The 144,179-nt window shown below is 37.8% G+C and overlaps 4 protein-coding genes across 4 annotated transcripts in view; all 4 read right to left on the bottom strand.

Annotated features, from left to right (window-relative positions):
* LOC148840166 (transforming growth factor-beta receptor-associated protein 1) overlaps positions 1-20,404 on the bottom strand; it is a 20,919-nt gene extending 515 nt beyond the window's left edge. Inside the window, exons 1-12 of the mRNA XM_088940358.1 lie at positions 20,346-20,404; positions 19,086-19,882; positions 16,974-17,168; positions 15,232-15,386; positions 14,113-14,195; positions 13,483-13,827; positions 12,584-12,641; positions 10,923-11,066; positions 9,219-9,356; positions 8,084-8,249; positions 7,302-7,738; positions 1-2,450 (exon numbers count right to left, since the gene is read on the bottom strand). The exon at positions 1-2,450 is cut by the window's left edge and continues 515 nt beyond it. Of these exons, the coding sequence (XP_088796484.1) occupies positions 2,316-2,450; positions 7,302-7,738; positions 8,084-8,249; positions 9,219-9,356; positions 10,923-11,066; positions 12,584-12,641; positions 13,483-13,827; positions 14,113-14,195; positions 15,232-15,386; positions 16,974-17,168; positions 19,086-19,773 (2,544 nt within the window). The 5' untranslated portion in view covers positions 19,774-19,882; positions 20,346-20,404 and the 3' untranslated portion in view covers positions 1-2,315. The remainder of the gene's footprint in view (positions 2,451-7,301; positions 7,739-8,083; positions 8,250-9,218; positions 9,357-10,922; positions 11,067-12,583; positions 12,642-13,482; positions 13,828-14,112; positions 14,196-15,231; positions 15,387-16,973; positions 17,169-19,085; positions 19,883-20,345) is intronic.
* A 4,796-nt stretch (positions 20,405-25,200) lies between these two features.
* Positions 25,201-30,025, bottom strand: fhl5 (four and a half LIM domains 5). The gene is made up of 5 exons (XM_088939004.1): positions 29,781-30,025; positions 28,824-28,998; positions 28,402-28,571; positions 26,974-27,160; positions 25,201-26,689 (listed from the first exon to the last, which is right to left on the bottom strand). The coding sequence occupies exons 1-5, from the start codon at positions 29,937-29,939 to the stop codon at positions 26,538-26,540; spliced, it is 843 nt and encodes a 280-aa protein (XP_088795130.1). The 5' UTR covers positions 29,940-30,025; the 3' UTR covers positions 25,201-26,537.
* A 27,158-nt stretch (positions 30,026-57,183) lies between these two features.
* ufl1 (UFM1-specific ligase 1) lies at positions 57,184-83,225 on the bottom strand. The gene is made up of 19 exons (XM_088938991.1): positions 83,034-83,225; positions 81,451-81,596; positions 78,822-78,850; positions 78,032-78,129; positions 76,056-76,170; positions 73,044-73,174; positions 71,647-71,705; positions 70,907-71,053; positions 69,138-69,313; positions 68,602-68,781; positions 68,103-68,226; positions 67,867-67,989; positions 66,569-66,689; positions 65,406-65,572; positions 64,766-64,896; positions 64,563-64,643; positions 61,236-61,321; positions 60,756-60,936; positions 57,184-58,166 (listed from the first exon to the last, which is right to left on the bottom strand). Exons 1-19 carry the CDS (start codon positions 83,108-83,110, stop codon positions 57,954-57,956), a joined length of 2,385 nt encoding a protein of 794 aa, XP_088795117.1. The 5' UTR covers positions 83,111-83,225; the 3' UTR covers positions 57,184-57,953.
* A 22,610-nt stretch (positions 83,226-105,835) lies between these two features.
* Positions 105,836-106,915, bottom strand: fut9a (fucosyltransferase 9a). The gene has a single exon (XM_088905575.1). It carries the CDS (start codon positions 106,913-106,915, stop codon positions 105,836-105,838), a length of 1,080 nt encoding a protein of 359 aa, XP_088761701.1.
* Positions 106,916-144,179: the final 37,264 nt, after the last annotated feature.

Below are 144,179 nucleotides of genomic sequence, written 5' to 3'. Positions count from 1 at the left end.
TAGTATTAGAACATGGATGGATAGATGTACTGTAAGCAGTTTTATGTTCTAAAACATAATAATCTACTGATTATGTAAAAAAAGAAATAGATTAAGCAGAAAGGATAATTGAAACTGACCCTCTCTCTTGACTATAGGCAAAAAGAGATTTGTAACATGTAACCTGCATCAAGTGTGACTTGCACATTCTTCACACTGATGCAATGCAAACCATGCCGATTTCACTTGTTTGTTATTTTACCTCTCTTTTTTCACATGTTCAATACATCATTCGAATCAAGCACTTGTCCTACTTTGCAGTTGGCAAGAGATCTTATCATTACTAATTTTGCTATGGATTTAATACTGACCTATTATTTAATTAAAAAAATGAACATTCCCAACTACTTTTGTGATATTAAAAAATGTAAAACAAATGACCAAAGTTCCAAACATTTGGATAAATGGACGCTGCTTAAAATAGAACCAATCTAAATTAATGTCTTTGTATTTTAACATTAACACAATTTGTAATCTGATAACATTGATTTAAATGTTTTAGTATGCCTTTTAAAATGCAATGCATGAAATAAATTGCTTAGACTGTCATTTCATTTGCCATTAGTCATTTCATTAGCCATTAGCACTTTAGCAACATTAGTGTTTAGCAGCATATTTTAACTTTTCACTTATTATTTCATACTTCGGTGATTCACATTTGTTCAATGGGTGCAGCCTATTCAAATGTTACCATACCCAGTGGCAAACACAAATACTGTACAAACAGCTGCATGTTATCTCTTAAACATACAGTAAATGTGCACAAAGCAGGGAGATATAACACCTTGAAGTTTGTGTACCAGTTCTTTAAGCTATTCAACTAATTAATCCAAATATGCCATAAAAAATACTAATCAAAGCTTGACAGAGATGTCCCATATACTGTACATCTCTTTCAAAGATGCAAAGAAAATGGATCCTTGTAATTAAAAGCTTGTGGGACTTATTAATAAATCTTTAACAATTTAACAAGTAGGAAGTCTTACATACTGAAATGGGAGACAACCTGTAATACAATACAGAAGTTAATAAAACTGCATCCACGAACTCAAGAAATATCTCTTGAGAAACACAGATCAATACTGTAAATATGTTTGTAAACATAACAAACAAGTATTGTCAGGAATTACATACATCTAAACTACAAGCCAGGTACAGTAGGACACAATACCGATATTTGATGGTAAAAGATTTAGTAAAGTCAGGTAGTACAGTATTTGAAAAAAGAAGCTGAACTGATGGAAATTGTAACAAGGCAAGCAGTGTAAGGATTAGAAATTAAGCATTTCAGGAAGGATAAGAACATTTCTAACTGGTTTATCATGCAGTTATAAATGCATGAAGATGCAATCTCTGAAAATCTCTGGCAGTGACTAAAAACTCTAATTAGAGATATTTGTACATTAAAGTATGTGTTGTAGATGCCATTCCTTTAGAAATATGGAAGTCACATACTGTGTATTAATAAATAGATGTATTGGGCTATGAAATATTTATTGAATACATATATTAAATATGTATTGACTTGCTAGTTTTCATAACTCCACAACAACGAAAATCTCCAGAACAGTCTTTATTAATGTTTCCACACATCAGTCAACTCAAAATATCAATTGCAAGCACTATACTAATTACTAATTACTAGGATCTATAAGGATTACTATCAGGATCCTGTTGAAAGCAGGTATAGTTACATTTTTCACATACAGATACAGTCTTCATTCATATATGTATGCCAAGCCTTGCACATCTATAAAATAGAATTTCCAGTGCACAGAGGACAGGATCATTGTTTAAAGTGAATTGATAGCAGATTCAATATTGAAACTAAGCGATTTGAGTTTCACATTATGCACAACATACAGTACATAGTCCCTTACTATGATACTGTGCTGTGTGACTCTGTTCTGCTTAGCAGAACTGAAACCAGGATGAGATCTGGTCTCATGGGCCACTGGGGTTCTAGTATGCACATAAAATTGACCTTTACTTCAGTACTACATGGTCCGTCTATAATGCAATGACTTCTGTGTGTGGTTGACTATGATATTCTATTCCTCTTTGTGAGGTGCTTTATGAGATGCTACTTGTTGCACAAAGAACAGAACATTCTGCCCTTCTAGTTTAGAAATAAAAACAGAACCGTGATTAAGCAATTAAAACAGTAATTACAATTTGCAGTGTAGACAAATGTCTGAAAGTGATGCCCGTGACCTGGTTATAATAAAGACTGCTGTTTTACAATAGGGCTGTGAATCATGGCACTATGATTGCAGCTATGCTGGAATGCTATTTTCTCTACTTGCACAGCGTGCAGCATCAACATCCCCCTCAGGCTCCAAATAAATCTGTGGCACACATGCCATGTTTTTTTCTTTTTCTACTTTTGTGTTTCCTTGAGTGGCTTGTGCCTGAAAAGGAAGCAAAGAGAAAATGTCAGCGAAGTCAGTTTTTTTTCAACTTCAGTCGTTCGATTTGTTAAAGCTGTCAGTTTTCATTGAATTTATGTAATTGGTGAATTGAATGGAACTGCCTTATTTAACTCGATATGAAATTGATATTGTACGTAATACGTAATTCAGGAAAGCTGAGGAACAGGTAGAACAAAATCTATATTCCGGCAGTTAACCTGTTAAATTTGCAGATGTTGCTGAATGTTGGGGGTATACTAGTTAAAATGAACAAATATGAACGTGGAATAGCATTTAACTTTCGGTTACATTTAGATAATACAGACAAACATACACTAAGGGCACAGAGTTGGCTCACATCTGCTTGGTGACTCTGCTATGTCTTCAGATTCCCAGGTGATGTTTGTCTAGAGTTTGTCAACAGTCCAGAACTATTTACCAGAATGTAGTCTATCAATAAGGTCAAACACAGCCTGGGACAGGAAGCAATACAGTGTGAGTGAGTTCCTCCAAAATGGCAGCATTTCAACCCACTTTGACCCCCAAAGAGACCAGAAATAGATCTAGGGGAAAGGGCTGTCTTATGTTTTATATCAGAGGGAGTATTTATTGGCTTTTATTGCCCAGTAGGCAGACTTAGAATGGGTTTAATGGTTTAGAGAAACGATTCTCTCAATCTTCCATTGATACTGTCTTGTGGAGGCCTTTTGTTGTAAATAAACCAGCACTTCCACTTTAAGGTGCTGCTGTGTGTGTGTTATTTGCACAGGTAAGTCCATATTTGAGAGAATGTGTGAGTGTAGCTTTGGGCTGTAGAAGGCTTGAGCTGAGGGACGCACAGTCTTTGTAAATAATAAGTGGTGTGTTCACATGTTTACTCATTTGCTTTTCAAGTTTGTGCCTGCTAGTTGCTCTGCCGTCTTGCTGTGCCAGGGAAAAAAGATTTTATTTTCAAACTGGTTTTCATTCCTGCTGAAAGAGGGCTTTGCTTTGGGTTTTTAAAATTATTATCAGGATATTTTTTTACAATGCTCCTGAACTCCTTTGCTACAATATAAAATAGAGAGAGCTGGAAACACTGCATCAGACACGAAAGGACTACAAAGTGAATTACATGCAACTCAAATGTGGGCAGACACCTGGCAAATAAAATGTAATGTGAATAGATGCATGCAATTACATGGAGGCAACACAAGTGTACAGTACATTAAAAATGTCACATTGAAATAGGGATTATAACAAAGAACTAGGAGTTTTGACTTAACATTTCCTCATCTATTCATGTAAATATTGAAGAAGTGTTTAAATCATACAATGCCACACTTAGATCTCACTAGGAATATAGTGTTTAGTTTTAAAAACTAGGAAAGGTGGTACAAAAGAGATTAATCAAACCAGTTCACTTCAGTATTCTAGATTGGAACTGAGACAATAATTGTACGTAGTGACTAGATTAAAGATATTCAGAATCAAGACAAAATGAGCAACAATACAAATAACCATAGACACAAATAAAACATAAATTAATCTTAGGAACAGAAATAAACAGTTTAGGAATAATTCAGAACAGAAAACAGTCACAGTCACACTTTACACAGAAGATAGTCTGGAACCAATTCCTCAGCCTTGACCTTTAACTTGTTAAACCTGTCTCATTGGGCTACTTTAAGAAACTGTTCCTCTGAACTACTGACAAATCTGCTAGTACCCAAGCAAGCAGAATGTCGGTCATGTACTGTGTATCCTCTGTGGTTTGTCATTCCTTGGAAGCTTCAGTATTCCAGGATGACTTCCACCAACTTGTTTTTTTGTTGTATGGGTCGTCTGCCTAAAGAAAATTATATGGCTCTCATCTCTGTCCTTAATGCAATATATTTAGTCGGTAAAATTATAATGAACTAAAACAGGGTCAGATAACCTCATCTTCTTCCCTGGCTTTCATAAGTCAATCAGCAAACTCTGTAACAAATGCTGCAAGGCTGCTGAACTGAGGAGTAAGGCATTCACCCCAGCCAGAGGAGTTTCATTTCTAAAACACATCAATATATACTGATGGAAAAAAGAAACGCAACATCTCCTCCTCCACACTCTGGCCCTCCCGTCTGCGTGGAAGACTGAAGAGTGACTCATCCGTGAAGAGGACCGGATGCCTGCTGACGAGTCCATCGCAGCCTCTGTCTGGCCCAAGCCAGTCGGGTGTGATGTCTAGGAGGTGTGAGCAGAGGGCCTCTGACAGGTCACCTTGCTCTAAGACCAGCAGCATGGAGCCTCACTGTCCTGTCACTGAGGCGGGCATTGTGTCTGCTTGCAGTTTTAGCAGCAGTACGGGTGGCAGATCTGAAACGGTCTCTCAGATGGACCAATCTGATGTGTCGGTCCTGCTCTGGTGTGGTCACTCAAGGGCAACCAGATCTTGGATGGTCATCTGTCCGTCCTGCCGGTCTGCTGAAACCTTCTCTGCAGTCGGGACACAGTGGAGTGGCTTACTCCATAGTGTCTGGCAGCGCTGGTACATGACATGCCTGCCTGCAGCATGCCAATGGCCCTCTTGCTTGCTTTCAGTGACATTCGAGGTATTATGGAATGCACAGAAAACTGACTAAGTGTGGCCTTTTTTCTTGCAGTGATTTAAGCTTTGAATTAAGGCATTTTTAAAGGTGACCTGACCAGGCATTGTTCCACCTGGACCTCATTGGGTAAAAGTGCACCTAATGAGCTTTCATGAGATTGGCAAGTTGCAATGCCTCACTGCACAAGCTGTATTGCTGGTCAGGGGGCTTAAAACAAATTGACAACTTTTTGTGAAAGTACATAAGCTATAACTATAGTATTCTCATTCCAGAAAATGTTGCGTTTCTTTTTCCATCAGTACATTTTAGTAGCCAAACAATACTAGGATGGAGCTGCTAACTCTAGTTCTATCGTGTACAGTGATGTACTTGCTTCAAATTATGTTTTAATTAACATTTTTAATACCCATGAACTATTAGGGACATCAGTGGTTTCTAAAGTAGCTTGCAGGAGATTAGATTAAGTGTTTATCTGTCCAGGTTTGTGTTATCCCTTTCATTATATTCATTGGTTTTGGAGTTTTTGTTTGTAACCTAGTTTAGGAGATTAATTGCAGTGTTCTAGAGTTGAAATGTATGAGGAAAGAAACAGGTGTAACACATCTTGTAAATTTATAGCTCTAGAATTAAAAATCTCCATGAATACCAGCTAATAGCTTCTTAAACAGGAACATACAGATACAGTATAGAGAAACAATTGCTTTTCATCTAAAGTAGACATTGATAGTCTTTCTTTTTTTGCTGTGTGTCATTTGAGAACATGGAACAAGTTGAATGCCACATTTCCTTTATGACAGGATCCATAGTAAACATACTGTTGTTGAAAAGCGAACCACTAGCTACTGCATGCTATAGTATAGGCAGCAATAGGAAATGAAGCCTTAAGATTTCTGATAAGATTGTTTTTTAAACTAGTAATAATTCAGTTTTTATCAAATTATTTCCAAAGCTTCTCAGAGCACTTTACATATAGCAGAGGACAGACACCCCCCACCATGGTACACATTATGCACCAGCAGTCCTGCAACATAAGAGATCAGGTGGTGGAGTGAGAAACTGGCTTCACCATCTGAATTAAGGATGAACTTTAGGAAGGCCAGAGTGTACAATATGAAGGCAACGTGTTTCTGGTAGCTAACACCCCTACTGTTTCAAAAACCATCAAAGATCTCTTTAATGACCACAGTTTAATGTCTTATCTGAAAGATGGCATCTCTTACAGAATAGTGTTACTGGTCATCATGTTGGTGGCATTGGTTGGGAAATTCTGGTCCACAGTGAGGAGCTCCGCCTGCTGGGCTACCAATGCCACAGGCAGCAGCAAGCTGGTTTTCCTGGGACGTCCCAGAACTGCCCATATGCTCAGCTCATGCCATATGATGAGATCGAGTTACAAAATGGTAACATTGCTCCTGTAACAAAACTAAGAATCTCAAACCCACTATCAAAACCCTCAGTACAACATAAGTTTCATTGATCATAAGCAGACTGGATGTGACAATTCCTATTCCTATTTTGCTAAAGTCCTTTAGGTAAAAACCCATTTAAACAGTCTGCTCATTTTTAAAATGTCGTCGTTTATTTTATTAGGGCCTGTCTACCCTGCAATGGACTGTTGTCCTATTCAGGGTGCATCCTGCCTATCACCCATTGATTGCCAGGACAGGCTATGGCTCCTACACAACCCTGAATTGGAAGAAGCAGTTAGAAGCTGGGTGGATTTATTATGGTCATTACTGAAGTAAAACATGGTGCTGGTAAAAGTCAACAGAGAAAGTGGTTGTGAAAGTAGAGGCAGTATTGTAGGGGCTGTGAGAGACAAATGTAAAGTTTTAATTGTACCTCTACAGGACAGATTATATTTTCAGTGTTCATTATAAATAAATGAGCATTTATTGAAGCTGTAAGAAGCCTGTGGAAAGAAATGACTTTTCCCACGGTCAATTTAGGTGTTGATGGAATAAAAATCAAAATCTCTCCTGATGTTTAATGTCCAATGTAAGAGAAAGAGCATATTGTTGGCACACTAGAATGTAATCCACTTAAACAAAAAAAAGACAAATGAAATAATATTTGGTAATAAAACAGACAAATCTTGATCTGATATCAAATGTACATTAAATATTTTTTTCATCATTCAGGAATTAACCCATTTTCAGTACAATACCGTACCAAAGTTATTTGGGCCATGACTGATAGAAAGAGTTTTAAATCCAAAAATGCTTCTTATGTACAAAATATACCCAAATAATTTGTTTACACATGCAGCTGCCATACTCACCCACAAATATCTGTACAGCAGGTGCTCTGCCTGGGCCAGGTTCCTCTCTATTTTGCCCATTCTTCTGTAATGAGTCATGCTTCTCAGAGATTCAACCAGAAATCTGGATATCAGCTGCAGTGACCAGGAGTCAGGAAGCACCTGTAGGACACTGGCTGGGTCAAACGCAGCAGCGTTATTGTTGAGGAGATCCACTGCAGCAATCACCCTTGCATTTGAGTTGGGTGTGTCTGAATCCAGATAGAGTTTCAACAAGCTGAGAAACAGCATGTTACCAAACTCCTTGCCTCTGCCTAGAGAATTCTTTCTGCAGTAGTTTTCTGCAGCACAGATGTCTCGCTCTTTGTTCACCAAGATCCATAGAGCTTTTTCATGTTGTCCTGCTCGTCCATTCAAAATAGCCTTTTCCACGTGGAGGCCTGTTTTCATGAGTTTGTCTAGATTTCATAAATAAAAGATATAAGAAATTGCAGTATGCTGTAAAATTATCCACAGTAATATTTAAGCCAAAGAATGAAGCAATTCAACTTTGAAAGTATTCTCTCTCCCAGAGTTCAAGATATTATAGCATATTATCTGGGACCAACAGCCACTACCGAGAGGACACAGGAGAGGATTATTAAGATGATAAAATTGAGTCATTAAATACATAATAAAAAAAAAAGAACAAAAAGAAACAGAATATTCAACAGCACTTTTATTTGCTCTTAAAATGACATCTGTTTTTTTGGTCTCAAGGTTTTATGCCTTAACATATTGCAATTCTAGCTAGTTTCACTGACCTTGAACAACAGCTGTGTTGTAAATGGAAGTCTCCTGCAGCAGGTCCTGCAGTTTATTTCTCTTCACAGTTAAAGTCAGATTGCCACTTTCCATTCCCTGCTTTTCCATTATCACCAGTATTTGATCAACATATGTTGTTACCAATAGAGTATGGTGCTTCTCATCCTAACAGAAACACATTTCACAAGTCACGTTTTCTGGATTTTCTGTCAACAGTGAGAAGAAGCTAACTAGTGGAATTTATTAGAAATAAATCTATGCATTTATGCCTATGGGTGATCTTGAAATTGCCAAGATATACCATATACAGTACCGTATACAGTATGTGTGTATTTATGTATGTTTGTGTGTGTACACATTTACACAGTATATGTACTGTATACTTGTGCTCTGTGTTTTACAATCACCTATCAAGCATTGTGTTTGCCTGCAATCTTTGCACATTTATATTGGTGAAACAGGAAGAAGACTGTCCGACAATTTTACCTCTGCTGTCCTTGGTTACATTGGTCCTCCTGTCACCTTTCTTTCACATGGAGTCCTGGACTCTTATGCCACAACGTGAAGATACAGTATGTTCTCCCATATCCCTCCCATTCCCACAGCCATCAATGAACTGATGCTGTATGTCTTTCTAATTTTCTCCCTTCATTTACAGATTCTTTTCACGCTTCCACTGGAATTTGTTTCCCCGATTTCCCTCTCTTTCTCTCCTCCTGTGTCCAGTCTCTTGTTCTTGTTCTTTTTCTTTTTTTTTTCTCTGTTCCTGCCCCTGCATATTGAAAATGTGTTTGGTTTGTTCCTTTCACATTTTGCTTGGAATCAATCTCAAGCTGAATGTTCTTCATTTTGGAAATATTAAAGTATTACATCTCTCAGAACAGCTCTTTCTATGTTGTACACATTGGTCTATAATACTATTAAGAGTCATTAAAATGAAATTTACATTGGTGTTGTACTATACTAAACTGTATTAGGAGAAAGGAGAGGTTGATTAAATATTTTCGCATTTGTCATATTTGAACTGTATTATTTTATTTAACATGATTGCTTGTCCAAAGAATTCCTAGGACACAATTATTTATAAATAAAGCACCACAGACACTTTAATGATGAAAAATCATGTCTACCCACCTCACTCTTCAGGTCATTAACTAAATACTCAAGGTACAATATTAAAGCCAGGGAGTATTTCTTCAACATGTTCAAGACGTCATCCTCAACAAATGATTTCTGGTTATTCTTTCTCTTAGTGAAGATATGTACTCCCATCTGTAAAAAGATAAATATCTTATGCAATGAAAATGCTTGCAGAATGCATATATTGTAAATGCATCTAACTTAGGATAACAATTCCCAGTGTTTCTCCGGTGGTTTTGATGCAGTGAATCATCTTTAACATTTACCCCAGTGATAATTTAATTACTCAAATAATAATTATCAAGGCTGCCAATATCGACTAAATTATTTTGACAAACATTTTATGCATGTTTTGGAATATTACAACATGCTTAAAGATTTCAAGTCTTGTAAATGGGGGGAGGAAAATAATCTGTCACTTAGTTTTGATTCATCTATGCATTCAATCCACACAACAAAACACAACAGTCTAAAACACTTACCATTATTTACGTTTTATAAAGTAGTCAAGTGTATTGATTGTTTGATAAGCACTGTTCCTTTGTAAAACAAAATACTGAGCAACAAAGCTTCTAATATCATAAAAACACCAGAGAGAGAATCTATTTGATCAGGAATCTCTATAACTAGCCGTTCAAACTGTCATGATTTTAATCAAAGTTTCTGGTACACTTGATAAACAAGTCAGGACTGCAGGCAATAATGACAGGAGGACTAGCAAACACTATATAAGCAGCAAATAAATTGATAAAAAAAGATTCTAAAAAACTAAAAAAAGGGTAAGCAAACCTGTGGCAGATTATTACACATCAGTACCAAACGCATAAGCTATAGATACAAAATATGAAATGCCGAGCTTGAAAATGCTACTTGTAAAAAATATATATGTTTGCTGACACACCAGTGTGTAGAATGATCTTCATAAGAGCCAAAACAATCTAATGTATGCATTTTAACCCCCAATAAAGAAATAAATAAGCATACATTTGCAAATAAAGGTTTTGTTTATTTTTTTGGAAGACCATTCCTAAGAAGAGTATATTAATATTTAATATGAAACAATCTTTTGAAGGTAGTGTATACACAGCTTTAATGCAAACTCGACTCTATTTTGTAGAATTCTATATAATAATAATAATAATAATAATAATAATAATATATTATAGTAGTTCAGGTGGGTAGCTGCGTCAGCATGCGTAGGCTGCAAAGGAACAAGTAACAGGTTTATTCCATGCTGAAGAAAAGAAGAAAGAGAACACAACGTTTCAGCACTGGAGCCTTCTTCAGGTGTGAGCTCACACCTGACACCTCACACCTGAAGAAGGCTCCACGGCCGAAATGTTATGTTCTAATATATTATAGTACATATTTGCATATATGTAATATATTCATATCTATGCATATATTACATTATTGTGTATAATAGTAGATACTATATATTAATATAATCTAATACTTTTCGCGTTATCCATTTACATTATATACAGTAATTATGTACAACATACATTTTTTTTTGGAACCCAACACAAATTGTCAAATAATGTGTTCATTATACACCACTTTCCATAATTTCTCCAAAGCCCAACCACATAAAAACAATATTCATCGTTCATCATTGCTAGTACAGTTGGTTGGTCTAAACAACTCCGTACTGTGAGGATGAGGTTTAAAATATTAGCCTATATCAATAAACGTTACCTCTTGATTTTTCTTAAGAACCCAGTCAGCATATTTCCAGACAACTTCCAAATCTGTTTCACAGCATAAAAAATCCACAATGTGGCTGTAGACATCAAAATGCATGTTCTCATGATGGTGTCCATCAACTATTTTAATCCAAGTCTGCAATATCCCCAGAGAATAATAATAACAGTTACTTTCACAATAATTATTTCTCACGTAACACATTTCACATAATTTGACTAGTTTGTCGGTAGACAAGGTTTACAGGGGAAATGGACAATATTAATGTTAACATTAAAGGTTTCTAAAAATGCAAGAGCAATGGTACTGAGATATTTTCTGTGACTATGACAACAACCATATATTAAAATTTAGAGAACAGTTCTGTATTCTCACTTCTGACCAAAGTCTACATTGTTCAGTGATGTTATTCTGATGGTTTTCAGGAGTTTATGTTTTTAAATTTCAGCAATATATATGTACAGGTAATTGAGTACAAAACTGAGTACAGAACAAATGAATGCAGCTTCCCATAAATAATGCTGATAAATATTCTACAAAATTGTAATACAGTGCTGCGAATATCTACTATTTCAAATGTATTTCAGTAATATTTAAATAAAAAACATTTTAAGAGTTGCTATTCTGGTGAGTTTTTATGATATAGCATACAATGTTTTAAGTAAATGTTATGCTTACTAGCAATAACCGAAAAAATGTCTTTAAAAATAGACTGTATGGAGGGCAATATGGCTAAGCAGGCATTTCATGGCTGTCAAACTCCTGTACATCTATAGCACCTCGCATGCAGAGTGACTGATGGACACAGGGAAATCCATATCTTAAGAGCTAATGAAGTCCAAATCTAGGAAAATGTTTAGTAGAGAAATATGGAAAAAATCAAAAGGATGTAGCAAAAAACAAATAGTGTGTAGTGGGCTGTGAAATGATTGAAAAGGGGTCTACAAACTAGAAAAGGCTGGGAACCGCCAATGTGGAATATTTGGATAAGGAACAGAACATTTAAATTAAGGGACGTTACAATATGTCAAATATCCACAAAAAGATATTGAACTCTCAAAGAATGAGTTCAAAGAAGAGAAACAAGAATGATTCCTGGTCTCAGGGGAATGATATATATGGACAGGCCTAAATCGATTCAATCTAGAACAAAACAGATTGAGAGGTGATTTAATCTAAGTATATAAAATCCCAAAGTGTACAGACAGAGCCAGCCTAAAGTATCTGTTTCTCTCATTTCTCTCACTCTCATTCGGGAGTGAAATGAGGACACGGGGTCACAGCTGGAAATTAAAAAGCAAGAGTTCTAGGTGTTTGGAGCACTCCAACACGTTTTCTCACCATGAGGTCCAAATGCTGGGCCCTTTTAAGAATGGACTGCATGGAATGTGAAATGTAATTCCATTAAATCCAGAATTCAGAAATGACCTTCTCTCTTTTCCAACCTTTCTTAAATACTTATCTTCTAATTTGCTTGAAGGTCCTGACTGCTATTGAAAATAAATTTGGTGATAGAGACATGTACCATTGAAATTGATGTTATTGCAAAAAGTACTCCATCTCTAAAAATTGAATTCTTAATGTTACCAATAGCTGAGCATATGTTTCTCATATGTGCAGTAGGCACATAAAACTGTAACTAGAGATTACTGTACCTGTATTGCACTGAGACTATGGCCATGACTCTGATAAAGACATCCTAGAGCAAAGAATCTAGAAGACAAAAAGGAACATCACTTTTTTTCTGTTTTTGTTTAATGAATATACTGCTCTTTGTGAGTAACACATGTTTCGGAGTAAAATTTTTACATTTTGTTTATGCCCCTCTGAAGTCTGTTAAAATACCGTATTTATTATTAACAGCTAAGGTATATGGTAATTTTTGGAAGTTTTTTTTTTGCCATGATAATTAAATTTCAATTTAATAGAAAAATGATATACTTTAAAAATAAAATGAAAGTTTTCTCGTGATTTGGATGTTGTTGATGCCTGTAATTAATTTCAGTATTTTACTGCTTATTATTTAAAATTATGTTTTGTAGAATATAAAGATATTAATTAATTTAATTTCAATTCAGAAATCTTACTCCAATTAGTTATGTTTAATTAAATTAAGTGCTTACCCAAATCATGCCTAATTTCCGTGTTTATTATTTTTACATGCAAGTTAATGTTTCAAGTTATATTGTATAACTCTTTCATAGCTTTTATTTAACCATTCTGTCACAATTACTCATTTCCTTTTATCATTTAACAAAAGATAATGATCATAATAATAATAATAATAATAATAACTACTGTTGGTGTATTACTCGAATGAAAACTGCGACTGAGCAGAAAAGGAAAACAACAGGTTTTGCAAGGCTTGCTGATTTCTGTAAATATATTATTTATAAAACACTTTATTTCAGAACATCCCAAAACTGCTTTGCATCTACAGTAGGAACACACAGACATCATTCGCTACTACAGTATAGTGCAGCACCCACCGGCGTGATGTCTGTCTTTACGTACCAACAACCCTGCAGATCAGGTAAACTAAGAACTTTCTTACCTGTGAGATTTTTCCAGAAAAGTAGCACATTCGTTAAGATTACAGGCATTTGGAGAAGATAATATTTTAATTAACTCCTCGGAATCTCCTCTCTCTGCGTACAGCTTCACAAGCGCGCTGTCAATCTCTTCTCTGCAGTCCGCCGCCTGTTCCGTCAGGCGGCAATCTCTCAGAAAAGAGCAGAGAAATGCCGTGTATTTTTCAAATGTCTCGCTATCTTTCTCTTTTAGCAGCCGCAAGTCTCTAGTGCTTCGTGCAGAATTGGGCCAGTGCTTGGAGTCGGCAACGAGAGAGGACAGTTCGGGGTATAAAGACATTATTTCTTTGGGGTCAAGATTGCCTTTGCTGTCAAGAGAACAAAACAATAACTGTGAGTTACAGAACCAGCAAAGAAATATTATTTGTTTTTGTAGCATGAATGAATAAATGCATCATAACAGCATGATATTTTGTAGAAAAAGAGATGTCCTGACTTTTTTTTTCAAAATGGGACAAACGTCTAAAAAGAATGTTATACTATTTATTATTTGTCTACTATTGACTACTTTTTGTGGACATCTGAATTGTTCGTTAAAATCGTCCATCCGTTGTAAATGTTGACAAAACTGTCCAAAGGCAAGTTGTTCTTACATGAACAGGTCATTGGCTTCCGAAAAGTATTCCTGGTGGAACTTCACAAATCCAGCTCTTCGAGTAACATTCTTGTACAACACCTACAAAAAAATGCATTTGAATTCGTAAGATTGTCTCGAATAATATTGTAACGTAATGGGGGCTCAGGCGGGCGCCCTTGCCGCATTAGGTCGGCCCCCCACCGTCGGGGGCTCGAACCCGGGACTTCTGCGTCGCTTGGCAGGGACCCAGCCCGGTGAGCCAAAAAGCGATCTTTCCACAGCCCAGGGGCTGTGGTCCTGCTATTACTGGGAAGGGCGGTGACGTCACCTGCTCTGGTAAGCCGGCTCTTACACAGTACCTGTCGGCCGTAAGCGTTACAATATGATACAATTTACATGTTGCTTTGAGAATGTAGTAAACATCAGGTTTTGCTAAATATTTTAGTAGCTGAATCTACACATGCCAAAAATACATATTATGTTGATTTGACCTCAGACAGGCATGTCAGCTAGAAAAAACCCCGAACTAAATAACATAATTTTTAGATTTTCTGAAGAATGTTGTAGTTTATTTTTAGCTTCAAATTATTAAAACCGTCATGGTCATATTACCATCTGGTGGACACTGACAGTATAACAACTCTTATTCAACTCTAGTGCACGGAATTGTTCAGTCACTTGGCCATCTCAATGTTTTAGGCTGGAGATTTACAAAGGTTTTCATTTGAGTACAATCCAGGAAGAGCCAACATATTTACGGTATGAGTAGGGAAAAAATAGTTTATTCTTTCCTTTCGTTGAAAACAGTTTCGTTATTACCTGTGGCAATTGGCAAATCCTATTTGTGAATTGAAGTATGGACAATCTTTAATGGAAACCAAGGAAATAAACGTTTTACAAGTTTCCCAGAACATATTTTTCTGTTTCACTGCAAATCCATTAATCTAGCAACATTGCGTTCAATGTAAAATATTTTTCAACAGAAATTAGAAGATTTATCTTTCAGGAAACAACACACCTTGTGGTCTACAGAGTAGAATTAATAGGAAAGAGAGGTACTTTTAAATAATTTACTGTGACAATGTATTTAAGTGAAAAACATCTAAAAATACACCGAGGCTTTATCTTCTCTTACCTTATATGTGTCTTTTGAAAACAAAGGCTTAACTCCTTGGACAAGATCTAATGCTTCATCTGTCTTTTCACTTTTGAGTAGGGCATCAAGTTGTTCCTCAACTGGAACTGGAGTCAAGCTGTAGACTGTGTTTTCAGTCAGGACAAAAACGTTTTCTGAACGGGAAAGGAAATGATTAAAATCAATTTTTATGGACATCTACAGCATGTGAACAATCCTGGAAACAATAATGGAAAGGTTAGACCATTAATGTATATATGTACTTACAATCAATACAATGTGCATGTTTACCTTACTTAGCATAAACTGGAGATGTTAACAGTAGCTTAGTAATGGTTAGGAAAATTGTAGAATACTTTGAATAATTAACATATACATTGCCTATAGAAGGTCTCCACACTCTTTCCAAAAGTAACACATTTTGTGGCCTAACAGCCTCAAATTAAGACACACCCATCAATTTTCTAACTACGTCAATTCTGGGTCACGAGGGAGCTGGAGTCCATCCAGGCATGCAGCAGGTGCAAGCCAGGGCACACCCTGGATGGGACGCCAGTCCATCACAGGGCAGACACACGGACATGCACACCCACACCTAGGGTGAATGTTTTTGGACTGTGGGAAGAAGCACCTGCATGATACGGATGCGAGCATGGGGAGAACATACAGACTCCACACAGATAGCACCCCAGATCTCGTATTGAACCCAGGGCCCCAGAACTGCGCCCCCACACAGCCCATCAATACACATTAAATCAGAATTTATTTTATATTTATTTACACAGTGTAACACAAAGACTCCAAGAGAAAAAACAAACGCTCAGACTTTCTGAAATGTAATTACAAATTAAATAAAAAAAGGTAGAATAAGTGTACACACCCATAAGTTAGTATTTAGTAGAAGAACATTTTGTTTGAAGTACAGCCATAATTCTATTGGGATAGGTCTGCATCTAGCACAATTGGGTGTAGCTGTGTTTGCTCATTCCTCCTAACAGGACTGTTCAAGCTCAGTCAGATTACAAGAGGCCTATTGATGGACGGTAAACTTCAAGCCATTCCACAGATTTCCAATTGGATTGGCCACTAGATGAAGTTTACCTTTTTGTTAAGCCATAAATTGTGTTACTTTGGAAAGGATGTGGAGGCCCTGTAGTTCTAAACACCACTTGCTTTATGAATATTTTTGGCTTTTATTAAGTATATCCTAATTACTTAGGACTACAAGATTATTTTCAAAAAAGTATTTAACCTTAAGATGAATTCATTTGGCAAAAAAGTAGGCCATATTTTCAAAGAATAGTTTTTTATTAAGTAATGGGGTATTATAAACAGAGCTTACTGAATACATCAGATTGGAATATTTGTTCCCTTTTAAATATAAAAAGTGGCACCTGCTATTAATTTCAATACTTGTTTGTTGCATTTTTAATGCATCTCAGAGAAGGGTGCATAAAGAGCTCATTGGGGAGTGCTCATGAACTGCTTCACTCCAGGCTGTATGAGAGAGAAAGAAACATACAGTGTGTTCAATTTCTTGGCCATGGGGCCCAGACATCTCTCCATACAGGCTGTTTTAGTGTTAAGATTAGTCAGCATGCAGTTTCTTTGGATTTGACATCAAGTTATGGGGAAAGAAAGTGAGTAGTAAGAAAATGTATTCCTGATGTTTCTGATACTAGACAAGACAAGACAATGCACCGACTATGTGCAGTCATTGTAATTGTGACTTTCATTTTCACCTGGCGTTGACAGCAGCTCCCTCCCCTTGTGTAGAGGGAGCGTCTGCTTCTGCTGCTGGTCCAGAATGCTGTGCACTCGTAGGGCCTCACTCTCCAGGGTTACAATGTAGGGAAAATGCACAGCAGCTGCAAGCAGATTTCCTGTCCATTTCATGGGTGGGCGCTGTGAAATCCCACTTTTAGTCACAAACATTCCTGTATTCATAAAGTGCACATAATATTTCTGTCATTCTGCCCTCAGCAAACTTGAAATGAAACAAAAAAAACTGAAACAAGTAGTGGCAGACTAAGGTATTGTGTTAAGCAGTTATTAATTTCTTTGTATTGAAATGTGGTGTGCTATTTGCCATGTTTTAAATGAATACAGATTTCTGTTTAATATTCACACCATCTGTTTTTTAAAATAAGTTTTGCATTTCATAACACAGAAATAGAAATGTAATAATGATAATTCCTTACACTTACAGTACATAGTGCTTTTCTGGAAACTCCACTCAAAGCGCTTGAGTAATGGGGACTCCCCTCCAACACCACCAATTCTGACTAATTCACTAAATATTGCCATTTGCTCAATTAGATTCTCATGGATGTGATAAAAGGACAAAATATGTAGAGCTAATTTGGTTTAATGCACTGAGCTGAGGGAATGGCAGCCTAACTGTAAGGATAAGGCTGCCAAACTTCCCCCACCACACACACCCTAAAGCGAGCAGTGAGCTAGCGAGTTGCTCCACGGGTGTCGATGGGGTTGTAGGAATGATGCAAGAGAGATACGTGAAGAGAAGTCCTGGGTGCAAGATTTGTATACAGTAGATTTGTATACATCAAGTTTGCTAATGCCATGACAGTGGTGGGCCTCATCAGTAACAACGATGAGGCACCATACAGAGAGGAGGTGGAGCAACTAGCGGACTGGTGCACAAACGACAACCTGTCTCTGAATGTCGATAAGACACAAGAGATGATAATTGACTTCGGGAGGGCCCGCGCTGATCACTCCCCACTGCACATCAACGGCTCCCCTGTGGAGACAGCTAGAAGTACTAAGTTTCTCGGTGTGCATATCACAGATGATCTCACTTGGACCATCAACACCAAAACGCACAATGTCTCCACTTCCTCCGGCGACTGAGAAGGGCAAACCTTCCCCGCCCCATACTATCCACATTCTATAGAGGTACCATCGAGAGCATCTTGATGAACTGTATCATTGTTTGGTATGGGAATTGTAAGGTCTCAGACCGCAAGTCCCTGCAACGAATTGTCAATACAGCAGGAAACATCATTGGAGCCTACCTAATGTCCATTCAGGACATCTACCACAAACGCTGCACGCACCAAGCCTCCAGTATTGTGGACAATCCCTCCCACGCCTCCTGCCAGCTCCACCAGGCTCCCCAACAACTTTTTTCGACAGGCTGTCAGGCTCCTCAACACCCTGGTACCTACTGCACCTACTCCAAATCTGGAAACCTAATTCTTTTTTGCCTAATGTCAGGCATACTGATGTATTCTTTGCACAGTCCTGTAAAGTAAATTGCACTATGCACATTGCACTTCATGTACCCTGTACCCTGTCAGAAATGTCTATGTCTACATTGTTTATAGCATTGTCTTGTCAGTGTCTTGTCCGTATTCGCACTGTATACTTGTATATGGCTGGATTGACAAATAAACTTGAAGTATATATATAGGTGAGCTCAAGTGTGCAAGATTAGGATTTTAACTGTCTTCTTGAACTCCTGTTAGAAGTTTCTTACTTCTCTTAGTAGCATTTTACTTGAATGGGGCTAAAGACATAATATAATAGTACGCATAATCCTTTATAAACATTTGTGCAAACAACATGACCGGTTTAGCGAATAACACAGTTATTACAGTTATTCATCTCAATTCAAATCAAGACAGTTACAGTTGGAAAGAAGTCAGGTTTGAACGCTGGACGACAACAGCACATGAGGCCTGTTAAGGATTTTGTGAAGCTGTTGAAGTGGGGTGTTTATGAAGGAGAAATGACAGCTGAGTGTTTCTTAGTCTCACTCAAGTAAAGCATTAACATTTCTTTTATCTCATCTTGAATGTTATGGGCATCAAATAATTGATTCTACTTACCCAAGGATCCAGGGCCATTTAAGAGAAATTCTCCTCTTCCAGCCAGTTCAACTATTGTGGCTTGTTTCTCTCTATTGTGTGGAAATAGCTCTACAGTCGTCCCATTTTTGTAATCATGAAGAACATATCTCTCACTGGTTGCCACACAGAGGCAGTTTCCATCCACTGCCAGAGCCAAGGGCTCCTCCAAAAATGACACTTCCTTTACACATTCCGATTTATCTATGGACACCATGTATAGATGAACCGTTTTCTTCTTGGAAGACACAGTAAAAAGCTCAATGCAGCCTGGAGCTGGAGCTGTGGCAGTCTCATTGACGTGAAAACTAGCAACATTTCGGATCTTCCGCATTGTCTGAACAGGCTCTAGGCTGAACATGTTCAGAACAGTAACAGTATTGTCACAGAGTAAAATTAGGTGGTTCAGCTCTGGAGAGGCTTTAAGCTGTGTAACTGGTCTCCTCATTCCCATTTGTTTAATCTTGACTTGTTTTAATGTAGGACATTTTTCCTCAGAGTCTGGAAAGCTCTCATCAGTCAAGACAAAATGCTGGACAACACAGTCTTTGGTTCCAAAGTAAAGGTTTTTACCACAGGCTTCCATGCACTGAAAGCTACATGTATCCCTTTTTTTTGTTTTGGGGTGGTTTTCAATAACCAGAGAAAGGCTGAAGACTTTGAGACTCATGCTTTTCCTTTAGCACTTATGTTCTATTCTATCTGGTAAAAGTCCTGTTCTATATGGATAGAATAATGCAGATTCTATTCTCAGTGGCAACCACAGCTAGAACCACATACTGTAGCAAAACAAAATACCATTAAAGAAGAGGTGGCCATAGAATATAGCAGCAATACTGAGAAATCTTCAAACATTCATTGCCAAAACATATTCTTACTCATTCTTTTAATTCTGAATATTGTATTACTCTCGTGGCATCCATGAAACTAAGTCTGATATTTTGTGCTCAAAAGGAAACGTTTTTTTACATAGAAATTATCAAAGCTTTTTTCATAATGCAAAGACTTTCCCAGGGTGAAAGGAACACACTTAAGTTGACTTTGATATTTAAGATTAAGACAGTTTACTGTAAGAATAGTAAGAAATACTGTACATCAATTGTTGTGAACTGAAAAAAGAATGCTAACACTACTATTACAATGTGCTTACAATTATGCTTCACAAAATTCAGTTTTATTTTGTTGAATATCACCTACACATTTTTTACATTAAATCATTATTTTTGAAAAGCGACAACATACCTTCAAAACAGCAGAACTATTTTAAGTATTTTTTTCTTCAGGAAGCTGACAGAAGTGGTGCAAGAACTGCTCAGTACAAACTGTATTTTGACCTTGGCCATGTGACTGTTATCCTGTAAGGAAGTCTATGTCAGCATTTTAACACCCTGTATACTTGCAGTAGCTCATCAGTAAAGCAATAAAAATGACTCCTTCTCAAAAGCAAAGGGAACACAATTAGACTATTAAGGGTAACAGAATAAATAGCATGTTACTGCAAATAGAAAGCAGGGGAGGACAGTGATAAAATATCATACTTTAAACATACTGTTTATGGTTATATTGTGATTAACATTGATTCAAATCCATGAAACAAAAAATAAAGTATCAAACAATAAAAATATAAATTACCACTTTATATGTAAACATAATGGAATATTTCAAAGAAGCTTAATTATATTTGTAATGCAACAACTCTGTTAGTTCTCATTAGTTCTCTGTTAACAGTGTTCTTCTGTCCTCTGTAATATGTTGCTTTTATTCTGGAGAAACTCTTTGATCTTAGAGATGGTACTGCTGATGAATACAGTGATTATAGACCTGATGATGACATTGAAATCAGAAACCACAAACTATTGACTCATGCCAGGTTTGCAACTACTGTGAGTGCATTGCAGTTATTTAAAGTGGTCTTTTTTTAAATAGATGACATTTTATTGCCTAAATAAAACAGTAAATCAATTCCTGTGATTATTTTGAAAGATAGCAATTCAAGAGAAAACACATTAAATATCACAAATAAAGGAAGCCACATTTACGCCAAACCTACCTATGAAAAACAATGATTCTCAATAACATCATAAACTGCAGGTCCAAATGATAGAAAATACATATAGTATATTCATACATTTGACTGTTTTTCTGAAAATTTGGAATTAGATTGAGTTAAACAACTGTCGTGACTTTAATCATTTTCAAAAATCGTGAAAGGTTAATATTGTCCTGATACATACTGTACCCACTTATCTGTCCTCTACGTCATCTATGCCTTTCTGATCAAATCCTCTTGAAACTACAGTGTTTAGAGAAAATATTTATGCTTGATAACATGCTCTCAGATATTTTTAAAGTTTGAAGTCAGAATAACTTTGGCTGTGCTGTATATATTGCATAGGACTTTAACTATCTGTAATGCCACTAATCAATGCTTTCACTGGTCACTGACTTATTTTAACAGTGTCTTCGCTACGTAAGTTCTTGAACTTCTAACAAAAATAACAGATGGGACTTGATATCCTGCTCTAATAAAGATGAATTCGGGATGTAAAGACTCATGATTACTGTAGGTCAAAAGCAGAGATTGGGCACTGACTCAGTGGAGAATATTAGAGGCACTACTGCTGCAATACTTTAACAACAGTAGCTAGAGTATGTGACATTACACGTCAGAGAGAAAAGAAATAGAAAAGGAAAGTTACCATTATTGCAGTGAATGAATCACTTTTGATGCTTGAGTTAAACTTCAAGGTAGCAATTTTTCATGTTTCTTTTTTTCTAGACTTACAGTTCCGTTGCAGAAGTAAAGAAAGGAGCTGTGTCCTAATGTTATTTAATGTGTAGAATATAGATTACTGCATTCACTATTTAATACTGAAACATCGAAGAGTGAGTAAATAACACTTTAAAGTAGGTAACATACTGTAGAAATATGTTTTAAATACTTCATATTCTTAAATGGACTATTTAAAACACATTTAAGTCAGGGACTTTGGAGGTTTTCTCTTATTGAAAAACAGCATAAATAGAATTTCCACATTGTAAATCCCACCCATAAAATACATGAAACATACATTGAGAAACTGCTAAAATAAATGATACATTGCAGCATTAACATCATCAGCATAGCCCCACAGTATTTTCTCTTCAAAAAGTCCTTCTTGTTTTATTGAAATCAAGATGTGAAAGGAAATAATCTGGTCTGCAGCCCAAAATTGATGGTGGGTGAGCACTATTCCATGATGATTGGATCCTATACAGTATGCTGTACGTCCAGTATATACTGTATTCTTTTACAGCCTAGGTATAAATTCCAGGGTAAATAAGATTTTGCTCCCTTGACCCTGATAGTAAAAAGTAAATCAAATATACTGTTCAACCAAACTATTAGAGATTACCCCTAATGGCCATTTGTTCTTCCTCTCATAATCATAACCACTCTACTGTATGTTAATGAGTGTTATGGAGATAGTTATGGTGTCACAAGACATCTGCTGTATTCCCCTAGATTCCCTATTAATTCTGTAGTAATTTTTTTGCGTATTCTGAATTGTGCTTCTCATGAGTGTTTTTTAATCTTCCAACCACCACCCACAAACGTTTGAGGCTCTCTGAATTAACTCAGAGATTTAACTTGTTTTCCAGATTCACCGCTGCCTTTGTTGATACCAGAGGCATCTGTAATATTACATTCCTCATACATTACAGGACATACTGAGCACCAGACCATTACCACTACTTTTGACTGTATGGGTCACTCCCATGAAACCTCTCTCTCTCTACAGCAGTGTATATAATGAACATCATACTTGATTTTAAATCAAAAGAGCTTCAGTCCAGACACAGTGAACCCCTAGTGTAAAAACTTCCAAAAATATCACATGAAAAGAGTTTTTTGAACATGGTATTTCCTTCTATTATAAAAAATTAAATGATCACTGCATTGCTGACAAATTGTTATGAGTATTTTTGTGATCTGTGATGCACGCTAACTGATCTCCCAGAGCTTGTCCCATAGGTGGTGTCAGTGTTCCATGTTCAAACATGCACTGGCTATTTCCTGAGGAAAAATGCTAGCTCAAAGGTACGTGCTATTTAAAATGTAAAAATAACCACAAACAGATGCTAACTGATAAATCAAATTATTGTGTTTATTTTCACAGAAAAGCAGTCTTACAAATAACACAAAACACGTTTACCTTTTTGACAAGGATAGAACAAAGCTAAAAATAATTGCAAAGGGTTATTAATTCCTAGTGCGGCTCTAAGAAAGAATCAATTAACTCATAAGCCTTTTGGTTCTTTGCTAACATCCTGTGTATTACACATGTGCAGTTGCCTCACAGGACAGATTTCTGTGTACAGAACCAAATATTAGTGTTGGGTTAAAAATGCTAGTAACCATGCAAACGTCATTATTCTTCCTGACTCTTAATCAAATTATTCCATAGATCTCAGTAAGAAACTCAGTCTTCTGTTATGGTCTTTAGTTTGCCTATAGTTTAAAGACATAAAACTGAGCCAGGGATTATCTGACAATTCAAAAAGATTTTTTTATGGTTTCAGATTGTTTCAAGGGGTTGGAGTGGGAGCTGCCTCAGTGAGGGAGCTGCAGAGGAGCAGGTAGAGGTTAATTCCAGGTGGAAAAGTAGAAAGAAAAACACTCAACATACTGGCTGTGGTGCCTTCTTCAGTGGGAGGGAAAAAGTGGGAGAGAGCAGGAATGGGAAGTAAGGAGGACGGAAGAAAGAGAATGAGAGAGAACAGGCACGGGAGGTGAGAAAGAGCTTTCGGGGCAATCTGGGAGACGAGTTTGGGGGACGCAAGAAAAGCTGAAATCTGTAAATGAATGAAAAGATTTGAAAAGGAATTGGTCAGTCTTAGGAGTGAGAACCTAGTTTAAGGCAAGAGTAAGAGGTCTTAGTAATTGAGTCCGTAGTTCTCTTAACTGTCCACAGCCACCATCCACAACAGGAGGCTTGCAAATCTGCATCTGATGAAGAATAACATCAGTAAATAAGGAAAAGCATTAAGGAGTGTTTATTGAGGAATTAGACTTAAGAAACTTTGACTTAAACCTCTTGCCTGAGGACGTTATGACTCGCACAAAGAGACACTTTAACCAGGGAATCTACAGAGGTGGGGATGAGGTGGAGGAGGGGTACAGAAAGACAAATGGGTGCAAGAGAGGGAGGTTTACTCTTGTATTTACTGTATAGTTGTTTTAGGATCTGATGTCATGGAGAATTATGAGTTGGAACAGCAGAGATGAGGGAGACCTTGGTTACTATTATTGCTCTTGAACTTTCGTTAAAGACTCCACATGGCCGTCTGCTTACATGTGCAACGGTGGTTTCAGGTGGCCTGCAAATTTCAGATCAGAAACCACTATTATTCCTTTCTATTATCTCTTTAACTCTCGGGTGGCGTGGTGGCGCAATGGTTGGCATTGATGGCTCGCAGCTCTGGGGCCCTGGGATCTATTTCAGACCCGGGGTGGCATCTGTGTTCTGTGTGGGTTTCCACCAGATACTCTGATTTCTTCCAGCATCCCCAAAACATCCTGGTGGGTTAGTTGGGCCTTGGTGTGAATGAGTACGTGTCTGTGTGGCTATGTGTCTGTGTCTGCGGTAGACTGGTGTTCTGTCCAGAAGGTATCCTGCCATTCTCCCTTTGCTTGGATAAGCTCTACCTCCCCTGCAACCATACATTGGATAAAGCACTTAGAAGATGGATAGATGCATATTTCAGTCTCCTAAATTTGTACATTACGTTTTTCCTTTTATCATGGTGTTCAAGGGAACGTTTCCGCAGGTCTTTCCTCCCGGCAGCTGTCAGGGTGTATAACGCTGCCCTAGGCTAGGACTGTTAGCCCTTCATTAGCCCTTCATTTGCTCATCTATGCACAGCATGTTGCTCCACTGTACTTTTTTTTTTTGGACACTCAATCTGTATATACCTATGCATATTTTACACATATTTTATTGTTTTTACAGTGACTATGAGCATATTTTGCACACACCTATGTGTTTATTTTTATTTATTTTATATTTATTTTGTATTGCTGTACGTATTTTAATTTTTCATCTAAACTTTCATCTTTTTTTTTTTTGCTTGTCTTAGGTTGGACTGCTGTAACACATCAGTTTCCCTTCGAGATCAATAGTCTTATCTATCTAAGCCAACTGGGAAGAAAATTCCAGAGGATTCAACAACAATATCCTACCTGATAGCTGAAGCCACAACCCTCTCATCTTGAGCCCTAACAAATACTACATGCTGCTGCCTGTTTTAGTGAATTAAGACACTTTTTAAAGTTATAAAAATCAATATTAATGTGTAAACTAGTATTGTCGTTGCAGCAAGAAAGAAGGTATATTAGTGCTGAATAATAACAATGAAATAATGGGAGATTTAAGTACTGCTATTATACAGTTCATGCATTAACAGTAGGGTTTTTAAAATTCAAATTATGAATTTTAGTTGTATATTTTAATTTCATAACTACCAATTCTAACAATATCTACCTTTATTTTGTGTAAAGACCAACTGAATTGAAATTACAATCAAGCTTTCAGTTATTTTTACTTACGTAGTGAAATTTTACTATAAGAACATGAAACCAGAAACTTGACAGAATCACTAATTTATGCTATTATTACTCATAAAAATGGCTAAATAGTAAAAATAAAAATATTAATTATAAATATTACTAAAATGTAATCAAAGTCCTGATTAAATGTTTATCTGTGGCTTTACATTGCTCTTACTGAAATATATACAGTACAAGTGTGTGCTATATACTCTCACAAATGTATATGATGTAGCTAAAGAAATCCTTCAAAATAAGTAGCAATACACAAAAACGTCTTCAGCACATAATATATAAATTAAATAGAACATATCACAAATTCTAGATTGTCCTTTTAATTTAACTATAAGCTAAACAGAACTCTTACGACTATCAAATAACCCTATCAATTAACAATATTGTTGATAAAACTAAAATATCAGCCATGCTTTTCATATTTTCTTTGCAATATAATTGAAGCAATGCTCTTAGGTCACCTCAGGCAGTAATAATTTGTTCTTATTGATAATCATTAAAATAGCTCATTTTTCTCAGTGCCTGCATTGAAACACACACGGAGTAGATGCATCAGAGCTTGTATCAGACAAAGGCGTGCAAGTTTCATTTTGAAAAGATGAGCACTTCAGCTTCCAATATATTAATCAAGCTTGCTTTGTAGCTGCCTACAGTTTATACTGTAGTTTTGTTTTTCTATTCACTGAAAAAATGTTGCACACCTATAAGAGAATCAAAGACTCTGTTGTCTGCAACTCTTAGAGAGACTCTGTAAAACTGTTAGTGAGCAAATCAAACTGCACGTTTCGAAGAAGAAGACGGCTTAGAAACATCTCGTGATATTTGCTTGTCTACTTTTCTCTGCCGCAGTCGGTGCAGAGGACATCGTCGCGGTGAGTGAGGAACCCCCGTCCCACCAGAGACACAGAGCACTTCATGCAGCTGAAGCACTCACTGTGCCACTGGCGCTCCTCAAAGGAAATGTACTTCACTCCTGCAAGGCCTGATAGGAACAAAACTGGGTTATCGCTAATTAAACATTCTTAAAGAACACTTTATATAACCTGTCATTCCCTCGACTGCAATGTCTGCTCGTGTTCCTTAGTTGCTATTCTAGTACTGCAGCAATGAAAATAAAGCCCTTCGGGAACAATCTCGGCACTAGATTAAGGGAGCAGGAACACCGAGGCAAACTTCAGTGAAAGATTCCACCCATTCATGCATAAACAGCTCTGCGATGACCTCTGTCATGTCATGAATGTTTTCCTGATAATTCAGTGCACTTACTTGTAATGGGCTTTGTGCATCCAGCACATTTCTTAGCGTACAGATTGCTGAAGCAGTCCAGACAGTAGGGGAATTGATCTCTGGAGGTGAAGCGCTGCCCTGCCAGCTGCTTCTTACACCCAATGCACAAGAAGCACTCCCGATGCCAGGGCTTGTCGTTGTAAGTCACTCCGCCGGTTGTTATAGCCTTCCAAAACAAGACCAACACCTTCAGGAGGGGCGCGGTGCAGTTTTCTTTTCTGTCACTTCTCAGTTCATTTTCGATAACAGCTGCTTAATCTGTGCTGGCTAATGATCCTAACCTTGCAGTCAGGGGTTAAAGTGCGTCCATCAAAGAGCACACTCACACTCAAGCATAGCAAGAACATGTAAACTCTGCACAGACAGAACCAGATCTGAACCCAGGACCCTGGTGCTGTGAAATGACTGCAGTGCCATGTGGCCTGGATTTGAATATCCAATATTTTTTTTCATTTTTCCAACTTGATTAAACACCATGGATAAAAATAGTGCACACTATCCAGTATATATTTATTTGGTAGAGGATGATCTTAACTGTACTTAACTAAATCTTATTTTTCAGTGTTTCCCAGCCCATCAGACAGCAATGATGATAAAAATGGGAATCAATGCTGTGCATCTTGCAGTATGATTCATAGATAACTGTAATTTAACAACTTATTTATTAGCAAGAAGTAACATTAATATACTGTAGGTACTGTAATGATTTCTTTTGTTTTATGACCATAAATTAAGTGAGAAAGTCAAAAGCTGAGAGAGTTGTGTGTGTGGGGGATTAGTTTGCTAGGGAAACCTCACCAGTAGTGACAATCTTTCTTTCTGATATTGATTCAGAAAAAATCCAGACGAAGGAAACATTCCTTTCAATACAGCAGGAGCTGCTGAGTGCTGTTCTATTACATTTTTTTGTTATTGTAAGCATCTGTTTTAGTTTTTACTTTCATCCAAAGGAAACCTTGAGTATTATAAGAGCAAAATAATATTTATTAATAGTAGTAAATTATAAAAGCAAAGCAACATAATCCATTCATTCCATTTCTTCTCATTCAGGATCACGGGGGGAGCTGTAGTTCATCCAATGGAGCAAGAGGCACAAGGCAGGGTACACCCTGGACAGGACACCACACAGACACAGACATGCACACACACAAACACCAGGGCCAATCTTCCCAGAAGCCAATTAACACACCGTATATTTTGGACTGGGGGAGGAAACCCAAACAAACATGGGGAGAGCATCCAAACACTACATAGACACCACTCCCAGAAGTGGGATTGAACCCATGGCCCCATCACTGCAATGTAACAGCGCTAACCACTGCACCACTGTGCTGCCCTTAGAGCAATATAATAATAATTGTGAGGGTCATTGCCAAACCTCATCATTGTTTTTTACATTATGCTCACCTTTTTACAAGAGCTGCAATGGTAAGCAAACTGTTTCTCAAAACAGGGGACACAAAAGTAGCCGTTATCTTTGGGGATAAAGGACTTGGTCCCTATGGGCTGCTGGCAGCGATGGCACAGGAAGCAGGTCTCATGCCAGTGGTTCCCCTTGTACTCCATTTTGCGAGAACCTGCCGAGAAGGAGGAATCAAGTTAGACTCCATACCATGTGCGTATGAGGCATGCAAGGTCAAAGCAGAATGAGTCTTCATGTTTCCTTTGATTTCTGACGTACTGCTATGGTATAAAGCTTCACTGTAGTACTGCAGATAATGCTATGGTAATGCAACACAGTCCTGGGGTGTTGCTGAACAACATGTATGAATTTAGTTGTTCATCTTTGACTCATCCAGTGAGATTGAAGTTCCTCTTATTTACTGTACCAGGCATGATGGTTTTCTTGCAGGTGAAGCACTTGGAGGAGTACTCGTTGGAATAGCACTCTGTGCAGAGAAGAAGGTCATCTTTCACAGCGAAGGGCTTCTCCACCAGAGACCGGCTGCACTTGGCACACTTGAAGCACTGCTCGTGCCAGTGACGATCCTTGTACGAAAGATCCTTTGACACACGAAACGAGAGAGGATAACCACTTTAAATTCAAAGAAAGTGGTAAAGTTACTCTGAATCCCTGCTTGCTTGCTTTGCCAGGAAACTTGAGAGCTGTGGGCTCATGTCTCCAGCAATGTTGCTACAGTTGTATTTTTGATAAAGACACTTCTTGCTCGGTAATGTCATAGAAACTGCAATAGGCTGGGGCCAATACTAGAAGGTAGAAGGCTTGTGAAGGAATTTTACAAATACATACACAGCACATTATTTATTCAATCTTACTGCAGGTGATAAATGTGGCTGAAACATTTTTGAAACATTGTAAGATATACTTTCATGCAGTAATTATACAACATTCTCTATTCAGAGGTAAACAGCAAATTATGGTCAGTAAAAAGTACAAGTTTTCACTAGTTTGCACTGTTACTTTCTTCGCATTTAAGCCAGGGAAAACCAAGCAGAATATTTTTTGTTACGTCACATATATCCATTCATCCATTTTCTAATTGCTTTATCAGATCTACAGGGTCACGGGAAGCAACCTCCCAAGCATATCCCAGCAAACACCAGGTGTAAGGCTAGATACACCCTGGGTGAGATGCCAGTCCATCAAAGGTTTCATATATATGCATTATTTTATATTATTTCATTGTGCATTCATACATTTTATGTCATATTTACTATGGCCCACCACAGTAACCCTTAAGAGAGGTTTAGAAATGTTCAAAGCTCCCGAGATGCTAACATGCACAATTTGTACACCATTCATATTGAATTGCATAGAAACCTACCTTATAGTTACATCCAATTGGCATCATACAGTCTTCACAGCAGTTGGCAAATAAATTCTCATAGCACTTGGTACAGTACTGGGTTTCATCTTTCAAAATATATTTTTTTCCCAGCAGTGAATCCTTGCAGTAATGACAGTCAAACCGTTCAGCTGACATTTTTGCAGTGAAGTAACTATCAACAAGAGAAAAGGGAATTATACAGTATGTTCATGAAGCATTCAAAACAACATCATCAGCATCAACTGCAATAAAATCACAAAATCATCGGGAACATTCCAAAAATCTTTTTTTTGTGTCAGGAGCACTGACATTTTATTGAATAGCCACAACAAAGATGAATTTATTATGTTGATTGTCATCAACAGGGGTTCGATTGTGAAAGTCACAGGCCTGTAGTATGTGTGGTCACTGTGAGAAACAATGCAAGCTGTACATCTTGAAATCATACTCTCTACTAGCTTTTAGATGTTGTCTCTGTCACTCTCCTCTACTAGTTCCTGGGAAAACATGTGCCTGTTCATTGTTTCTTAAGCCAGGGATGCCACATGTCAATCCAGCTCATCCCTCAAATGTTCAATGAGGCTCAAGTCTGGCAAGGAGGGATTCAGCATTATAGCTGTCACAGTCCCCACTCACGAGAAATCTGTTGCTACACAAGCAGTATGAGGACATGTGCTGTCCTGCTGGCGTGTTGTCACATTAGGATGAGTCCACAGGAAGGGCAGTGAAGTCCCAGGACTTGATCAATGTAGTATCACGCAGACAGGTAATACATCATAGGGTATGCAACTCTTACTGGAGCTTCAGCACCTCTTGGAGGAGAGGTATGTCCCTTACTGTGATCACTATATGAATGTGGTCGCTCAGAAAGCAGCAGGGGTTGGGCATCACTGCCAGGAGAGCTCTGTCTGACGAATCCCACCCGAGTATGTTTACAAGATGAGCTATTTGTGAAGTCCTGTATATCATTATTTGACTATATTTCATGAGATTACTTACAAAAGTTAGCACTCAATTAATCAGAATTTACTGTTTAATTATAGCATGTTTTTAATTGTAGAAGAGTTTATTGCCATATGTACAGTGCATGTAATTGGATTTCTGGAATTTTGGAATTTCTGAATTCTGAATTTTATTTCTCACACCGATCAGAAAACCACAGACAAATATCAACAAAAATATATAAAAGCTTTTCATAAACATCTTTATGCATTCAGGAGAAATGATTTCATTTGTATTGGAACTTGTTTCCTACTTTTGGTCTGTCCTTGAAGACCACACAATAATCAGTTTATATTAGAGGGAATAATAACTATGGGAAGCAATTAAATAACGGCTCTGTTCCACTAATGCAATGCTGTTACTCTATTCACCATGATGTTCAAGTGATCCATCCATCTGTTTTCTAAACACTTTGTCCAAAACCAGATAACAGGAGAGCTGGAGCCTATCCCACCAAGCAGCAGGCACAAGGCAGGACACACCACAGGACACCAGTCCATCACAGGGTACACAAAGACACAAACACACACACACTCCCACTAAGGCCAGTTTTCCCAGAAACTAGTTAATCTACTAGTAAGGCTTTGGGTTGTGGGAGGAAACTAGATCATTAAGAGAAATCCCATGTGAACACAGGGAGAACATACAACCTCCACACAGATAGATCCCCAGTCCAGAATTGAACCCAGGGCTTCAGCACTGCACGGCAGCAATGTTAACTACTGCTCCACTGTGCCACCCTTGTTCAAGTGTTCATCTGTTCAAAAACATAAGAACTTTAGCATTTAGGTGTAAGAATATCCCAGATCTGACTAAAGGTCAGTGCTGTATAAGTTCCCACAGTGTTAATCCAGCCTTTAGTTTTACTTGGCTGGAATCGCTGACGTGACTTTTGATGCTGCACATGGTCTTTGAGGACAGATGTAATTCCATTAGTTTGATTTGGAGCCACTGGAATGAAATCAAACTAGTGTGGGTACTGCGTATAATAGATCTCCCAGGAATATAAGGAAAGGAGGGGGACAAATTAAACAAGCTGCTCAGTTTACTCCCTGTTTAGTTACTCTGCATGTTCCACATTCTCGTGGACAGTGCAAATCAAGCTGGAAACTCAATTTGCAATGCAACAGGGAAATGCAAAGCTTATAAACAAGAGGTATATTTATCCTCATAAAACATTCCAACAATATGTAATGGCAGCCAAGAGCATTGCATACAACTCTTGTAGTTTAATCATTGTTGCTAAACTTAAATTATACCTTTCCATTCAGATGACTCTTGTTCAGATCAAGTTATCGAACGTTGCTATGGCTATCCATTTTTAGGTTAATGCCAAAACGTATCTAGATTTATCTAAATTCCTTTCCAACGTTCCCATTACAATCTACATTTTGATTAAAACACGTTTTTAACTTTCATTTTCTAGCTTTCCACGGCATATTTAAATCAATTTCTTATTTAATGATTTTTATTTTATAACTTCAATTTTACAAAGTAGACAGACTGAAAATCAGAATCTGTCTTGTAACTGAGACCAACTTAAGTAAGACAACAGGAATGTGAAGTGTCATTCAGTGGATTAAGAGAAAAATCTTCACAGTGAGCAAATTAAAGGACTAAATAAGCCTTTAGCCATACTGAACAAAAATGTCATTAACCACACAATGATTAAAATAGTAATTATTTAAACAGGTCAAGTAAAAGAATAAAGATACACTTTTCCTTTTAATTAAATTTAAAACGTCAATTAAATGTATAGGTCAGTATAAAATCAAGAGGCTAAATTGGAAGGACAAATCTTGTACAAGCCTTCATTTGAGCATTTGGTATGTGCAGTGCAAAAATGCTACTTGAAACAGAAGTCAGTGTGGAGTCAATATGGAGTATGAAACTATCAGGCAGTAAGTAAGGCAGGACGTAGATTATAGATTAAAGGTAATGTATATGTATATACAGTAATAAACAAGAACTTCAGAACAGTTACAAATGACAGAAGGAATCTGGCTTATCTAGCCCATTAAGTACAGTTATTAGTAACTAATTGATTAGTTAATAATTGATTAGAATGACCTCTTCGAGCTATTTCTTGAAAAGAAGTAGGGTAGCTTATTTCATACTCCCATAACCCGCTGCATAAAGGGGTGACTTTTTTTTCTCGGTTTTAAATGCACTTGAACATAGTTTCCATGTGTGTCCTCCCGTTCATATTTCAGTGCTCAATCTGAAGAAGTCTGCTGGGTTGACTTTCTGAATGTATTTAAAGATTTAAATACTTGCATCAAGGCACCTCAACCTGACACGAGTACCATCCAGTGCTCTTATCAATTGAAACTGAAGTTTCTGTTATTCACCTGATGTGATAGTTTTCTTGCAGGTAGAATATTTGGAGGAGTACTCATTTGAATAGCAAACGAATAATCACCTCCTGAATGTACAATGCTATCCTATGGGAAATACTTTATTTTACTTATACAGTATATCAAATTCAGGTTCAATACTATATTGCCATAACAAACAGATCTCTTGAGAAGCTATGATACTGTATGATGTTTTACATGGTTTATCAACATGAATTATACTGTAAGAGAGGTGTTGAATCACATCTACCAGCAAAGTTTGCATGAGGCAGCTATGAATAAACACAAAACAAATAACTTAGTGTATATAAACAAAATAACTTCAAACAAAATAATAAAATAAATTATATTTTTATTATATTGCATATATTATTTTTATTCACAAATATAAAAATGCCTACTGTACTAATTTACGTCTAGCCTTCAATATAGTGAACAAACGTTTTGCAGTGGAAGAGAAAAAGGATAAGATGAAGCACATACCTTACGGAAGCTGATGTTGTTAACAATGTTGTGTGATGAAGGGTCTAGGTGTGAAATCAGCCATGGAAAAGATGAAGTCAAAGTGGGATTGAAGGGCATGAACATAAAAGATCATCTATAAATACTATCTCTCTCATTACCCTTAATCTCTGGGGAGAGGAACCATGCTCTCCTGCACAGTTCTGTACCTTTTAAGGGAGAAATTCACTTGGGCTGTACCCTGAAACCTCCCCTTGGCCAATAAATCCCATTTTCATCTTCTGATTATGGTGAAGGCATTTAAAATAAAAAAAAAACTAAATGGAATTAACTCCTTTTACAGGTTCTTCAAGATGAAGCTCTTTTCCATATTAATGGTAATAGGCTTGATAAAATGTAAAAATACTTTTGACAAAGAGGGTGAAAGCAAAGACTAACTATTGCACTTAATCTTAATTTTGCATTTTCTTATTTTTAAATAATATCCATTGATGAATTTAATGGAGAACAAATGCTTGCCTGTCAATGTTACATATGAATAAAAACTAAGACTGATTTGTTTTCACATTTTCTTATTGTGTGTATTAATTAATAGCATTTTATAATTTTTTGCAATAAATGAATAGAATATAAAGACAATCTTTAATATAGGTGACAAAAAAATTGGAAAAGGACACGGAGGTTTGCAATTGGCAGCTCTACATAGATTGCTAATGTAGATTTCAGCATTGATTACAATGAGTCCTCGAGACTGAGGTCTACAATGAAGTTGGATGTGCTTTTAAGAAGTTCTAGCGCAGATGAGAATTCTTGAATTGTGAAGTTGCAAACCTGTTCCAAACTACCAGAATGGTCTCCGATGAATTTGAACCTGTGTCCAAACAAAAAAAGCCCAGAGCAGCAGGCAGGGGGTCAGTTTAAGCTAAAGTGTGACTTTAGACTCTCAACAATGTTCTAGCGAAAAGCAGCACTGTGAAAAATAAGGCTCAGGATTTGCCAGGTTATTTAACAAGTGAAGAGGACATGGACATGAATCTGGATAACAAAACCAAGGTGCTTCCTACTATTTGGACTACAAGACAATTTGAAATTCCCATAGCTGATCAGGGCGAACAGGAATCTTGACTGCATGTCTTTGAAAGATCCCTGGTAGCCTTCTATACTCTAGATCTAAAACAAAAACAGATTTGTATTTGAGTTTGAGCCATGTGGCCATTTAGCCATGTTGAGAGTTTTGGAGAAAGCTTAAGTTGCGACTTTAGTGCAGACCACTGTCAATGATTAATCTGAACAACTGACACATTTTACATTCTACTGCTGCATGCACAAACATTCCTCGGTAATGGGGTAAAAAATTGTTTCAGAAGATAGTGAGGTGTCAGATACTGCAGAATGTTAAAATGCTATTCACAGTTATTCTGTATTCAATTTCAACCAGCTGGTGAATGAAGGAATAAAGCTTTTTAATGTCCAAGTAAAAGGGCATTTTCAAATTTATAATAGTCAGTGCTAATTTTGTTCTTTCCCAGCCCACTCTTTAAGGTTTAGCTATCTAGGGTTCACAATCATCTTTGATTTCTCTATTTAAAAGGAAAGCTATGCAAACAGCTGGACAGCTGCTATACTTATACTATCCCCTTCTCTGACTTGCATTGTTTCAGGGTTAATCTCCCAATTACAAGATCAGTAACAGTCTTCAGTATTGAACATGTTGGAGACAGCTGAGGAAAAACACTTGCCAATCAGCCCTGCCAAACATTGCTCTACCTTGGCTCTACAATATCTTTTTAGCCATCCTTTCCTAGTACAATAGGTGCCTTTTTGGCGTTGTGAATTGACAATTGTTACAGTGTGGTATTTACAGTATATTCTAATTTTTGTGTGGTGTTTTGCATAAAATAAGTTTAGGAATAGAGCATTAGACACTGAGTGTAACTGGAAACAGTGACCCCGTACTTACAATGTGCTGTTACCGCCATGTTAAAGCTGATAAATACATACTTTAGTATTAGTTTTGTATCGTTAATATAATAACAGCAACAACAGGCTTTGTGCCGCTATGATCTTCACTGGGAGCAAGATGGCACCGACAAGGAAGGCTGCCGTCCCACGAGCTCCAATTCGTTTCTGTCTATTTCTCTACTTTACACTGTTTTCTGTACCGCTAACTGTACATACTGCTTGTTCGGTGATCAGCTATGACCAACAAACGCTATTAGACATAGGATCGACTATCAGCACAACCAGGCTTGCACCAAAAATAACGATGGATTACCTGGACTTTGGAGTCTTACCTGTACCTGCTCCTGGAGGAAAGCGGTGACAACGCAGGAAGAGAGGTAAGCGGGCAGGTGTCTTGGTTAGACTGAGACAACGCAGCAATCGCCCTCCACTTCTGAGCATACTTCTCGCTAATGTTCAATCACTTGACAACAAGCTGGACGAGCTGAGAGCCAGGCTTGCTTTTCAAAGTGACATTAAAAACTTCAATGTGCTAGCGTTTACCGAAACCTGACTTGACTCATCTATTCCAGAGGCTGCTATCCTCCCGAAAGGTTTTTCTGTCCACCGTCAGGACAGGACAGTGGACTCAGGAAAGATCAGGGGCGGAGGGGTGTGCATCATGGTTAATAACTCCTGGTGTACAGCTGTGGAGACTATTTCACACCTGACAATAAAATGTCGCCCGTTTTATCCACCGAGGGAATTTACATTGGTGGTCCTCACGGCAGTGTATATTCCGCCACAGGCAAACACCACAGGAGCTCTGGAGGAGCTACACGAACACCTAAGCAGACATGAGAACTCATACCACGAGGGTGCATTCATCACAGTGGGGGACTTCAATGGCACAAACCTGAAGAAAATCATGCCAAACCTGCATCAGCATATAAATTGCCTGACGCGCTGAACAAACACGTTGGACAATGTTTACACTCCCTTCCGAGATGTTACAAAGCCCTCCCCCCACCTCTTTTCGGCAAATCTGATCACACCTCCATCCTGCTACTCCCTGCCTATAGGCAGAAACTCAAGCAAGAGAAGCCCGCGACAAGGACCATTCAGCACTGGTTGGAGGAATCGGACTCTGTTCTAAGCCACTGCTTTGCCACCACTGACTGGTGGATTTTTCACGAAGCTGCCGGGAACGACATTAACCTGTATGCGGACTATGCTACTAGCTATAGTATATCAGCAAATGCATAGAAGATGTTGTACCCAGGATTACTGTTCGCACATACCCAAATCAAAAACTGTGGCTAAATGGTGAAGTACGAGCTAAACTCAGAGCTAGAACATCCTTCAACTCTGGAGACAAGGACAAGTACAGAAAATCCAGATCTAATCTCAGAAAAGCCATCAGAAAAGCTAAATATACTGTAACTACAGAGTAAAACTGGAATCACACTATCACGATGATCGGGACACTTGGAATATGTGGAACTGAATCCGCACCATCACAGACTTCAAAGTGAAACTCAGCAACACGACACACACCACCTTTCCCCCAAATGAACTTAATTCATTTTACGCATGGTTTGAAGTCCATAACACAGAACCAGCTCAGAAAATACCAGTAAACCAGGGAGAACACCTACTGTCTGCCTCAAGAGGTGACATGTACAAAGTCTTTAAAAAGACTTATTCAAGCAAAGCTTCTGGCCCCGATGCTATCCCTGGTCACGTCCTGAAGGCCTGCGCAGATCAACAGATCATGGACATATTTAATCTCTCCCTCACTCAATGCACAGTCCCCTCTTGCTTCAAGAAAACCACCTTCATCCCGATTCCCAAGAAAACTGGAGTCAACTGCCTAAATGACTACTGCCCCATTGCAATCACATCCATCATCATGAAATGCTTCGAGTGGCTGATCAAAGCAAACATCACCTCCTTACTGCCTGACACCTTGGACCCACTCCAATTTGTATATCGACAGAACAGATCAACTGAGGATGCCATTGCCACTGCTCTACACATTACCCTTTCACACCTAGATAAGAAAGGAACATATGTGAGAATGTTGTTTGTTTATTACAGCTCAGCATTCAACACCATCGTACCCTCAAGGTTTGTCACCAAGCTCCAGGACCTAGGACTAAGCTCCCCTCTCTGCAAGTGTTTCCTGGACTTTCTGACGGGCCGACCGCAGGTAGTGAGAGTAGGCACAAATACATCCTCCACTCTGACTCTGAACTTAGGTGCCCCCCAGGGCTGCGTACTCAGCCCTCTCCTCTACTCCCTATTCACCCACGACTGTGTTGCCAGGAATAAAACAAACTCGATATTAAGTTTCGGACGATACAACAATCATTGGCTTGATCACAAATGGTGATGAGTCCGCGTACAGGGAGGAGGTAGAAACGCTGACAGCATGGTGTCAGGACAACAACCTCTCTCTAAACACCAGCAAAACTAAGGAGTTGATCGTGGACTACAGGAAGTATCAAGGAATAGACCACGCACCCATTCACATCAGCGGGTCCGCAGTGGAGAGAGTCAACAGCTTCAAATTCCTAGGTGTCAACATCACAGACAATCTAACCTGGACCCACCACACCAACCTCGTAGCCAAGACAGCACAGCAGTGTCTGTTCTTTTTTTTTCCACAGACTAAAGAAGTTTGGCATACAGTTACACATCCTGACCAATTTCTACAGGTGCACCACTGAAAGCATCCTAACCAGCTGCATCACTCCCTGTGTGACTGTTGCGGTTCCGCGCGGGCTCGTGCCTTTGTCACTCCACCCTGCCAATTTGTCCTGCAACACCTGGGGCGCGAACCCAGGTCTCTGGTTTAACACAACAGGGAACCAGCCCCATGAGCTAAAGGAGACCTCCCTCAGCCCAGGCGGCTGAGGTCCCTGCTACTCACAGGGAGGGTGATGATGTCACCATGTCCAAACTAGCTCCGCTACCCCTGGTATGGTAACTGCTACGTCCGAGAGCACAAGGTACTCCAGAGGCTGGTGAAACTGGCACAAAACACTACTGGCTGCTCGCTACCAGACATCGAGGATATCTACTCTGTTAGATGCCTCAAGAAGGCCAGGTCTATCCTTAGGGACCCCAGTCATCTTAGCCACAACCTGTTCTCTCTACTACCATCTGGAAATTGGTACCGAAGTATACAGACCAAGACCACAGGTCTCAAAACAACTTCTTCCCCCAGGCAGTTACACTGCTCAACAGCCAACCACAGCAGATGTCTGCAATTACCCAAATGGTCGCTGGCGAATAGGCAACCTCCTTGAACAGATACTGTTCTGTACAGTACTGTAGGGTGTACCGGCGCCCTCCTGTCACTTGCACTCTCAGGACACATACGAACAGTGCTAAATACCTCCTATCATACCATATCTCCTTCTGTTACTTTCGCACAATCTGCAAATTGTATTGTAAATTGCAATTGTGTAATTTATTGTATCCTAATCTTAATCTAATCCATGTAAATTTCTGTCCTTCTTCTCTTCTATCCCTCTTTACGAGCTCACGATTAAAAACATTTCATGGCCGACAACACCGCTGCATGCTGTACTGTTTGTGCATTGATAAATAAACCTTGATTGATGGATTGATTGATTGGATAAATGATGATCTGATAATGAACAAATGGATCCAATAAACATCGACTTTTCACATAACATGAGAAGACCTTATGTGCGTGTATGAGAAAGAGACTGTATTATGAGTGTAAATGGTGAAGAATTGAAAAAAGAAAGGCTGAATTCATTCAATAAAAGTGAGTGAGAGCTATGTTAGTCATCAGCTTTCACAGACACTGACCAGTGACCTTGAAATTTCTGGTGAAAACAGAAAGTGGAGATAGAAAGCAGGAACAGGAGTTCAGTTGCTGACAGTTCACTGAGGAAAAGGAAAGATCATAGTTTCTTATTTCAAATAACAATATAGTGAGGCAAAAGAATCTCATTCAACCAGTCGACTAAGCACTAGTGATAACTTATATGGTATACAGTACATGAGGCTCTTTATATACAGTGCCTATAGAAAGTCTACACCCCCCTTGGACTTTTTCACATTTTATTGTATTACAGCTTGGAAACGTGATGTATTTAACTGAGAATTTTTGCCACTCATGAACACGAAGTACTCTATAATGTCACAGTAAAAAAATCCAGACATTTTACTAAATTAATTAAAAATAAAAAACCGAAAATAATTGAATGCATAAGTATTCACCCTCCTTGCTTTGACACACCTAAATTACCTCTGAAGTAACCAACTCTCTTCTCCAAGTCACATAATTACTTGACTGGAGTCAAACTGTGTGTAGTTGAGGTATTTCACATGATTTCAGAATAAATACACCTGTGTCTGGGAGCTTCCCCAGGAAACACTACTCCATTAAGACAAAGGAACATTCCAAGCAGAACCAAGACAAGGTTCTTGAAAAATACCAGTCAGGGTAAGGATATAAGAAAATTTCCAAGGTATTGCATATACCACGAAGCACAGTGAAGTCCATCATTACAAAGCTGAGAAAATATGGAACAACTGTGAATCTGCCCAGAACTGAGTGTCTGGGCAAGAAGAGCCGTAGTAAGGGAGACCACCAAGAGTCATACTTATGCATTCAATTACTTTCTGTTTTTTATTTTTAATTAATTTAGTAAAATGTCTGGATGTTTTTTTCACTTTGACATTATAGAGTACTTTGTGTTGATGAGTGGTAAAAATTCTCAGTTAAATACATCATGATTCTATGCTGTAACACAATAAAATGTGAAAACGTCCAAGGGGGGTGTAGACTTTCTATAGGCACTGTAGTTGTTTTACGTAAACCTTCAACAACCTAAAAGCTTTGTGCAATTATATATAAACTTAAAAAAACATTGATTTTAACATTAAAATTGATCTGTAAATATTTTATATGTCCCCAGGGGTGTTACATGAATGTGTTCATTTTTATTTCTTGTACTGTATAAACTGGTTACGATGGCTACTGAATCTCAGGCCATCTGGCCCTATCATTTTTCAAGGGGATCAGAAGCCAATCTTTTTATAAATATAGCGCAGGAAGACCACCAGCCAAGGACATTAATCCTAGAAATACATAGAAAGGTCAGCTGCTGTTGATTTCAAACATAAGTGAAGATGTTTTTAAGCTACTATGAATTCATACTCTCTCACTATCATTTTTCATTAGATTCTTTGCATTAATCTTAGAATACAACAAGTTAGCATAACCTTTTGATACTTTGATACCAGCCTTTTCATGATTAATTTGAAATATACCATGTGGATACAGATGCCTTTTTTTGGTAAAAAAGACCTAAGGTTTCCTTATTTTAAGACATATAGTGATTAAACAAAAGATTATTTCTTCCACAATAAACTGTCTCATGTGAATAGTCCCCTCCATCTGCCAGTGGATCATCAGCTTTCTAACAAACAGAGGGCAATATATGGATGGACTCTTACAGTATGTCAGTCTGCTTCTCTGTGAACACCAGTGCACCTCAAGGTTGTGTTGTGGCCTCACTTACTACTTATATATAAATGATTGTACCTCCAGTGACCCCTCTGTCAAACTACTCAGGTTTGCAGATGACACCACTCTAGTGGGTCTTATCAGTAATGGAGGCGACACCAGGTACAGAAGGGAAGTGGATTGTCTGTGTGTCAACAACCACATTCAGCTCAACCATGTTACGATGCGTCTTTCAGGACCCTATGCAGACAGCCCAATCCGGAAGGGAGTGAACAGACACAGGGAGGAGACGAGGAACTGGGCTGGTAGACGAACAGGGGGGCGTGAGGAGTGTGCACTGGTGCTCGGGGGGGGGGGCGTGGTCCAGGCAAACTAATCCGAGGGAGTCCAGGGGCAAAACCGGGGCGAAGTCCAAAAAACGTGAAATCAAGGTGGAGATGAAAACAAAACAGAGTTAAAAGCCGGAATGGGATCTGGTGCAAGGACGGGGAATAAAAACAATTAACGGGACCAGGAGCTCTAAGTCCCGGACTCGGCTGGTTCGGGACACCGATAGGCAGTCTATGCCGTCTAGCCACGAATGTAGGGCGACTTGGTAGTGGGGGGGCCTCCGGGCGTCCGTCTTTCAATGTAGAGCTGGGAATACAATGAGCATCTGGCTTTTGTAGAGAAAGGCTGGAACAGGGAGCAGGTGTACAAAATCAACTAAAATGTGAAAGAGCCGGAGCACCCTTAAGGGGGAGGGATTACAAATGTGACAAACCATCTCAAAACAGTGGAATTGACTTTTGGAAAAATCCTCCAAAACCCATCCCCCTAGAATCAACAAGGTCATATTGAGTATGGTGGAGTGGTGGAGGAATAACCATCTCTAACACCCTCAGATGGGATGTAAATGTTATCAGCAATGCGAAAAAAGTGCTCCAAAAAGTGTATCTCCTGCATCAGCTGAAAAATCTCAGTGTTTTCCAGCCCATTTATTTTTACTGAGTCATTACTGAGAGCTTTCTCACAGCCTATACAGATGTTTGGTTTGGCAAATTCTCTGGACTTTTCAGACTCTAATTCTCTCAAGCTCTAGAGGCAAATTGCAACACATTGTCCCCTGTGCAGAGAGTCATCGGCTGGCATTTGCCATATACTGAAGACCTGTTTAACTCAGACTAAAGATGCGAGCAGATAAGATTGATGATGACTCCTCATCCAGGACACCATCTACTTCAAAACCTTGCCCTGGGATAATGCTACCGGTTAATCAAAAAAAATGCCTGGCACCCAAACAGCTTCTTCCCCACAACTGTCACCCTGCTTAACCAAAGCACATGAATACAGGAAATGGTGTGTATATAATTGTGAACCTGTGCATGCTCTGTGTGTGTAATATATACAGTATGTATTATTGAATAGTTTCTGTGTTTCTGCACCAAGACACCAGTCCTTATACCGTACATGTAATGTAAAGTGATTTTGATTTTGATATGTCTGAAAGGTGGCTTAGGAACCGTCCTGTGTCTATGTGAACAGAGTATGGTGATGTTACCACTTTACATAAAGGACAAATTTATCACACAATTAGAAGGCTTACTCAACTTAAAAGAATTGATAGGCATAGGGACTAATGACATTGTTGCCCCCTTAGAAGTACAGGAAAGGAGGATTGCATAGCACAAGCCACCACTCCTTTCCAAGACATTCAGCTTCCTCTGTTGATATCTCTCCCTTCTCCTTCAAGAGCACAGAAATACCTTAAAAAATTCAGTTTTCCCTTTTACATTATACTGTATCATAAATATTGAATTTCAAAGTATCCATAAGCAGGGAGAAAGATGCTGAGAATATTGCTCGATGGGGATAATGGCAAATTCACAGTATTTTTATACGCTTTTGACATTAATAGTGAAGTTTCAACATCTCTTCCTGCAGTGTATTTTACTCTCTATAGATTCATGGTTTACTTTAAAAAGCGCATCTTAATCAGGGGCACTGGCAGAGCTATAGAGGGAGCAGCCAGTGTGATTAGATTCCCCTACATCTACAGTATATATAGTGAATATAAATAGTGTAAGTTTTAGTTATTATATAATACCAATCGTAGTTCAGTTGTATTTATAATACATTGAATGTCGGTCTTTCTCATGGGACATTCAAAATGTTCTCTCATCATTTGCTTGAAAGTTTTTCTTGAAATAAAATCTGACAAAGGCCGGGGTTAGATCTGGGATTGGGTTTACAGTATGGGTATAAAATTTAACTAAAACTTACTTATCCTACTTAATTGACAAGACTTACATCCAAGATCACACAAAGGTCTGTGGGAAATATTTTGATTGTGGTATTTTGCTTATTACAAAATAAAGTTTTATGGGAAGAAGTCAAGAGGAACAAAAACGGAAATCCTGGTAATTTTTAAAATTAGCCTCCGGTCATCAAAACAATACTTAAAGTATCAAAAGACATACTGTATAGGGCATAGAGCTAGGTTCACAGCTCACATACAGTATGACTTCTAAAACAGTTCTACAGGTGTCAAGATTTGATTTGCTAAAACAGACTTCATAGTCAAGCACAGATTGATTGTTTATGGGAACTCTGAAACATTCCATTCGCACATTCGCAACACGTCTTTTCTGGCAAGCTTCGTAGAAAGGGACATTAGTAGTCCTCAGAAAACAACAGCATCTTCTTAAATAGTGGGAAGAGAAAATGTACCTCAAACACCTGGGTCTGACCACACCTGGTGAGCTTTCATACCACTGTCATCATGCTATAAATCTTACTGGCTCGATCCCATATTTGGATTCTGGTATTTGATTGCATCATGCCCTAGTTTGTCAGGAAGATTACATTTATGGAGCAATTAATCTAGGCATTACATTTAAAGATTACAGCTCTAAATACTAGAAAAAAATCACAATTCCTTCAGGAAATCTGGGGTCTTACAAGCACTGAGCCCTGAGGAGGAGGGACATTTTTGCAAAAGAGATTAAGAAAAACAATAATAAAATACAGTACAGGTAAGAACAATGCAGTGCTCTGCAATATTTAAGATGTTGTTTATGCAATCTGAGCATCAAAAGTAAGTTATCATTTCAGACCACAAGCATTATCAGTGATTAATATTCATCATCATCAGGAGGAGAGTGTCTAATGTGACCTAATGCGAAAGTCACATTTCACTGTTGAAAACAAAATATCTGTGAAGCATGCTTTCACCAGGTTAAAGATGTTGTATTGTGGGATTTTGATGCTGGTTTTAACCTTTCTCTGTGGGGTTGAATGCCACATGGTGTCCCACCTCAACCCATTGCATTTTATGATACTAACCTTCTCTTTAAGGGAAGGTCACTGTAAATCAGTCTTTAAAGATACTGAGTTATCATCTTCAGCCCACGTTGCAGCATTTCTTACCTGCCTGGAGGGGTGTCTTCCAGGTTGATGACCCCATCCACAGAGCATGTGTGGTCACCCAGTTTTTCGATGAGTACACGACACTGATGTTAGGATGGGATATTCTGTAACCACACCTGAGGCAGTCTTATTTTCCATCTTCATCAACCAGGCAGAAATTGATTGACTTTCATGAGGAAGAAGGGCGCCCCATCCCTCCAGCAAAATTCCAGATACAGGTAGACATTATGCCACAGAACATACAGGCCATACTGCTGGTCCAGCACCCTTTCAAATGACTTTATATTGGTGAAAGAGCACAATTTTGTTTGTCCACTCCAGTACATGAAAATAAATATTTCACTCGGGTGTTTATACCAAGGAAGAAATTCACAACACATGCCTGGCTGAGGAAAGACAAAATTTCCAAATACAAATTAGCACAGATGAGGCAGAGGTGATAAAGTGACTAGAAGCACTTAAAAAATCTTCAGGGCCAGAGAGTATTCTACAAATTGTCATTAAGGAAACAAAATATCTTATTCAATTCTCAAATGTCTTCCACCACGAGGAATACCTCTTCACTGGAAAATTGTTAATGTAAAAACCATCCATGACATGAGAAAGCTAGACTAGCCTCTCCTCACTGTGAAGTCATGGATATGATAATTATAACTAGAAGACTGTCTGTATGACAATGGCAATCCATGGGTTAGGTAGCATGGACTTTGAAAAGATACAATTAAACAGGGGTGTCACTAGGCATAGTCTGTCTCTCTATACTGGCTGATATTGGCTACATTGTACAGGATGTTAAGTGGTTATGTCATTTACATATTGGTACTGTATAACTAGTGTAACCCCCACCACTTGCCAATAGTAATGCTTAACTAACGACTTCTTTGAACAAGCTAAAGCAGTAATAGATAGAAACAAAGCATATAAAATGGTCTATTTAGATTTTTAGAAGGCATTCGATAAAGTTTCTCATAAAAGCTTAAGAAACTTATTTTACTTATATTAAACTTATATTAAAAGAATATTACATTACAGGCAGTAGACATTCAATTAATTATATGTATATATATTTGTCACAAAGAGAAAGCAGAGTGCGTAGGTCTCTTCTGCCAGTACGTAACCTCTGCCTCATGATGGTTTTTGCAGTATGTTCATGCAGCAACAACCGGAAACCGGACACCTTGAAGCCAAAGGCTGCATTTTGCTGGATCCCGGGAAGTATTGAATTGACATTGTCTGACTGCTTGGAGACAAGAGATTCTAAATATTCTACGGCATTCTAAATATAAGTTAAGCATTCTCCGTATCGTTATGATATTACAGTGAGATGCAAACAACTTACAACTGCCAAGAAAGGAAACTCAATAACTTCCATCTCTGCTGCCTTTGTCAAAGCTTGCCATGTAGTAGATGGATAAAGTTTCAAGTACTGAAGTCTTCAACAGGGCAAACTTGTCAGGCCTCCCAACACCCCCTCATGTAGGGATGGTTTTACTGACTCAAAGGATGCATCTCCAGGGAGCTGCAATATGTGCAAGTTGCTGAAGCCAAGAGACAAACAACGCAGACCTCTGGTGTCAGGATGCCTGTGAGTGTGACATGAAAGCTTGCAGCTTCAGTGTTGTTCCATGTGAAGCAGTGGCAAGCACAGGTGACAGATGGTGTTACCAGCTCTGGGACAGTGTGCCATCTACATGAGTTTACAGTGGTCAGAACAGCTGCACAGTAGGGGTGCCAATGAGAAAAAAATCAGTACCAACTCAAACAGATGCAGTGCTTGCAGCATGCTGTCATTCACAAAGTGACTTATCAGTCAACAAAAAAATGCATCCAAGATAAATGTTGTCACTTATGCAATGGAAAGTTGCTGATGATTGTGGAGACAAAAGAAGTGCAGCAGCTGCTTCTATTTACAGCAGAAAACACCTCTGTAATAAGAAACAAACCGTTGGACTTCTGTTGAAAAGACAAATTGCACCTTTGGGCAAGATCAAGTGTACCTTTAGGGGGTAAGAGGAGCACTAACAGAAATCTGTTACTCAAGGTCCGGTGATAAGCTTCTCAACAGGTTTCAGAAAACTGGCACATACTGTACTAGTCCTTAGAATCACGTACTCCCTCAGAACTAGATATCTGCCTGGGGATGTCAGATTAAGAATCATTGTGGGAAAAGTGTATGATCTAGCAAAACACTATACCCCTTCTGGAATATTGAAGAGCCCCCATAAACCTGGCCTCACACCAGCATTGAAGGAGGGGTGTAACAAGAATTTTAAAAGTTCAAGGTATCTAAATGGAAGCATAATGAGGTATCCAGTGAATTGGAATTCTTTCTTGACATGTAATATTGTCTAATACTGATGGACAGATGGCATTGCCTCCAACTACTGTTTCTATAACAAACCACAAACAGCAACGTGTGGTAATATACTGTAACCTTCTACTGTATATTTATTCTGTAGTCTCTAGGATATACAGCATGCCGGTACAAATTTCAAAAGCATCCATGCTTACAGTGCCTTTCATAGATATCAGTAGTATGTTTTAGGTCAAAATAAATACACATACAGTACATATTGAACTCATTATTAGTCCTTATAATTTTTTCATTTTAAAAAGTAAACAAGAAAATAATGTAAAAGGCTGAGGCTGATGTTATAATGTTAATACATTTCTCCATCAATTTTGGATAAGCAGTTTATTCTGAAGGCTGTAAAGGTCTATACAAGAAGTAAAATTAATGTGCAATGATTTCCTCATAACATCTATATAATAAACCATATACTGCAACCTGTTCCTGGTATGGTACAGGTTTCTATTCTGACAGAATAGGTGAAAACCCTAAATATACTGTAGATCTGTGAAACCATGAAATCCTGGATTGACAAAAAAAGCAGTCATACGCAGGTGATGGTAGGCAAGGTGATGACCAAGCTAGTTAATTTTGGGGCTGGTAATTTTAAAATTACCAAAAAACTAATGTTAAAATCAAGTGCTGAAGCAACAAGGTATGCACAGTTTTCAACAACAAAACAAACAAGAAAATGTTAAGGATGTAATATTCCTTTTTAGTATTCTATTTAGTATTCCTGCAACAGCACTGTAGTCAATTGCAGGTTTCTTTCTCAGTCACAGCAGATGGTTCTTTTATCCAGTTGGCCAAACATAAACAGACTGGTATGACTGGTTAACAGATCCCTCACATGTAATGCAGGGGACACCCTGTTCTTTGGCCATAGCTGACCTACATCCTGGTGTTTAACAGAAAATGACTGTTGTAGCTTTACTCTCAAATATGTGAGCTGAGGTGGTTTTTTTTTTGTTATTTCATGTGTTAATGTTAAGGAATTTCTTGTGATTTAATTTAGATTATTTCTCTAACAATGACATCAAGCAAAACATTTGTTTTACAAAATCTATGATGTTACTGAGTGTAGTTAACAGGTGCGATTAATCTTATATTTAATGCAGTCTCACCTTTTCCTTACATATTTCTGAAGTCCATTGTTTTGTTTTTCTTCTAGAAGTGTTTTTGAGGGGTTGTACTGTTAGTCTGCAAACTGTCAGCCTACAGCTGATGAATACCCTTGCTATTGCACTTCCAATGGCATGAGTATTACAGTACATCAACTTTGCAAAGCTCCTGTGTCATTCAGCGCCCATCCATCAACCAGAACTAGATTAAAACACAGCAGTGCTACCAGCTGACAGGAAGAACCTGTGATTGACCCCAACCCGTACAGCCAGGTGTAACCCATCTGAGGAGTTGCCCTTACTACCACAAGCGGATGTTAAAGCAGATCCATAAAACTGATGTCTCATCAGTTCACTCAGAGCCAGCAGTATCTGATGCAAAAGCTCGTTCTAAGGTAACCTCAAGATAACCTTGTACAAACTACATGACTGCATGTGAGGAAGCAAATAAGTAGAGGCAGATAAAAGAAGCATTTCTAAGTAGCTCCAGCAGCTGAGATAACTTGCATAACTAATAGACTACAGTCAGAGCAAGCTAAGGAACATACTGTATATGAGAAAAGGTTGCCATGCCTTTAGAAACGTCTCCCTGCAACCCCAAAGTATAATACCAAGATCAAGTTCAAATTCACGATTTGTCATTCCAGCCATATACAAGTATACAGTGGAAATATTGTTCCTCCTGGTCCACGGTGCAAATACAGACAGGACAGACAGGACACTGACATAAACATTGTAGACAGGGTACACATAATGCAAAGTGCAGATAGTGCAAATTACTAAGGTAAATACATAATACAATATACACAACACACTGGGGGGATTTAAACTCTGTTTCTGGAATTGGAGTGGTTGCAAGTAGATTCCAGGGTGTTGAGGAGCCTGATAGCATGTGGAAAAAACTTTTACATAGTCTGGTGGAGCTAACCCATACACTGTGATATCTTTTTCCAGATGGTAGGAGGGCAAAGATTTAATGGGAGGGGTGGGAGGGGTCATTTACTATAATGGAGGCCGCTGTATGCAGCGTTTGCAGCGTAGATGGAAGGGAGGGAGACTCCAATGATGTTTTCAGCTGTTTCCACAATTTGTTTCAGGGTCTTGCGGTCTGAAGCGTTGCAGTTCCCAAACCACATAGTGATACAGTCGGTCAAGGTGCTCTCAATGGTGCTTCTATGGAATGTGGTAAGAATGGGCGGGGGAAGGTTTGCCCTACTCAGTCGCTGCAGGACATAGTGACGCTGCTGTGCTTTCTTGGCTAGGGAGGTGGTATTGAGGGACCAAGTGAAGTCATCTGTAATGTGTACACCAATAAACTTGGTGCTTCTAACTGTCTCCAAAGCCGTTGATGTACAGTGGGGAGCGAGCAGCACGGGCCCTCCTGAAGTCAATGATTATGATGTCAATGATATACATTTTCCAATTTTAAATAATACAAAAAATGTTTAAATCAGCTTGTATTAGAAGGGTAGATAGCCTACTTCTATGCCAGAAAAATTAAGCAACCTGCCAGCAGGGTGGCAAAGGCTAAGGTGTCAGCTTGTGATTTAGTTATACTGGCCTTGTCAGGCAAAACTCCAACATTAGCTGGCACACGGGAAGGCAAAATATCTATTTCCAAAACTGCTGAGAGGGTTTTAAAAACAGACAACCAAAATGGGAGCAGACTGTCTGAGCCCCAACACGTATGAAACATCGAAGCCAGTTCTTAACTATATGGATCACAGGTAGTGCTTACATCAGGGTATTGTCACGACTGGGATCCCTCCTCTAAAGGGCGCTCTGACCATTTTGTATTTTAGTTGACTATGAGCACCTGCCCCCTGTTTTGTTTCTCATTATTTAAGCCTGGCACTCTCACTATTCCTGGCTCAGTATTGGAAGATGGACGCCCAGAAGCCCGTCTACCAGTGGGTCCAGGGGAGACCTGATGGCATAGGCTTCAACCCAGCATCCTGACCGTCTGAGTCCGGGGCTCGGAGAGCCTGGCCTTGTTACCCTGGTTTTATTGCCTGTCCCTGTTCCGTTCCTGATTTTAACCTTGTTTGTTTCGTTTTGGATGGATCACCAGGTTTTGGACTTCAGACAGGGCCCCGGATTTCCCCCTTGGACTGTTTGGACTTGTTTGCCTGCGCCACGCCCCCTGAGCACTGGATCACCGCTGTCACACCCTCTGTCTGTCTCCACTTACTTCCGGTTTATACTGTCTGCATAGGGTCCTGAACTACGCTTCACGGGAGCCTGGATATATAGGTATGTTTTAGAACATCTGACTTTTGATGGATATAAATGGTGAGTTATTTTGAAGTAACTCATGCTCAGGACAGACTGATAAAGAAAGTACTGTCTTTAGAAGAGACTCCCACACATCATCGAAGAGCTAATGATCTGTTTTCTGCTTTCCAGCATTTTCTTTATTGGGAATAGAGACAGACATTGCCTGGGGAGAACAGCACTTAGTTGTTTTCTACAATTGTATTCCCACCAGGATTAAGGTTGTGTAGGGAATCAATATGTGATTCAGGTAGAAAGTGGAGAAAAGTGTAGGTTTAATTTTCTGCACAGTCCAGACTTTAAGGGTGGACAAAAAATGATGTTCATCAGACTCAAGTGTGGATAGTAGGGAATCCACAGAATGACTGTCACATTCTCATCTTGCAACTGGAGCACCTTGAGGATCCATGTCACATGGAATGATGTCACATCAGCAAGAAAGGCAGCAAGCAAGGATCCCAGATAATGTAATGTCATACTGCCCTCAATAAACACAGAGTACTGCAGTGATTCACGGCAAAACTCTTGGACCTCCCCATAACAATTGACTTAACATTGTGTGTCTGCACTACACTTACTTACACCTGACAAGGACCTAAAGACAAAACCTTAATTCATCTCTAAAGAGCACACAGTTGCACTGCTGGTGACTGCTTCTGAAGTGACTTAGTCCAGTCTTTAACATACTGATGCAAAAGTGTGTTGTTCTCTTGCTAATGATAATTTCTTTGATTTTCACCTGGTTTGAAATTCAGCACGTTAAATTACCTCAGCATCTATGTCCATTCAAGACCCTAAAGAGACGATTCAGTGCTTTGAGCAGGTTAGTGCCTAATTGTGTCAAATGATGTCACATTTAATCAATAAACAAAATCTGTATAATTTATTTTCAGTTATTAGTTTATTTAAAAGCTCAGAATATATCATATATATAGATATAAATGTTAATTTCTTCAGCTAATGCCAAGACATATTAATATTTCAAATGAACTGTAGAAAAAAATAAACAGGAAAAAAAGACCATTCTTTATTTTTTGTAGCACCCTTTAAGGCAGAAAATTCTCAAGGCACCTCATATAAATAAAACATATAAAAAGTACAGTAAACTGAAAAATAATAATTTTGAACAGAATCACTGTGCTTGTTGCAAAGCGGTATAGAAATGAAACAATTTCCATAGTATATAAACTAAAGGTGAAAAATCTAAATAAGATGTAGCTTCTGTAAAATTGAGATTTGACCAAGTTTGATCATGTTACTTTCGTATTTTTAATAATGTTATAAACATTATTTCTTGCCAGCAGCTGAGCCTGAGAACATTCGTTGTTTTTAGAATCCTGCCTCTCCACAGTAAGATAACTGAAATACACATCACACTGATTTCAGAAATGTATCAGCCAGCACTCATAGTTAGGGTTACTAAGGATACAAGCACAGCATCCAATCACAGCTCTCCTCTGGAGATAATAATCTGTCTGAGAAGCGGAAAGTGCACTTAACCACACTTCAAAGGCAACATACAGGGTTTTGAAAGCAACTTGATTTTAAAATCCACCTTACATAAATTACAGCAAATCCAGTATTCCTGAAATTTCCTTCATATAAAGTTTCAGTATTAAAGATATTTGGAAACTAGAGGTGCGTGTCTACATACTTTTTTCTGCAACATTAAAATCCAAATCACCCCTAAGAAATTCAAATTACTAAAAGCTGTAAGAGACAAAACCTTCCTAGTATAAATCACTTTAACATTTGTCTTTTTTGAAACATCAAAATTGATCTTTGTCTTTTGCACCAAATGTTGAATATACAGCCCTTATGCTTTTTTAATTCGCTGTGTAAAAAAAAACATCAGTTAAAATGTCATAGATCACAGATTGCAACAAATCTTTATCAAAACACACAGTCACAATTCTTGATTTGAACACATTGTCTTCAAAGCAAGAAAGTGTCCGATTAAACAAAAAGAAAAAAAAACATGAAGATTGAACTTACCTCAATATTGTAATACCGAAAAGAGATATAAAGGAAAAAAAAACAGATTTTAAAAAGTATTCCTTGAGCTGCTGAAACTCAACACAGAACAAAATTTCTGAATAAAAACAATTATCACAGTTTGAGCTGTGACTCTTACTGAGCAGTCAACAATGTACTGTACATACTGTATCTGTCACTAAATGTAGAATTATTGAATGTTTCCACTGATTTAGACAATGTTAAACAAATACACAGAGAAAGCCTCCCAGCCCAAGCATGTGGGCGAGATCCCAAAGCAGTGGGTTTGGAGAAGTGTGGTTGCAGAAGAAATGACAGGAATGCAGGGTCTGACAGGAGCTCACACACAAATGGGAAGACGTTGTTACTCAAAATCTGTCTGCAGTCAGCCTGCCTTTAAAAATCACAACTCCTGTTTTTTATGTTTGTTTAACTACTGATCATCCTTAAAGAGATTAGATTCTTGGATCAGTTAACTGCCCACTACCAAATGGGCTAAACGGTCTGAATTGCCTCATCTTGTTTGTAGACCTTCTTATACCCTCCTTATATGTGAAAGAGTTCATAAGCTTCCATTAAAATTATGCAAATGTACAGAAAAATGTAAAGCAAAAGTGGGATAATAAAGTTACACATTTAGAGCATTATTTTTTTCTTAAACAGTGCCTTTAGAAAGTCTACACCTTAAAATGTTCACCTTTTGTTCCCTTAAAACATTTTATTCCGTAAAACGGAATAAAATTCATTATTTTTTCATTTATCTCCATATCCCACCCACAACTTCCTTGTGAAAAAAATATTTAGAAAAATAAAAATAACAGAAATAGCTTGTTTGGAAAAAAATGCCCACCTCCTTTTAATGCTAAATTGGATCACATGTAACCAAATGCCTTCAAAATCACACCCAAAGTGAACTGGCCTCCACCTGTGTTAAACTGTAGAGATTCACATGACGTCAGGATAAATTCAGCAGGTTCGCTCTTTCAAAGACAAGACTGAACCATGAGCACAAAGGAGATTTCAAAAGAACAACAGGACATAATTGTGGAAAAGACACAAATCGGGAGGTTGGGTATACAATGGTCCTTAAAATCCCTTGGAACACAGTCAAGGTAATTATAAAGAAGTGGAAGGTGAATGGAACCACCGAGACCCTGCCTAGATGATAATAATGATTCTTACACTTACTGTATATAGCTTTTTTGTGGACACTCCACTCAAAGTGCTTGATAGGTAATGGACTGTAAATGTACAGGTAATGGGAACTCCTCTCCACCACCATCAATGTGTCCCCACCTGAATAATGCGATGGCTGCCAAAGTGTGCCAGTATGTTCACTACACATAGGCTATCAGTGGGGAGGAGAGCAGCATAAAAAAAAGTCAGTTCATAGATGGGGATTATTAGGAGTCCATGACTGGTAAAGACCAGGGGAACATTTGGCCAGGACACCAAGGTTAACCCCCCCGTCTCTTTTCAAGAAACACAGAAGACCACAGAGAGTCAGGGCCTCGGTTTTACATCTCATTCGAAGGGCAGCAATGAGGCCAATGGCAACTGTGAAAGAGCTACAGGCTTTTATAGTCAAGACTAGTCACCGTGCGCATGTGACAATAATATCCCAAGTTCACATACTCTCCAAATCTGCTCGTGTACTCCCAGATCTGGCCAACGTGGCAGGATGGCAAGAAGGAAGCCATTGCTGAAATAAGAAGAGCAACAAAGCATTTAAGTGAAACTGCAAAGAGCTGGCAAAACGTTTTGTGGTCAGACAAATTTAAAATGGATCTTTTTGCTGTAAATGCAAAGGATTACATTTGGTGCAAACCCAATGCAGCACCTCGCCCAAAGGACACCGTGCCTGGTGTGAAGCCTGGTGGTGGCAGCGTCATGTTATGGGGAAGCGTCACATCGGCAGGGACAGGGAAACTTGTCAGGACAGACAGGAAAATGAGTGGAGCAGAAAAGTCCTTGGGGAAAACCTGGGACCCTCTGTGAGAAAGCGGAAACCGGGATGAAAGTTCATCTTTCAGCATGACAACGCCTCGAGTGTTTAGCCAAAGCTACACTGGAGTGGCTAATGAAAACAAAGCTCATTCCAGCATGTACTGGGAATGCCCTAGCCATTGCCCTGATCCAATCCCAATTCAAAACAAAAAATTGGCATGATTTTAAGATTGCTGTCTATCAACACTCCTCAATGATCCTGATAGCTTGACAAGCTTTTGTAAAGAAGAATGATGAAATATTGTCAAATCTAGGTTTGCAACGTTGGTAGAAACCCACACACAGGAGCTGTCAAAAGAACAAACAGACTTACAGCTGTAAACTCTAATATTCTTCCAATAACTGTAACTTGGAGGGATGGAGGCTTATCCTATTATGCTATTTCAGCTTTGTGTTTTTCCTTCCTTTTTCTAACCACTTCATCTGATTCAGGGTTTCAGAGCCTCAGTAAGTAATGGGAGCAAGCTGGGATACACCCTGGACAAGACTCGGGTCCACTGCAGGTGTGCAATAACCAAAATGATAATATTTTAAATAGAGTTAATCTAATTTAGCAAAATAAACATCTGAATAAACAGCTGGAAAGATTCTCTAATTCTCTACATGAAATTTAAGAAATGTATCTTTAAGTGAGAATATTGCAAATCTAAAAAACACTAAACACATTTCAACACTGGGATCTGGATAAAAAAAGTACTTCTGTAATGACATTACAGAATATAATCCATGCTTATTACAAAACCTACTAACACAAACCCTATCATACCAACCCTGTATCCCCCTTGTGCTCTGTACACCTGGAAATAACTTCACCTAAACACAAAACTAGTCACAGAAATGAATGAATGCTTCATTTTAAAAATAATGGGAAAAAAAGTTCTAGCATACAAATTGCAGATAAAATAAATATTGAAAATGAACAGGTAGCAGGTTTATTCCATGCTGAAAAGAAAAGAAAAGAAACCCAACATTTTGGCTGTGGAGCCTTCGTACCTGTTCCTTTGCAGCCTACGCATGCTGATGCAGCTACCTACTTAAATATTAAAAATATCTTTAGACATACTCAAATCACCCTATAAAAATAAATTCACAAATTTCAATTTAGACCCAGTTTGTTTGTGTAATACTATGTATAATACTTATGTAATACGAGGGTTATATTGCTCCAAAGTGGCAGACTAGGTAAATCCACAGTGGAAAAACTTCATAGCTAACCTAAAAAACAGGGAGACAGGAATGCAGCCATGTAGCCTTCCCAAAGACTTAGAGAGCAGGGATGGTGTGCCCATTGTGTCTAACAATCAGCTGCAAAAAAAAAAATGAACAGTGCTAGTGCCTTTTGAAAATAATAGAAATGGCAGGTTTGAGGTGAGCTGTGTAACTAAAAATAACAAGTACCACATAAACACGTGGATCCCGCCAATAAAAATAAAGAAAAACTAAACTACGTCTTGACCTGAAAACACAACAAAGACGAAAAGTCTTCCACGGACCCGGCCAGCTCCTCGTCGCAGCCTGACAGCTTTAAAAGAAAAAACAAATCTGGAGTAGAACAGCAAAAAAAAAACAAGTCTCACGCTTGAGCTTTTGCACGGTTCCAGTATTCCATGTTGCTTCTCAGATCTCAGCAGAACTATACCTCCAGTACACTGTATATAGGTAAATAGGTGAACTGGAGGTCCGGCTGCATCAGAGGGAGATTTGTTCCCATTTAATAATCAAATCCACATTGGATAAACCCACGTTGGAGAAGGGCTAACTGTGCTAATTATTACCTTGGCTGACCATTAAAACCCCAGTAACACATGAGGAAGCCTGTGCACATGCCCCTTGCGTTAGAACCCCATCAGTATGCTAGCAGCATTGGGCCTTTTAGGAACCAGTCCTGATCAGAGGAGCAGAGGAGTGGTGGAAATGCTGTTCGTGCCACTGCACACCCAGCCACCACAGGGAGCTTGTGACGTCAAATTGCCGACTCAAACCCTGATGCCACGTGGTGAACTGAAGATTCCTGATCATCTCCAGCATAAACCAGTGATATCTCAGTTATAGGACTCAACCTGAGCTCAACTATGCGGTTCAGTAACTTGAGGGTGTCTAAAACCCTGTTCATTTTTATTGCTTGATCTGTTTACAGGGGAAAGCTAAATTATCCACCATTATCAGTAAGCAGAGTTACATACTATTATTACAAACATTCGTTTCTAGTGTCTTAATAGCCTGCTGTTTTTTTCAAAAATACTTTTCCGGCTACTGTTTTAGCAATCAAGCACACATTCTTTTCTTTTAATGTTTTTAAAATGTTACCATCTGGTGCAGGTGAAAGAAGAACAAGGGTCAGAAACTGAAAACTGAATACATCAGCCAAATAATTATTCCATTGCAACCACCAGGCAACAGGAACAAAAAAGGCGGGATAGGAACTTGTTCAAAAATGCACTGAGAGGAAATATGTAGAAAGAAAATGATAAAAATAACATTTAAATACAAAGGGTCTCAAGGTTTGGAAATCTTAAAGGGCACACAAGATCATGCAAATGGAGACTATTTATAGCCAAATTACAGCCTGCTCTCCATTCATACACTTCATTATGTGCTCTGAGAGCTGTTCTGTTTAAAATTGTACACTTCTGTTTCTCTATAATGACTAGTTCCACATTTCCCTGAGTGAATCAAATTTAAAGAATAACCAATGTCGAGAGATGTCTCCTTGGTGTCTGTTTCCCTTTTTGTAAGGTGAGTGCTGTCAAAAGGAGACTTCTCAAATCATTTTTATTTCGAATCATATGGGTCTTGTTCATTTTTTCCTCCCTTAACAATAGGAGCACGGCTTTCAAAACATTTGCCTCAACACCCGTCCCAGGAACCTGTACACTTTACCTAAGAGATTGCTGTACCAGAAAATTCTTTATATTTTTTAGTGACAATATGAAAAACCCTAACTTACAATTAATTTCAATTAATTTCCATGAAGGATAAAATAGCTTGTCCTTTTATTTTATACACAGTTACAACATTGGGGCTCAAAGAGTTCTCTACAGTGATAGATCCCTAAGCCCAGCATTTACAGGTGTAAAATGTCCTTCGTGCCTTATACTCTAAGTGCTTTGCTCTAACCGAGTCTATTATCAAGTGGCCATTTTAGGAAAAGATGTACAAGAATATGAACACAAATGTCAGAGTTGACAGGGGATGAAACCTCTAAGGTAATTAGTAATTCTATTAGTTTACCGTTATTTTATTTAAATACTGGTATATAATTATCTCTGCGGCTCACCAATCTGCAGTGCAATGAAATGCTTGCCATTTACAGTATATCAGTGTATATTATAAGGACAATCTCTAGAAAGTGGATGATTTTATCAGTTGCTTATGCATTAAGCATACAGTAGTAACAGTTCTTTGATGTTACATTAGAGCTATTGCAATTAATAAAATAAAATAGCTCTTTAAAAAAAGATACCTACATAATGCATTCAATTATGAACTGTTTACAGAAAATCAGTTTTTTGTAAAGCTGAAAGAAATGTGAAATTAAATACCAATTGTTTTACTAGCAGCAGCTTAAAACATCAGTGAATGTTAATAAACAAGCAATGACAGTAATATGTTGACACGGTAAGACAAAAATGTCACTCAAAAAATATTTGTTAGCATAAGCGTTAATGGTAATGGAGCAACTGAATAAGCTTTTAAATATTGAATACAGATCAATTTATTTATATTTAATTTCCAGGCAGTTCATTCTTCGGTCAGAGAACTTTTCCTTGATCTTAAGACAAGGTCCTTTACTTCAGAAGTCAGGGACAGGAGCTCCTTGCCAACAGCCTCAGTTTGGTCCTCCTCAGACTGGCCCTCAACAGCTTCTCTCTCTGCTTTGTTTGGCTTTTTGTTCTGACCAACAAGCTGTTTGACAACCAGACCCTGATATCTGGTCAGCAGTTTGTGCTGATCCTAGAAAATAGGAAACATTGAAAAACAGTTATACTATTCAATAGCAAAAGCATTTCATCATACAACACATGGTTTACATTTTTGTTTTTTCATGACATTTACATTTAAAATACTCTAACAATTAACATTAACATTTTTAAACTAAATATTTTGAAAACATAGAGGGATACGTTTAGTTAGATGCTCAGTTAACATATATACATATATAACGTATCTACTGTACATCTTGATACATAGCCGGAAGAAAAATCCTCCTCTTTCCTTTCATGTACTACAAATTTAAGAAAAAAATGCAGTCAGGCATTTGAAGGCTTTAAATTCCAGGACAGATTTACATTGTGAAAGACGCAACCTTGTTGTCATAACAGTGGGAATGGCTCAAGGACAAAATTTTATCTTAAAACATAAAAAAAACATTTTAATGAGTACTTTCAAAACCCATAAAACCTACTCTATTTTAAAGACATTTCCACTGGGATGGACCCCTTGTCAGCTCTGCTGGGTTTCAGAATCTGACCGTATGATCTCCCTCAAGGCTATGCTGTATCTGTGACAGGGGTTGGTTCACTAAGCGCACTGAAGAAGTGCTGATTCTGCCACAGTGGGAGAGATAATCCCCTAGTGTAGCAGAGCTCGCTGCTGTCTCCAGAGCAGCACAGGGCACTGTGTGGATCTGAACCCATGACAAAACATATCACTTAATTTCAAAGATAAAATTGCTGTCTTTCTCATTATTTACATAAAACCACCATGCAAACACATTTTCTATTTCAACAATGTTGTTGTTGGTGGGTGTAAAATTTTTCATTCAAACTATACCCTTGTGCAGCATAACAGATTTTACGAGCACACTGCTTTTAAAATAATTTTCTCCTCATTGCTAAGGGAAATGTGTTGTTACGTGTCTGAGCATGCAACACAGGACTGTAAAATCCATTCCATATTAACCCAATTCAATTCCTAACACATTTTGTGTCCAGATGTGGTAGATGTATGATCCGACTGATCACTGACTATGGTCTTCAACCGTTTTCCCTTTAGATTTAGAAAAAAAAACTAGAGGTGGCTACATGTACCTACTGTAAGTTCTGGTATGTTCCACAAGCTTTTTCCCTTAGCTGTGTTTTTATATCTGGAGAAGAGGAGACCATAGAGCATGTAACCCACTCTTTGGCTGCTTTTATAGTGGGCTTACCTTTCTGTTGTGTACCTGTTCTGTTCTGTGTGTTGTGCAGCAATCAGCTCTGGGTGTTTATTTTAATGAAATGCATATTATTCTTTTAAAGAAGTGTTTATATGTGTCTGCAACTCCTCTTAGACTACTCCTGCAGTCAATGCTGCAGTCTGCCCTGGCAGCGTGTGCCACATATCAGCAATGCAGGAAGGCTCAGTGGCCTATTCTGATTTGATGTGCTTCAAGTCTATTCTATATTTTTAATTGTAAGCATGCATTTCTTCATGTCAGAAGGGAGTACCAGTGCTGTGCTTGGAGTGCAGACAGTCTAAAACAGAGAGGTGCTGGAGCCGAGCACCGGCTCTCTGGCACAAATCAAGCACAACGTTAAAGATATAAAAGTATAAAATTTTGCTTTTTTATTTTTTAGAATTAAAAGGAATGGTGAATCAAGTATAAACATTAACATCTCAATTAATCTATTAAGAATACATTATTTTACCTATCAGAATTAATTTCTTTTACTTTCATTATTTTTCATTTTCATTCAAGGACAAACAAATTACAGAGCACAGATGTATATACAGTATACAGCACATTATCCTTCAGAGCACCTTTACTGGTTAATCCACTTTGACACCCCTGAAAACCTATTTTTATAGCATTACATTGGCGTCACGTTGCTTTACAAATACTGTGCTCTAGGCTGCAGTTTGAAGAACTTGTAAAAATGAAAAGGCCTCCTGCCTTCTGGAATAAAATTACATTTGCAGCTACTAAGAGACATGAGAAAACTTATTTCTGGTCTAGCCTTCTGGTCTCAGTGGGCGCTATTCTGGGTACTCCATAGGGAAGGATACCATGGTCTTACAATAACAAAAATGGTTTCTGGGCAAGGGGTTACATTTTTACATTGTTATAGAAACACAGTAAGGGCTGGAAGATATGTAAATGATTTTACTAGAAAAAGTGTACAATTTAAATACTATATGCCTAAAGATTTAGACCAATGGGTATTTTTCCAACTACAATTTTCACAATTATTCTTTTTTTTTTCTTACAGCTAAAACTGTGCACATGAAATAAATAAATATGCACAACCAATATCTAAAATTATTCACAGATGAATAACAAAATGTTCTTCCAACAAGAAAGCATTATTTTGCATAGGGCAGTTTTGAAAACTATATTTTGCTTTTACAATTTTGCTAGCATTTGCATATAACAAAATTATTTCAAAGTAATAAAATCATCCCTTTTTTGCTTACAAACTTCGCACTGGCTTCCTAAACAATAGCGTCACAGAGGGTCATCAGCAAAATTGAAAATGTTTGAGTGGGTTGCTCAACCAAAAGAAAGATGCTTACAATTTTCCTGGAGATGAAAACAGCCATCTTTAAAAATGCATACTGTACCTGGGAGATTTTGGCACTCAGAGCAGCAATAATCTGTGGCACACATCGACCAGGTGCATGAAGCATGCAGTGTGTGGTGAACTGAAACAGCAAAACGCTCGTCAGGTGCAAAACCAGGGCAGGATCCTCAGTCACTTTCAACTGTTCTGTGAGCGCCTGTTTGTGCTGGAAGAGAGCTTGCCTGACAAAACAGAGAGAACACCAGGATTTAAAGTGATATAAAACGGGCAAACACAATTTGATTTCACTACAACCTCAAAACAAAAACAGTTCTTCTTAGAATGTTATCGGTGAGGATGTTTCTTATATCCTCCGGAATGACTGAGAGATACAGGTCCAGATGGTGAAATGTGACAACAATTGTAAACAAACGTGTGTATGTGCGAGTTGAGGGGAGCTCAATAAATATTCCAAAAGACCAAACTGTTTTGTAGTGGCTTTGAAGTTTTTCAGTCAATAAACAACAAAGGTTAATTTTACCTTTCCTTCTTTTTGTCTCCTTTCTTCAGCATAATTCCACAAACTTCTGATACTGCCTCTAAATTAGTCAGAAAATCTTCTATGCTCTGGTAAAGGGAGGGAAACAATGGGGTTCATGGATTTTTGCATTACAAATAATTGCCTTTTTTCAAAGGAGAAAATCTGAAACCTCTGTTCCACACAATTAAGAGTGTTATTTGAAGTTCCTGTATTCATTCACAATCACAAGTTGCATCACCTTTCAAAGAAAATAAAAAGTCCTGGTTAATTATGTTGAACATCACTTCACAGACTGAGATGTCTTTTTCATTATTATTGATACTTTGAGCAATTCAGAAGCTAATGTAACCACTTACAAACAAACAAGATATGTTGCTAACAGCTGAGCGTGGAAAGAAAGGACACAATAGACAACACTATGTCTGCCTAAAAAATGTTTCTAAAAGCCTTGCCTAGGCACCACTCTTTATCTCACTTCATTTGTCATGATGTAAAAAACTTTTTATAATTCATGTTATAGCTGACAAGATGTAACCGCAGAAGGCACAGCTGCAGATAGATGATTGAGAGCTAAGTTCTCAAAGAGGACAGCAGAATTGGATTTTAAATCCAGTCTAATGCATGGGCACATTACAGGCAGTGTTGGAGAAATAAATCTGCAATGGACACATAAATCACCAGGTTCACTGTCATCTTACAACAGAAATCTTATCACCGACATGTAGCATGACCATGGATGTATAATTACTAATATTGTAAACTTGTCTGGTGCTTTTTATTTTTAAGTGCTGCCATTCTAAAAATAAATATTCATGGGCTGCTACATCCTAATGAAATTAAAAGGTTAAACTAGTGAATCCATGATACTTCAATTTTGCTTTAGTGCTGTAAAGGAATTATAAACATTTTCATTGGTAAGCAAATCCCACCCAGGGATAAAAGGTTCTTTAGGTCTACAGACCAAGATGTATTTTTTAAATACTCACTGACATCTGATTTAGTTGCCCTTCTAATTTAATTGGTTTTGGCTTAAGAGTTGAAGTGGAAGACTTTTGGAACACTTTTAGTAATACACATGTGCTTACTGAATACTAAGAGAGACTTTCAAATATAGACTTCTACATTGTAAAGCATTAGTACTATGTTAACTGCAGTGATATTAGTAAAAAAATCTCAGAATATTGTTGCACCCATAAGAAATGGGTTGTTTTTCTAACAATGTGGAAACACATAACGTTTTACAAATGTTAGCTGGGTTAAATGCCTTTTTATTTTTTGCAGTACTTCCATTTTCATTTTAATTTACTGTACCAAAGGACAGTAAAACTTGCGTGTGAAATTGATTGCTTCATTCGCAGTTGATTTTACACAGTTATTTTGTCAAATTGATTGGAATATCAAAATTATCACAATAGCTTATGCTGCAACATTTATGTATGAGGATCCCATCAATTGCTTTACTGGTTCTGCAAAAGAACAGTTTGAGATTTTGTTTGCAAATAAGGTTCAGGAATCCACATCCTGGTTAATGTCACAACGCAATTACTGAGATTACAAGTAATCAGATGCATAACATGATATCTGATGAAACTGATTACAGTATTGGACCACAGTTTAAATGGCACAATTGACTGATGATGGCCAGCATGCCATCATGATTTATACAGGAGCAGTATTATACCATATTGTAACTGGATTTTCCCTAGGACAATACCTATCAAAATTAGAGTTAGTAGTTCAAGTAGGGAGTTGCGTCAGCATGCATAGGCTGCAAAGGAACAACTAAAGGTTTATTCCATGCTGAAAAGAGAAGAAAGAAAACACAACGTTTCAGCTGTGGGGCCTTCTTCAAGTGTGAGAAAAACAGGGCAGTAAGCAAAAGTAATGTAGCATGGAATAAACCTTTTACTTGTTCCTTTGCAAGATTAGACTTAACTGGATAAACAGCTTATGAATAGTAACAGTATGATGTTCATCTGCAACTTGATGCTGCTATTTTGTTATGTAGGATGACAACTTTTTTTATGTAGGATGCCTGCCAAGGTTGAAGTTAAATAACTCCATCAGTTTTTAACAACAGTAGGTTTCAGTACAAGCTGCATGTCTATAAAAAATAATAACCTGGGGTACCTGTAAAAAATAATCTTGACAATGCCTGTTGTGCAAATTTCAATTCAAACAGTACAGCGATTCCTACAGGGGTTTTGAATGCTTTTTGAAAACATTTTTTTAAATGAACTGCTTTATGCAGATCTACAAATCTTATCACACGTGAATACCCATGTCTTTGACACTATACTGTAGTTACTACATGTGGGGTAGATCCGCTTTATGATTACATCAGATGACACTACTTTGATGTTTTGGAAGAAAAAAAAAATATTTTCAGTTACTTAATAGCTCCATGCTTGGAAGGCTAATGAATCTGCAGATACAGTATTTACAATGTGCATTCTTTAAATAACATATGAATAATTTAGGTACAACAAAAGACTACATCAGTAAGAATATTCACATACATTTTAACTATACAGTTTAAATAGACATTGATAGCAAAGTTGTTACTATTTTGTTTAGGATAAATATATATGGCAGAAAAAATAATAATACAAAATGACTTGACGGGCCTAATTTATTCACATTAAATTTGAGAATTTAAAAATTTTATTTTAAATTTTGGGACTGTAATTGGTACTTCAACATTGGATTTTAGGTGAGATTTTAATTTAAGTTCAGCAATTATACCTTTCAATGTGTGGTTTAAAACATATCTTTAAAAATATATTTTTTACTGTAGTAGTGACTATTTTAATCACCAAGAAAGATTTACAAGGAGCAAAACAGAAAATTACATTTTAAAATAATTAAAATAATTTAATCAGAACAGAGGTAATTAAATGTGAGATTAGAGCTGAAATCAGCAGTGTTTTGTTATGTTATGCCCTCAGAGATGACTGGTTCATCAATAGTCATCTCTGAGGGCATAACATGAATATTTGTGCTTAAAAGCTTGTCGCAAAAATCTATTGTTACAAAAAGTATGTTTGTATTGCACTGCATACTGTACATTTGAGGAAAAACAAGCACAAACAAGAACATTTTTAAGAACAAGTACAAATTTACAATCTAGAGATTAAATGCTCTTGATTTACCCTCAACACCTAAAAAATAAAAATGGCTCAGAGCTTATTTTCAAATACTTTTATGGCAAATGGTGGAGAGAGGAGGACACATTTTCTGGAGTTGGTTACTTATGTTGTCCATATCGAATATTTTTTCCCCACAAGGTTTACAAACTACAAACAAAAAAAATTCTCAACATCTTACTTTTCCATTCAGAGAGTTGTGAAGCTTCATCAGAGGACCTTTGGTTTCTTCAGGCAATTTTCCCAAAATCTTTACCCTCACCTGAAGAAACATTAACAAAAACTTTTAAACAACACGCATATACAAAAAACTCTCAAAATGCGTAACATAGCAGAATGTGACATTCGTTGCTTTATATGTATAGAAATTACACATTTCCCAACCTCGTATGTTATGGAGCTGTAATTTTCCAAAGCCATCATTAATTCTGCAGCCACAAAATTAAACAACAGGTTGGTAACATCTGTGCACATGGTCTTCAGTACATGCTTTGCAATATTAGCCTGAGTATCATCTGAAAAAGAAAATGTTCAGTCTCAGTCAGAGAATAAATCTTTGTAGTTCAAGAGTATTATTACTGTCAGTGATCATAGCTAAAACACAATTTTGAGAAAAAAAAGCTAAGTGATACTTCTAACAGACCAGAGTGGTTAAATATGCATTAAAGTTATAATATGAGAATGTTATAATAAAAAAACAAAGCAGCTCAGCAAAAAAAAATCAGTTAATTAGAATACGTTTTTGTCTTTAATAAAAATAAAAAGGCTAACAGTATAGGCAGATTTGTCATACAGAGCCACTTCTCCTGTCCACTGCACTAACACCACACAATTAGTTTCAAGAGAAAATGTAAGAAAAGCTTAATGATTAAAATAAAATCTTAGATCTAACTTGAACAAGTAATGGTTGTTGAACACGTAATGGTTTTTATAAAGACAACCAGGGTGATGTGCTGAAAACATTCAAACTTTTCAGAAAAAAAATAATTCTGAAAAAAAAGCTCTTAGAAAAAAAGTTTGGTACCTGAAAATAGTTTTGTTCCTTTTTCAAATAGCCTAATATTGTTGTAAAGAATGTTGATCTCTTCCTGTAGATCTTTAACACTCTGTTTCCTGCTGACTCCAGTGGTAGAACTTGTGGAAGACATAAAAACCGTATGGACCACATCCTGGTACATTTTGGTGAGTGGTCTAAAAAATAAAGAAATGTATTAATTGACCAATTTCCTAACTTCAGCTTTGATTGTTGTAATCTTATTCAGTGTCAACATTACTGAGAAAATTTAACAGCAACCTTTCTTCTACTATACAGGAAATAAACCTTAACTTATAAACAAACAGCTACTCACTTTTTACCTTAATGTTCAAATAGCTATTGCCTTTTAAACTACAAAGATCTTGTTTGTTTAAAGATTTAAAATATATCTATCTGTTTTATTGTGGTTCTCTTCAGTTTGACTAAAATATTGATAGTGTTGAACTGAAAGGAGTACCACTTGACAGTATTAATTAATCAGAAGGTTTTTTTTAGGAAGACAACTTGGTACTATAAGTATTTGGAGCAGGAGAGACTGTATGGGAATAGGTTCATTATTCAAATCATATCTCCAATATCTCCTGTATCAATATCTCTAATATCTCCTGTAGAAACTGAGCAACTGACAGCAAACAAAACGTATTATGGCATTTTCAAATAAGCACCTATCTGTATTACTGTATTATTAATAGTGTTGTGAACAATAAAAGTGTTGGAATTCAACTATAAATAATGGAATTATATTATGGACAATAACAGGTAAAGATTTATTCCAAGCTAAAAAGAAAAGAAAAGGGGACATCTGAAGAAGGCTCCACAGCTGAAACGTTGTGTCTCTTTTCAGCAGGGAATAAACCTTTACTTGTTCCTTTGCAGCCTACGTGTGCTGACACAGCTCCCTACTGGAACTTCTATATGGACAATAACATCTCATACAGCTTGTTTTATTCTATCTTTCTCGATTGTTGCTTCGTTGTTATTTTTACCCATCATTAAAAGGGGATTTTTTTGAAATGACCAACTCAAATTAATTTCTATATAGTTGTATAATTAGAAGACATTACAAGTTGAACATACAGTATTTACAAAAAAGTCTTTTACATTTTAATTTTGTTGCACCACACTTTTACTGAAAAGTATAAAATACCAACCTAATTAAATGCTCTGCAAGCTCAGATATCATGTCTTCTGGACAATCACAAATGTGCTTCTGTAACACCCCTTCAATTTCTTCCTGAGACATGAACGTCACCTCTTGTTGCTTGTTTCGATCTTTAAAACAAAGAAATACAGTACAGGCTAACACAAAAGACACATTTCTAGAAAAGTCTCTTGCCAAGTGGTCGTATTAGTTGGACACAAATTTCCCTTGGGAAATAAAATAAAGGGGAATGTGTTCCAGCTCCCCTTCAAAATCAACATTTTAAACATTTTACTGCTTTATTATGACCACATTTTAGTTAATTTGTTTAGTTTTTGCCTTTGTAATGTATAAGCTAGTGATATGTACAGTATGTTGAGGAGAAATGAAGTAAGAGCATGAAATGAGTATGAAGAGAAAATGACTAATTGCAGACAAATTTCATCAATACACATTTTAATATTTAACCAATTTTAACACTAATTTACGTTAATTTTCTCCTTATTTGCACAAATAGTTTGCAAGGTTGCTTTGTTCAAGCTGACAGCATGGGCAATATCATATTTTTGCTCATTCTACTCGTACGGCCTAAACACATCTACTGCAGGCTCATCACTTTTGCAGCTCTCTTACTTTCATCAGTAGCCCTAGCACGTATCTACATGCTTCTGACACAGCCTAAGCGGCTGTGTGATCCAGTCTCCTTGCCCTTTCCAGAACATACGATGGGGGAAAATTTAACAAATGGAGCATGCTGGTTGAGGACTAATCCTACTGTATTTCTAAATCTAGGTTCAATCGAATTTATGTTGGTCGAGGTCGTTAGCTGAGGAACACTTGTAAATTGCTCAATTACGCCAAATAAACCAATAACGGTAACAAAAGAAAGCCAATTCATCTAAAGTCGGTTTAAAAAGGGACAAATCCACTGATATTCAATCACAAACATCTTTTTCGGATTAATTAAAATAATGCTGGACATGGTTTTCAAACAAATGAGTGTTTTTTCACAATAACTCGTGGTTAGTTTCAGATCAGGACCATCTACACATTAAACGTGTTGTTTTGGGGAAACATTTTCAATATTGCAAAATAAAAGTTGAAACAGCTGATCTGGTTCCACCTGGAAGGTCAGGGAAATACACAGTAATTCTCTATTTTTCATCAATGTACAATTATTTAATTATTTAATCATTTAAAGTCTTGCTCTTACACTTTAATGAGCATATTTTCTTCACATTTTCACCATTAACCAAAAGCAAGTCTGTTAGCTGTAAACAGCCAACATTCACATTCTTCTTCACTTACTTTGAGTGGCAGCATCTGTGTCCTCATCACTGTCATCTTCCCTCCTGCCTTTCTTCTTGGTTTTGCGTATCCTGATCTCTCGTGAATTTCCCCCACCACCTCCTTTGACACTTCCAGTGCCCTCTAGGGAAAAGAAAAAAAGGATTATGAAACAGGCAATGAATGACATAAAATGTGCAAAATTCTCCAATTAAAATATGGAAAAAGTAGAATCTAAACAAACATGTTTTCCTCACCTGCTGCTTTCTTCCTTCTTTCTTCCCTCTTGTCTTTCTTTGAAGGAGCCGAATTTTCTGCTAGAACTGAGGCTTGCTTTATATCTTCTTCCGTGATCAGAAAAACAGGATTATTCTTCATTTCCTGGAAGACGGAGGCGTTCAGGTGAGAGAACTGAATTAGTACCTCCAGCCAGGCAGAAACGGTGCGAGCAGATTAACACTAACCAACAAGGGTGGGCAGCAGCAATAAAAAAGGAAAAGATGAGAAAAAAAGACCGGTAAATGATGACAGATGCATTAAAAATTGAATCAAATCAGACTGAAATAGCTATTAAGCTATTCCGTTCATGCATCATGTAAATGGAAGGTCAACAGCAAAAACATTGCTAAGGAAAGAAGTGGTTGTGACTAGAAGTAGAGTAACCAATGATATACAGTACAAACAAAAATGAAGAAATGTCAGAACTGTAAGAGAGTCATAGAAAACAATTGCCAAAGACCTTTTTGAAAGACTTACCTTTTCTGCCTTTATGCGCATTGACTGATCAAAAAGAGAAATGCAGCTGCTTATAAACTTCTCACTGACTACAATGCTTCCATTGAGGATCCTGGCAGATGACTGTACATTGCTGGTTCTCATAACTTGGTTTATCAAAATGCCAGTGTCATCTAAAGAGAGACAGCTAGGTAACATTGGCTGTAATGAAGACAGAGATGACATTTTTGATAAGTATTGCTGATTTGTAATTCATGCATGCAAAATCTAGAAACTGCAGTCTAGATCATAAAACAATATTTCAAAACCTAGTAAAAAGATTTAAAACTTAAGAGACAAATCAGACGTCCTCTCTAGCATATTCCTGATTCAGCATTTTTATAGACAATACCATTTAAATATTTAAGATCTTGTGACTGGAATTACAGATACAATTTTTCTCAAGTTACTCTTCTTTTCATATTTGACACACAGTTTTATGCCTAATCTGAAGACATTACAGAAAAATAAAAGTCAAGAAGCAGGACCTAAAACCCATCCAAAAGTCAGGCAATTACCTGCACATCTATCCAGGTACCCGAGTTGACTGCCTCCTCGACTGAAGCCTCAACCTGATCAACAATGTTCTGACCAACACAGGCGGCCCGAAGGAATAAAAGCTTCTCGGATTTGTACCGTTTTTTAATGTAGTTCAGTGGATCAGGAATCCCAAGCCTGGTCAAAGCATCAAATTCTATAAAAAAAGGCAAACAAATTATCGTGTTTATGTCATTTTTGAGTAATTTTATTTTATATTCTTTAAGTGATAAGAAAAACAAGAAAGACACTGAGGCCCAAACTGAGTCCAGTGATCTTTGGAGCTCTAATGTACAGTTATGTAGTCATAAATGTTAATACCTTAAATTGCGTGGCATCACATCAACTTCACATGCAATAGCATACTAATTATATCTTCATACAGTGAGATGTTATCACTTGGAGCTCTTATGTCACACAATTCAACACAAAATGTGTCATTTAAATTTAAATATGGAGACACTCACATAGCTTCAAGGTTTCAACATGATCTAAATTCCAACTACAACTAAGTAGGGGATGATCACCTTATTAGGCAAAATATGAAAAATTCCATCTCAATGCTAACTACTAGTTTAAGTGTGCAAAGCATCCTTCTTTCAATAAAAATGTCTAGTTTAAACTCTCAAAGTATAACATTTTTTCAAAATTTCACTCAGGTTGAAGAAGCCACATCTCCTCCCCTAAAAGAGCTACTATTGATGAATTGTGTCTGTTATCCTATATACTGTAATCTTGTGGTCTACAAAATATAACCTGAAAATAATAAGATATGTAACTTGAATTGCTATGCAACTGCATATTAAGTTAAGGCACACAAATAGTATGGAATCGAATTTACAGAAACCAATTACTCCTAGCCAGATCTTGCACCATACAAAAATAAAATCAGAAAACAAAATGAAAAGGAAAGCCTCGCCTGTATGCGAAAAGTCTTTCACTGAAAAAAGAAAGATGCCCATGTCAGAAATACAGCTATTTTCAAGCTCTTAAGTGTCTGTGAGCCAGCATAAACTATTGTACCTGACTGTCTGATAACTTAAGACCAAAACACACCACTGCATTGTGTTGTGGAATCCAATACATTTTTGGTGGCAATCATATGTTACAGTGTGAAAACAGAAGGCACACATTACAGAATACTTTCTCCAAACGTGACAGTTCTCATCGGAACACTGTGTTCAATCACAATGAAATGAAAACCAAGTATAATTAAATTTCTTATTTGAGGCATGATCAACATGAATCAGTATGTGCAATTAAACTCATTTCTCTTTTGTTTCTATTAAAAAAAACATATTTAAGGAATAACCTTATTGCTATTAAATGGTCCACACTGTTCTCATTAAAACCCATTCAATACAACACTGAGGTTGTGAATTGTTAATTACACGTGAGAATTAAGTTATTAGTTTGTAGTCATAGCATCTTTCATGTAAGCAAGCAATTAGGAGCTATTATATTGCACTGAGGAGTTTACAGGCACTTGAAGAAAAGATAACGTATTCCTCATTTAGTTCGCTCAAAAGAAAACCTTGTGTATCAGAGGCAGAGGGTCATGTAACCTATATCCGTCTCTTCCCTTTGGTACTTTTTTTGCCTCCAATAAATCTTTCATTCAGCAACTTCTTGAACTTGGTAACAGATTTTACAAGTGTGATTCAAAATCAGCTTGGTGTAACTCATCGTGTCAGTGCCCCCTTAACATATACCCTAGCCTAGAAGGGTGCTGCTCTCAATGACTGATTACCTAAATAACCATTCTGTTTCAGGAAGGAATCGATCCAGTTGTTTTGTGTTTTGGTGTAGATATCAGGAATGTAGATGGCCTTGTCCTGTCTCCCACCAACCACTGTCCCTTTCAGGCGTCCACAGCTCACAAGTTCTTCCAAAACCGCTGGACAGCAAGACAATTAACAGGAGATACTGGAACGGTGAATGGCATTTTCACAAAATCTGTTTCATTACATCGCGCCTTTATATTAAGAAAAATAAAGAGCCTATAATGTGAAATGACCTTAACTTGCCTAAACTTATTACTAACCTTGTTAAAAAGATCTGCCTCTTGAGGACAAGCAGTAATATTCATACTAAAAAAATGAGGTAGATTCAATTTTAAAGAAAACCATTATAGAGGAAATCTGCCTTGTTTCGGTCTCGAGAAGTCTAAGACAAATCTCTCCAAATGAGGAAACTAAATATACATTCCATATAACAGCTGTGGGGAAAAATTTAAACACTGAAAGAAAAATAATATCTGAGATATTCAAAGAGATTGCCACAAAATTAAATTTCATTGAAATGGTTTTTCCACATTCTGAATTTATTAGAAAGAAAGAAAGAAATGACAACAACAGACTTTACTGTTCTTAAAAGCCACATAATGGCATTTATGCAAGAACGTTATAGAACTTTATAGCCAATTAACATTTTTTTTAAACCACTCAGTTACTCCCCTATTTTAAGGTGATAATGAAGAACAAAACTCACAGTACAAAAGGTGCTCCTGAAATCCATACAGGCTGATTAAATTATTCACAGGGACAGGCCTAAAAAGAAAAAAAAAACATTGGTAAAGCTTGTTTATTACAAACATTTTATTCTCTTTCTGCATGCAATATAATCACCAAGATATTATTTTAGTGAAAGTAGGAACGTTACCCCACATTTGCAAAACAACATATCTTAAAGTCCTGCTGCTGACCTTGCAATGTATTTGAATTTGATAAATAATATTTTAAAAAATAGAACACACTTAAAAATATGATTAATGCATGTACAGTATTTAAACTCAGAACAAAAGAATAAACGGTTTATTCAATCCTGAAAGAGAAATATCTGCAAAACAAGTACAGTGGCTAAATACAATGAATATATATTTACAAATAGGCTGTTGCTACAACTGTGATATGAATTTAAAAGAGATCACTTTATTGGCCATATACAATTTCTTGTGTTAGGAATTTGTCTTTTCGCATACCCCAGCTTGCTCTCCATGAGACACACAGACAGGGAGAAGCTTGGGGTCAGAGCGCAGGGTCAGCCATTTATACAGTGCCCCTGGAGCAGGTAGGGTTAAGGGCCTTGCTCAGGGGCCCAACGGAGTAGGATTCCTCTGCTGGCCACGGGATATGAACCGGCAACCTCCCAGCCACAGGCACAGATCCTCAGCCACAGAGCCACTGCACCGCCCTATGTCTTTTTTTTTTTACACGTGGGTTTCGTACTTAAAATGTGCTTGGGGGGAAAATGTCTTCATTGCCCACTTTACTGTAGTGTATCTACCCAGCATGACTTGCTTATTAAATATTGCTGGGTACACAATCGCTTCCTCTTTGAGACTTTATCATACTTACATCGACAGCCTGAGACCATCTTGTTAATAAGAAACAAGTAATAGTCTGATTAGGTGTCACACCCGAAGAAGGCTCCACAGCAGAAATGTTGTGTTTCCTTTCTTCTCTTTTCAGCATGGAATAAACCTTTACTTGGTCCTTTGCAGCCTACGCATGCTGACGTAGCTACCCACCTGAACTACTTCTGCCCGTCTTGTTAATATACAGGAGACTGATATAGGAGCATGTTTTATTCTCCCAGGGCACTGTGATACTAAGGTATCACAGAGCACTAGTTTTAATTTTCACTACTCACAGTTAAATCATTTTTATGAGTCAAAAGTGCAGTTTTACTTGCATTTGAGTATGAATCGAAGAATTGGAGCATGGAAGTGGCAGAGATTCTGAATAACACACAGAAAATATTCTCAACTACAGATATTATCGGCTCTTGTCAAATAACATTACAATATACAGCGATACAGTAAGTATTCGCAGTAAACACAATGCCCAAAAGTAAAGACAAAGAGTTTGCTTTAACCTTACACATACCGAGTGATTGCACTGAACAGTCCACAAATCCGTGCCTTGTGCCGACACACGAAGGCTTGGGTGAAAATCACCCCTCTGTCATACTGATCCATCTGACCTTGGATGATTCTGCCAAGACGCTCTGACAGCACCTTGGAGTTAAATTATGACAGCACAGTTAGTGACAACAGGCCAGCCCATGCATTTCTCTGTCAGAGTCCCTTAGTACATACTGTATGTTGGGGCTGGTAACTGCGAGTTTTGATTAAACCTATTTGAAATTCTGTACATATATCAAGTTCTTTATGAATGCTTTTTAACAGATATCTCAGTCATTATATCTCAGAAAGTATTAATACTATTTAATATTAATACATTTAATATTGCACTATATATTTAATAACAATATAATTAATCTTAATATACAATAATATATAATTTAATAATACTATTTTTATATTATATGACCATTATATTTATCTAATGTTTTTTTTCACAAATAGTATTTAATCATTTAATAGTATTAAAGGTGAAAGGGTAATAATATTTTGGATATTTAAACAGCCGTCCCACTTAAAACAAAGGGCAGAAGTTAACAACATGGTCACTCGTGGAGAGTTATTTGTTGACATCTAGTGGCCAAATAACATGATTTGTTTTTCTTAATCATTGAAAATGTAATCCTATGACATAAAAAAAAACAACACACAACTACTTCAATAAACATCAGGTTACAAACGTGCGTAAGAAGAGAAAATAAAACGCAGATGGTTTAGTAATAGTTTAGAAAAAGTTGAAAATAACAGATATTTATGGCAAGTGAATGTAAATAAATATATAATAAATGTATATTTATAAAATCAATATAAATAATATATACCAATTAAATTAAAAATATTGATACAAATAAGGAAATAAGGAAAGATTGTTGTCGAGCTATAATCTAGGAGTGTAAAGATCCACATAACACAATCTGCTCGCACATTCAGTAATTTTCCGTTTTCAAATATTAATCTAAATTATTATGTTCACCAGGCTTAAGCAGGAAAATAAGCTTTATTATAAATTCCAAAAATGTGAGAAACTCTAAAGAAATTGATAAAAGATCTGTTTGCATATACAGACAGAAAGTTAACTTGAAACTACAGAATTTTCACAATAAAATAATTTATTTCTAACCTTTGAACTGCTCTAAAAAATGAAATGTACTTAATGCAATCCTCAGCATCCTCCTTAACAACCAACCCACATTCCACCATGAGAAACACAATATGTAAAAAATCACCTACAATGAAGGCATTAGAAAACTTAAACAGATAAATTAATGATACAATATATATTATGCACTTTTATAACTTCAGATGCCTTATATCACAGACAACAAATGATCCAACAACACATATGAACACAGTACAGTTAATAACATCTCCTATAGTCCTTCACATTCCTGTGCTTCTAGAGTCTATAAAGTTCACCTTTCTTTAAATTCATTTACATTTTCATCATGTGTCCAGGCACTTTTACACTATGAAATTGGCATATACCTTTATTCATTTATATGACTCAGTATTTCAATAAATAATATTTCATTTATTCAAGTGTTGTCACTTACAAGTTTTAATTACATGAAATGTCACATCTAGTTGTACTGAGAAAATGAACAATTAAAAACAAAACCTGACAGTCCATCACCACTATATTTAAAAAAATGCATTTTAAATATGACATTTATGACTATAAAAAGTCTTCTTCTTCTAGGGACTATGATGTGCTCCACACTGATTTCTGGCAACTGTTTACTTTCCTAGATGAAAATGTCAGTCATGTGGCAGATGGCTAGTCTTGGGAGATTTTTCTCTGCATGACTGAAACAGTGGCCACAAATTTCATGCCATCTGGAATTTGAGACTGTCACTATTTTTCACTTACTAAGACCAAACCAGAACAATACAGTTGAGGTGTCTGTGTAGTCTTGAGCTGGTAACATGGCAGCAGGAACAAACCCTCAAATAGAGTGCATGTAATCCAATTATGATACCGGCAAGCTTAATTTCCACACCAAATCTGCTTTGTTAATTCACGAATGGCTAAGGGTAAGCATGGAAATGTCACAGACTTTTATATATCTTCAACATATGTTAGTATTTTAATGAACTTTTGCTTTTAAAGAGCAAATCAAAGCTACCATCTGTATTAAATCCTCAGTTATTTCTGGAGATGTACTGTGTTTTAAAGCATCTTCATTATATCTTGGACAAATATCATTCAACAAAACTTTCTTCAAAACCTAAGAATAACCTATAAAACATAAGTCCTATTTTTTCACAAGACAGCTGTCATGTGCCAAGATCGGAGACATTAAAATCCAATTATAAATATATCTATAAAACTATCCAGAACTGAACTGTTTGATACAGTAAATACTTCAATACAGAAAAAAATAACATTGTACCTGGGTGAACAAATTATTTCTGAAGTAGGTCACTTACATTATGACAGTAAAGCAAACCTTTTTAACCTAGAAATCTAGAAATATTCATTCATTTTTAGTCAGTTACTTGTTTATGTATAACTGGTGGAGCTCTCCTCTGTCCCTGCTGAGATTCAATTACAATCTCAGCTCTCTGTGGCACAAAACCTGTTACTGTATTCATATGAAGATAAAGTCTCATTCTGTTATGCAGTATGTACAGTAGTGTTTAAAAGAGTAAACAACAGGCACATGGTGATACTCCTGATTCAGTCCTTGAAACAAAATTATTTTGGTAATTATTTGGTAAAACCAACTCTCCTTTCTACCAGTGCCACAGTCAAACAAACACAGAAAAAAATTCAGCAAGAATGGTGTATAAGGACACTCCTCCAGTATTGCAATATGTCATCTCTGCTCTCTAAATTAGTATACTGTACATATCTGGCATCTACACAGTAAATAATACAAAACAGACTGCCCCTGCAGATCATACGTTTAATTTTAACAAAGTACATTTTCACACACACAAGAAGGTTATTTTAACATAGTCCATTTCTTACCTCTGTCAAGAAATCCCCAGGGAGGTCATAGGTTTTGCAGAGCTCTGCAATAGTCACCTGGCCAGCCTCCTGCAATTTGTCATTCACTTCTTCTGCAAGGCGATCTAGGTAATTTCTATTTGATTTTGAGGAAACAAATAAGAACTCCTCACCAAACAAACATGCTTGATATTCATACTTAACAACAAAGGATTTTACAATATTCTTTAAAATAAAAAAAACAGTTTCATACAAATTATGGTTTCAGTTTGGTTTGCAGCAATAAATACAGTAGCTGGCCTCACAGGATGATCACATTTGAGTCTACATACACACATCTGCACTGTTTCTGAAACATACAGGGGACACTGTGCAGAGCAATTTAATGTTTGTTTACAAAAACATTTACTGCTTGATAGCCTATTTACTGAGTTCACACTTTAGCACAGATAAGGTTTAATGTTTTATTCTGTCCAAATTCAGTATAATTAATTAAAAATGAATGTTAAAATGTTTCATTCGGTTCAAATTCAGTTAACATTTACCATAAATTATACTTTATCGAACAATATTTAATGTAAATAACAGAGCAAATTATCACTGTTAAAAACCATGTCTCACAAAGCTTGGAAAAAACAAATAATTTTAGCAGTGATGACAGATTTATGACTACTAATTTGTCCTTTTAATAACACTTTAATTTGGCTATTTTTTAAAGAATTACCACAGTTACTAATATAACAATTACTTCAGAGGACAAGAGGGAAAATCACATGGAAGTGAATATAAATTGAGAACAGGGGCACTTCTTTACACAAAGAGTTGTGGGAGCATGGAAGAAGCTGCCCAGCCACGTTGTTGAAGCCGATTCCCTGGGTTCTTTCAAGAAACATCTGGATGATGTCCTTGGAAAAATTACCTTCTAACTACCACATGGTCCAAACAGGCCAAAAGGCCTCCCCTCAAAGGGCCTGTAACATTTCTCATTTTTAATTATGTAACATTGCCAAAAAAGCTCTGACGACACTAAAGGGACATCAATGTTGATGATTCTTTCAGGCAAAAATATGTAATGAGAACTAAAATCCTAAGTGCGCAGAGAGACATCAATTTGGTAAAATGTCTATATACTGTAGCAAAAGATAATAAAATCTTATGTGGAATCTGCATGCTGTTTTTTTTAGCCTTTCTGAAAGGCAAGCAACAAAACAGTCGCAAGACATTTTTACTGTTGGTGCATTGAGGTGTTTTTCTTATTTATTTATTTCTATTTATTTTGAAAGGATTCAAATGTCTTCAGCATCACTATCCAGAAAACCTTAAATGTCATCTGCAGAAAAAGACAGGATGCAGACCAACATAGTGCTTTTATAATATTATTATTAAACTACAGAAATCAAGAAATAGGTTACAAAGATTATGAATACTCGGGATACAGAATCTTTAGAGATCAAGGTCTCAGCACAATATATAACTCTATCATTGTGATGCCACAATTTTCAGATGCTGAGAGAACTCAAATCCAATGATCTTAAAAGTAGGCTCATTTTACATTGTAAGACTTTTCAATGTGTGAAGAGTGACAGATGATCTCCGAAGATGCTGGCAACAAAAAGCATTACATGTGACTTTTTCTGGATGGTTTTCAAACAATGACGCAGCTTCAATGACAATTCTGAAAGCTCAATGTCACAACACAAACCTTAACAACATGGTTTCTTTTACTGGAAAATTGATCTTTAAAACTCATTGTGTTTTACATCATTTTTCATCTCCTAAGATATTGAAAAAGGCTGCCACTTCTGTATTCAAGTGATCTTAAAACCTTTTGGTACAAAAAGCCAAACAGATTTTGGGGCATTTGGGTTTATACTGGGTAATTCCGGGATACTTTCTTGAAACAATCCCAGTTTTTCTTCAGAATATCAACAGTACCTCATAAACCTGACCGGTTGAATAAAACAGGAGACCAATTTGAATCTGTTATGTATACTTACTCATCAATTAACTGACCCAGGACCAGCTGAACCCCTTTGACTGACTTTGCTATTTCGCTGGCTCTGCTTTCGATGTGGGACAAGTCCACATTTATAATCTGCGAATATCCAAAAATGAAATGTAAGAAACCTACACGATAGTTTCCAGTGAGTCCATTTGCCTAGTTTAAGGCAAAACAGGGTATTGATAAGATAAGATCACTTTATTAGCCATATACAATTTCTTGCATAAGAATTCGTCTTTTCGCATACCCCAGCTTGCTCTCCATGAGACACAAACACACAGACAGGGAGAGAAGCTTGGGGTCAGAGCGCAGGTCAGCCATTGTACAGCGACCCTGGAGCAGTTGGTGTTAAGGGGCTTGCTCAGGGGCCCAATGGAGTAGGATTCCTCTGCCGGCTGTGGGATTTGAACCAGCAGCCTTCCAGCCACAGGTGCAGATCCTTAGCCACAGAGCCACCGCTACGCCCCCAGGACAAGACCAGCAAATCTATAGGATTACTGACAATTCTAAACACAAAATCTGGATGACCCAAGAAATTATTTTACAGGTATGTTTCAATTCTCGGAGGTGAGGTCACACAAATTCAGCGGGTTTATATCCATTGATTAGGAAGGGCATAACAGAAATGCAATGGCAAATAAGGTCAAGCACGCTGACTTTATGAAATAAGCCGGAAAGTACAGACTCACATGTTACACAATATAATTCAATAACTGTATGGTTTAATTATACCAAAAACTCAGAATCAAGAGTAATGCCTCTATTAAAATGAAAGATTTACTGACCTGTTGCAGATCCACAATGTTTACTCGACCTTTGAAAGAAAAGAGAAACAAAACACTTAGTAAAATATTATTCATATGAAAACTAGGATTATAGACAAAGCATGAGTGATTTAACTGCTATTTAACTTGATACTTTTGTGTTTTTTCCTCAAACCTCTTATATTATGTTTAACATTCTGGTGTATTAAAATAAAGTAAAATGTATGGTATTCGTCTGCAATACCTTGAACTTAATCTTCTTAGTTATTTTTGACAAACGTACCTAAACGAACTCTTTATAACCAGCAACTTTTAAAATGCAAAATGAACCAAGAATGCCATGACATGTTCTGTTTGTTTTTGCTAATTGGTTTGAAAGAGTGATTCATTCTGTTCAGTGAACAGGAGACAGGAAAAGATACTGCACCAACAAAATAAATCATACCAATGATGGCATTTTAAACCCTGGAACCTTATGTAAACATCCAATATTTTTTTTGTTCCTCTGGTACTTTTAAATTGATTTTGTATAATTTCAAGCAATGATGCAGAGTGGTTAGCATTGCTGCTTCACAGTGCAGAGGCCCTGGGGTCAATTCCAGACCTGGGGTGCGATCTGCATGGAGTTTATATGTTTTCCCTGTGTTTGCATTGGTTTCCTCCCACAGACCAAAGATGCACTAATACTGTAGGTTAACTGACTTAAAAGTGGTGTGATATGTCTGTGTCTGTGTGCGCCCTGCGATGGACTAATGTTCTGTCCAAGGTATACCCAGCCTGGCTGGGATAGACTCCAGCTCCCCTGCGACCCTGAATTCGATGAAGTGGTTTGAAAACAGACGGGTGGCTGGACATTATTTCATCATATTAGAAAGGAAAAACTGAACGTACTTATAATAAACAAGCAGTAGCTACATCACATTTAAACACAGAGCACTGCCAGTCTCCCTTAGGGAGTGACCATAAACCTTTTCTGCCTGCTTTATGAATAGCTGAATATGCATAAGTTAGAAATACAGATTACTGAACAATGTATGTTACAATTTCAGAGACAGATGGATGGGCCAAAACAAAATCTCGCAAAAATGTGCTGTGCTGTGTAATCCATAAGGATCAAGAAGGAATTAACAAAAATAGTACAATTTTTCTCAATGCTGATTAAATATCCTTGGAACCCAAAAGAGAAAAGGAAGAGTTTTTTTTTTAACTTGACTGTATGGTGGGTACAGTTGTTACAGTACTTTTTAATCAAATCTTATATGAACTGTCATGCTAACCATCCATCTAACATTATGCCTGGAAAAAACATTTTGAAAACCTTAAAGTTTCCACACTGCAACAGTGACAGCCTTTTCATTATGATATAAAAAATGTAGCCATCTAAAGCCTTTCAGATTTATTGTTTGTGATGCTCCAATTCATTTAATCTGGATTAATCTCTTTTGAATATATGCTAAATACGATTATTTCCGCAAAGAGAAGGAGAAAGTTTCACAATTAATCTGTTGCAAACACAGCCAGAACCTGAATTTAGGTCACCAAATGTGACATGGCCATCAAGGGTCTTTATCAAAACAAGGACAGAAAGAAATGAAGAAGCCGCCATTTAGGGCTCTCATTGAAAACATACTATTCTGCAAAAGAAGTTAAATTCTATAATCAACAATATACCATGAAGAATTTAAATCGGGGAACGTCATGTTAAATTTTCTCAATTTAGTAACAAAACCTCTCTTGGAATATTAGAATCAGTCTCAACAATGGAGGCGAAGATACATGGGGCTTCATGGGAATTCTTACACTGACAGGCTAAAATAACGAAATCGTTTGAGCCTTGACAGAGAAAACCGACTACAAAAGCATCTCATTCAAGTATTCAAAATCCTTAAGGGTTTTGACAAAAATCAGCCCTGTGTACATCTTCAGAGTAAACAATGAAACAGAAACCACAGGAAAAAACACTTTTTTACATAACTGGTTGCTGCAGTATGGAAAAAGCTGCCCAGCCATGTTGTTGAAGGAAATACCCTGACTTCTTTCAACAAACAGCTGGACATGATCCCTGGGTTAATCAGCCACTGGCAAACAAATGAACAACATGTGGCAAACAGCCTCATAGCATTCATAGCCTTTCTCCTGTTCTAAATCTAAAAGTTCACAATATTATTAATGTGATCTAGATTCTGTTCAGTGTCAAGATCACATATTTCATGTACCCCCCCCCCAACAAACATAATGTGCCAGAAAACGTGTAATTTAGCTGTCAGTCTTTTGTATTTAACAATCGAGGATGAAGGAATCAAGGTAAAATTGAAGAATACAGAATAAATTCACTATTTTGTTAGCACTCAAATGCAAAGCAGATGTTTCACATGGACTTCTGAGGGCGTCCACCAGTGATGCCAGGGCTAGGCAATACATTTGATGCATGTTTTAGGTATTAAGATTTGTCAATGTCAAGGCACACAAGAGACATCCTATCCAGGATGCTAAGTGTGCAGCACAAAAGAACACTGGACCATTTAGCACAGTATTCTGAGGACATTCTCTCAGTCACTCTGTTCTTTTTCCTGCAAACTCCTCCTGTCTCCTACACATGAGCGGCCTCGTCTTCCTGAGCAACTGGACATAGTCAAGGGACTGTACTCACCTTCATGGACATAAAGCTCATCTTGGATCTCCCTGCTGATCTGCGAAGGAGTGATGTACTCCTTACCGTCCAAAGTGTGAACCACATCTAACTGCTTGTCTTCAACCAGTTTTGCAACAATCTCTATGCAGTTTCTCTCAGATAATCTAAATGAAATGAAGAGAAAGACGTTTGACAACTCCCACCAGATAACCAGCCTCAATAACAGCATTCTATAAAGTGGAAACATTTAAAAATCACTTGAAATAATTAAGCATGTATAAATGTAGCATGCAGATTTAACACTATGATGTCATGTTTTGTAATGTGGCTTGTTCAAAATGACCAAGGAAAGGTTTATTCCATGCTGAAAAGAGAAGAAAAGAAACAACATTTTGGCTGTGGAACATTCTTCGGCTCCCTTTTTGTGTCAGACAGATTTTACCTCCCACAGATAATCCCACCAGTAGAAGTCTGACATTCAATAATAAAAGAGGAATGACAAAAAATGATTTACTATACAGTATTTATGGGTCTGTTTGTTCCACTTAAGTGCAGTTGAGTAAACAGCAATGATGAAATACATTGTTTCTTCTAAACGTATTATTTAGAATTCTAACCTATTTAAATGACACCTGCCTTAGGTGCCAAGCAAACTAGTACCTTATAAATGAGCATGAGTATTTTGACACAAAATCTGACAGGAAGCTAGTGCAAGGACACCAGGTCAGGAGTAATGTGATCAATTACACACGACCTGGTCAGGATTCTGGCTGCCGAATTCTAGACATATGGAAGTTTGTTCAATGTTTATTTAGATACCCCAGCAAGCATGGTGTTGTAATAGTCAGTTCTATGAAAGATGAATTGATGACTTCAATGATGGATAGCTTTTCTGCTACAGAAAAAGAGACAATGTAGGATGTAGTCTATAGATGTTTCTGAGGTGGAAGAATGGTTTTACAATATTTTGTACATGTGAGTCAAATGTCAAGCCTAGATAAAATATCATTCCCTGTTTTCAATTTAGATCGAAATTATTGAGAAAACAGATCCCATTTAAATGGGTAGATGTTAAAATAACACTAAGAAAGAAACAAATACACAAACTGGCTTTTGAAGAAGAAAATGTTCCGTTTTAAAACGCTTTGAGCGTCAGCTACGTAGTTACGTGTGGCTAGGAATTCTGGGAATTTACTCAGTAACACGAATGAAACATTTACTGTAGCTACAGTAGCTAAACCATATTACATCTGGAATACAACTTCAACTTACCGTGCAATAGAATTAAAATTACAACAGTGATAAATACATAGTCTTTATTCTAGTGGACTGTCGCTTCTCTGTTTTTAAATAAGCACTTATTTAAAGTGACACATTGCAAGACAGTAAATTAGACTGACAAAGATCACCTTTTGCTTGTATTCATAACAATAATTAGATATTTTTCATTAAATCCAAGCACCATCGTAAAACATGTTTAACAACTCGGAACACACACACATTTGTATATACGCATTTAATAAAGATTACTTCCCAATAAAGTACCATACATACAATAACAATGCGTTACACTAAGAATTCTAATTGCATTCAGTTATTACCTCTGAATGGTATCTGCAAACTGTGCTCTTTGAAAATCTGCAGCCAGACGTCTAATTTCTTCCCAGTCAGCAGCCATGAGATCTGTTTTATTTTGCTTTTCGTTACTTTAACTACTTGTTTATGGAGAAAGTATAGACTCGCTCAACACAGACAAGCACAAGCTTAAAACACACGTCACCCAAAGATAACGCAAGATGGAAAGCAGAATGGTTCATACTTAAGAAAACGCGTTTAGAAAACAAATATGCTGAAAGCTTTCGCTGTGCTGTAGAATAGTGGTCGATATCAGAGCCTATTTTTCTGTTTTAAATAATGTGTGTGCCAGCATCGTGGAAGTAGTGTGATTTTAGAATGATTAAATACTGTACGTCATAAACGCGTTCGGTAGCATCACTGTGTGAATATTTGTTGGTGCTGGTATTGTTGTCTGAACTCCACTTTTGATCTAATTGAAATCAGGAGGTCTCATAAGGCAGCTTTCCCAATATACTGTACCACAATGCGGTATTTTAGATGCAACGATCTTCTCGGTTCTGTTTTCAATAATCAGGTGGATCAATGTCAAAAATGAGTTGCTGGCTGTACTCAAGTATTGCAATGACTGAGAGGGCTGTAAAAGATGCAGTTTAAGAACACTTATTTGGAGGAGAAAAATGCTTGAACACATTTTGTAATTAATAGTGATAGATATGAATTAAAAAGCCAGCTTTAAAAAGCTAAATTTTTAATTTTGTGAGAAGAATACCTTTATTATCAAGGTTAATTGCATGGATTAACAGCATGGATTTAATTTTTTAAAAAGGTGGCAGTTAAAGAATTATGGGCATATTGTACTTGGGCATGTTGTTATATATCGATAAACCATCTTCCTTCAAGAAACATCTTGATAAGATCCTTGGCTTAACTACTAACAACCAAAAGGGCTGAATGACCTCCTCCTTTTAACCTTTTTAGGATTCTTCAAATATATTACATAATTATGTATTCCAAATACTTATTCCAAACTGGTTCTGGTGAAAATAATATGGTCTTGCAATAAGAATAGCTACAATTTTCATCCATAGTCAAACCATCCATTGGATTTAATCTAGTATCCCCTCATTTAAAACTGATAAGTGTTTAAAATGTATTGTGAGAACGTGTTGTTCTAAATTACGCGAAAAGCTTTCCTCATGCGGTCTGTTTAACATGACATTTTAGAAGATTCCCTTGTGTAGGTATACTTCCTCACAACATCAGATTCCAGGCTTGATTCTGGCCTTCAGCACCTGTCCAAGTGGAGTCTACATGATCTCCTTATATTTGCATGAGTTTTCACCTGCTGCTCCAGTTTCCTCCCACCTCTTCAAGACAAGCAGATTAGGTTTGAATCGACGCTCTTTGGTTTTGTCCTCGGTCTCCAGGAGGAAGGCAGATTGGCTTTGGTTCCTCTCTCCCCTATGACCTGTCCTGTTTATGTACCTTCACCAGCCATTTCGTTTCATTTGCTGTGCTGTGACACAAACCAGCTGCTACAGATCACTGTAACCATGTAATAGTTCATTACACGAAGAACCTTTCAACACTGCGACACATCCCTAAAAAAAAAAGAAAGTCATAAATACTTTGTTTCTTAACTTTATTGCAGGTGCCAAGAAGACATAGCTGACATTTCTGGCTTGAGGTCTCTGGTTACAAAAGTGCTATTGGTTGTATATTTCACCACCCCCACTTTGCATGACCAATTATTCGAGGAAAATTGTTACAGTACATCCAGGGTACCGCTTGAGATAACAATATTAATAAGAATTATATTATTATAATTATATATAATAATATTAATAATAACTCACACCAATGTGCAGCACCCACATGGACGATGCAACGGCAGCCAGAGTCCGCTCACAGTACGCTCACCAATCAGCAGCTCTCAGTGGGGAGGAGACCAGAGTGATGAAGCCAGTTCAGAGATGGGGATTATTAGGAGGCCATGATTGGTATAGGCCAGGGGGAAATTTGGCCAGGACACTGGGATAAACACCCCGGGATTTTTAATGACCACAGAGAGGACCTCGGTTTTAGGTCTCATCCAAAGGACGGTGCCTTTTTACAGTATAGTGTCCCAGTCACTATACTGGGGTATTAGGACCCACTCAGACTGCAGGGTGAGCACCCCCTCCTGGCCCCTCTAATACCTCTTCAAGAAGCAATCATCGCTTTTTCTATTGACTCTGGTAATACTTGAAGACTTCTACAACAGTGTTCGTGGAAACGAATGTTTTCTTCATGTAATCCTCTCTCTTCTCATGCAGGTTTTTTGACTTCACACCTTTCTTCACCTCTCTCCACTTTGCACTTCCTGAGTGGCCCCTCCTGCCTCCTCCCCTCCCCTCTCCCATCTTTTCTTCTGTGCTATTTAATCTCTGCTGTCTGCCCTGTCTTTCTCACACCTGAAGAAGGCTTCACAGCCGAAATGTTGTGTTTTCTCTCTTCTCTTTTCAGCATGGAATAAACTTATTACTTGTTTCTTTGGAAATTAGCTCACAATGTCACATTAAAGAATAAAATAACTCACCTTTCTTACATTACAAGACAAGGGTAAAACAGCCCAGCTCTGGTGACTAGCAATTCCCAGCTGTGGCGTTTGCAAGTACGTTTGCATATGTTAGATGGTACTTTTTAGAAGAGTCTGGCAGGGAATCTTTCTTTTGCAAACCTATCTTTATGTTTCCCAGAAAAAAAAGTACTGTATTACTTTAAATATATAAATAAATTGCAATGAAGACATATGTGCTATACTACTCCCATCTGTCAGATGCCTCTGTGTCTCCAGGGGTAACAGCAATAGACTCCGGAAATATTTCATCCCCTCTGAAATCTCACTCTTAAACATTGTGAAATAACTCTCTTACCTCCTGTAACATTGTTGTACCACATTCTTTGTCGGTGATGTTTGCCTTTTTTCATAGAATTGATGTGTTGGACTCTGCTGTTAAAAAAAATCCCAGGGGATAATAAAGCTTGAATTGAATTGATATAATATGAATGAACCTCAATAGGCTATAAAATCCTGCTCTCAAACATGTTATTTTTCTTTTTTATTGTCTATATGATACCAAAAGACTATGTGTTATAGGAAACGTGTTTGCATTTGATTTACAGGCCCTTTCTGCTTTCATTAGTATTACTGAGGAAGCAGGAGACAGAATGCTGCATTAGTGTACAGCAGTAATTGTAAAATTCAGCTGTGCAATTGTTTTAGATTTAAGAACGTTAAAAAAAGTAAAAGAAAACCTGAGACACTCGTCTGAGTGGAAGCTGAGCTCTGTGATCTTGCTTTGGAGGCTGGGTCTTATCTTTAGCTATGCTTGTCATGTGGAGGTTGAGTGGATTCAAGTGTACAGTATGGCGGGATTACAGTAGCTGGCCAGAGTTGTCTTGGGTCTCAGTCACACAGTGGACCCTGTGTCCTCCTGGGCGTTCACAGGCATTCAGATGTAGCTCTCCTCCAGTGGCTGCTGAGCCTCCAGCTGTGTGCTGTATGTGAAATGCCAAGAAATGGGTGCTTGAAGGTGGGGGTCTTGTCACGGATGTCAGAAGGGCAAGCAGTAGAATGGCCAGGAGAGCAATAAAGACCCTATGTGTAGCAGCAAATGGGGCAACACAGAGCCTCAGGAGGTCAGACTATATTGGGTAGAAACCTATGCCCTCAGGCCATGGACAGGAGTGACCTGGTGCTAGGCGGGTCTCAAGACATCCGAACACTCAATGCTGAGTGAGGAGCAGAGCAGACACAGGAAGTAAATAGGCTTCACGACAAGACACACCGGACAGACATGAATAATCATAGGGAACTAGGAACAGGACAGAAGAGCAGAGCCCTCTAGGAGTACAGGGCGTGACAGGTGTGGGATGGGTCAGCCTAAACTTCCTCATCCTCCCTGTGAGCAGGTGTGGGGGTAGGAGCTGACAATCGAGAGATGAAAAACTCACAATTGACCATTGCAAATTGGGTGGGTAACACAAAAGCCCTCCTCCCATTTTCTAACCACTTCAGGGTCACAAGGGAGCTGGGGCTTATGCCAGCAAGCAAGAGGCACAGTACACCCCTTCACACCAGTCCATCACAGGGCAGACACAGATACTCACATTTACAGGGCAATATTCCCAGAAACAATTTCTGGGAAATGTAGCCCACCAGCATGTCTTTGGACTGTGGGGGAAAACCAGAGCACCAGGAGGAAACCCACGTGAACATGGGGAAAACATAAAAAATCCACACAGACAGGCACTAGAGGTTCGGAATTGAACCCAGGGCCCCAGTGCTAGGAGGCAGCAATGCTGATCACTGAGCCACTGTGCCATCAATACAAAATGAACAAGTAATAGGTTTATTCCATGCTGAAAAGAGAAGAAAGAATACACAACGTTTCGGCCGTGAAGCCTTCTTCAGGTGAACACAAACCTATTACTTGTTCCTTTGCAGCCTACGCATGCTGACTCAGCTACCCACCTGAACTACATCAATACAAAATTTTAAACATAATTCATTTTTTCATTCCTTAAACATGCTTTGTTTGTCCATAGAACAGTAACTGTTTGTTAAAGTTTGTGAAGGACTTTATCCTTGAGGAGCAAATTGGCACTGTGGCTGCACAGTAAGCAAAAGCAAAATGTTTTGGAAAGAATGTTTTGTATTTTTTGTCAGTATTTTGTCTGTATTTTTTTGACAAAGAATGTAAGGAAAAGTGAAAGAGAAACAGTAATGGACGAGAAGCCAATTTAACCTGTTAACAACCTCTCAACAGATTTCCAAGCATATACTGTAGAATCACACAGACATTTTTAAAACATATTCTATGAACAGCACTTTTTCACATTTAGGACACAGTATTATATGAACATTAGGATTGCATGGATGATAGGACACTAAACTAAAGGGCAATTGAAAAATAAATTAAGGTAGTATATAATATTTTTAATTGTATTCATGTCCATGTGGGCTTCCTCACCCACAGCAATGAGTTTAAAATGCTGTAAGCAAGGAACTAAGAAAATAACTAATCTCCTCATAGTACAGTAACTGTGTGTTAATGTCTTAATAAAAAGAAAGGAAAGTTGAAATGATTTTGCAATTTAGTAGTAGTTTTTGTATTAGTAGTAGTGACCATATCCAGTAAATTCATACTAAATTCATCTATTGTATATGTCAGTATCTCTGTACATGTATATTCATTCTTCTTCATCTTAGTGGTACTGTATAACCAGTGGTTTTCCATGGCTTCTTTATTGGTAGTGGTTGCTGAGTCGTATTGCTGTGTTGGTCTCAGGAGTAAAATACATTTGCCCTAGGGGATAATAATAATGTTTGAGCTGAAAATTGAAATAGATTCGAAGTGTGAAGCATTTCTGTTTCTCAACAGAAGTCAAAACATCTATTTTCCATTTTCTTTAGTTTTCAATATAACAATGACGCCTTTCAGCTTTGACTTTCCTTTGATTTTTCTTAATGCCAGAGGCCTCATATTTCATTTCAATTCAAGGTATATACTGTAAATATATATTATGTACAGTATATAATACAATATATTGATATGGGATATAAATTAATATGAAGGTATAGTATTTTGTGTCCACATCTCAATCTAGTATCATTTGTATTCAAAAAGGCAGTTGATTGCAATGAAATCAAAGAGTAAAAACATTAGAAAAGGCACACCACTTTTTTAATTAACCATGTTTCAGAGTAGAGTACCTCATTCACATTGCAGCATTTATTGACCCTGGACACACATTTATTGCAGTAATCTAGTTAGTTTCAAAGCTGTATGATTTTTTGACTTCTAGACTTCAGCAACAATTGATAAACATTTAAGCAACAATGAAAAATTTAAGATGGGGTACATTTGATCTGAAGTATATTTTTAAAGGTTTCTAATGAAATGCTTGTATGTTAAAGTGATGTGTTTTATATGTTGAGTAAATGGGGATGAGACATTTATCTCTGCTTAGATTTTCAAGTGTTAACAGTACATTTTATGTAAAGCCTTTAGATCGTTCTACTGTAAAATGACCCATTTGTTAGCATTTCAATGATGCTCACATTATGCAGAAAACGAAAGTAAGAATACACAAAGGGCACATTTTGTTTTATTCATTACTGGTACCAGTCAGGGACATTATGAAATAAGTTCTGTCCCTCTAAACTAGTCTCAGGAAACACAGTAACTCAGTGTATGAAAATAAATAAGCTGTAGAGTCACTGGTTTTGTCTTCTGTCTCTGTACTCTATTTAATGGAGCGTTAGTTTAGAAAACTGGCTTATTTTTAAACTGTACCAACAAAAACTACAGAAAAAGTTGGTTTATATAGTAATTTTAAAGGATACAACATTATGTACAGATGCAGCTACTTAGAACGCAAGTCATTTCTTAGCAACACAGTGCCTGTATCGTAGCACAGTACGTTGTGTGGTTCACTGGCTAAAGACAATCGATAGGTGGCACTTGTGTTGTGTTAGGTGTTAGTGAAACAATTGCTTTATAAAATCTGTTTCCCTACTGGTTATCATCTTTAAATGCACTAAAAATGTAATATTAAAATGGAATGTTGTAACTAAAGGGAAATTTTGGTGGCTAAAAATAAAAATAGCAGAAATAGCAGCAAAAAACTGTAGCCTCTGAACATTATGAACTATATTAATTTAGGAATATAAATATATTATACATACTGTATATAGCTAGTAGTGGTAGCTAAAAATAATTTAAAAAAGCTACAACAGTATTACCAGTATTACCCTTACCTTATTAGCTTCTTCATAAACATTTTCTGCATCAAATTCTGTAGCTCTGTCATCGGATCTGGCCTAGACCCCCCGGAGGTAGTGGCTGGCAGGAGAATGGTGTCCAAACTAGAGGCCAACATGGACAACGTGTCACGCCCGACATCCCTCCCTAGAGGGCGCTCCACTGCTCCCATTATTGTCCGTGTGATTAAGCTCTCCAGGTGTACCCTTTTAGCATTATTATTTAAGACCAGCTCCTCCAGTCCTCGGGGCTCATCATTAGGGTAGATGTCGCGAGGCCCGCCTAGTACCAGAAAACCCTACGTCCGTCTCCTGAGGGCATAGGCCTCATCCCCGACACCTCCCGCTTCCTGAGCCCGGGGTCTGGAGGATCTCGCCCCGTCACCCTTGGACCTCCATGTTTTGTTTGTCCGTGTGCTCCCCCCTCCCGGGGATTTTAACTTTGTCGCGTTCCAGGATGGATTCCTTGTTGATGGACTCTCGGACTGTGCTTTGACCTGCCTTTGGACCCGTTTGGATTTGGATGCTGTTTTGTCTTCCCTGTACACTGTCTCACGGATTGTCACTATTATTTTTGTGCACTATTAAACCCCTGTGTGTTCCCTTTTACCACGCCTCCTGTTCTCTCCAGCTCTTACCGCATTGCATAGGGTCTTCTACAAGATCTGACACGGATTTCAGTCCGTGTTCATGACAGAATGATGAGCCCACGCTAGACCCCGCGAGCGGTAATCTGGAACACCCGGACCCTTATCTGGACCCTTTTTTTTCTTCACCAATCTCTTCAAGATGCCCTTCCTGTTTTCCTGTCTGGATCCATTCCTGTTTCGCTGAACAAGGTATTTTTTTGGATTTTTTTTTTAAAGGAATTCTTGGATTTTTTTCCCTGGACTGTCTTGTTTCTCCGTTTCTTTTTCTTTCTCCGTTGGAACTATTTTGAGAGTGGACAGCCCTACCGTTTTGTATATAGTATCCTCCGGTTTTATCTCTTGTGTATATAGTGATTCTGAATTTCCTTCTCTGGTTGTATATAGTCTGTGCTTGTGATATTCTTGATAGTATTGCCCTTATTTTTAATTGTGTAGGGCGTCAGGAGCCGCCCTTGAAGGGGGGGGTACTGTCACGCCCGACATCCCTCCCTAGAGGGCGCTCCACTGCTCCCATTATTGTCCGTGTGACTAAGCTCTCCAGGTGTACCCTTTTAGCGTTATTATTTAAGACCAGCTCCTCCAGTCCTCGGGGCTCATCATTAGGGTAGATGTCGCGAGGCCCGCCAAGTACCAGGAAACCCTACGTCCGTCTCCTGAGGGCATAGGCCTCATCCCCGACACCTCCCGCTTCCTGAGCCCGGGGTCTGGAGGATCTCGCCCCGTCACCCTTGGACCTCCATGTTTTGTTTGTCCGTGTGCTCCCCCCTCCCGGGGATTTTAACTTTGTCGCGTTCCAGGATGGATTCCTTGTTGATGGACTCTCGGACTGTGCTTTGACCTGCCTTTGGATCCGTTTGGATTTGGATGCTGTTTTGTCTTCCCTGTACACTGTCTCACGGATTGTCACTATTATTTTTGTGCACTATTAAACCCCTGTGTGTTCCCCTTTACCACGCCTCCTGTTCTCTCCAGCTCTTACCGCATCGCATAGGGTCTTCTACAAGATCTGACACGGATTTCAGTCCGTGTTCGTGACACAACGTCTCCCATCCCCTCTATAACAGGCTTGTAGAAATGAAGAGCACATTCAGCAATAGGCTGATCCATCCACGGTGCAACAGGGAGCGCTACAGGAGGTCATTCTCGCCTTCTGCCATAAGACTGTACAACGTATCCACCTTGCGTCTGGGCAGAGGCAACATTGACAGTGACCTGTTTCTGGACTGAACAGTAAATGGCTACGTCTGTTCTTTTTCTTTTTCCTGTTTACAACCGTTTTTGAGCAATATATGCCAGGGACCTGTGCAATACATTTATATTTATATTGTGCAATACAACTTTTTGTGTACTGTTCTGTTCTGGTTTGTTCTTTGTGTGTTCTGGACTGTGAGTAACTCTTCTTAGTGCACTTCTCACTGTACTGATTGTATTGTATGTATTGTATTATTATTATTGTATCATTCATTACACTGTGGCTGTGTTGTCTGTGTTAAGCTGCTGTTGCACTGCAATTTCTCTCATGGGATCAATAAAGTATCTATCTTCTTTAACTCGGTCACTTACTGTGGTTATTTTGGAAAGGTTCTGATGTGTTCATTCTAACTATATAATGTTTACATACTTTATAAAACACTATAATGTTCTAACCTGTTCTATGAATAAATGCTATCACTAGTGTTGTAAAAAAGATGTCGTACTTTTTAATATCAACTTAATACAGATTATTAATATGGAAATGTGTAACTAAAGAATTCTGGTAGCTGAAAAATTAAAATAAAAATAGTTTCTGATATTATTCTCATTCACTTGTGGTTATTTTGGAAACATTTTGACACAGACCTACTAGTCCCACTAACAGCTCTTCCAGCAGCAACCACAGTTTTTTTCCAGGTCTCCCATCCAGGTACTGACCAGGCTCACACCTGCTGAGTCTCAGGGGATTACCAGTTGTGAGTGGCAGGGTGATATAAGTGCAACTACATTCAAGCCACTCTGTCCACAGCTTGCTGTTTGCCCTTAAACCACAGGCCCACAGCACAACTGTTACTGTACAGTTCATCTCAAGATACAAACTGCACAAACGATCCTTTCAACAGTACATTGTTTGTGCGATTAAAGGTGGCTCAACTCCATTATTATCATGATATGGTATGGTTTATTTAAAATGGAACATGTTTCATTCACAGTGTGTACTGCACTTGAATACGTGAACAACATGCCACACACATGAATCACATGAAGTCATATCCATATATATATACTGAAACAATAGCGTGCAGGTCAATAATAATCGGTCTTCTATATAAATATACTGTATATACAGTAAGTACAGTATGGCATTGTATGGTTTTAAAGCTACTACAGTACAGTATGTGTGAAATTTTCAAAATCAAAATTGATTACTTGTTCCTAAAATTTGCATTAAGACTATATATATATATCATTTTAATGTGGATGCAGACCTGAAAGAAGCTAATCCCATTCATAACAAGTTTTAATAATAAACTAATATCTCAAATAATAAACTATTTTTACGTATCCAACTGACTTTTTTTGTAAAATTGCCCTACTTTCTTTTTTAAAATTAATTTAGTATTTGACATACTATAATATACAGTATAAAATTATTAAAAGTCTAAACAGTATACAACTTATATTCTATAATTTATTGTAGGTTTTTAGATTGGGGAATTTAAAGTTTGTCCCAAGGGGCTCAGCATTGACCAGAATTCGAAACTAGGCATTTTATGGAGACAGCCCAAATGCTTCCAAATGCCACATTAAACATTCACTGCGCCACCTGGTTTTTTTACAAAGTAGTGCAGTCTCGCAACAAAAGTTTTTCAAAAAGTGTGGTGCAGATGATGGGGTGTGTACACTGCATTTTACTGCATTATTTGCTGTGCATTCTGATTGGCTGGATCTGTACATTTTATCGGAAACTGTGTTTTTGATTGAAAATATTCCCCACAGAGAATTCTGGACAAAAAACCTCCAACACTTATTTTAATTAATATATCATATGTAGTAAATATGTATTTAAAATTAAGCACAAACTTACAGTATGCTCAGTATGTACTTACAGTTACACCAAATTTTAAATCTTCCAGAATCCTATCCTTAGCCAATTCAAGAAAGAAATTATCAGCTTTTTTTACTTCTTCATTTAGAAGGGAAAAAGTCAGACTCAAACAAAAGCAGAATTTAGGATTTTCAATTTTAAATCACACTATTCTCCAAACATATAGGATAATATTTATCTGCTTGTGCTAAATATTCTTGACAGTACTATATGGTAGGGAGGTACTGTCAGATGTTGGCTGTACTAAAGACACATGTATCTGACAAAATTCAGTAACTTGCTATTTCATATGAGTAATTTAGGTTAAAACCCTTTGTCTCGTATGGAATGAATATGCTAAAGCATTCTGTCTTCTCATAGGAAGTCTAACTTCATAGCCTCTTGCAGTTTGGGTACAGTTAGTAAGAGCTTTAGGCTGCAGTGTACTGTATGTGATACTTCTCTATTAATGACTGTCTACTATTGTTATTACTCCACGTCAAATTACCTGATACAAGCAATTTTAAGATTTTTTTTTTATCCCAGAAGATCCCAGAATGTTTACCACATAGGAGATCCACTTCATCCATTACTGAAATGCAAAACTGAAGTCCATCTGTCACCACCAACCAGCCACTGAATGCCAGCAGCCCCCAATCATAATTGATCGGATGGAGAAGTGAGAAATTAACCCATGAATTTTATTAAGCAGGAAATTAAATTGGACAGGTTGTGCAAACTCAAGGTGGAATTTAGTCAGGACACATGGTTTAACATCACTGCTTATGAGAACGGTGCAATGGGATCTTAGTAGCAGTCAGGTAGACAAACAGTAGACAATGAGTTGGGATCTCAGTTTAATATCTCATCTGAAATACTAGACATAGAAGGAGGCTTTATAAAGATCCACATGAAAATTATATTCTTGCCTCATGTGACAAATGAATGTACAATGGTATTTTAATAATCCAGGATTTAAATCCAGACTGAAAACCTATTACTTCAGCCTAGCCTACTCACACCTTGCATCATAGCTCGTTGCAACTATGGCTGCTGGTGCTGCTTTACATGCCACTGTGTGTCTCGGTGTTGGCCTTCCAGGTAGATACATCTGTTCTGACCAAACTATCCTATTCTCCTCCCCACATGTCCGGATGGCGCCCAGGCTGGGCACGATCTGTGTTGGATGCTGCATCACTGCCATGGATCCAAGAGGGACACCGCAAATATAGCTATCATTTAGGAGGATTTGCTGGTCTAAAGAGAACTGCATGGAGTACCGGCACACAGAAGGACATGATGGAAGACTTAATACTCCACATTTAGTACTTTTTTTAGGATTGTATAATGTTAGCATGCCCAGAGGTGTTGGGCAGCCAGCTGACCTTGGACCCCTAGAGGTTTTTTTCTCCTTACAGAAGAGTTTTTGGTTCCTCTCCTCCGTTGTCTTCTGGCTTTTTCTCTTTCTGTATTGTAATGTCATGTACAGTCATACAGCTTTCTTAAGTGCCTTGGGGCAACCTTGTTGTGAAAGGCGCTATATAAAAATAAATCGAATTGAATTTAATACTTAACTTTCCTTATTCCCATTTGTTATTGATTCTTGCATATTCACAGGGTGCTTTTTGGCTTTAGAGCAAACGTAACTTTATATGAAAATGTCAACATTTTCACGGACTCTTGAGTGACTCAACCGGTGAAGGCTGAGTTGCCTTCGTGACAGTCACGATCGACAGAGACTGCGATTCCCCCAGCGGTGACACACAATTGACCGAGAGCTGCTGAGAGTATCGTGGTATCAGTTAGCCAGGGCTGACTTGACTGACTAGGTTCTCAGCAACACAATGACTCCTGCGGCCTTCTGAGCTCTTGCAGTCATGCAGTGCTGTGCTGCCTGTGAAAAGTCAAATGATGAGTGTTGTGAAGGTGAACGGTTGTCGGGATCGGCCAACACTTCCTCATTCTCACTGGTGGAGTTGCAGGTCGAGCAGCTGTGAGCCAAGTCATGAAAAGCAAACAGCTGGCTAGTTCAAACTGTGTGGGCATAATAAAACCAAATGTCAATTCCAAAATAAAAAAAAATGTGTTTTACAAAATGTATTAAGACATAATGTCCGTATGGAAAGGATGTGTGAACTAAATCAACTTTTGGATAATTAGCTGAATTTGAAAATGTAGGAAAAATTTAGATTTAGAAATTCGATTTAGCTGAGATATCCTCAGCAGAGAATCAAGCCTGGGAATCTCAGGCATTCAGGAGATTATTCCTCACTCATGTGTACACAATAAAAAATTCAACTCCTTGGGCACCTTTGTATTTAAAGACCTTTGCACACAGAACCATCAGGATTTGTATGAAAACCATTAAAAAAGATTAAAACATAAATATATTGAGCAGAAAACACTGAAATACTGAAATTGTTAGATTTATTCATGAGGATGAACAGTTTTACATTATGGAAGTGAGCTGAAAATGCACAGTATGCTTCTGAATCCACAAATATTGGGTGAAGAGACCAGTACTGGCTAAATGATAAAACCATACAAATCAAGTGCAATGCAGCTCTGATACGCCTCTAAAGCTCAGTAAGAGAGGATTAGATAGGGAGAACTTGCATGTCATTGCAACTTTGCTTCCATACACAGAAAAGACGCCTAGGATTGGCCAGGTAGTAAAGATTAATACCTAAAACATTTATCAAAAAACAAAGTGACATCATGTAGATTATTGGAAACTAACAACATCTGATCTTCTATTAACATTTTATTGTAAAAAACAAAGATATTGACAGTCTATTACAGTATTTGGCAAAATATAAGGATTTGGCAAATTAGGAACATAGTGTTAATGCTACACATCTTCCAACAACTAGTGTGAGAGAACTGACAGATGGATCAGGATTCTTCATCTTGAACTCCAAGAGAGTTATGTAGTAATTTCATGTGTATTGACAGTTTTAAAAACACACATTTAAAGTTTTACCCTTATCGATCCTCAAGTGCATATATTGTTATACCATTTTAAAATGTATTTTCTCGTGCTTCTTAACTGCATTTATCCTTGAATTTCACAAAGTGCTTTCCTGGATGAAGCAACCCCTAGAAAAAACAGACAATACCTACATTTGAATTAATCCTCCTCTGGTATTCCATTATATGTGTGAACTAGGCAGAACAATTACAGAAAAAAGTGAGATTTTAAAATAAAAAACTAAACAAGTGCTCTGAGTGCATTTAAGTGTTTATATATCATATTCACCCACTAATGTGGGTTACATAATTAGTCACTCATTGAACTTTTATACTTTTAGAACACAGACAATTACATGTGCAAAGAATTCAGTTTGCTAATTAGTAAAGACGAGTACTTTCAAAAACTTTAGTTACATATCTGATGTGACTGGGATTTGAAATAAATATGAACACCATTTACATTTACAGGTTTGCTATTAACAAAAGGTTTCTCCAGGTATTTGAATTATTACAAAAATGAAAGATGTGTGGGTATAAATTTAGAGTAGATGGCTCAGTACAAAAAGATGCATAGAAAGAAAAAAAATTAACATAGTAGTACAGTTGATTTTGAACTGCTGTATCTGTGAAAAAAGTAAATGAAAAGAAAATATATACAGTTCCCTGTAAGCCAAGGTGTAACAATGAGATCTGTTTCCAGTTAAAAAGCTGTACTTCCACTGCATTACAAGATTTTTGGAAAGTGTAAGCATTTTACATGTTTTGCATAACCCGTAAGCAATACTTTGTAAGGAAACTGAATACATACATATATATATATAAAGTTACATGATTCCCTGAACCCTTATGTTTTAGAGATTAAACTCCATTTATGAACATCATAAAACATAACTGTCCATATTTTAGAAGCTTCCATGGTGACAATTCATGGTCACACAAAGCCACAGCTGGAGGCCGTCACTCAAACAAAGAGTCAGACATCCTGAACAGAAACTCAATACATTTTTGCAGAACCCTGACGAGATGAAAGCAATTCGATAGCGTCAACAAGATTAACGATAATCCAAATTCCAGTTCCTATTCTTCCATGGAATACCGCTTTATACTCAGAACAACACAGCAGCTACCGTGTCAGCCACAAGCTCTGTACAGAGTTTCTACATTGTTTCTTAAAGTTACAATAAAACTCTGCAGAGCAGTTGTGATCAAAACTCCATTTCCTACTCTCACCATTATAATAACATTCATACTGAGAACAATACCTTCACTGAGTACAGTTAATATTTGACACACGTATTTAACATATACGGATATAGGTATTCATTAAAAACTATTAGAAACATCACAATTTTATGGATGGGCTACATAACTATCTTTATTTTCAGTGATTTAACATATTTTAATATGCAAGGAAACATGATGCCCACTTCACTGAAACACTTCTAAAGATGACTTCACGGGTTGTGAATTTAATCACATTGTAGTGAGTGTACACAATACACATACGGATTCAGACACATTATTATTATTTTTACAGCTTTCAGACATTTTAACTGTCAACTGATGAGACTGTATTAAGATACACAAGACTGTAGAACAAAATTGTATAAACCCTTAAAAATAAATTATAATTGCTGCTACATTTTACTACCCAAGCAATTATCTGGGTAACACAATTATTAATGTGCTGGTTATAATTTATTAGCATATTTGTGTGTGGCTGTATGTACATATAAATATAATAGCCAATGAAAGAGTTACAACGTATTTAGTCCTCTATAGTGTAGTATTAATGGACCTTTATTCACATGTACTTTTTTTGAGAAGCAATTGGAACTATATCATCTTAAATTTGTGCTGAAGCACAGTAATATGTAAGGAGAGCTGACAGATTCCTTCTCTATATACAGTATATCTGAATTTGTGTGTCATTTGCATATTAAGTGTGAAGGTCATACAGTATGCTTTACAAATCATATACAAATAATGAATGATGTTATTAAATTCTTACTATACAATTACTGGTATCACAGTACTCTTCACACAAATATTACTGACACTACAATATATCTAAATCACTGAAAGAACAGATTTTCAAGGCCATGTTAGTAATGTGCATAATGAGTATGGTTAATTTTATACTATACGCCTTACTACATTCTGTTCTGCATTTCCTTCATGTATTGTTTCGTATTGTATTCAAAATAATGTTTTTACAATGAAAATTAAACAAAAAAAGATCAGTAGTAAATTTTTGAATAACCATTTAACCATTCCATTGACTTTAGAGTTACCTGTAAATAACAATACTGGTGGAATTTGTGCTTTTTCTTTACTTTATAAAAAAAAACATTTGTGCAGGTGTGCATTTTTAGACATTTTGATATCTAATAACATATTATTCTGCGATTCTCTGATTATTTCCAAGCTCAAGATTCTTATTTTTCAAACTAACCATTCTAGTAAGAATGTCTCCTGACCCAGCTTGTTAAAGTTTTTAAGGGGAAGAAAATTGTGTTTACTACACGTCTTTTAAGAACGTACTGTTTTAAAACAGGAAAAAAGGAAGAATTTGGAAAATGCCAATTGCCCATTCCTGTACTCCTCCCCTTTTCCTCACTGTCTCCCTTTATCCCACCTCCCTCCTCTCATAAAAGGACAGAGAGACCCCTGCTCTCCCTCTCTCACTTGGGATTTTGAGAAGAGCAGCAGTACCTGTCTTCCCCTGCTATCACAGCCTCCTATCTGACTAACACACCCTGTTGTAAATAACAGGACAATAAACCATCCCTCATTAACTCCTTGCTTCCAGAAACTGCCTCCAAAATGACAATGGTCACACTGGTGTTAGCAAGGGGATGGAACCCAGGATCAATGGGAACAACTGGATTAACTTGGGGTGGACATCATGGAGCGGTAGCAACAAGCTCAACCAGCAGACTTCCCCAGTCAGATAGGCCCGAGGACTCAGGAGCAGATGTAAATTCCCCTGAATTAATAAAAGACAGTTGTAAAACTGATAGCAGAGAATCGGACGAACCACATGGGTCACTATGTCAGTGAATTGCGAGCACTGCAGGGGTAGAAGGGGTGAGCACTAGAGCGTTTTATAGTTGTTAGAGTGATCAGGATACAAAGCAGCAAAAAAAGAAGGGTCTGAAAGAAGGACAAACAGCACAGTTCAGAGACCAGGGGTCTCGAGTGAGCACCAAAACCAGGACGTGCCACTTTCAGCCATGCATTACACTCAAGGCAATTCAAGCATCACTTGAGACAATCTGGGGAGAAACTTAAGACATACGGTGCTGATCTGCACATCCGTTTCCCTAAGAGGCCCAGGAAGAATGAATGACACACCGATTTTGACTGCCTGCATCATCAGGAGCACTTAATATCCCAAGAGACCCTGGAACCTGCGTTAAGGAGTGAGGCTCTTCAGTGAGCTAAAGAGACTGAGGTGGAGGAGATTATTTTAGAAATAACACTGAAACCGAAAAGGTGCCATGGGCCCCACACCATGTGGCTGTTTAGTGAGAGATAGAGGCCAACCTTAAAAGCGCAGGCAGGGAAGTGTGTGTGCACCAGTGTGAGAGGGACCAGAAGTCCAGGCAGCTTGCTGGATCACCAAGCTGCAAGAATTAAATTTTACAGCACAGGGCCGTGCCGGCGAGCACCATGGGAACTCTGATGCCCTCTCCAGATAATGATTTGAGGAGGCCAGCTGTAAACATCACAGGATTGATGGGAGGCAAAGCACCGAGGGTGAGACTCCTGCCTGATCACAGGCTGCAGGAATACAGAGGCTGGTAGGTGCCCCACTGGAGAGGGCCGCTGTAGACGTCCTGGAACTGTTTCTACGCAGCCTTGTGGCTAGAGGTATATAACGAGAGCTTGATGCTGAGTGGGTGAGGCCCTGCTGTATCGTGGCACGGGGTGAGTGGTCATCTGGCGGTGAAATATCAAGACCAGATGGCCTCCTGGCGTGGAAGTGTGGTGTCCACTTGAAGTTCTGCCTGTTCCCTCAGGCCAACTCTGTCTGACGGAGAACACCCCCAGATCCAGCAGGCTCCTAAGCGTCTCCAGTGACCTAGGAGCCTTTCCCATTTGCAGATACTCTCAACCATCCTGGTCCCCTCCCTGTGGACCAGACAGGGGCCAGTCCACTTCTGGGGCAACAATATCTCCCTCAGGCTTTGTAGTGATCCTCTTCCCCCCAGAATGGACTGTCCCTGTATCTTTCCCCTTCCCTCTGGCTCCCGTTTTCCTGACTTCCCTCCCCATAATAGGTAAGAGAGACCCCTCTTACTCTTTTACTTACCTGTCCTTTTTGTCCCTCTGCTCCTTCCCTACTTTTGCTACCCCTGTGAATAACAAACTCTCCATAAATAACAGGGCAATAAACCTTTCCCATGAGCCAAGACAACAGCCTCCTTGCCCCCTTGTGTCCACAAACTGTCTACATTATCAAAATACATTAGAAATCAATCGGTTAAAGCAATTAGACCTCCAAATTGTATCATTATCAAAACAACGTCTGCATTGTCAGAGCAATAAGATGACATAGCTAACTTGACCTTGATAAGGGTCTTTCTGGTAAGGTGTAAAAAAAGTAAACATTATTGACGGAAATTAATATGAAAGGTTGCAGGTTTATTTACCAATTTAGTGTTAATATCAATAAGTGTAAATACACAATTTTCCCACTACAGTTGGAAATTTAGTTTCACAACCTCTGCTTGTTTATCAGGGACACTATGAAACCGTTAGCGAGACCACTGTCATTAGTGGGTTTCTATCGGTGAGCTTTCTGGCCAGAAAGATTCTCTGATCCGAAGAGTATTCAATAAGCCCTTTGAAAAGAACATAATCAAATTGTTGGAAGTCCTGTTGGAATTCTGTTCTGGGACAGTAAAGAGTGGGGTGGTATAGTACTAGTAATCTTAACAAAGCACATCACACATGAGTCAAAATCATTAGTCCATTATGATTAATTAAATACTCTTCCTGTTGACTTGTTTTTACAACTTTCTGCTTACTAGACATATCAGACATGTTTCCCTTTGGTTATAAGGTGCTGTTAACAGGCCTGCAGTTTGTTTATACTGAACATACTATCTGCACTTGTCTGGCCTTCAGGCCTCTCGTTTGCAAACTATGTCAAACAGTTTAATTTGTTGGAGATCTGAATTCTATATATATTTCTATACAGTATATAACATTTTATATGTTTAGTTTACCTTGTATCATTAAGACTTCTTGATCTAGTATCTTCTCAACTGTTATTTAAAACTATATCCTGCACTGAAAAAAGGGATACCGTACATTGTCAATACAGCTTTTGATGCACAAAACAAGCATTAAGTTTAAAACACATAAATACTGTGTGTGTGGGGTTTCCTCAGAAAACCAATCAGCAAACAATACATGTAGTTTCCCAAAGAGAATTATTCTTGTGAAGTTAAAGGGGAACTGCAGTCCCAATTTCTCAGAGAGTTTATTAAATCTTGATAACAAAATAAATTGATTGACGTTATAGAAAAACACAATTTAGAATTGAGTGCAAAATTGTGAACTTTGTGAAAGCACTGTAAGTTTCCATGAATTGCGATGTGATTTCACTCTTCCTCCTCACTAGTCTCTGTTATGACTAATACAGTATAATGTGATATACGAGCAAATAAATACAGGTTGTGCAGCAGACATTTCACTGCAGAAATGTTCCAACGTGATCTGCATGCGGAGCCAAGAAGTAAGTAGTATTTGTCGGCAAAACTGTGATGAAAGCAATATTTCTACTGGATTAAAAGTGATGTATTCACAAGTCTGCTTGTTTACAATGTAATACGGCCTCAACACATTGCCGGATGTTTTTGTTGCCTTGTTGAATCACAGAACATGGCTCTGCGCATACATGGAAATTTCACCTATTCATGATGAAAACTGGAGGAGTTACCGTGTACATTTTACTTTTATTGCAGCTTGAAAAGCACTCATCAATGTTTATTCCTTCTAACCCCGAAAGATAAAAATATCGTTGCAGTTCCCCTTTAAATGTGAAAATTGTGAAAATACATATACAGTATATTCTAAAGCTTACACATCATTTTAACAGCTGAAGGGGATGAACTGTACACTTTACTTTCTTAATCAATCTATTCTGATTAAGGATAATTCTATTTTAAGTAATAATAATAAAATATACTGTACGTGCATGGGATTAAAAGATGCAGTAAATCTAACGATGATGTAATTTAATGTCTTTTAACATTTTGCCCTTCCAGGTTTTTGGAAACTTCCCTTCACATTCTGACCAGGTAACAAGGAAATGAGTATAACCGCTTCTGTTACCCGAAAATTAGTACAACAGGAAACTCCAAGACAACAACAAAGCCTCTAACAGATTACACAGTCTTTAAATTGCCCTCTTATTCTGCACCTTGGAAGGCTTTCAAAAGCACAGCTGCTTGTAAGGGAGACTTATTTGACAGAGATTTATGAGTATTTCCCCCTTTATGAACACATTTTTGACAATCATACAGCTCTCTTCAACATAAAGACATTTTCATTTTAAGATGCAAATCAGTATCTTTGTTTTTTCAGTCTATGGAATTCCAATTGTTAATAAACAGAAAAGCTTAAGAGGAAATCCTCTGTGTTTGTTGTAGACAAACAGTTGTGCAGACTGCTTATGCATGTTCAGTCATAGAGTACCTGTTTTCATGTGCAACCCATCCATCTTTTGTAACCACCCCCCTAGACTGATATAAAACCCACATGCCTATAGGGGACAATTGAGAGCCACCAATTAAACTAGACAGCGTGTCTTTGGACTGTGAAAAGTAACCAGGGCACACGAGCAAAAAACCCATGTGATCATAGATGGAACACGCAAATGACACACATATCCCAGGTATCCCAGCCTGGAATCAGACCCGGGACCCGAGCTGTGAGACAGCAGTGCATCTGCTCTGCCCACATGCTGTGATAATACGCCGTCTGTAAGACTAAACATGCAGTTATCAGTCAATCATACCATGTGATCATAAAGCTTAACAAGATTAGATCTCCCCTACAGCAGATGTGTTGAAAACCACACCTGTAGACTTTATAAAGGAAATGACCGGTGGCATGATTAATCAGTTGGCATGTTTCTCTTTAAGCACATAAAGACTACAAAATATTTTTTTTGTAGAAATCCTTTTAAATACTCATTATTTTCCGCTTTCTGATTTTCTGCTGAAATGCACTATACCGTATGTACTGTATATCCAACAATGTTTGTAAAGCACAAGCAACCACATTTTTATGTAAACATTCTCCATTAAGCATCTTTTGATAATAAACTGCAACAGATACTCTGGAGTTGGTTATAATTAAATGCATGTGCAGTTAACCAACACATTTTGAATAGTGTAATGCTTGAAAAGGTTTGGAAAATTGCTTTTGTTCACATAACACATGCATTATAATGACTGTCCTCTTAAATGTGTCGTTTATGTCATGAGCTATCTCTATATTTTTAAAGAAGTGGCATTTTCAATTATTTCATATCAACTTTCTTATTAACTGTTGACTCCAGTTTACATAGCTACTGTGAAGGATTTGTGTCATGTAGCTTTTTTTAAAATGAACTTGATACTTATTGTCTTACTCAAGTCAATACTTACAGATGCTCATTTACGATTCATATATGATAAAATTTTGTCCACCTGGTAATGGGTGGAAAATCCCATATATGGGACAGAAAAAGAGGATAGTGCAATAATATGAAACAATTCAGTGACAAAATATGCATGACAATACATGTCCTAGATAAAGGTTTGTCCTTTCTTTCTAATACAGTACATGAAGCATACAAAAATAATAAATATCTTTGAAAGGCTACAATACATGGAATGTTGGTTTGTAATGATATTTGTAAACACTTTGTAATGTTTATTTTGTGATCAAAAATGTCTCATTACCAAAAATATCTTTCTCATGTTCAAATTTTGTTTCCAACATATGACAAGAGAAATGCCAAATCAATGGTATTCACAAAAGAGGAATCCACCATTTAAACGAGTTGTTAAAATGAACAGGCAAAGATATATTACCTATGTCACTGAATTTTAAAATCTGTGACTTTATTTTGTTTCTGTGGCCTAGTTCGGTGATTCTCAATCACTGTCCTGGAATACCCCTGTATTTGCAGGTCCTTCTGCCAAGAGGGCCCTTAATCATCACTGCTAATTGCTTCCAGTAAGTGATTTGAGTGCTTGTTTAGGCTTTTTTCCTGCACTTGGGCCTTGGTTTCAAAAACAGTGTTTCTCAATCCTGGTGCAGGTAATACATTTGTCTTCTGGTTCATGCTTCATCTGAGTTCTTAATTACAGGCTATTTTGTTTCAATTTTCTATCTTTAATTTCAGCTCTTAAGAAGCCCAACGGGATTCGTAATTAGTACTGTATGAAGCCTGTGCTAATTACCGAGTTTCTGACCTGCCCTCATTCAGGTGTATTAGCTACAAAACAACCAATTGGACTTAAGCAGAAGGAAAAACTCCGACTCCCTTTGGGGATTCTGATGTCATTCCCATCTGCTTCTGTTCTTTTTAATTGGTCACCTATTACGAGCTGTTTAACTGGAAAGAAGGGAGCAGATTCTTAATCAGAAAGTTGAGGTGAGGCTTCATTAAGTGCTGTGATTTGGAGCAGTCAGAACATTTTTTAAACCAAGCACTGAGTGCGGAAAAAATTCTAAGCCAACAGGCAGATCAGATACAGGTACCAATTAGCACTAGAGGTTAAGGGTGCAGTTGGAAAAAAAAAAACAGTGAACACAGGGATACTGGCCTAGTCCGTTGGAGTAAAGACAAATGTAAGACATGCTGCACATAACAGCAGGTCAGGTGACGAGGACACTGTATTGTAAGGCAAGGTCAGGTGGGGAACCAATAAAATAACATAACAGCTGATACACATACAAGTTAAATAATTAAATACTCACATGGGCAGGTGGATCCCCCTTTTAGAATTACGAATTCATTTTAGAATTAATAGTAAATGTCTCCCACTTAAATACAATGTTTCTTGCTGTTCCTTTTTAAACTTCACCTATACCACAATTTCTAGACAAACACAAACAACAATGAAATAAAGAGCATTGTATATTAGCCTGTTGAGATAAAAGAACCATTTAAAAGAAACTGTGGATTCACTGAACATGCTCTCTTCTGTCACTGTCACTATTACTTGTTTGCTAATCAGCATTCATTCATATGCCAGGGAATACAGAGGAACCTTTTCTGCATTAATCCATGATAGAAAGAAAAAGATCAAATTGGGAGCATTTTTAATCCCAAAACCATTTCTCAAGATTAGGAATAGTCTTGTATTCTTTGTGTCTTTTAATATAATCACAGGTAAGACAAGCATGTTCTTCCCAAAAGAATGACTTCTTCACCTTGAAGTACTTGTGCCAGGAAACGTACTGCAAATACATGTCTTCATTTTTGTCTAGAACAAGAAGATAATCGGCCAGTTCTTTTGGCGAAAGAAAATCATCTACATGAATAAAAGCATCTCCTGGGATGTAGTTCTCGTAGTTTTCTCTTGATGGTCCCAGGACAATTGGCACTGTACCGACAGATAGTGCGTTGTACAATTTTTCCGTGATATAGTCTCTGTGGATTGAGTTTTCAAATGAAAGATAAAATTTACAGCTGGCAATAGTAGCGAGAAAGTTCTTATCACTAACATATTCCCCAAACGCCTGACCGTAGGTGTGTATTTCAATGTGTTTGTATAAGTCATTGTAGTACTTTACTCTGGCATGTTCAGGATTCCAGTTGCTCACAATCCAGCAGACCAATTTGTTCTTTACTGGAACTTCAAAATCTGTAGGTGTCCTGCTGGAAATAAGAGACCCATAAGGCACTTCAATGTCAGAGTCCCGTCTGTAACTTAAGGTCACATTGAAGAGGTTTTCAAGACCAGCTGTTTTTGGAGAGTGAGTGGGTGACTCCAGGTTCATCCACACCCATTTCTGGAATGGGGGCCGATACATTGGTGGCAGGTTGACTAAATCCCTGCTGATGTCTCTGTGGTGGAGAAGAACTGCGTCCGATTTATTATACAGGTTCCTATCCACTGTTAAATGACATCCATTGATTTGGAACAAAGAGTTACAAGAATTTAACTCAAAGGTCTGGCCGAACGGCCAAAGCCAGATAAGAATGATCGTGTGATTTAGGTCATTTTTTGAAGAGAAAAGGTTTTTCACCTTCAGTACTGATGTTGCTGACTCAATAGGACCTGATATCCAGCTACTGGATGGCTTTATATACATAATTATAAAAGTCACAAAGCAACCCAGGAAAAGGGTAGCAATTAAAAGGGGGCGTAGAATTCCGTGAACAGATGCAGATGACATAATTTTTCCTATTAAAGAAACAAGACAAAGACAAACAAACATATAAATAATGATTCCTTGATATTACTGCACATGAGTCTTCTGGTTCTCTAACTGAATGCTTTTCAATAAATACTGTATGTTTTGTTTTGAAACTTTGTGAAAACACTGTACAGTATGACAAAATTGGAAACACCTGTTAAGTTTTACAAAACATAAACTGATAACAATGCTGAATTGCATTTCAATTTTTACATTTTGTTCTGATAAAAACATGGTTCTCAACAATTAAGTTCAAAAGCTTTCCTCACACAGTAGGTACTGATGCACAAATAGAAACAACGCTTAAATCTAAATTATTCAAATATTTTAAACCTAGATATCAAACAAGATCACAGTAAATGTGAAAGCACAAATTAGAGAATACTGTGTAGTATCCAGTATCAAATGTGACACTGTCAAAACGAAAACATAATTTCAAGTGTGCCCTGCTTGACCATGGCCCATTATCACACCCCTGACAGTGTTAACGCACTGACCCAGTCATCCTCTGGAGATACCACTCTGGGACATTCTGCCACTCTTCCTGTGCAACTGCAGCCAGCTGGTGAAGTCTCTTGATGGCACTGGCAAATTTCACACTCCACAACTGGCTTGCAGAAACCGAGGGCAATGTTTCATTGACGGATAAAGTTGCCTTCAATCTGCTCCTAAGGTGTTCTTTTGTTAAAGGGGATTCCTTACCACATCATCACACTTCTTCCACCCCATAGTTAGCTTGTAAAGTGGATTGCCCCTGAAAGGCCTCTGAGCTTGGAGATCATTTTCACCAACACGCCAAGCTACAGACACTCTGCTGCTGTTATTTTCTTTCCCTAAAATGTCTTGATCTATAGTCAATATAGTCTGAAAGCCATTTCAGGCAAGGATCAGACACAGTCCTGGACTGGTATGATGGCTTGCTGCCTTCCGGCATGTACCCCTGTCCCTCACAGAGTAGGATTCTTGGTTTCTCTGGACTAGTGTTCTGATTATTGAAAGACAATGTCTCCAAAAGGCAGGCTACCCTGAGTCACAATGACATCTACCACACAAAGTTCATCACTCAGACAGGGCATGGTCGTATATTTCAGTGTTCTTGAAATGATTAAAATCGTGTCTTTTTTGCACAGCTGTTTAAATTCTCAAACAACTCTTTAGCTTGTGACTAAACTCAAATATCAAACGCTAAGAAACTGCCACTTTTATAAAACCACATGATTTTAACTTGGTATGGATCAATACTACACAATCAACAAACCCATTTTTAATGATTTAAAACAGAAATAAAATCAATTATGTGCTTAATGGGTCACAGACATAACACTCTGTTGCATTTTCATTGTGCATCAGTATAATTATTCTGTCTCATCAATGTTCACAGCCACTGTTAAAAATGATGTTTTTGCTGTTTGAAAGCTTCCTTTTTCCTTTTATGAGTTAATTCAATATTGGTTAATTAAAAAAATAGCTTCCAGTATGGTCAAAAATAAAGAGCTGAACTGAATTTTTGTTATTTTTTCCAGTTGACTGAAGGTTTAAAATAGAAGAAGGACGGAAGGGAGAGCTCGAAATAAAAACCAGTTTGCCCGGTAGATGAAACACAAGTTATCTTGTTCCAAACTTTTCAATATTAGAAAGATAATTCAGACAGGATATTTTTGTTGTTTAGCCTGTGATAGTGTCAGACCAGCTTTCTTGAATGTGATACTTATTACTGTTTAGTCCCCATCCTATTTAGTCCCTCATTCCATTTTTCTCCCAAAAATGATCATGACTTTGTCTCTGAGCTCTTCAGCTAAGAAACTGGAAAGACCTCTGAGCACTAACAGTTAAAGCAATTAAGAGAGCACAATGCCCATACTGTACCTAAGTTTAAGAGATTATCTGCGGAATTATCTGACTGCTTACAGAGTATTTTTCTTTATTCAAATTTCCTACACTAGTTACTAAATCTGTCAAGTCTGAGACTGTCTCAGAATCCTGCTGTTTTAATGGCTGCTATCTCCAAATAAACGATTCTTTGAGCACATGCCGAGAATCAATTTCTCACACAACAAATTGCCACAACAGTAGCTCCACCTACACATGTTTCCACAGGCACTGCACAAGGATCCAGATGCTAACCTATCTGTTGCCAACATAAGACTTAATGATTGATGTTATCAACTTGAATTTAAGTACGAACCAAAAGTCTGGACACTCCAGCACTCACATTACGAGTGACAGTGTACCATCTAACGTGCCTTGTCTTGCTTGAAGCATAACCAGTTGTATTTGTCACAGCTCGACTGAAATCTAAGTTATGAGTCACATGAGTCACATGTTTTTTGTAGATGTTAAGACTAAGATGGTATTAACACTTCTAAAAAATATGAGGAAATCTGAATGAATATTTTGATTATGCATATTAATTACTAAAACTAAAAAGACGTGGTTATGTCTAAGAAATTGGGAATAATTTTACAAAAGCTATTTTTGTATTTAACCAAAAATATCCAACAAACTGCATTTTTATTTTTATAGAGAACTTGGTCCTACTCCCCAAAAATTACAAAATCAAATGTATATTAATTGTGCACTTAGTTAAATAATTAAATCTTTATGATTATGCATTATTTTAACCTTTGAGTTGTGTCAGCAATTTAACAGGATTTCATTGTTTTGAAAATATTTGATGTTTTAAGAGACATACAGTACTAAACCAAAACTTTAAACACTTTTTTACTTAAAAGACAATTAAAACCTAATATAGTCTGAAGTATCAAAGAAATCACTTTAATGGTTTAGAATTCGATGTTTGACTATGTTTGACTATGTTTGAATATGTTAACTGGAATGTTAAAGTATTTTTTTCTTTTTTAGACTAGCAACAGATTATCATCTTGCGTCATCATAACTTGTAATAATCTCTTAGCATTTCTTTTGAAATGTTCTGTTTTGGGGGAATTTTTGTCATTCGTTAAAATATAGAAGCTACTGTATATTCATATGCTGAAAATACTTACATGAACAACCTTATGCTGTGCTAGAGTGCAGGAGTCCAGAAATATCTGGTGATTTTTAATAAAGCAAAGAACAGCAAACGACAAGAATTACTTGGTTAAAATGCTGCATATCAGCTTCTGGTAATACAGAGCAGTAAAAAGAACAGAATCGAAAGCATCTCACACCGGATCACAGGTTATGATCTTCTCCTTTGAGTGAATTCTATGGGAGATTTTTCTCTTGATCTTGATCTTGCACTTGTTGGGCTTCTCACACTGTCTGCAGCAAGAGCTTCCATCCGTTCTCCTCCCTGTAACTTAAGGAAGCAGAAACAGCAATCACTGCCTTGGTCCCAGAGGTGGGTGAAGCTAAAAAAAAAAAAAAGCATCTGCTATGCAGCCTTAATAGCAGTTATATATATAATAGCAGTTATATATACAGTACTGTATCTGCCATATTATGTTGGATCATTCTGTCCCATAACAGTGCACTGTATATAGACATACTGTAGAGACAGAACACCCAGAGACACGGAACAGAGGAATCTGTGGAGATAAACACTGCACATCTGAAATACAATCACATTAGAATCCAGTACTTTCTGGTCATGTTCACAGTCACGCTGATAACTGTTGGGAAAACATACATGTTGTCATGTCCAAATCCTGAATACTGTTTACATCTTACTTCTAATATACTGTACAGTATATGTGCAAATCACCTTCAAAATGTTGACTACATTAACTAAGTTGTCGAATAACCATTTGTACAGTACGTGTACTGTGAGTATAGTGCTAAATGACACTAAATGAGTGTTTTTATAATGCATTAGACAGTACACATAATCTAAAATAATTACCCCTGGTTACAATGCCAAGATAAATTTTGTCAACCCCAATTATAATTATTAGAAGTACATTTTCTTATTATGATACCCTTGTTTAATTGAAAGCAGTCTTTGCTTAAAGTGTTTACAGTACATTTACCAATTCAACATTTGAGATGCAATGGCATATGAAGCAAAAAAAAAGAATAATTAAGAATCAATGAAAGCAAAAAAATAAATGAACCCCTAATTAACTTAGCACACATAAAGGATTAATTTAGGTATCAAGTAAACAAGGACTAAGTCTGACCAGCTCTGTCCTATAAAATAGTCAGAATCTTTAAGAGTTTGGTCTTCACAAACTTCACAGGTAAGTGTAAACCTACAAAGCAGATAAGCTATATTTTTGTGCTGTGTCCACTAAGAACATCACTTCAATCTTCTTTTCTGTGCTTTTTTCTGACCATTAATGAGTTCTCAAGAAAATGCATGCATTACCTTGAATGCCTACTGTCTACAATTTGGGAATTAATCTTTAATGAGGAACTTTATCAAAAAGCCTTATGAAAGTTTAAATGTGTTTTCATTACAGCTGTGACTAATTTACAACATTTCTAAATCCATGTTGACAATACCCTAGAATTCCATTATCATACAGGCGATCTTCTAGTTTAGTTCTAATTATTGTCTCCATAACCTTACACATAATGTAATAGGAGCAAGACATATTGGTCTATAATTACTTTGGTTAGTTTTGTCACCCTTTGTGTGGATGGGTGCTGTATTAAAAATTTTCCAGTCACTGTGTGTTAGTCTGATATTGTGTTTTTTGTTATCGTTCATAACATAACAATAACAACATCACTTTATTAACCCTTTACAATTTCTTGCATTAGGAAGTTGTCTTTTCACATACCCCAGCTTGCTCTCCCTGAAAGACACAGATAGGGAGAGAGCATGGGGTCAGACCATAGCGTCAGCCATTGTAAAGCACCCCTGGAGCAGTTGGGGTTAAGGGCCTTGCTCAGGGGCCCAATAGAGTAGGATTCCTCTGCCGGTTGCGGGATTTGAACCAGCAACCTTCTAGCCACAGGCACAGATCCTTAGGCACAGAGTCACCCCTCCACCCAATCCAACAGCCATCATTTTCTTTTACTACAATTGAATACCATCAGGCTCTGGAGATTTCTTTATCTTAATTGTGTCTAGTACCTGTAATACCTCTTCCTCTGCTGTGTAAATATAATTACATATAGAACTGTTGTCCCCATCCATGTTGCCTTTTTTTGCCTGAGCTAAAGACCAGTCTAACCTATCAGTCATTTCCCCTTCAGTCTTTTAAAGTTTCCCCGTATTATCTTTATTATATCATTTAGTGTTCCACATCATTTAATAGCTCTCACTGCAATAAAACCTTCTTCTCTATCTTGACTTTCCCAACAAAATTTTTCATCTGTGCTTGCAGTTAACTGCACTGCTTCTCTTTAACTGGCTGTTTTAAAATAATTTTAAAAGTACTATTTTTCTCCTGTTTTTCATAATTGATTTATTAAATGTTTTGAATTGTCGCTTTCAACATTTTGATATACTTTTAGAATTAATCTGCTCTGTGCTTAAACAGAATATCATTAAAATGCTGTCACCCACTCTCTAGTGATTCTTTATCTTGGTGCGTTTTATTTCTTATCTCATTCCTCAACCCACCTCATACCTTCATAACAAATTTGTAGTTCTTTCCTTTCTTTTGACTTTGCTTATATAATTTCAAAATTTACTTTTATGAATACCATAGTATCATTGCATTAGTCTAATGATTCTCTCATTTTAGTTGTGGCAGTATGGAACAAGCTACCCAGCCACATCAGTAAATCAGTACCCTGGTTTCTTTCGAGTAACTATGAGTAACTCATCACTTCTTCATAGTCATAAATTTCATGTTTCTATCTCACTTAAAATATCAGTCTTATTAAAGGGAAACTGCAATGCTATGTTTAGATTTTGGGGCTTATAATGAATCAGCAATGATGAGCGCATTTCAAATCAGGATGAAACTACCAAGTACGCAGTAACATGTATAACCTTCAATTTACATCACAAAATTGAAAAAGTTTCAATGTATCATTTCCATTGGTGGTTATTCGTGGCAAATCACACCAAGAAGAAAAGTTCTAGCAGGACATATATTTTTGTAGCCCATGCTGTCACCTGAACAGCTGATTTGAATTAGTGCAGCTGAACTGAATTCAACATATCGACTTCAAGACAGTTTTGCAGACAGATACTACTTATTAACATACAGTTCATGGTCAGTTTTAGATTACAAACATTTCTGGGGTGAAATGTCTGCTGCACAACCTTTATTTACATCACACTGAATCACATTGAGAAACGTGTCAATGGGACCAACATCACCAACATTATTACCCATTTCTTGGCTTGTTCACAATCCCTTGGAAAAGGAAACAGTTTAACTTTCTGCTAACCTCTGTTCGGTGCACGACCACTATGTTCTGAATAGCCAAATATTTGACAGTGAGGCATCATTTAAAATATATATATAGTATAAATTTAAAATATTCACAGAACATGTACTTTTCCATAGAACATAAATATAGTAGCCCATTTCATAATGCAGGGACAGTGAAGTCTTAAAAAAAGTTGCATGCTTTAGAGTTATCCAAATTATTATTCACATCAAAGCACCCTATTTAAAAACGGTAAAACAATGGGAAACCTTTATGGTGTTTGCTATAAAGCAAACTGTCATTGTACAGTTAAAGTTATTCTAAATTTAACTCAGACTAAACCAACTGCCGTTAAATCATTAAGCGAGCTTTCTCAGAACATCAACAGCGAAGACAGGATAAAAAGAATAGGCAAAGAGTTATTGCTTTGGGAACACTGTAATTCATGCCAATAAATCTCTCTGAATTTGATTTTGAGAGAGTAGAGAGAAAGAAGAGAAGAGACAGGCGAACAAAAGGAAGAAGATGGTGAGTAGTCTGTCTTTTCCCAGGTCCCTGACATCTCAGATGACACACCAGAAACATAATAAAGAAGTGAGGGAGACCAGAATACAGGACTACAAGCAGTAGGAGCTCTAATCTTGAGCTACTGTTCTGGTAAACTGGCAATGTGATACACATTCTGTGTGTCTGATGTCTGAATGTATCACAGCAATGTCATACTGAGCAAACCAGTAGCAGCTGATGGTGTTGATTTGGATCAGTGGTCCTCAAAAAGGAGATTATTGAAGGGTTATTGAAGACAGGAATACCATTTTATTTTAAGGAACTGACGTTTTCTTCAACTATCCGTCTTTCCGGTGTGTCTTGTTGTGTAGCCTATTTACTTCCTGTGTCTGCTCTGCTCCTCGCTCAGCATTGAGGTTTGGATGTCTTGAGACCCGCCTAGTACCAGGTCGTCTCCTCCGCGGCCTGAGGGCATAGGTTTCTATACCAACATCGTCTGACCTCCTGAGCCCGGGTTAATCCCCGTTTCGCCGCTAGGCATAGGGTCTTTTTTGCTCTCCTGCCATTCCACGACTTGCTCTTCCAACATCCGTAACAGTATCAAGGTAAATCTCCAAAGGAGACCTGTCAAGACTGACTTTGATCAACCTCACAATTATTAACCAGAAGCTGTTTTAAGTATGGACAAGACTAAATCCTTCTAATTACTAGAAGATAACAGGCTTGGAATACTACTAATAAAGTTAGCATGTATGTAGTGGAACATAACATCCATTAACTGCTGTGCAAAAAAAGGAATTTTACTTTGAAATACAATGTTAAGTGTAAAAAATTGAAATACCTAAAAATAAACAATCTACTACAGTAGTTGTTCAACAACCTGAACAGCAACTTTTTGCATTTTTCACTGTGAATTCTGCTAATGTGTGCTTTACATAGAATACACTCATCACATTCTTATTCAATAAATATCACTAATTTGCAATATATAAAACACTAGTATGACAATTTGAATCATTGTGGATTTAATGACGCTAGAAAAAGAGATGAGGATTTGGAAAAATCAAACATGTTTTAGGGCAGTTCTTGCTTCTTGTTCTGAAGATCCACAGCCCTGTAGTCCTGACAGAAAATCCAAATGGCTCGATGACTGAAAACCTGGAATCGGTTGTGAATAATACCAACTAAACCACCACTTTTAATCAATTTGCTCATAGAGTTTGGCAGAATTAAAACCAGGAGACTTTGTGGCTCCCCAGGACCACAAACATGAAGTAAGACTCAAGTAAGAATAAGTGTTTTAGGGGTTGGTGTCTTAACAACTTTGAACCCACTGTCAAATTTAGAATTGTATGTTTTTTTTAATTTCATACATAAATGACAAAATAAAAGGAGAAATATAATATCATTATGTACTGAACTAGAAGAATACAGAGAAAAAAAACAAGCTAAGCGATACAGATTTAATATATTTAGACCAAATTTGTTGTGTTACAACATTCACAGGTCCAAAAGTCCAAGGTCAGTATGAACCAATCGCAAACTGTCACTCCCAGTACACCTAGAGGGTGCTCTACTTCTCTCCTGTTCCTAGTTCCCTGTGATTATTCATGTCTTTCTGGTGCGTCTTGTTGTGTAGCCTATTTACGTCCTGTTTCTGCTCTGCTCCTCGCTCAGCATAGAGGTTCGGATGTCCTGAACCTGCCTAGCACCAGGTCACCCCACGTCCGCTACCTGAGGGCATAGGTTTCTATACGGCATTTCCTGAACAGCTGAGCCTGGGCTAACCCCCATCTCGCCGCTACGCATAGGGTCTTTTTCGCTCTCCTGCCACTCCACTGTTTGTCCTTTCCGACATCCCTGACACAAACCATTGGTGTTGGCATGGTCTCTCATTTGATTGGATGGCAATTCCAAAATGGCACTGACAAAGCTCGATAAGGCATTTTAAGGTCTCATTTTGAATCAATTGAACACACTTCAGCTTCCCAATGGCACACTGCTGACTGCTGCTACTGTTGACAAGTGCGCATTTCACAATGTAGCCTACTTCGGACATATAGATTATACAACAATTGGAACTCAGACCCAATAAATTTGTTTTTGCTTACACTTGGCCCCCATTAATCAAAGTCTTCAGGGTTGTTTCCAAAGTATTTGCCAACCATTTTGTGGTTACATGAAAGGAAAGGTAATCATCATGATTTTGCTTCAGAAAGTCCTATCACTTCTGCATCTTTTCTGTGTAAATTAAAGCAGACATTTTGCTGAGGACTTGGCTCCTTGTGCCATAGCCCAATTGAACGAGAAAGAAAATCAAATCACTGTCTGTTGATTACTATGGTACAAAAAATAAAATTCATGCAGAGGTAAATTGAGATTTAAAGTAGGTTAATGCTGCAAGTGGCATTAATGTCCCTGCAGCCACAGGGGGCATGAATGAGAAAGAATGGCTGCTTAGGTGCCACATTGATTTTGTTTCTTTCAAACAGTGAATGCAAATCAAATCCAACAGCACCCAGGATGTCAAAAGATAGGTTTGGACATCCCAAACTGCTTCACCTAGAAAATATTTATCATTGTACACCATGTTACTATATATATATGCTATATATACTTAATATATATACTAATATATATACTTAATATTATAATAATGAGAAGCTGAAATCTTATTGAGGATATCTCTACTTATAGATAGCGTTTAACATGGGTCATCATATGAAAAGACAATGGTTATTGTATTCTAATCTTGAGAACGTGGTACTCTATGTCTTTTGATATTTCTAAAAGCGAATCTAGAAATTAAATTAGTCAGCAAGGTTAGTCAACCAGCAATCTCTTGGTTTTCCAGAAAACTCCTGTGATTTGCCAAGTGCTTTCAAGCTTCCAGTGGTGTCAGTAAGAGAGGTGGGGTTTCCCCACTTTGATCTTCCTGTCCTGCAAGGTGCTATGCTGATTGTAAGATGTCAAACGATGAATGGCTGTTCATTAAGAAAATTAGATGATTTTCAATTACATATGTATTTAATCCATTTGCGACCCTAAATCAGTTCAGGTGCAAATGAAGAGTTTCAAAGGTCAAAAGTAGTTAAATTGTCACTGTGATTGCATAATCAAAGTGCATTAACATGACTTCAGAGTACTGTAAATACCACTTTTACTTTACATTCTCTCTGATAGATACAGAATTTCAAGTCACAACTTACTGATACAACAAATATGATAAAGTGGCAGAGAAGCACTAGAAGGTGAGATATCCCTTTGAGTAAAGTGATGTTGACTATTGAGATAAGGAATGTGCATTATAAAACTCAGACACTAGCTAGATCAGGCCACCCTTCCAAACTGAGCAGCTCATAAGGCAGGACAAAGATTTGGAATGTCAAGGTGATTTGCTAAAGATTTGATTGATATGTCTGAGATGGGAGTCACTATTCATACATTGACAGTATCCTGGTTGCAGGCTAACTTGGATGAGTAAAAATCAAGGTTTGACTGGAAAAGATTTGTATGAGATATACTGTGAACTGTAAGTGCAGGTTTTGTGGTTAGACAACACGAAAATGTAACTTTGAAATGCAAATGTCTGTCTTACATACATCTGGAGCAATCCCAACATACTGTAACACATCACACAGTTAGCACCATCCCAGGTGTCAAGTATGGTGGTGGAAACATCATTATATGTGGCGATAATAGCTAGGGACCTATCTAGGGGAGGCACAATTACAAAGAAGCAAAGAAGATTAACTTAAATGCTTTTAAACCATCTGAGCAGCAGTCTAATGATGCATAAGTCACACATGTATTTCAGCCAGCAGTCATATCACCCTTATCACCGCAACTCACAACTGGCAACCCACTGAAGCTAAGCAGGTGTGAGCCTGGTCAGAACCTGGATGGAGAGACCTCCTGGGAAAAACTAAGGCTGCTGTGAAAGAGGTGTTACTGAGGCCAGTAGGGGGTGCTCATCCTGCAGCCCATGTGGGTCCTAATGCCCCAATATAGTGATGGAGACACTATACTGTAAAGATGGGCACACACTGTGTGTGTGGGCTGGTGGTGGAGGTTAATCCCCATTACCTGTAAACCACTTTGATTGGAGCCTCCAGAAAAGCACTATATAAGTGTAAGGAATTATTATTATTTTAGGGTGTCTTGTCCTGTACAGAATCCATAAAAATGATCTTCCTTTTCTTGTGGCTTTTAAAAACATTTTATTTTCAACACACGTAAGCAGCCACCATCATGTCTGCTCCTTCATCAGGTCTAGAAGCTAGCTTTTGCTGGCCAAGAAAGACACATTCCAAAAAACCATTTTAGAAGCGACCTCTTTCTTCTCATTGATTCATTATTTTGCTCCCTGCATCTGTGCTCCCTTGTCTAGCATGTGTTTAGGGTAATTTTGACTGGGTAGTTCCATTTTTACCTCAGCATTCACACAATCTTTAGTTTGTTATTGGACAGCACAATCAAGCTTTCTAAAATGACTGAAGAAGCACTCTGTCCACTTTGACTATGAGCTTACATTGTCTAACTGTAACCAAGGCCATCAACAGAGGCAGTCTGCAGCTCGACTCCCCATCAGTCACTGCACACTCCCATACCAGTGATTAAATAATAATTACTGCTTATGGTAATTAAAAGCCCTGTTGCATTGTTCAGCTTGTTGTGTTTTTGTTTGCTCAGGCAGAGGTCTTCCCTCTGATTTAATTTGTTCTCTTTTCTAAAATTCAAAGTTTCCAAGGGAACCTTCAAAACAATAACCTGTCATGACAGCATACCTCTCAAGGCAGTACCCCCAAATTAAAAATGCTTCAATTAAATATTCAGCAACAAAAATAAACTGGATTTCACTATTAAATCCCAAAATCTCTAATCACCTACTCTATGCATACGAATTTACAAATCTCAGTCCGTATTATAATTCCTCTAGCAAATACGCATCTCTCCAATAACAGCATGTCCTATTTTCAATGTTGCTCCGTCATAACAAAGGGGAGGCAGACTGCAGCCTGGGGGAACTAAAAAGCCACTATCTCACTAATGTTAAAAAGACGCAATTCATCTGGTAAGAAGCCATTTTTAGAGTCACAGGGCTCGGGAGTAGAGGCGTGGAGTCTGTGCGAAGTCTATAGATAGACAGCTAACTGGAGAAAGCCAAAAGGCTTTCTCTCTCTTGCTTTACAAAAAGTGATGAGCAATCTTCCCTCTCATGTGTTGGTTGTTATAGAATAAAATCTGGGTGGAGTGCATTTTCCTGACAACCTTATCACTGAACACCTGATGTTGTCATTTAGGACGGTCTCCCATTTTCACTCTTAATATGTTGCTTACACATTGTTCTTAATATATTTTTACTTCTGTGAATATTAGGGTTGGGAAGTTGGACAGGATTGAGCGAAGACTGGATAGTGAAAAGTGTAGGTGAAACCTAGAGAAAAACCTGCTTGACTCACAGTTCAGTAGGACGGGGACTTGAAGCACAAGGCCAAAGCTACACTGAACTGGTCTGAGAAGGAGAGAGTGAATGTTCTCGAGTGGCCCCAGTCAAAGTGCTGATTTGAATACGATCAAAAATTAATGGCAAAGCCTGATGATTGCTTACCAGCTATCCAGAAAAAAAAAACACGTCTAAACCAAAGCAATTTTACTAGGGAGAATAAAAAAATATATCATCCAACTGGGTGGCATAGTGGCGCAGGGGTTAGCATTGCGGCCCTGCAGTGCTGGGTCCCTGGGTTCAACTGAATGCAGAGGTGCGGGGTTTTTGCATTCTGGTACTAAAAACATAAAATAAACATAAAGATTGGGAGTTAAAAGAGACTACTTTGGAAAAAGACTTGGGTGTTTATATTGACAAAGATAATGTGGGGAAAAAATAAAAAGGTAATCAACGTGTTAGACTATATCGTAAACAGTGAGAATTTAAATCCAAGGATGTTACGTGAAAATTTTACAATGCACTGATTAGGTTATCATTCATACTGCTGCTCTAAAATCAACCCGGGACTTGAAATAATGTCCTACGTTGACAGAAGGAGAGAACTAGACCTTTATGGTCCAGAATAGAAAATTTATGAGGGGACCTAATACAACTACTCAAAGTCCTTGAAAGCACTAACAAAATCCTCACACTGGACTTCTCCGACATTAACAGTCAAACAGGAACCGGAGGGTGGTGGAAGTATGGAACTCACTGCTCAGTCGTGTTTCTGCACTTAAGAAACAGCAGGAAGAGATTCTTGGATCGATTAGTCACTACTAGCAACCGAACAAGCTAGAAGGACCGAATAGCCCCCTCTCATTTGTAACTTTATGGGCTCAAGGGAATCATACTGAACCAGGTAATTGCACACCGATAAAATACAATGCCTATTATTTGGGAGAAAAAAAAATAGTTTTCAGACAGTAATGGTGTTATTGGAGCACTCCTGTATAAACAGCTTATTACTGGGGATAGTCAACACATGTTCCACAGAGGGAGGAATGTTAACTTACAACTCACCCAGAAGAAGCCATAAAATGTGCTAAAATATGTACTCCTTTGTGTAACTAGATTTTCAGAAAGCCTTTGACAAACATAATAGCCCACATGAGATCCAGTAACTCAAATTTGTGAGTGGGAAAGTTTTTTTTTCACTGTTTGACTCAAACTTTGAGAGACATGGCTTCACATACGCAATTACTCACCTTCTCTACCATTCACTTGTGAGACGTATGATAAGAAGATGGTGGAACATTTAATTAGATTCTCTTCCTGGATTATGACTTCTGTAAATTTGACTCCTTTTATTAGAAGACCTGCTGTGGGTCCCGTAATAAGCTCTGTAACTGTTGAGTTAAAGTTTGCGTGACATCGAATACATACAGTAAAGAGTAAGTAGTGCAGCATGTTCCTTCCATTGATGAAAAACGCAGAGTTAAGTGTGACACAGTCATCACCAGCAAACAACACCACGGCTCTATTTTACACACAGTACACTATCAGTCCAACTCTACATGTCATCTACATGCAATCATGGAATAAGGCACCCTAGTGATTTCATGCTTTTGATTATTTGCTGTGTATTTTACTATGTGTTTGGTTATGGAACAACACAATGTAGTGTAATGAAATGTACAATATTTTAAATTCCTTAAAAGCTAATCCCTTCCTAACATTTAATTTATGTTCTGCGTTGTGTTTTTTAACGGTATGCTATATTTGTTGTTTAATCATTCTATGTAAAGGCTTTAGAATATTTTTTGGTATTTATTGTCAATCCTTATTTCATTTCTTTCTTCCTTTATTAAGAGGAGAAATGTCCTTCCTCTCTCTACCTCATGGATTGCTAGCTCCTTCTACTTGCTGTCTCTAGCTCTGTGCCCTCCTCCACTTGTGCTTCTTATCCAATGAAGGACAACAAACCCTGTTGAGCCTGCAGTTCTGCTCTCCTCACTCCCAGACACAGCTGGGGTAAATAAGGGAGGAGAGCTGCAGTCTCATGAATGGTGATATTCTATATGGACTCATGCAAAAGCTGAGAAAGGGACGCTTTTGATGTAAAGACAAGAGCCCTTCTGAAATCCTGAGAGTGGATATATTGTAAATTCACCATTACACCATTGTACTTGGCACTTAAATGAGTAATGAAGCCAATATCAAGCTGAGGCTCAAAGAAAAGGTTATATTCCGAGTACAACTTTCAAACCTTATTCAACAGGTCTAAACCTGTCGTCATGGCGATAGAACTCAAAAGTGATTTTTTTTTCAAGATAAATCTATTTGCATTGCAATCTTTTATCTTGAAGAATGTGAGCTTCACATTTTCTAGATTAGGATGTGATTTGGCTCAAATCACTCCCCAGACTTCACCAGAGCAATACTCATCCATATTCAATGTCTCCTAAAATTAGATTTAAAATATCGTAAAATGTCACAACATTTTAAAAAATGCATTGTTATGACCTAGAAAGTTTCACCTTCCCTTTTCACCTTTAAAATGCACAAACAGCATATGTGAACAAATTGTTTTTAATTTTAAGGGGTGTCTTTTTAAATTGAGGCAAGTCAATTATGTCTTTCTGGTAGACACGATTTGTGTAGCACTGCTATTATAAAGCAATATAACTAAATCAGCAAAAGCTGAGCATTCCTTCAATCATTCCAGTCTTCATGTATCACATCTTAGTTTTATTACATAGTCCAGTTAACCTGAATGCCTACCATTTAAACTGATAACTGCAATTCATGCACAAAACGATCACTTTGGTGTGGAACATCTGTGGAATGTCATTCTATACTGTAAGTTGTCCAGAGTCTATACCGTAAGTCTCTGAGGTTGGTTGACTAGGGATAGAAAAGATAGTGATCCATCTGATTTCACATGTGTTTGATCTGAGAAAAACTGTTGGTGCTGAAAAATCCATCGAGGGGCAAGTGGTTGGGTGTGATGGTTATCATCCTGCTGTAAACAACACAGGACCTGTGCCATGAACATGCATGAGGGAATGATGAAGGGCGTGAGAACACTGCCCCTGTGGTAGGTTGTAGCAAAGTTGGTTACAAGTTGTGCTCTTTAAATGGTCATTTCAGAACAACCCCCACACCTGTCCCTCTCTTCATTGCAGACTTGTGAAACAAGAGGTTTGCCACATTGTAACAAGCTTGTGGCTTGGAATATTCCATTTCGAAGCATGTCCAGGGCTCATCATTGGATAACTGTAGTGTCACTGAATTCTTGGCTGCCTGGTGTGACTTCTTAAATAATGTTCCCATATGTTCCAATGAATACATTGGGATTCCAAACAATAACTGGATTAGCTCACATCACTCCTCAGGCTTTAAGACAGGCTACTGTTTATTTCTAGAGCAGCAGTCCCATCTGCAGTGGGGCTCTAGCTGGAGGTCACCTGTCAATAATCCACAGATGACCAACCCTGCTGGTTGGGGAATAACATTAAAACTAATTGGTCAACACCAATCACCAACCATGATTACAGGACTTAAAAAGTAATGAAACTGTGTCTACTCTCAGCTCAGCTCTCTTTCTCACTTATGACCTAACATGGTTTTAACCATGACAACCTTATCAACCATGTGACTGCAGCTACTGTTGTCTGAACTTCAAGAAGCACCAGGTTAAAAGTCTGTGTGAGCAGAATTCACACTTTCTGCATCAAGAGAAATTTTGTGACTCATGAACCGATTATAACTATGCCTGATCAACAAAAAAATACAGTTGGACTTTTGACAACAACCCTGAATCTAGATGTTCAGTAGTAGTCATGGAACAACCTGAGTTTTTCCCCACTGCCATCTCACGCTGGACTGAACCTAAGTGAAACTTCGTACACAAAGTGTTGGACAGCCACCTAAGATGATCAAAGTGAAATCCTCTCCTCTTAACCCTGACCCTATTGCCTTTGGAGACAAGCCAGCAGAAGAAGACATGGCAGCTGTGATGACTCCAGTTCAGTTCCATATCTCCAGGACTTTCCATGGAACAGCCTGGACAGTGAATGTTGCTACGGATGAGTATACATTCAATGTTCACAACAGAAATCTCAAGAATTAAACAAATTTGATAAAGTTTAGTTCATGTCAGTAACTCAATATTTACGTGTTTTTGAGAACATGAATGCTAATTAATTACATGAAACTAATTTAAATTAATAATGAGTGTTACAACCAATGTATAGTATGTTAACCCTGATGCATTAAATTAATTAATTTCTTTGTATTCCCGGGGTGAAAGATCCACCATTTGTGTCAAAGCAGAATGACTCACATATAAAATCGCTTGTTAGCTTGCACTGAATGTTTTGTCATTGTATTAATAAATTCTAAAGTGTTTATAGAGGCCATGTGTCACGATCGTAAACCCCTTCTCTTAGGGTCCTGAAAGAACGCTTTGTTACACCATGTGTAGATATAGCTTTTTATTTTGTCCAATTGATTCCAATTAGCCATATATTCACACCATAACATGATCACAACTGCACCGAATTTTGTCATTTTTATTGATCATCTGTTTTTTAGAATCTGAGACAATGCCTTTTTTACAGTATATTGTTGGTATTTCTTTAAAATATTTCCTAGTCTGTTTAGAAACTTTTGTTAGCTCTGTAAATTAGTATTTTGTGTTACAATATAACACAGTAAGAAACTTTGTGTTTGAATGCAACAAATTGTCTCAGCATTTCTGTTGTTTATAAACTTTGACTGGCATGATGACCTGACCTGCAAAGTTCTGATTTAACACATACGCTTTCTTTTTGTTGCAATAAAAATAATTATATTCTCAAAAAACTAGTTTTACAACTATGTAACCTCACTATTTCAACCTCCTTGCTATCTTTGGCTGTTTTCCAGATTGCTACTTGTTCATTAATACTGCACATGCAATTTGACTGGTCAGCCTGCCAACTTCCACATTTAAGAATATATAAAATTGATGTGGAGTTATACTGAAATACCAGAGGGATTGTTTGCAGGCCCTGAGCTCCATGAACCATCCGTACTGCTTTGCAGAACAACCCGAGTAATTCCTTTGGCAAACAGATGCTATTTTTTGTTACATGTTCTTTGTGATATTATATACTATTAAGGCTCAACTAATAAATTGAATGTGTGATGATTATGGTAAAATAATTTGCTGAACACATCAAAGGAAAATTAATATGAAGTTTTACCCAATCAAAGAATTTAAGAAATTTAAAACTGTAGTTTCTTTAAAAATCTCTAACAATGAGTTTACATTTTTAACACATTGCCAAGGTAAATTAAACAATAATTTATTGCAATTAAACAATTTATTGAACATTTAAACTGTAATCTATTACATTTATAAACAAAAAAATATAGATCCGATTAATGCTTAGTCATTACAGTTTTTAAAAATCCAGTGACCATGTTATACCTAACTATGAAATACTGTAACTAGTTTTTTAAGGTTTGCATTTATAAAAACAGTATAAATTATTTTTTGTTTTAATAGATGATTACATTATTAAAGTAAATAAAGGTACTATTACTATTAAAATAACAATACTATTACTTATTTAAAGCAATTGAATGCCAACCATGCAAAAGATGTAAACTGCTTTATGAGACATGTAGCTAAAAAGCTCAGTGACCTTAGTACTGTACTGTATGCCACATTTACAGCACAAAAGAAAAAGAATACTATGAAGCTGTTGCCTTTAAAAATCGGTGCATTCCACTGTGATTAAAAGTCAAATGAATTGAGCAATACATATGAATACATCCAGAGGAGGCTGAACATTAATGTACTGAAAATGCAGAGGGCAAAATGTAACAGCTGGGTCCCCTGCCACCTTATTCCCACCCTATCTATGTGCACTGTTCCTTTGCATTGTGCATGCTAGATATTATTTCATATATGTATACTTCCAAATAAATTAATATATTGTATATCTATGCTATTTTCTGCACATGTAGGACAAATTAAATGAAAGCAATTCCAAGGCCTTGGAATACTAAGAGCAGAATCCAATCTGCGGTTTTCTCAGGAACCCTGTCTGTGTCATGTAGAGGTGAACAACAGGCTTCAGCTTTCTCAGATACTGGAAACCTTTCCATAGCAAAACCTATCAAAACAGATTACTTATGAATAAACTGAATGCCTGTCGCCTAAAGGCAGTGACTTATAGGCAAATTCAAAAACACTTAAACTAGAAGCAAACAGGGTGAAATCATAGAAATCAGCAAAAGAGATGCATGGGGATTTAGCCAAAAAGACAGCCTAAGGGGAAAAACTAAATGTCAAAGGATAAGGTAATTAAGCACTAATACCTAAATGCCAGGAGCACTGGGAAAAACAAGCAAGATACACAAGGAACTGCACTAGCATGCGATCATAACAGATGTACATAATAAAGGGTGCAAAATGCACGAAAAAGAGAAGAGGCCACCTAATCCATGTAGTTTATTTGATTGCTAGTAGATATCTACTAGCTAATTGCTAAGCTATCCATAGATCTCTTCCAGCTATTTCTTATAAGAAGCCAAGGCATCGGTTTTGACAACAAGTCTGGGTAGTTTATAACATTTGTTTATATATAGAAAAAGTGCTGAAAAGAAGGTGTAAAAAACAGCAAATGACAAAATGAGCATATAAGGAGCATGAGCAGTTTGAGATGCAGCAGAAGATACACAGTCATTAGAAAGTGGAGCAGACACAGACACTAATTAAATAAAAGCCTTTCTGCAAAGAAAGGTTTTGAATCTAGATTCAAATGCACTCAGGGTCTCTGATATCCTTGGGGATAGAATGCCAGAGCTTTGGGGCGAAGCAGGAGAAGGCTCTGTCGCCCATAGAATGTATACGAGCTGGAGACACATACATTAAAGAAGACCAGAGTCAGACGAATGAAAGTTCAAATGTGAGGTGGGGAGTAGACAGATAATAAATTGGACAGGGGCTAAGTCATGTAGAGCCTTAATGGTGAACATGAGGATTTTGAAAGTCAGCTTGAAACTTGATAGGAAGCCGGTGCAAAAACTCCAAGACAGGCGTAAGGTGATCGCTTTAACGTGAACTGGTCAGGATTCTGGCTGCCAAATTCTGAACATATTGTAGTTTCTGTTACAGTCAAAGATAACATACTGTAGGGCATAATGTGTCGATATTTCTGAGGTGGAGGAATGTTTTTACAATACTCACGAGGGTCAAAAGCCAAACCAGGGTCAAACATTACCCCTAAATTCTTTAATTTTGATAGAAATTCAAGTACTGTGCCATCCACAGATATGGCTGCTGCACTGGCTTTATGTACAGTATGTGATGTTAGTTGCCAAGTAGCATGATCTCAGTCTTGTTGCAGTTTAAGTTTAATAATTAGGATGCAATTTCAATCACAGAGGCATGGCTAACAGAGAGCCTTGGTGAGTAATGCAACCAGTGATATACAACATTCTAGAAATGCAGCAAAAAAGACAAAGGAGGGAGTGTAGCACTATACAGTACATCATAAAACAGGCACAAGAACTAAACCCAGACAAGGTTTTCCAACGGTAGTCCTCAGGGTCCAGAAACCAGCCTTTTTTATGTTTCCTTAAATTCTAAACGCTCCTACTCCTGGAATAAGTATTACACCGACCCAATTAATGTGTAACTGTATTCAGCTATCACATCTAAATCTAAAAATTTGACAATTTAAAGAGACACTGAAAATATGGGTTACAGACAGAAAGGCCCAGAGTTTGGAACGCCTGATGTAGATTAATCAGAATCTCAAACGGTTTCAGAAACTATAGGGATTACAGGCATAAAAAACAGGTGTTATGCTACAGAGCACCAAATCCAGATGATCAATTACAATACATTGTCATTACAATTATAATAAGGAATCAGAACATGTCTGTAAAGAAAGAATTGGCTATGAAGGGAAATTTCACAAAGAGGTTCAGAAAAAAAAGCAATAGGGACATCAGCAGCTGAAACTGAAATGGTAAACACAGGCAACAACTGCTTTCTCACTCAGTGTGTCAGAGCACCTAGGAGAGTGGAGGTCCTCATCAATGTGATTTAACCTTTTCAAACATTCAAGGCAGAGGAGGGAAAACAGGGGTGAGAGAACAATGAAGCAATTGTGACGATAATTTAACATGTTTTGAAGTATATTTATAAACTGTACAGAGTCCAAAACAAAAGTTTTCAATTTAATGACAGCAGAGTCTGAAGGAAAGAGACACATTATAAAACAAGCAGAAAGGGATAAGTCAGTAAGGAATCTGGCAGTGAATGTAGGGCAGCATTTTAAAATAATATTCTGCTTGAAACAAGTTGGTAACAAAAACAAGCAAATCAAATTAGAAAATGCCAAGACCCAGATGGCTTAATAAATTAAGGAGAAAGACAGTTCTTTATAAAATGACTAAAAAGAACAGGATGCATTAGAAGATGTTTACAGGATACATTAGAAGGAGGGAGACCAAAATAAGTGTTACAATGCAGAATAAAATAAACAACAAAAGGTCTCAATATTATTACATAGGAACAGAAAAGAATTAATGTAGTGTTCTTTAGAAGTAATCATAGTAATGGATATATAGTACAGCATCTAATAAGGTATATTTAGAATTTAAGAGTTTTTTTCCATGTAAATTATTTATTCTTAAATAGAAGAGAGAAGGTATTCAAGGTAATGCATATAATTTTATTAAAAACTGGTTAAGAGAAAATGGAGAGTACAGGGAAACTATAAATGCTCAAATTGATTTGAAGTAATCAGACGAGTACCACTGGGATTTATATTGTATTGGGACAGTTACGTCTAAACTGGGATTTTCACAAGGAACTCCCAACATAATATTAATAACAATACTACAATAACTAATACTAATCCATCCATTTTCTAACCATGGAGGAGGAGCCAGCGCCTGCCACGGAAAGCAACAGGCAGAAGTCAGGGTACACCCTGGACACGATGCCAGTCCATTGCAGGGCACAGAGACAGACACACACGGACACTCACAACTAGGGCCAACTTCCCAGAAGCCAATTAACCTGCTGTGTTGACTGGCTAGTATGTTTCTAGACGGTGGGAATAAACCAGAGCTCTCATCAGGAAACCCATGTGAACACAGGGAGAACGTGCAAACTCCAGTGCTGCAAGGCAACAATGCTTAACTACTACTTCTACTTCTACTGCTACTACTACTTTATTACTACTAATAATAATACAATAAATTCACTTCTATCTAATTGACTCAAATAAACTGATAGTGTCAACTTCTGTATTCTCACTGAGGAAAAGTACTGGGACAACTGACTGATACAGTAGGTATCTCTTGTTGGTTAGGCGTCTGTTGTTAATCAGGCAGACAGGAAGGAGCTGATAACATCCTATCAACCTGTTTTGTTTTCTCCTCAATGTTTGCAAACTGCAGTCAAAAGTCAAAATGAAAATCAAAGAATATTCTATTTAAGAAAAGCAGGTCATTTTGAAGATGAAAGAAAATAAGTCATAGCACAGAAGCCAGGCATACTAACATCAACATAAAATCCACAGTCCTCAAAAGACTTAGATTAGCAGGATTACAAATGTTACACCTAAAGACGTAAATCTCTCATCAGCACCAAGAACAGAAAAGACAGATACTCAGAATTACTCAGAAGTGCAAAGGTAAGGCCAGGTGAGTTTTGGAACAAGGTTTTATCGGCAGATGTACCCAAGATAAAACTTTAACAAAATAATGAAAAGGTTAACATGTGGAAAAAAGACAGAAACTGCAGATGCTCCAAAAATCACTACTTCATTTGTGAAGCATAGTGGAGGTCATGCCATACCTGGCTGCCTCTAGAACTGCTTCACTGGATCTTTAATAATGATGCAACTAATATTGGTTGCAGCAGAATTAATTCACTTGTAGGACCATATTCTCTATTATGTAGAAGAAAAAGCTTCAATTTTTATTGGATGGTGCACTATGCAACATAACAATGACCCAAAACATACAGTTTATGCATCCAAGGAGTTCATCAGGAGGAACAAATGGAACATCTTACACTGGCCAAGTCAATCTCCGGATTTAAATCCAGATTTATTTTACAGGCAGGAACTCTGTGGCTTATTGCGTAAAAGAGATATGCAACCAAAAATTGGCTTTAGGCTGAAAAGTGAATGTACCCCAATACTCTCTTGAAATCACTAGGAAGAACATCAAGTATGTTCTATGTTCAAAAGTGATCAGATGTATGCATGGAATTACCTAAAATTAAATTATAATGTCTATTTAAATGTATTTATCACTCATATTAACCTCATGATTACATATACAAATTGTAAATTACAAAAGCAAGTTTTGAGTTAGCTGTCCCAATATTTTTTTCGAGGACAGTGTATGGAAGCAGGGCTCAATAGTCAAAGTGTCTTTTTTCTGATTTTCAGTGTGGAATTAACCTCAACTTATTCTTTGTAGCTTGCATGACTCTGCTCTCCACTCCAACCTAAATATGTAGGATTATTCTCCCCAAATACTGCCTTATTTCTTTTAAACAAAGATGCTTTCATACTTATTTTTTTCCAAGCCAAAATAGAATAATGCTTCAAATACTGACACAAGCTAGTTGGAGAATAGGGTGGTATTAAGGTTTCACAACAAACATTAAGAATGAAAAGAGTGAGATGGAAGTAGGCTGGGTTACTAAAAAGAATTCCCTCATCACCGCAGTAATGTAGTCAACAACAATAAAAGATTATCTATAGCTTTTTAAATAATACCTCCAGACGGAAGGAGCTTTTTTCCCAGAAAGATATCTTCACTTCAGTTAAGCCGCAGTCTATTTCTGTTGAGCTCAGAAATAAAATGATGAATAAGAAGAAAACCAAGAGAGGACTTTAAAGAGGAGTGTCTGCACTAGACTGTGAAAAATGGAGCAGTCAAACAATAAAGTTGGGGCAGCCTCACGCTGTTGAATACAACTGATGACGTGTGTTTGGGACAGCTAAGAGGTTGTGCATGTAAATATACAAAACTAAATTTTAAACACAGATCTAATTATTCAAGTACATATAACATACAGAATATATTTGGTTAATGTATTCCAGGCACATATACTGTATATAACAAACCAATTTTCTTTGCAACATCTTTCACTCAGTATATAAAACACTAGGTGAAAATAAGATACTGTATGCCATCATATACTGTACATACTGTACTGTAAATTATGTATACAGTGTATAATTATAGCTGTTATCTTCGTGTTGTTTTAATTTTTATCTGGTCAAATATTTTTTGGTTCTTCTATCACTCTTCGAAACATCTAGTCAATTATCTTTTATTAATAGATCTTTTTATATCTATAGGAGTATACAGTAATTTAAAGAACCTCTTTATGCAGTAGCGTCATATGTCGATATAAGGATCGTGTGTGTAACTCTATTTGATGGTACATTGTGAAACAATACCAAGACAATTTCAGAATGTTGTTGACGATATACTGTATAGTAATGTACTATATATGATATTGAGCTCATTATTTCACGTGAGACAAAGCAATAAAGACAAGACATTAGGAACGAAGACATCTCGCAATATTAAGGTAATATTAAGATAAGATCATGCTTAAACGTGATATTTAATCTAAATATTAGTGATGTTTAATCTAATACCAGTAAGATTGATAAATAGGTACTGAGATGTCTTTGAACATGTTGTGCAGTCGCAAAAAAAAACAGCACCACGTCAAGTTCTGAACGAAGCATTGTGGTATTGACATCAAAATTAAACATGATCTTAAAGACAGAATAACTCCAATATCGTATTCTAGAAATGTTTCGTTTTCTCTGTAGCAAATTATTTTACAATACATCTTCTGCGGTGGTATGCCAAATACTCTCCGCACCGTGAACACGCTACCTGATCCAATACAAAATGACATCAGCGGTCGTGTCTAACCCCTTGGCAAAAAGCCAGCAACCTGTCCACTTCTTTGATATTTGTAAAATCTTGGAGTCACAATAATTATTCTTTAATTCGAGCATCACGTAATGATTTATTGAAGTAATACCATGTTTATATCCTATTTCGAAACATTTTAAAAGATCACGATAGTGTTTTATTTTACAGCCAACGTGCAACAGAAACGTGGAAAAGACCCACGTACTGTAAGTCTATTTGGTAGTGAGAAGACAACTGAAGACAAATTTTCGTCGGGGACTAAGGTCATTTCTGGTATTTCGTGGTGGCCTTTTTAAATAACGTTTTAAATACACGAATAGTCTATGCCGATTATTTTATATTTAAACATTTCGTTGGATACAGGTCTTGTCCATAATAAGAATAATTGGTCGTCTATAACATTTTTACACTTGCATCACCCGGCATAGATATACAGTAACTGCCTTATGCTCCTCCAACTCAGTTTCTCAGAAACAGTCGCATTCAATGAATAATAAATCAGGCGATGTACAACAAAGGGCATTTTCATGCATGGTGAAGCGCAGTCTTCTAAATGCAAAATGCACCTGAGGAAAACGCTTAATTTCTCATTATCCGTATTCTAATTTAACAAAACCAGGTGAAAGTAAGGCACTGCAGGGTAGTGCTATTGTGTGGTAACATTAAATAACAAGTCCAGTAACTCACCGTCCTGTGGTAGGACTGACATCAAATAAAACAGATCCGTATCTTTTATCTTTGTAGAGAGAAATCGTTCCGATAAACCCGAGATGGCCATCCATTCCGAATCGCGTTCGTTTCTGCGTGGTGTGAAAATGTTTTCGATGATGGTAATGTTTTCTTTCTGCAGCTGATTTTAAAAGAGATTCGGCTGATCCGAGACCCATAGTATTGCTGCAGTGTACACGTTGTGCGGGAAGTGGCGTCTTGTCACTTTCACTTAAATGGCATTGAAACAGAACAATCTCAATGAGGAGCCGACATGCCGCGATGTAGCATTTCGAAGAGCTTAAACACACGAAGAGCACGCATCCTTTTAAAGGAACATTCTGCCTTTAAGTGGCAATGGTTAAGCCTGTTAAAGGAAAAGGTGTTGAACACTACAGTACATCTCAGTTGTGTGTACAAGATAACATGCGGGGGAGAGGGGTGCCTTATCGAGTCGCTGGAATGCTATTTCGTGCTGTTTTTATAACATGACATCTGATTGTATTTTTAAGTTTTGATTAGATAGTTATAAACTGAAATTGCATATACTGTATATCTCATATTTCACGTAGGAAGTGGGACAGGTCTCCAGACAGGTAACATCTTTGGTAGTGTTCGTTTCTTCAAACAGTTTTTACACGCCTGAGTATACAGTGAAACGATTACTGTATAGAAACAACCATATTTCTAATCTTAATAGTACAATTTATGTGCCATGTCAGTGTCTTTGATTCAGTGAAGGACAACTGTCAAATTGAGCATGGATGAAAAATATAAATTTGATCTTAGCATTTTTCATAATATGTATTTTTTTAAACCCGATCAGCTGATTGGTCAGCGTAATAAAATACAACCCAGAATTTCAGCTATCTACATGTTACAGCAGTGGTGCTTTGGCTTGTTATACAAATATCATATAATAATCGAATATGAAAATGGAAACTTTGTTCGGACCATTGCATTACAACGGTATTAATAACATCCCATTACTTTTTATTTAGATGACATGAGCTGCAGTTTATTTACAGCCTTGTATCAACTAAGTAGCAGAGAAACAAATGTGATGCTTCTGATTATGTTAAACATCCTCATGGATGTTTTTCGGAACACATTTGTAGATACCTGGCATTGCTTTCAGAAATTTGCAATCACATTTTACCACGTTGAGTAATCGTGTATAAGAAAAAAATAATTAATTCCAGACCTGGGGTGCTATTTACAAGGAGTTTGTGTGTTCTCTTTGAGTTCTCATAGATTCCTGTGGGTGCTTCAGTTTCCTCCCACAGTCCAAAAACATAGTGGAACTGTAGGCTAATTGGCCCTGGTGTGAATGTGTGCATGTCTGTGTCCGTTTGCCTTGGCATGGACTGACGTTCTGTCCAGGGTGTATCCTGCCTTGTGCCCATTGCTTGCTGGGATAGACTCTGGCTCCCCCACAACCCTGAATTGGTGTCACGATTGTAATCCCTCCCTCTTAAGGGCGCTCTGGCTCTTTCACATTTTAGTTGATTTTGTGCACCTCCTCCCTGTTCCAGCCTCCCTACAAAAGCCAGACGCTCACTCTGTTCTGAGCTCTGCATTGGAACACAGATGCCCGGAGGCCCGTCTACCACCGAGCTGCCCGATGTCCACGGTTCGAGGGCATAGGCCTCCTATCGGAGTCCCGAACCAGCCGAGTCCGGGACCTGGAGCGCCTGGTCCCGTTACACTTTTTAATCTCCCCGACCCTTCACTGGATCCCGCTCTGGTTTTTAACTTTGTCGTGTTGTCATTTGGATTCCCTGTTTTTTGGACTTTTGGACTTCGCCCCGGTTTCCCCCCTGGACTCCTTCGGATCTGTTCACCTGGACCACGCCCCCCCGAGCACCAGTGCACACTCCTCACACCCCCCTGTTCGTCTACCAGCCCAGTTCCTCGTCTCCTCCCCGTGTCTGTTCACTCCCTTCCGGATTGGGCTGTCTGCACAGGGTCCTGAAAGACACTTCATAACAATTGGATGAAGTGGTTAGAAAATGGATGGATATTAAATAAAGCATATTTGTGAAATACACGCTGCACGTACTGTATCATTATTTTTCAGTCCAAGCCCTCTGCACATCCACTTCCCAAGGCTACAAAAGTCTTTTGAATGAAAGTTGACTTTGGAATGAAATCATGTGGTTGTTTTTTTTTACGGAATAAAAAGTTCCCTGGGCCATGCCTGCATGACAATTAGTGCTTTGCTATGAAGTTCCAGCCTTGGGGCTCTACTTTCTAAAAAGGCTGTAAATGAACAGCAGATCATATTATCTAAATAAAAAGTAATGGGGTGTTATTAATTACATTGACAGAGGCAGTGACAAAGTCAACCAAGTGGATTTCTTCAGTGGAGTTCTTGTGGGAAACACAAACCAGAGGACGAACAGTGAGTGGGTACGACATGGAAGTATGTGTCTTTATCCTGTGGGTGGCGGGGTATGGAAAAAGATATCCAATCACAATATTGAAGCTGATGCCCTTTCTTTGGAGAAATAACTGAATGGGTTCCTGGAATAAATAAACTACTTCCAAACCTGTTACAATAGACATGCCAAATGGTTTCCTGTCATTTGTAGCTTTTTTATGTTGAATAGGCAGGCAAAGGGAAATCTTTTGGCGCTAGATCCACATTGTAATGTGGGTGGAGAAAAGCACTCCATTGTAGCCCTTATGGTGCTGTGCACTGTCATGGTGCAGGATGGCACCAGCAATGAGTGTCACAATAGGACGTGTGCCTCTGTTTCATTTGCAGATGTGTGAAGGTCATTGAAATAGTTTAATGATTTCACAATCCTCCCTACCCACATCCCCACACAAACACACCATTGTAAAACTGACTCATTTAGAAATCGGTTTCTTGTTCTGCTGTCTTCTTTACCCTCTGAAAAGTCCAAGGAAGCACAAAACTCCATTATATTTTTAAAGCCGTTAACCTTCTAATCCTTCTTGATTTTTCCCAACATGCTGTAATCATTACTTTCCTGACACTTGAACGTAACTTGAACTGGGTAGTTCAATGGCATAAATGACTTCTTAGTGACGGAATTGTGTCTGTGCTTGAAATGAAGAGGAACAGAACACCAATTCCCTCGTTAAAAGTAGTGGAAATAAACATTCCCTTTGTTATAAGAAGCAGCCCCCTTTTAAAAAAGCTCTCTCCACCCCAAATGGTTATTATTTCACACTTACCTTCACAACATCCTAATATTGTCCATCAGTGAGAATTCCTGATACCCACCAAGCAAACACGTTTACAGAGAATTCTGGCAAAAGGTAATGGCAAATAATCCATCAAAGGACATGTTTCTAATTACCCTTCCCAGTCCTTCCCAGGAAAAATAAAAACATTCAATGGATTTTGACTTATTTTGTAAGATCACCTATTTGTCACCTAACCCTTTTTTAAATAAAACAATCCCAGCTCTCCTGAAGACTGTTGGCCTATCTCTATACTTCTCTCCTCTCCAAATCTGTTGAGAAAGCAGGTCACTATCAACTATTTACTCTCTTTCTCCATAATTTCTGAACACTTCTTCCTCGGCCAAACACAGTCCACAATTTCACTGAAACTGTTTTATTCTGTTACTAATTCTTGCAATAATGCCTGCCTTGTTGACTTCTCAGCTTTTGACAGTATCGAATAAGTCATACTTCACATTTTTCTCTGAAGTTGATTTATAATTATATTTATATAATTGGTTTACTTTGTTCACTTCCTAACATTTTGGATTATCCTCCCATGTTTCATGTTTTGAGTGTCACGATTATAGTCCCTCCTCCTTAAGGATGCTCCAGCCCTTTCACTTCAGACTTAATTCTGTGCACCTGACCCCTGTTCCCAGCCCACCTTAAAAGCCAGGCGCTGACGTTCATCCTGGCTCTGCATCTGGTTTCCGCACTGTGCGAGTCCGGGAGCTGGAAGCGCCTGGTCCCGTTAAGGTTTTATCTCTGTTCCTGTTCCCTGTCCGCCGGTTCCTGGTTTTAATTCCTTGTTTGGATGGATCACCTGGCTATGGACTTATTCTTGCTTTTTTGGATTCCCTCTATGGATTACTTTTGGATTGTTTGCCTCGGTCACACCTCCCCCGTGCACCAGCGCACTTTGGACATGCCCCCCTGTTTTCATCCCCGTATTCCTCCATGACTTTTCCCTAGTGTTTCCTCACTTCTTCGGATTGTGTCGTCCGCATAGGGTCCGGAAAGAACTGTTCGTTACATTGAGTTTCTTTGATCTTGCTCTTCACTTTTCCCAGTGATCCTCAAGTATCAGTACTTGGATATCATCTTCATTCTGCATGTTTCTGCATCTCCTACTCTCCCTTTTCCTTCTTAAAGCTCTGATAATTATCTTATAGTTAAATGATTAGTTGTATAACTGTCTCAGAGATATCTCTTCAAATTCAGTCTGAATAAATTTTCTACTTCTCTTCCCTCTTCCAATCTCCCTATCTGTGTTTCCCTGTAATTCTCTAATCTATTATCTATACCTTTACAAATCACCTTGGTATTTTCTTTGATCCAAAGCACTCCTGTGCCTCTGTACATCTTTTCCCCCAACATGAAAGGAGTCCCATGTATGTCTAAAGGATAAATCCTTTCCTTAAAGGGGAACTGCAGTCCCAATTTCTCAGACCGGTTATTAAATCTTGGTACAAAACAAATTCATTAATGATTTAGAAGAAATTTAAAAATTTCAAATTGAGCACGAAATTTTGAAATTTTGCAAAAGTACTGTAAGTTGCCATGTTTTTGCAAACGCACATTTGAGTTCCCACAAATTGCAATGTGATGCCCTTTCTGCTCACTAGTCACCACAATGACTAGTGTAATGTGATGTATGAGCAAATAAATACTGGTTGTGCAGCAGACGTTTCAGTGCAGAAATGTTCCAACATGATCTGCATGCATAGTTAACAAGTAAGTAGTTGTCAACAAAACTGTCTCAAGTTAAATTAAAAGAGGTTTAGTCACAATCCTGGTTTGTTGTAGTAGTTCAGGTGGGGAGCTGCGTCAGTATGCGTAGGCTGCAAAGGAACAAGTAATAGGTTTATTCCATGCTGAAAAAAGAAGAAAGAAAACACAACGTTTCGGCCGTGGAGCCTTCTTCAGGTGTGAGAAAGGGTTTGGAGCTGTAAACTGAGACTTAAGCAATTGCAGATTGGGAGGCTACAAAATAAATATAATTGAAGATTTTAAATTGAAAAATAAATTACATAAATTGCAAACCTTTTTTCAGAAATACACTGTCCTTTAAAACCCTTTAAAAAGAGTTACAAAACATGTATTCAATATTCTACCATTCCTGTCAGCTGTGCAATAAATACTAGGGTAATATGCCTAAAATAAATCTGATTCTTTTGATATTTTAATTCACACTTTCTGCAGCTCAAATCAGCTGGGGAATGCTGATAAAATCGATTCAGTGATAATTTGTGCTGCAACATCTGCTTAGCACTGTAATAACAAACCTATGAATTATGTCAGACCTCTGTATTTTATATAATAAAAATGTCTTCTGGAATGCTGATACTAGCTTTCTGTTCACACTGTGCAGACTTTCTAGCATATTTCTAGCATATGAAAAAGGTAATACAGTGCAAGTTGTAGAAAGAAGATTTCTATGATTCTCATGATAATATGACTAATCACCATTAGTAATTCTAATTTTATTAACATTACCCAACTAATTCAGAATATATTCATTAAAAATATCCGAATTAGTGGAGCACAAGTATACAAGCCTTTTTAGAGTATACACTGCACACAGGTATAAAATAATCATAAAAGTTTTATTTGCTACTGTATAAACACTCTTGAAGTGTTGTCATACATGTATATCATAATTTAAGTACTTTAGTAAATATTCAGGTCTATAATGTATGTTGTTGCTTTATATTGCTATAGAATATAAATAAAATTAACATTGATTTAGATATTATTATAGTAGCCAGTGATGTTAGTTGATTTTGCAGGTAATGTAGCCTTTATTCTTTTATCTTTTATATTCACAGTTTTTAAAAGTGTGCTTAACTACATGGTCTACTAGATTATTTTATTTGGAACTCTGCCCATCATTTGAATGTTAAATCTTTTTTTGCACAGAATAGATGTGCACAGATGGGCATGGACATTTCTAGGTCACTCTCTGTTTCTTTAAGCAATTGGCCTGTTGAGTTCACTTAATGTTTGATTTTAGCAATGCTTTAGCTACAAGGCAAGTCCTAAAACATTTTAATGAGCAGCTTACATGCTGACAAGAGTCTTATAACCTAAACATTTCAAAAGCAAGTGAAATTACGTTATCAGTTTAATTTTAACAACACCTTTATCATAATTATGCAATATATGTACTTGTACAATGATATACTGTATATATACTGTATTTGCATATTATTTTTGTTTCAAAATCTCTTCTTGATGCAGTTTTAGGAGTAAAATATTGGATAATTGGGATTGTAGAAATACAATTGATCTGACATAATAAAAATCCATCGTGACCAACATGTCACATTGATGGCATGTGCTACAAGCCAAAAATGGCGGCGCGCATGGAGCGGCTTTATTAGCTCTCAAACAATGGCGCTTTTTGTTCGTTATTTTTATGTGATATGTCCTGATATTTACTCAAGACACTGAAGTTTACATCTCCCACGACCGGAAGACATTACTGGACATCAGAAACAACTGCAGGGATTTCTCCTTCAGTTCGCTTGACCTGGATTACATCAGCTGGCCCATCCTCTACACCGCGGACCCGGAAGCCGCGGAGCCGCCGGACCGTGACCGCCGGGAGAGGAGACGGCGCAAGCGGTGCGAGCGCAACGAACTGGACCAAACAAAACTCAGGCTCACTACTTGCCAGGAAACACAAGACTGCTGCACTGTTGTGTTTACGGAAACATGGCTTCACAACAGCATACCATACTCCGCCATTCGGCGGGACGATTTTTTAACTTTCCGCTCGGACAGAACAGCCGCCTCTGGTAAAAATAAGGGAGGAGGTCTGTGTATTTATGTCAACCAAGCATGGTGCAGAGATGCTACAGAAATCGCGATCCACTGCTCACCAAATTTAGAATTTTTTATGGTAAAAACGCGGCCCTTCTATTTACGAAGGGAATTCACGTCGGTCATTATTACCGCTGTGTACATATCTCCTCAAGCTAATGCTAAGGAAGCAGTCAAGACGCTATCCAAAGCTATTAGTAAACCAGAATCAGCACACCCTGATGGTGATTTTATTATTGCAGGCGATTTTAATCAGGGAAATCTAAAATGAGTCCTGCCTAGCTACCACCAACATGTTGACTGCCCCACCAGAGGAAACAACACACTAGACATATTTATACTAATGTACAGTAATGTAAAGGTGCTTACAAAGCAGTACCTCACCCACCTCTTGGACAATCTAACCCCATCTCTCTGTTCCTACTCCCAGCCTACAGACGACTTCTCAAAGGCACCAAGGCATCAGTTATAACTGTAAAAACACGGACCAAAGGGGCAGAATCAATGCTTCAGGACTGTTTTGAGTGCACAGACTGGAGTGTGTTTCAAAGATGTAGCCTCCCACGGATCCCACACCAATATCGACATATATGCATCATCTGTCACCAGCTACATCAGCAAATGTGCTGATGATGTGGCGAGCGTTAAAAAGATACACAAACTTCCAAATCAAAAACCCTGTATGAACACTGAGATCTGCTCTCTGCTCAAAGCCCGTGATGCAGCCTTCAAATCTGGTAATAAGGAAGAACGGAGAGTGGCAAGGAAAAAATTAAGAGCTGGCATAAAATCTGTCAAGAAACACTACAAATCCCAGATAGAACACCACTACAACACCAACGCTAACCCACGACTCATGTGGCAAGACATAAATACAATCACAAACTACAAGAACAAATGTTCACTCAGTAGCACCCTGTAAGTGCTACTGACCCCTCCCTCCCAAACAAGCTTAAAACCTTCTACACATGCTTCGAAGCTCAAACCACCTGGACCACTGACTCCCCTGCCACCCCACCCTCCACACTGTCCAAGCTAGATGTGTGGAAATCACTAAGTAGAGTGAACATACAAAAAGCTGCTGGACCTGATGGTATCCCTGGCCTGGTACTCAGAACATGTGCCTGGCAGATAGCTGATGTTTGTACTGACCTGTCCTTGGCCCAGGCCACTGTACCTAGCTGCTTCAAGACAACCACCATCGTGCCAGTACCAAAAAAAATCACCAGCCACATGCCAGAACGACTATCGCCCTATTGCTCTCACCCCCATCGTAATGAAGTGCTTTAAAAAACGTATTCCACACATTAAAGCCAGCATTCCAAAAACACTTGATCCTCTCCAGTTTCCCTATCGCACAAACCGCTCCACGGAGGATGCAGTCTCTATAGTTTTACACACCACACTAACCCACCTGGATAAAAGGAACACCTACAGTATACAATAATGCTGTTCATTGACTTTAGCTCAGTATTGGTAACACCATCATACCCATAAAACTTGCTACCAAACTCAGGGCTCTAGGTTTAGATACCACCCTCTGTAGCTGGATCCTAGGCTTCCTCACCAGCAGACCCCAGACTGTCAGGATTGCCAACCTCACCTCCAACACGATCAGCCTTCACACCGGTGCCCCTCAAGGCTGTGTGCTCAGCCCACTGCTTTACTCCCTGGTCACCCATGACTGTACTGCCAAGTTCAGCACAAACACCATCATCAAGTATGCTGACGATACCACAGTCGTGGGCCTGATCACTGACAACGACGAGACTGCCTACAGGGAGGCGATAAAACAACTTGCAGACTGGTGCTGAACCAACAACCTATGACTCAACATCAGCAAAACCAAAGAGCTGATTGTTGACTTCAGGAGACAAGGAAAAGTCCACTCCTCCATCTACATTGAAGGGACTGCGGTGGAGATGGTGAAGAACTTCAAATTCCTAGGTGTTCACATCTCTAAGGACCTCACATGGGCACTCCACACCTCCAGTCTCATCAAGAAGGCACAACAGCGGCTGTACTTCCTGAGAAGGCTGAAGAACATACACCTACATCCACAGATCCTCAGCAACTTCTACAGATGTGTGGTGGAGAGCATACTGACCAGCTGCATCACAGTCTGGTACGGCAACTGCACCGCATCCGACCGTAAGGCACTACAGCGAGTGGTCAAAACTGCCCAACACATCATCGGCAGTGCCTTACCACCCATCCAGGAAATATACAACACCAGAAGTTTGAAAAAAGCCACCAAAATTATGTCTGACCCCACTCACCCCAGTCATAACTTGTTTGTTCCTCTATCATCTGGTAGAAGGTTCCGGACGCTCCAGTCACACACAACTAGACTCCAAAATAGCTTCTTCCCCAGAGCCATCAAGCTGGTGATGCCCCCACTCCCTCCCATCATACTATGATCTCTCCTCACTTCTTCCTGTACCCACAATGACTGTACTCCTACACCACTACATACACGACAACTGAATAGAAGCTGAAATTGTACTTAAAACTTTACTAGTTGTACTATTTATTAATCACCGTATTATTTTTGCACTGTTTTGTCCTGTTTGTATACTTTTCTCAGTTTGCGTATTTGCACAGTTTTTGACAATTTTGCACTGGCAACATAATGTTGTTTACACTGTTAGTATTATTGTATTACTGCCTACCGTCTTGTCTTCCATTCTGTTTATATACTGCACCTGAGAGACTAATGGGAAACACTTTTTACTATACTATGCACCCGTGTAAGTATAATGACAAATAAAGTTGAATTGAATTGAATTTACACGAACCCATCACACTAGCCAGATCATACACTATATGCAGTTGTATTTTTATTACTCCTGATTGATATTGGTACAGGCTGAGGTACAGTAGGGAGGGGTCTCTAAGAATTTAGATACCAAACTAGTGTCAATATTTCCACTTCCTCGAGCTTCAAACCAAGCGGTGTTTACTTAGTTGTGGTCAGTGTTGGAAACACTGATCAAAATAAGCTTCTGCTTTACCTTAGCTAATTAAGTTCTGGGTAATTTAAAATGTAAGTTAATTGTAGATTAAAAGTGTCAAAAGTGTAGGACAAAAGACAGAGGACAGAACAACAAAAAGAGGCAAAAGGGGAGACCACCAGAGAGAGAGGAGACAGAAAAACACAGAACACGAAGCCTGTGCCAAAAAGACCCTCTAAGAATTTGAACCTTGTTAAAAGAACTGGCTATTCTGTAGTTTTTCCTGAGTGAAAAATCCTACGGCTAAAATAGCCTCTCCTGCTGAGTGGGTGTATTTTAGAACAGACGGTTAGGCTCCCATTTATTTTGTGGTATCAGGATTAGAGAGAGAGGTTTAATCATAGGTTGCATTCTTTTTAGTTTCCAAGAGCTTTTTTCAATGGTTTTGATTGTTTTAGACTCATTGTTTTTGCTTTGTGGAACCTTTTCAAATCTGATTAAAATCCCACCTAGTGTCAGGGTTAGCATTTCCACACTCCTTAGACATTTTTTAGGCTAAGTGCTGGATTTTGGGTCCCAAGGGACCTTTAGAACGAGTGATAATTTGCTCCAATCTGAAACTTTTTTTTCTGAGACTTTTGCCTGCCCTTGTATATTGCAGCGCTCAGAAATTGTATTTGAAAACTAAGTCTGATTAAAAGTTGTAAGAACACCTGTTCTACTGAAGACCATCAGACCTTTTTTCAGTCGTTTGAGTGTTTTAGACTCATACTTTTTGGTTTGAGGAACATTTGAAAATCTCATGACTGGAGGGCTTTAGAGACATATTTCGGGACTGCTCTTGTAGCGAATTTGGGTTCTTTGGGGTTTCTGCCCTTGCCACTCCTGCCCCAGTTCATCCCCCGCCTCAGGATTGAACCCGGGACTCCAGCATCACTCAACAGGGATATTGCTGGCTGAGCTAAAGAAGGCCTTTGTCCGTTTTCAGAGACTCTTGGCTGTCCTTATTGTACATTACAGCGCTCAGGAATTGTATTTGAAAACTGTGTCAGATTTAAAGTTGTAAGAAAACCTGTTCTACTGAAGACCATCATTTTCCAAGAGCTTTTTATTTGTTTTGATTGTTTTAGGCTCATACTGTACTTTTTGGTTTGAAGAACATTTGCAAATCTAATTCCTGGAGGGCTTCATACACAGATTGCAGGAATGCTCTGTTGACACCCCACGTAGAGTTAGGGTTAGCATTTCCACACTCCTTAGACATGTTTTATGCTCAGTGCTGGAGTTTGGGTCCCAAGGGAACATTAGGACATTGATTATTTGTTCTTATTTGAAACTTTTTTTTTTTAGACTTTTGGCCGCCTTTGTTGTATATTGCAGCACTCAGGAGGTGTATTCGAACACTGAGTCAGATCAAAAGTTATAAGATAACCTGTTCTACTGAAGACAATAAATTTCCTAGAGCTTTTTTTAAAGGTTTTGTTTTAGACTTTTTGGTTTGACTCCAAAAAGGTGTGACTGCCCTGTCTTTCTCACACCTGAAGAAGGCTTCACGGCCAAAACGTTGTTTTCTTTCTTCTCTTTTCAGGATGGAATAAACCTATTACTTGTTCCTTATTATTATTATTTTGTTTTTGTCACTGAGAGATCTTAGTACATAGTATATACTGTATAAAACAATTCTACCTTGTACTTCAAGGTTATGGATCATAAAAATTTTACTTTTCCTTGCTGAAAGTCTAATACACAAGAGAGAATGGTGATATACATAAAAAAATGATACCAGATGATAATTTCTAGCGGCTTCCTGAATATTTGTCCCACAATAGACACTTTTCGGGGAAAAAAATCTTTGATTTTGTGTGCTATCATGTGAACACGTAATGAGATGGTAATTCTTTTATTTGCTCTGTCCTCTTGTTACTGTATATCAGGAAAATAAAGTATATGCCCAGTAGAGGGGGTGTAATATCTTGTCTGTTAATCAAACATAATCAGCAATTATGGACAACCATTTTTTGCCAGGGTTGTGAATATTATAATACCTCTGAAGTCACATCGAATCTTCCTGTAAAATTAAAAAAACACAGAAATACAAGTGGGCACTGATTTATGTCCAGGATAATCCAATACCCCAGAAAGTGCCCCTTCTCCCCTTTTGAGCCACTGCCCACCAAAAGGTCTCTGCACGTCTCTGCGCCACGCACATGTCCAAATTCTGTCCTTGTCCAAAACTTTCACAGTTTGGGTGGTGCGGTGCACCACGTGGTACTTGTGTCCCGAAACTGAGTCGTTCGGATCAAAAGTTGTCATCAAGCATTATTGAATCTCATTTAATTGCAAGAGCTTTGAT

Source organism: Atractosteus spatula, chromosome 2 (genome assembly GCF_055471065.1).
Source record: "Atractosteus spatula isolate fAtrSpa1 chromosome 2, fAtrSpa1.hap1, whole genome shotgun sequence".
Lineage (NCBI taxonomy): Eukaryota > Metazoa > Chordata > Actinopteri > Semionotiformes > Lepisosteidae > Atractosteus > Atractosteus spatula.
The sequence above is the reverse complement of the archived record's forward strand: the minus strand, read 5'-3'. Positions and strand labels throughout refer to the sequence as shown.

Excerpts from the sequence above, each read along its gene's own strand:
- fhl5 (XM_088939004.1), bottom strand. The coding sequence starts at position 29,939 with ATGTCAGCTGAACGGTTTGACTGTCATTACTGCAAGGATTCACTGCTG. Across the intron at positions 28,999-29,780 it reads CAATTGGATGTAACTATAAG|GATCTTTCGTACAAGGATCG; the intron begins GTAGGTTTCTAT and ends CGTGTGTCAAAG. Across the intron at positions 28,572-28,823 it reads CAAGAAAACCATCATGCCTG|GTTCTCGCAAAATGGAGTAC; the intron begins GTACAGTAAATA and ends CCTTCTCGGCAG.
- ufl1 (XM_088938991.1), bottom strand. The coding sequence starts at position 83,110 with ATGGCTGCTGACTGGGAAGAAATTAGACGTCTGGCTGCAGATTTTCAA. Across the intron at positions 71,706-73,043 it reads CTGTTCAGTGCAATCACTCG|GCCTGTCCCTGTGAATAATT; the intron begins GTATGTGTAAGG and ends TTTTCTTTTTAG. Across the intron at positions 68,782-69,137 it reads GTACCTGGATAGATGTGCAG|CCAATGTTACCTAGCTGTCT; the intron begins GTAATTGCCTGA and ends TCTTCATTACAG.
- fut9a (XM_088905575.1), bottom strand. The coding sequence starts at position 106,915 with ATGTCATCTGCATCTGTTCACGGAATTCTACGCCCCCTTTTAATTGCT.